Below are 140,959 nucleotides of genomic sequence, written 5' to 3'. Positions count from 1 at the left end.
GAAAGTCTTGTCAGCACTTCACAGTCTTTATCTTAAATAGATCAAAACTTCAAAACACTTCTTCACCCTGTGCTCCTCACCTTCTCTTTGATGCAAAACTGACCCACAGAACAAGGTAAAGATGAGCTCTGAGTCAGGAATACTAAAACACTGATTAAACCAGCACAGCACAGGTTTGGGAGCACTACAGAGGAATTCTGTACCCTGTACCAGGACCCACATCCCAGCCAAGAGCCTTGCTCAGTCCCAGCTCAGAAGGAAAATAAAACCAGGGGGGACTTAACAACTTCAAACCCTGGGAACTACTTAATTCCCCAGATATTAGTTTCTTTCCCCCACCCCACCATTTTTCCCTCCCACCTGCCAGGCCACCTCATTACTGTCACTCTGCATCAGTTCTTGCTACAGTAGTTTTCTTGGACCTTTGCCCCTTCAGTCAGCTTGAAACCTCTTCCCTATTGTACATCAGAGTCAATGGGAAATTAATGCAAGTCTTTGCTGGGGGAGGGCAGGGCAGAGATGCTTTCTGCTGCTGTCAATACTTCTTTCCCTTCACCCTTCCTGCCACGTACACTTCAACATATTAAGGAGCCTTGTCTGCATTTCACTGTGCTCACTGAGGTCTCTGGGACTATTCCTCTTGTGCAGAATTGCATAAGCCTTAGCAGGGTCCTTCTTTACAATACAAAGTTCCCAAAGTACAATCTTAATTTAAGCCTGCTCAGTCACAACAATACACCCAGCTGCAGATGTCCCAGCACAGGCAATGACTGAGCAGGGGAGAACAACTTCCCAACATTCTTCAAATTTTCTCTGTGCTCAAAAAAAAAAAAATTGAAGAAATACTTTCAGAAGGAGAGCAGTAAAATGGCAAAGTTTAGAAGTAACTTATTAATACTGCATGCTGATCTGACGACCAAGTTTCACAGTAACTTTCAAATTACTCAGCAAACCACAAGTTCTACAGCAACAACATCATAAAAATCATAGGCCACGTTGAACACTACTCACATAATTTACAGAATTATTCCAGTGACTCAGGCAAACAGAATGTGTGAGTTCAGGGCTAGAGACTAAATTAAGCTTCAATAATGATTTTTTTTTTTTTCTTTAAAGTCTGATGCTACACTGCCCTTGCAATCAGTTTTTTGAGGAAAGAGCAGATTAGTATTTTCTTGTGAGATCCTCCAGTGGAGGGGGGAACATGAGAGAGATGAAACTGCTATTTGAAGAAGTGATGGAACTGACCGTATACAAAGTACTGTCAAATACACAAAGTAATCTTTTAATCTTTTTCTGCTACGGGCTTCACAGTTCAACAAAGCATTTAATAACGTGCTTTGAGCCCATGCTGATTCAGCAAAGCACTTACCCACATGCTTATGCCAACTTAAGTATATGCTTAAGTGCTTTCACACAATAGGGGCAGAGAAGCTTCAGGCCCTGAGATGAACCATTTTCTGAAACACACCATTTTCCCCTAAAATGACTATTTACAGCTTCTCTTTGCTTTATAGCATGACCCAAAATGTGCTTAAAGGGAACACTAAAACACAGCTGAAAAGTCAAATAACTATTAGGAACAGCAGAGACTCAAGGTAGAGCTTAACAAACTAAATTGTTCTTTTCTCCTTCTCAGCACAACACACATCCTGATGCACACATCCCACCTTGCCCTGTTTCAGTGGCTCTCCTCTAAAAATAAGTCCCAAGTTCCCTCAATGCTTTGGATTTCACAACATTTATGAGACTATCACCAGAGTCAACAGGCTAAAAAAAGAATCCATTAGCATTAACTGGCCTGTCACTGGCAGTGACAAATAAATGAATTTGATGGTTTTAGATCAGTCATTAGCAGACCTACCCCGGGGCTGATAAAGGCTCAGCACTTTGCAGAGAGATGCACTCAATCTGGAGGCAGAGGGGAATGCAGGGGTGTCAGCATGCTGCTCTCCTTCCATTGCCCTGACTTCTCTACCTCAGAACCTTTCCTGGCATATACAAGTGCACAAAAGTCACCTGGTAGATGCCATTAAAACTAATCCAACAATACAGGAGAACACAGGCAATGCAGAACCTCCTTTTAAAAAAAATTCCGTGATAGACAGTGCTCAATTTTAATTTTTAGTATGTCAAATGGAAGGAAAGTACGTTAGAACTATTCTTAACATGAAAGACATCCTTAGGCAATGAAAATGGAAATACAGACATTCTAACAAGTACAAGACAGTCTGTGGGGATTCAGGACAACATGAACAATCTACCTGAGTGACTGGGGAGAAGAAATAAATGTTTACATCTCCAAAAAACAACAGAGTTACAAAAACCCAGCTCAGCTGTTGTTCCTGACAGAAGTCACTGCACTCCACGGAGGGCCTGCACAGCCCCTTCTTCCTCTGGCTGTGACAGCCAAGGACAGATCTCCCTCTGCCTCAGGCACAACAAACCCCAGCCCAAGGACAAGGGGCTCCAACCCCTGATCCTCCACTGCCTGCAGCTGTGTGCATCAGCCAAGACTCTGAAACTTTCCCACTGGGCCATCCTATGCCACAGGGAAGCAAATTCTAGGAGCAGCTTACCCTGGACAAGGGATCCACATCAGGGCTGGCTGAACAAGACACCCCAACAGTGGCCATGGACCACCCAAAATAATCCCCCACACCACCTGGGAAGGGCTGCACACTGCTCTGCACACAGATGACACCATGATTATTATCAAGCTACACATCTATGCCTGATGCCAAGAGCAAGAAACAATTCCTCTCTTACTCCACGCAGATCTGCAAAGGCAGGGGAATCTAAAAAGAATTTTTTAAAAATCATCTGGAAAGGGTCTGACCTTGCTGTTCTTTACGGTCTGGTAGGGAAGGAAGAATCCAGATTTCTGTTACTGTGTGCAGTTCACATTCTTTTGAGAAAATGAATGAAACTCTAAAATATACCTGATACCTAAAATAAGATGGGAAGTAGTAGGACTAACCTGGAGGAGTTTACACTGGAAAAACAAACAGAACTCTTGATTTTCAAGGTCCATCATCTGCTTTGGAATAAAATCTCTCCCTGCTACTCTGGCTGAGGCTTATCAGACAGCCAAGGGATGCAGACACCCCACCCACAGTTAACTTAATTGGAATCAGACATCCAAATCCACTGGTTAGCTTTAAAAAAAAAAAAATCCCAGGTTAGGCTGGGTGTCATTCTGAGAGGGCATGCCCTCCATTTGCTGCTGTGGAACAGGCAGCTCCACATGGCTTTCAGCAGCAGTGTCTCACATGAAAGGAGAGCTGGTGACACTGCCTCTTGCCCAAGAAGAAGGACCAGATGTGCACAACTGCTCAGAGCCCACGTGGCAGCCAGACAGGAAACCCAGCTGGCCACGGGCACAGTGCAGATCTGAGCCTGCCTGGGCACAGGACAGCCCTGCACAGCCTGGGACAGTCACACATCTAACAGAGACAGCACCAGTGTCCTGCATCCCCACCACCACACAAAACACCTCCCTCACCTAACCAAGTCCTGCTGCTTTGTGAGCAATGGCCACTGGTGTTGTGCACTGACCCATGCAGAGCAGACCCCCAGTGAAAGGTCTGACCTGCACTCAGGGTGACCAGCAGGCAGGGCACCAGCCATGCAGTGCCACCCACAGCAGTGGAGCAGCTCCAGCAGCATTTCCTACCCTGCATTTCCATCCCAGTGAGGGCTCCAGGGCACAGCAGGGCTCAGGAGTGCCACACACCCTCCTGCAGGCCTGTAGAGCTGGGAGCAATTCCCAGCCACAGGGAGAAGTGCAGGAGGAACGAGCACCTCAGCCCCTCCCTGGAGGAAGGTGAGCACAGAACACCCCTCCATGGGCAGCCTCACCAGCTGTGAGTTATTTGAAGTTTTGCCTGCCTGTTTCATACATGGCTCTGCACAACAAAGCATCCAAATTCCCATACCAAAGACATTTTCATGGCCTAGGAGCTACTCCATTGACAGAGGCTGCTGTCCTTTCTGCTCTTCAGGTTTGGTTTGTTCTTGAAATAAATCCCTAAAGCAGAGACGTGAGGGAGTAAATTGCTTACATTTGAAAATATCTAATGAACATGCTAAATTGGATAAGGCTTCTCCAAGCTAACAGCAGGTAACAACAGAAATGGCAGGCTATGTATAACAGTAAGTCAAAGTATTGTAGTCTTCAATATTTAAAAGGGGGTACAAAACTACTGGTGCCCCATCACTGCCATGCTTTAAAGGTTTTTTAAGTCAGCAGAATTATAAATGTTACAGGCTGCCTTCCAGCACCCAGAAGCAAGACAAAAAGCAGCCCCGAGGAAGGAGCCATACATCCACCAGAAGGAGTTAAACCCTGCAGCACATTTCCTAAAACAATGGCTTCAAGTGGTGCTGCCCTTCAGGAGGAGAGCAGATTACACATCCCAGTAATCCAGTGCAGGCAATCAGGACTCTCAGGGTCATCCTCAGGAAATCAGAAGAATGCTGGGCTGCTACAACCTGCCCCTGCCTGCTGGAGCCAATTTGCATCACCAGAGAGGTGTCAAACCACGCTCTGAAAAACCCCAAAGAAAGGGTTTTACTGGGCTGGGCAATTTCCCTGCATCAGGAGGACAAGGAAGATTACCCAGAGGAAAAAAAAAAACAAAAACAACAAAACAAAAAAACAAATTCTCCCCTTGCACCTAGAGAGAGACAGAGACATTTCATTAAATGCCATTAATCTCCACAGACCCAAGCATTAGCTAGTTAATTAGACTAAAGTACAGTCACATTTTAACGCTGAGCATTCGCCATTCAACTGGGATAAATGAACAACCAAAGTCCAAAACCTTAATTCAGTATCTAATTAAAAAAACTGAAAACAAAATATTCAGATTATGAAATGCTTGCCAGAATAATACATCATAATTGATGTAAAATCTGCTCTTTATTGCATCTGATTTTCTCCAGTCTCCAAATCAGGCTGTTTTCAATCTTCTGGGTTTTTTTCAAGCGCCCTGTAGAAATCCCAACACTTCAGAAAGGACAACTGTGTAAAAAGCAGCAGCAGACACTGCTGACCTCTCCAGAGAGAGCGAGCTCCTGCTAGGAGTGGAATTTCATGTCCATTCCAGCATTTGCCCCATGCCTGAAAGATGCCTTTTACAAAAACCAAGGAAAAAAACCTCTACATGTAGAAAAGCAAAATCCCATTTGTCAATACGACCCGATTTTGCATTCTTTAACAGAAAAATTTAACTCACTAATATCCTCGATGTAAAGTGTGTCCTGGTTTTTTTTTTAATTGTTAGAAAAAAAATCACCTGGGACAGCTTAACAGCTCTGTTGTAAGCATTACAAACTTCCCCAAATAACACTGTAGAAACAGGTAACTGGCACTGAAGGCAGTTTAAAATGCAAATTAACCTTTAAAAGGTATTGGGAAGGGGGATAGGCACACCAAGCACAAGATCAAAACTCTGGTAATTTTAAATTGTATATTGCAGATGGCATCAATCCAACAACATCATCCAGAAGCCACAAGCCCCACACACTATAAACTCTTTGCTCAGTGCAGAAGCAAGCCAGGCACACTGTTATTCACCAATTAGTTATTAGATATGTCCTAGGAAGAAAAGAACCTCTAAACATTTGCCTACATTAGTCTGGTTCAAAATTCTGTGAGTAACCCGCTGAGGTTTGCTCTCTCTTTTTTTTTATTTTTTTCTTTTTAAGAACTCCCCAGCCCCTCTCCTGAGCTATGTCTGGGGGTTTTAAATGACACAGGGCTTTTCCTAGATGCCTATTTTGTGCAATATTTCACATTTTGGCTCAGCACACACAGTTACATTGTTTGCTTTCAGGAGGAGCTGGATGCAGTAACAGCTCAGGCCGGTGGTCAGGCAGTTTCCCACCACCAACTTTAAACCACTTTTCCTTATTGACTCCCATCTACAACTCTGCAGCCTTTTCCTCCCGTTTTTACCAGAAGACTGAAGTCACCCAAGATGACAAGTGTGTACACAAGTGCCATACATCAGCTAAATTAAGCTTTTCCAATAGACTCACAAAAACACATTAAAAAAAAGTCAATTACAAAAGTTTTCCTTCAGCCTCTGGCTTTCAAAATTCACACGCTGCAAGCTTGGCTTTGAAGCTGATTTGTTTTCATTAGGCACAACCTAAAGAGCAACAACCACTCGTACTGCACAGGCAGAAGTGTCTGTGTCCCTACAGTGTCCCTGTGCCACCACCAGGACACTGCTGGACAGTCTGGCCAGCTGGACACTGTCACCCCACTGTTCCCCTGCAGAACAGCACCCCAGAGCCCATCAGAACCTTGCCACCCAAGGCTCACACACAGCCCTGCACACATCTCTCGAGTCATACAAAAGAAAATTTGCAAACAATGAAGGCAGAGATATATCCCCATCCATCACAACCACAGAACTGAAAGCTCAGCTCAAAACAAGCCCAAGGCCTGCACTTAATCCAAACACTCTTGGTAGACACCAGGCAGAACCCAGAGCACAGGGCAGGCACCGGGTGGGGCTGCAGAACTGACCCACGGACAGGGGCCGGACCCACGGACACGGGGCCAGACACACAGACAGGGGCCGGACCCACGGACACGGGGCCCGACCCACGGACACGGGGCCCGACCCACGGACACGGGGCCCGACCCACGGACACGGGGCCGGACCCACGGACAGGGGCCGGACCCACGGACACGGGGCCCGACCCACGGACACGGGCCCGACCCACGGACACGGGGCCGGACCCACGGACACGGGGCCGGACCCACGGACACGGGGCCCGACCCACGGACACAGAGGAACCTCCTGGGCTCCAGCCACGCCCTGATCCCCCAGAGAACACTCGGCTTTTAAAGCTTCCATTGCCAATTGCCCGGCTGAAACCCGAACTGCCTGGCAACAATGATTCTCTGTGTGCCGGAAATCCTATTATCGACCCTCCTACTTACCTTGGGCTGTGCTCGTCGGGGAAACGCAACTTTAGGGTCAATCTGAGGAAAAAGAAAGGGGAAATCAACAGGGTAGCTTTGGTTGTCGTTTTACATTATTTTGATTTTAAATCACCGAATTATTAATCCCTCATTTCTCAGGCTTGTAATTCAGCACACCGGGTCGTCCAGAGCTACTCTGGAAAGGATAGGTCACAGTCTGGGTTTGTCTGGGGAGTTGGGCAGGGGCAGGGAGATGGGAAGGCAGAAGAAAACATCTCTTGTGCACTTCTCCTCCCTCATCTTCGGGCAGCAATCCCCGTGGGTGCTCAGCATCAGCCCCTGGTGCTGCCTCTACCACCAAACTGCAGGCTGAGGATTGCCCACACGCCCCAGAGGTTCACAGAAAGAGGGGCAGCACTCCTGACCAGAATCTTAACTCGGTGGCTTTGACACCTGCCCCTTCCTGCACTTGGTTTGGGGTTACTTTTTCTCTGCTTTGTTTTGCTAACTGACAAGCAACACTACACAAAAAAGGAAAGTCAAAACTAAAATCCAATTATTCCCATTTCAGTTATTAAAACTAAAACATTCAAAGGACTAGAGTCTCCCTCATAATAATATGCCCAGTTGATTTGATTTACTCTCAAAGAACATATGTGAGCAATGGAAAACTCCAAAGGGGCATTTCTGGGATGGGGTGGGAAGGGAGGGGAATAAGTCACAAAAGAGTTTCATGTGTGTGAAGTACACACACATTGAAATCAAAACTAAACTTCTAAAAAAAGGTTCTAAGGAGTTACTTGAATTACCCATGAATGAAGCATGTCACCAGAGACAAAAAGAAAGGGGGGAAAAATCCCTTGCTTACCCCCTGCCCTGCTCCAAGATGCAGCTTGGCTCCCCTTGTGCTGCATGCATTAGCCATCCCCTCTGCATTCCTAATCTGCACCCTCACTCACAGCTGCCACAGGGGTCATCTCCCAAAAGGGACTCCTCTCTCCCATTCAAAAACACAGCAATGGCAGCCAGGGGGGTTTGGAGGGAGCAGGCAGGCACAGGGCTGGATGTAAACAGAACCACCAGAGCCTGAACAGCCCCCCCAAAATCCCAGCACAACGCCTGGGTGCTGCTGCTTTCACTTCTGCTTCTCTCTGCACCTGCACGCAGACAGCTTCTAATAAAGGGGCTGCAAAAGGAGCTTTTAAAGGACTAGATCCTACCTGAACTGTGCAACCTGCAACTGCTTTCAGGGCTGTCCTTGCCTGCCCAAACAGCTGCTGCCACTGATGCTGGCTGTGCTCAGTATATTTAGTATATTGCTTTTAGAGTTTGGGTTTGGATGTGTTTCCCTTCCCCAAGTAAACCCTGATGAAGAAGAGATGTTTCCATTTGGTATTGTTATTCCTGCGGTGATAAATATTCCTGTCACTGCTAAATAACCACGGGCCTCTCCTAAAAAGCAGTTTTACTCAATTAATTTGTCAGAATGGGAAATACCGCAGACATTTGATGTGCAACTGATAAACTGATTTGCCACCATCAGATATAAATATTGTATCTTTTTTAGGACACACCTGAGAAATGAGCGATTACATGCCACTTTATTGTTCAAAAAGCATAAAAAGTAAAATTATTTATCTAGAAAGCTAACCTTTTCATAGAGATTAACATTATCTACAAATATATTCAGCACTGACTAGGCATTTGTCTACTGGGGAAATACAACAGGTACGGATTTTCCACAGCGATACCCAAAGGTGGGAAAATATGCACATTTCTATGCTTGCTCCAAAACTACAGGTTTTCCCACCAAAGAACACCAGGCCCACCAGAGGGACATGACTGCAAAGTCCTGCTGGTAAAAAGCTGGGAGAGCCATTAACTCCAAAGCAACACATTCATTTTTGAAGGTCAGTTCAAAGAGCATGGAGTCCCTTGCACCACAGCGACAGATTTTCTAAAAGAACTGAATTTTCCTTCCCAAAACCTTTGGGATAAACACCAGCCTTTGAAGACAAACACTAGCAATAAATGTGGCAAATCCATACCTTTTGCATAACCCTGTCAACTATTTAAACAACAACCAAAAAGGAAAAAAAAAAACAAAAAAAAAAAACAAAAGAAGAAACCAAAACAAAAAAACCAAAGTTCTACCAAAATAAAAAAATTAGTTAGTTAGGTACAATTCTACTTACTGTATCTACAAGTCCTCTAGGAAATGACTATAATACTATTTCTGATATGAATGGCCATTACCTAAACAAAGCTTTTAACGTAACTGTAAACAAGAGCGACGTTTCCATGCCAATACCCAACCGATCTGCCTCCTGTGCTGAACGTTGAAACAGAATCAAATGCCTTGTTATACTGCACAACAGTTACTACAATACTCACAAACACACGCCTGGAAGGACCTGCCTGCCTCCGTGCCTCACTTTTAAGCTGTTACTGCTTCTAAGGCCAGTTTTGTATTCAGATTGATTCAATCATTATCGCACAACCAAAACCGAGGCAGATTTGCCCTGGTGAAGCTCTTCACCCCTCCCCCAGAGAAGAGCAAATTAATACATTGCAGGGACTAGACTGTGATACAAGAAAAAAGCTGGGGGAGGACCTAATTATAGTCAGAAATATGACAGGGTGTCCTCCCATGATTTTTTTTTTTAAACTCTCGTTCAAGATACTGTTTGCCTTTGTTCTTCTTATCTAAATTTATCTTTAAAAACACATAGAAAATATAGCTGTACATGAAAAGTCTGGTGAGTTTAATTTCAGGAGAACGGTTGAATCAGTTATCTTACCATATCTGATTAAACCTAAAATCAAATTATTAAGGCATGTGAAAGCATGGGCTTCGTGTTCAGGCAAGCCCAGCACAATCTGTAGGTCGAATTAAAACACTAGATTCCACCTGCTTCTACAAGAGCTTTAGGCTTTTTGTTTCCATATAAATTACATTTTAAAAAAAACATATCCTCACATTTGCTCCCTGCTTCTCCCTTTCTTCATTTAACTACAATCTCGGCCGTGAGCTGTTGCAGCACCGAGACTGCCCCTCACACCAGGCTCAGGTTAAAATGAACCCCCAAGCCCCAGAGCACAGCCTATAAACCCCAGGGACAGGAAGGACCAGGCTCGCTGTGCCCAGCAGAGTGTCTGTGCAGACAGGTCACCAGCAGAGCCTTCCCTTCCCAAAACACAGCCCCCTCCAGAGCCAGCAGCACCACAGCTCTGATGACCTCTAGCAGTGTCCTTCCCCCCTCCCCTGCCAGCTCTGCCGAGGCTGAAAACTACAGCCAAGTGAGGAGGCACAAAACTTCATCTTTGTGCTTGGCCTTGACCACAGGGAGAAAACAGGGCCCGGGGCTGCACTGTCCTGATACCTTTTGTTTTACCCAACACTGAAAACACCGTATTGGGGCAGGGGGAAAACTCAGGTGTGGGATTTTTGTTTAAAAACCCCCGAACAAATGTAATGTTTATTTAAAAAAAAAAAAAAATCACAAACAAAAAACCAGCTGCATCTCACAAGCATTTTTTTTTTTTTGTTATATTATGCACTAGAGACTGAGTGCAGCAAAAAGCTCTGGAGAAACAACAACACATTAGGACTTGTGCTTCTCTACCACATCCACTCTCCAGCTCTGGCAGAGCTTCCCAGAAATGACCGCGTGCATTTCACAGGGCCCTGCCATCACAGGTGAGGGGACCTCTCCAAAAAATGACTTTGGGAAATGACACGAGCAGCAGCTTCCACGGCTCGGCAGTAAGTCACTCCCACCTTGAAACGCGCTTAACAACACATAAATAATCAATCAAAAGAATCACAAAGTTCCCTGCAGAAAGCGTGCCGCAGCCCAACACCAAAAAAAGTTGGATTTTACTTCACAGCTTTTTCAATGTCACCGCTCAATAAAATATAAGGCCGGGGGAGGAGCCAGCGGTCGGTATGGGCGAATTCGGATATCGGGGGAAAAAAAACCAAAACAAAACAAAACACAACAACAACAACAAAAAAAACCCAATCCTAAAAAACCCACGAAAGTTACCGCTTTCGGTAAGTTAAAAGGCAGAGCCTAGAAAAAGCAGCGCAGGCAAGCGGAGGCACGCAAGGTCCCGGCGGAATGACCGGCTGGAGGGGGCTGGCAGGGCCGGGCGGGCAGCCCCCCGCACCTACCGTCTTGGAGTCCAGCTCGTGGTGCGGCTGGGCCAGCACTTTGTCCACACTCGCCGGATCCGCGAACGTAACGAACCCGAAGCCTCTGCGAGAGACAAAGAGCGAGGGGATGGCGGGGGGGGGGGGGGGGTGAGAATTAGAGCCAAAGGGAGAAGTCATAAAAATAAACCGCTGGGTCCCCCCTCCTTCCTCCGCCCTCCCCCGAAGCCTCCGGGTGCAGGGGCAGCCGGCTCCGACCCCCGGCCCCTCTCCGGCTCCGCCGGCCGCTTTGTTTCCTGCTCCGGGCTGGAGGGATGCGGGCGGGCAGAGCCCCACGCGCGGGGTGGGATGCGGGGCTGGGATTTTGGGGTGGGATTGGGGGGGGTGCGGGTCCCCCCGCCCCGACCGCAACTCGCGAAGTTTGTCAGCCCGAGCGGGGTGGGCGGCGGTTTTACCTGGAGCGCTTGGTGGTGGGGTCCCGCATGACCATACACTCCCTAATTTCTCCGAATTTGCTAAAATAGTCTCTAAGGCTGTCTGCGGAGAGAGAGCAGAGAGGGAGAGGAGGGTCAGGGCTGGGGGGGCGCGGGCAGGGCCCGGCGCGGCGGGACGCGGCCCACGCGGGGCGGGACGCGCGTGGGGAGGGGGCGGCGGGCGGGGGTTACCTGGTGAGGTTTGCCAGCTGAGGCCGCCGATGAACATCTTGCTGGAGGGAGAGAGCAGAGCGGAGTTGAGCGCCGGTGCGGGATCGGCCATTTTGACGGGGCAGCTCCCGGCGGGGCGGAGGGGCGCGGAGCGGAGCGGAGCGGGGCGGGCCCGCCTGACCGCCCCTCGCCGCCGCGCTCCGCGCCCCCGCCGCCCCGCCGACTTACCCGGGGTCGTGCTGCGCCTCTGCGGGGCTCCCCGAGGTAGCCTGGCTCCCGTCCGCCTCCATGGCCGCGCCGAGCGAGAGCCCCTTAGAGAACCCCCCCCCGCCCGCCCAACCCGCCCCCCCCGGCCCGGCTCCGGCTCGGTTCGCTCCGCTTGCTTTGCCCCTTTTTCCCTTCCCCCCTCCTCCTCCTCCTCCTCCTCCCTCCGCTACCGGAGGATCTCACTGGAGAGGCGCTGGGGCAGCAGCCAGATCCGTCACACGTGGGATCGGCTTAGCTCAGCGCCGCGCCGGCGCTCCCTCCCCCCGCCGCCATCCTCCCCTCCCTCCATCCCGCCCCTCCCTCACGGGGGCGGCGCCTCCGCCGGCGCGTGGCCCCGCGTGACGTCACCGTGACGTCACCGCGCCCTCCCCGCGCAGCTCCCGCCCCTCCCTCACGCGCGTGTCCGTCCCTCCCGCGTGTCCGCGGCACTCGGGACTGCCCCTCACGTCCGCGACACCCGGGACTGTCCCCTCAGGTCCGCTACAAGGGGGATTGTCACCCCGGGACTGTCCCCTCAGGTCCGCTACAAGGGGGATTGTCACCCCGGACTGTCCCCTCAGGTCCGCTACAACCAGGACTGCCACCCCAGGACTGTCCCCCCACCCTCCACCGGGCACCACGGAAGAATTCCAGGAGTTGGGAAGTGCCTGCTGAGTGTCCAGGAGAGGTAAAAATTAAATTTTAGGGGCTCGGGAAGAACAGGGGCGTTGCTGAGAGGTGTCATCCCGCCAGCACGCTGCCCTGGGCACTGGCCGGACCCTGCCAACTGTGAACTGCAGCTTTCTGGGGCTGCTCGGAGGAAGAGCAGCTCCTGCCGCACAGGGTGTCCCTGTTCCCTGTTGGTCCCATGTCCCCGCGTCCCAAGGCTCCGGCTCCTCTGAACCCTCGGCCCCACAGGCGCTGCCCAGCTCCTGCATTCCCTCACTCCTGCACTTCCCACTCGCTGTTTGACCAGCACCGGGATGGGGCTGCCAGGTGTTGGTGTAATTATCCACAGCAATCCTAAATTAAGGAGCACTGCCCTACATTTTCAGAGACATCCATGGATTTTGAGTTCCTCCACCTGTCCAGCACAAGTGCCTCCCAACCAAAGACCTCCCAGCTCAGCAGCCAAGCCTGCAAGAGCTGTTTTGGGGTCGCCAACTGTTTCCAGCTCAGGGATTATAATATTTTTACTGGGGATGGGAGAAGTATATGGATGCACTTTCCAGCAGGGACTAATGAATAAGGTGGGAATGAGTGGGCGTGCACAGGGCAGGGAGGTCAGGCCCACTGGAGAAGCTCTGATGCTGACCACTGTAAAATGGGATATAATTCCCTTTATTTGGTTTGTTTTGCCATGAAGTGCTGAACTCTGGCTCAGCAGTGGGGCAGGCTCTGCTCCTCCAGAGTGGGCAGGGAAAAGGGGATGACCTGGCCCTGCCCCAGCAGGGTGAGCAGCACCAATGTGCAAAGAAAATGGATGGGGGAGAATTAAAGAATAGTTTTTTCTCCCCCCTTTGAGCCTCCTTTAGATCTTAGCTATTTCTCATAATAATCACTGGGAAATTACTAGTCAGGAGAGCAGTTCCTGGGGTTATATTACCCCTTTAATCTCTCCAGCAGCGGTGCAGAATTTTAAAGGGGTTCCAGAATGAACAAGCACAAGAGAGATTTTGCTGATGGACAGAAGGAACTTCAGTGCAGCTGCTTATGGCTCTGAAAGAAATTTGGATTGCTATATATTAAAAGGAAATCTCCACTGCTATCCCCTCCATCAGCGAACATTACAGGTCAAATGGCTTTGGGAAGACTTTATCAGTACATTCTCTCTCCACCTCCCCCAGAGCTGAGGCTGGGTTCAGGAGGTGACCAGTTTCAATCTGTTCAGTCAGTTTTGCTCTTTCTCAGCACTCTGCTGTCACTGCAGAAGCCAAATCCATGGCACCAGGGATGCTCTGGGGACACGCTCAGCACCTGAAACCCAAGGGTGACAAACCAGGACTCGCTGTCCTGCTCCTTTGGCAGCACCCAACCCCAAAGGTGCTGTTCCAGCCCCAATCCCACATTTTCCTCCAGCCCACTGAGAATTTGCAGACTTGCCCTCTGCTCTCCTCCTCTACAACCTCTAATGTTCATGCTAAAAATCCAAAGTCCCAGTGGAATTTGGGAAGTAGCTAATGAACTGCAAAGCTGACATCTCTAACTGCTGGCCAGGGGTATCGTTCTCCCTAGCTGCACAATTAAAAGTTGGAGCATTTAGCCCAATAACAAGGAAAGTTCGTGCTATTGATTCAAACCAGCCCAGATCCCCCACGCAGGCTCCAAAGGACAGGTGAATTTGGGACAATCACATCTGTCCACATACTCACCTAGCACCTACTCTCATTAGCAGGTTTTAGCCTCACCAATTTCCTTTCAATTTTTATAACCCCTGTTTGATATCAGAGGCTGAGATGCAGAGTTCGTTAAGATCAGTTTTTATAAGGCCAAAGTGACATGGGACCCCAAATCTCCGTGGAGATAGGTGGGCCCTGAGAGCCTGACTTCTGAAACAAAGAGATCTGGGGCTCCTAAACCAGCTGGGCATGGATTGGGAATGCTGTTCCAGGTAAGGAAGGTGGCAGGTCCCAGTCTCCCATCCTGGACATCCCATCTTTGCCATGCAGTGATGCCAAGGGGCTGCATCCACCTCACACTGCCTGCAGAATGAGTTCATCTATCTGGGGCTGTAGAAATCTGCATTTATGTTTTGTATGCTCTATAAATTCAGTGTCATAATAAAAAGGATCTAAATCTTTACTGAATAATTCATTTTCACGCATAGGGAAGGAATAATGACCTATATTACATTCCATCTATCATTTAGCAGGTTGTGGAGATTGATCGGCCGGTGGGTTTTGGAGGTCCCCAGTGAGGAGCAGGGCTCTGCCTGCTGCCCAGCTGTGGCTTCACCTGACAAACATTATTTAGATAGAATTCCAGGGGGTGATATGCTGGGGAGCTGCCAGGAAGTCAAAGATCATTTAAAATGCAGATATGTCATTGCAAACAATTGGTCTGCTTGGTGCATCTCTGCCTCAGGCATCACCCCAACGCCTGCAGCACCCACAGAGCCACACCAGGAGAGGAGCTGTGCCAGCCCTGCCTCAGAGGACAGCACTGGGGTGGAAGAAGTCTTTGGGCTCTGTGGTGTCAGACTGGTCAGGGTTGTCTAGGCACCACCCACATCTCCAAAAATCTGGGCAAACACTTCCTATGTGTCCCTGGGATTCACAGGCTTTTAAGTGCACAGCACTCTGCAGCTTCGGTTGTGATACTTGCAGACAGAATTTCAGCAGAGTGCAGACTTAGTGCACTGGATATTTTTTATTTCATTGTAGGCTGCCCATCCATGAACATCACCTGTGTTTCCCTGTGGGGAGTCCTACACCTCCTCCTGTGCTGCCTCCCCTCTGTTCCCACCTGCTCCATCACCTGAGAGGAAACCACCAAACCTGAGCCCTGAGCACTGCCCAGCCCTGGGGCTCACAGCAGCCCTGGGCCAGGCAGGAAAACAAACCAAAACCACTGAGTGTGCCTGCGCAGGAGGGAGTTACTTAAAAACACAGCAGCCAGTCCCCAAACAGGAATAGGCTATGCCAGAACCAGTAATTTTAGGGAAGCAGTACTGGTTCACACCTGGTGCAAATGGGGCTCTGTATTTTGGGTAGACACTGGAGTTTTTCCCTGTCGAGTTCCAGATCTGCATCAAATTATTTCAGCATTTGCTAATGAAGACATTACACTGACCTTATTAAAAACATCATGATTTTCATCTTAACTGAGAAAACAGCATTTTTTCAACTGTTTCAAAAGAAGAATAAAACCCAAATATTATCAGGCCCATCTTTCATATGATAAGGGAGGAGGGGGAAGCTCTGCAAGGAAAGATTTCAAAGCCTGCTTTGTTTTCATCAGCTTTGAAATCAACAGACAGCCCTGAGAATTTTGTTTTTCAGAACCAGTGTTTAATTCTATTTACTACTTCCAGGCAATTCTATATATACACACAGCAAAAAACCCAAGCAGCTCACTTTAAACAAATCCTCCTGCTTTTTTCAGATGTGTCATTCCTCCTGCGGGTAGGATTGCAGGATACAGATCAATTAAGTTAAAGCCAAAAACAAAGCAGGGAGGAGAGGCAGGGGAGGAGGAGGGTTTGTGCTGTCCCTGGGCAGCTCTCCCTGCTGGATCTGGGGGGGGGTCACTCTCCTGTGGGCACCTTGGCTTCACCTCAAGGAGGGGGAATTTTCCAAAGACTTCCCCAGCCCTGTTGTCTGATACAGCAGCTGGAAATGCAGCCTCCCACTCCTGTGACATATCCAAGCACCCTGAGTTACCCCTGGTGCTGCCTCTCCCCCTGGGGTGGATGGAGCTATGCCAGAAATCCCATTTCCTTCCCTCTCCCAAAACCAGGCTGTCTACCTTATTTCTCTCCCTGATTAATTTTTACCAAAGGCCTTTAAGAGCCTCTGATAAACTGCTCCCAAAGTCCAAACTAATATTATTAACTATGAATCTTCTCCTATAAATAATTCCCAGAAGTAGATCAATGCTACCACTGAGTCAATGGATTCACTGGAATCATTTCTTCCTGTTACTCCTGGATTTTTTTCTGCCTGTCTCCACTAATCAATTATGATGATAAAACTACCCTGGAACACCCCCAAAATAAAGATAAACAGTGTGTATTATCAGAGGCTGGGGCTGTGCATGGCTTTGAAGATGCCTTACCTTCCCTGAGCCACATTTGTTTTCTGCTACAGACAGTTAAGGGGAAAAAAAAAGGAGGCTCAGTAAATGAATGGTCTGGTGTAACACAGCATTAATTCCCTGACCTTCCGCATTGAGTGACTAAGAACCTCAATCTCAATTATTCCTTTCATGACGGAATCTGAAATAGACACAGCAAGCCCTCACATTCTGGCTCAGAAGCAGGAGAGGTGGAATGAGACGAGTCAGCCCGATCACACTGAAACCACATCCATTATCAGTTCCATGTCATTCAAAAAAATCGACTGCGGGAGAAAGCAAGAGCATCCAAGGAGAATTATTGCAAAACGTGTGCTGGCAGGATCTGGATAAATACAGACACTCATTTATATATGCATATGCATTTAAAATTCACAAGTGTGGAGCTGAATCAGGGGTAGGAAAAACAAGTCGCTCCCCAGAGGACACCATCGCTCTAAATTAACAACAGGCAGATCAGAAGGGATGAAAACACCCTGAGAGGCTGATAAGCAAAGCTCCCTCTCTGTGGATGGTGGGGATCCCTCACATTTTAAGGTTTGGGCATTCCTGCACCTCTGGCATGATGGCAAATGGCAAACCCATCATTTCCTGTCTGACTTTAGAGTTAACTACTTCGTTTGCTTCTCTCCAGTTAATCAAATGATTCTTATTGCTGATACAGCAAATTCCATGACCATTAAGTTCACATCAAAACACACATGAGCAAGAAAGTTTTCATGAGGCTTTGGACTACCTCAGCACAGATCTTCAATGGGCACAAAATCCTTACAGCCCCACAACCACATATAGTGGCTAAAGATCATCCCTTCATCCATGAATCTTTGAAGGTATTTTCCTGCAGCTGGGAAACAAGGACAAACCCAGAGCCAGCTGTGGGATGCTGTCTGTGCATCACCAGGGGCTGTGTGCAGGCAGGAGCCTCCCTCCCTGCACACAGCCCGTCACCTTTAATGCACTCCCCTGGCTTTCCATGGCATGCACTGCTTTTCCAGCAGCAGATGTGGATGGAGCTGCCCAGCTTGCCTTTCCTTTCCAGCCAGGGCCTGGCACAGCACGTGGCAAGGCTGCAGCAAGCCCGGGAGACAAGGAGGCACACACAGCCTCTGGCCACATCCGAAATTCCAGCATTGTACGTCAGGAAGAAATGTGCCTGGGAAATGTAGCTGTAACTACATTAAAGCACCATAATGCAATTGTAACCACATCATTACAGAGGTGCAGATCAGATAAGCAGGGAGAGCCGGGCCCTGCCGGGCTCTGCCGAGTTCTGCCGGGTTCTGCCGGGTTCTGCCGTGTTCTGCTGGGTTCTGCCGTGCCCTGCCGGGCTCTGCCGGGCTCTGCCGGGTTCTGCCGTGCCCTGCCGGGTTCTGCCGTGCCCTGCCGGGCTCTGCCAGGTTCTGCCGGGTTCTGCCGGGCTCTGCCGTGCCCTGCCGGGTTCTGCCGGGTTCTGCCGGGCTCTGCCGTGCCCTGCCGGGTTCTGCCGTGCCCTGCCGGGCTCTGCCGTGCCCTGCCGGGCTCTGCCGGGCTCTGCCGTGCCCTGCCGGGCTCTGCCAGGTTCTGCCGGGTTCTGCCGGGCTCTGCCGGGCTCTGCCGTGCCCTGCCGGGCTCTGCCAGGTTCTGCCGTGCCCTGCCGGGCTCTGCCGGGTTCTGCCGTGCCCTGCCGTGCCCTGCCGGGCTCTGCCGTGCCCTGCCGGGCTCTGCCGTGCCCTGCCGGGCTCTGCCGGGTTCTGCCGTGCCCTGCCGTGCCCTGCCGTACTCTGCCGTGCTCTGCCGTGCCCTGCCGGGCTCTGCCGTGCCCTGCCGTGCTCTGCCGTGCCCTGCCGTGCTCTGCCGTGCTCTGCCGTGCCCTGCCGTGCCCTGCCGGGCTCTGCCGTGCCCTGCCGTGCCCTGCCGGGCTCTGCCGGGTTCTGCCGTGCCCTGCCGGGTTCTGCCGTGCCCTGCCGGGCTCTGCCGTGCCCTGCCGGGCTCTGCCGTGCCCTGCCGTGCCCTGCCGGGCTCTGCCGGGTTCTGCCGTGCCCTGCCGGGTTCTGCCGTGCCCTGCCGGGCTCTGCCGGGTTCTGCCGTGCCCTGCTGTGCTCTGCCGTGCTCTGCCGTGCCCTGCCGTGCTCTGCCGGGCTCTGCCGGGTTCTGCCGGGCTCTGCCGTGCCCTGCCGTGCCCTGCTGTGCCCTGCCGTGCTCTGCCGTGCCCTGCCGGGCTCTGCCGGGTTCTGCCGTGCCCTGCCGGGCTCTGCCGTGCCCTGCCGGGTTCTGCCGGGTCCTGCCGTGCCCTGCCGGGCTTTGGGCTGCAGAACACCGCGCTCCCTCCTCAGCTCCCTCGCTCCCCTCCGGGGATGTCTCCCTGCCTTCATCTGCACACCCGCCTCTGCGGGGGCATGCTCACTGCCTGGAGCCCAGTGAAAGCCCTGCCCCCCAAAGGCAGACCCTGCACCCCTCCCCGGGGGGTTTGATCCCCATGGCCCTAACCCCGATCCCACCCTGTCCTTCCCCAGGGCAGTGCTTGCTGAGCAGGGGGAGCTCTGCAGCCCCTGCCCTGACCCTCTCCACTGCCCAGGGATCTCCAGCTCCCCATGGAGGGGTGGGAGTGGGGAGGAGCCCAGAGCATCCTCTGCAATCACCCATCCAACATCAGCCTCACCCAGGGCATCGGGGCCTTTGCCAAAATCACACCCCACCACTACATCTGGCCACGGGCTGGAAACTCTGAGTTACTACCTCCTACCAGGGAAAGTGCTTTTCCCATATTTAAGGCATTCCTCAGCTTTAAGCACCCTCTCCCACTAGATTTAAAGCACTGATGTGCCAACTGTCAAGGCCCTGGATTCCTGGTCTGACTTTTGGGCAGCCATGAGATTAACTCTTCTGTTCCAAATCATTTTAAGCAGAGGTTAATGCTGAACTTGTGCTTCTGCCTTTGCTGAATCAGGGCTTTGCAAACTTCCTGCTTTATTTATTTGGCTTTCTGTGATTGCTGAGCTGGGATGGCAAGGATCCTACCTTGAACCTCCCCTGGGACCTCTTGTGATGAAAAGCAAAGCCTGCAAACACTGTGGAGTCTCTGCTGCATTAGGAGAGGAGTTTCATGAAGATTCATGCCTTTCATATTGTTCTATGAAATTAAAGAGCAGAGGAAAATCACTTTCGAGGAAGTGAAGATGTACCACAGCAATTTAACTGCAAACATAATTAAGCAACTGGCCCTGACATACCCGTCCTTTCTTGGCCAAAATTCAGCTGGAATTTCCAGTGATGTCAAGATCAAGCTATGCAAATAATTAGAACAGGCTTTGTCAGAAGAGTAAGATCCAAAAGAGATTTTGGGTGACAAGGTCTGTGACAATGCTCCCCTCACTTCTCCTGAGCTGGACCCAGATCTTTAGATCCTTCATTTCCCTTCCAGCCTCACCCACCTGCTCACACTGAGAGCTGTATGAAAACCTGTGTGAGGCCCAGGTGACAGCCCAGCAGAAGTGGCTTCCAGGCTCCAGACACTGAAGAAGGAAAGGCTGGGATCCCACATGGAGCACTGAGCTGTGATGGATGCCTGCCTGAAATAAGAACTGGGTACTCAACACTTGTTTGTCAGAACTTGCTTACGAATGGGCACAATTACAAACATGCAATTTCTAAGTGTAAATGCACTCACAGACTGGTTACAGTGAAGCAAAAGCAAACTGCTCTTAAGCTGAGCTCAGAGCACTGGGCTTTGGCAGTGATATTTAGAGCTTTCCCTGGGTGTGGAGTGCTTTTCTAAAATTGCTAGGTTTTTAGTTTTTGTTTAAAGTAAATGTATAGTCTTTGAAGCTCCAAGGAAAGAACTTGAAAAATGTGACCTTTAGAGCCTTGATACTGGGTGACAAATAAAAAGAATCCAAAGGACAATCCCCTTAAAAATGTACATGGCTATCAATTAGCAAGCAGAGAAAGGAAACAAGGATGATGTGTTTTGCTTCCAGGCTAGGACTGGCAGCAGCCTCTTATGTTATCCTTAAAATATTGGTGGGATAACACAGTACCAGCAAATGTCTCCTGCACGCACCATTGCCTGCCCAATTTTGCAGGAGCAGGTGCTGAGCTGGGCAGTGTGGGCTGCCCACAGTCCAGCAGTGCTCCAGGAGGTGACATTTGCCTGCTGGCACTTGGGAGCACTTCAGCTTCACCTCTGCAAATGAAACTCTCTGCATCACTGGGGAAGCACACCAGGAGCCCTGGGGAACCCATCCCTCCTGCTGCTTGGGACCAGGGTGCTCGTTCAAGGCAAGGAAAAACTTGGGGAAACTGAAAAATACTTAGCTGGAGGGGGCAGAGGCTCCTGGACGTGTTCCTCCTGGCTGAAGCCATTTTGGATTGATGCAGCACCAAAGCTCTGTGGCTGTCGTGGGGGATTCCTGTGAGGCACCATCAGAGCAGCACTGCTGGAGTGAGGATGGAGTGGGTAACATTACTCACACTGCTCCTAACTTTTTGCAGTCATTCCCCCTCCCCTCTTTGCTCCCCACCACAGGTGGGACCCTGCTGCTCTGAATCAGCTCAGGGACAGTGTTTTGCTATTCTGTACAATAACAACAACAAAATAAAATTCAAACCAGCACAAACTTAGCCGAGAAAGTAATAAGAAGGCAAACTCAATTACTGTTTCATCTGGCATTATTGTTGCTTTGCTGCTCTTTGTCAGGGACTTCTTCCAGGCAAAATTGGAGAGATTATCTTGTCTAGATGTTATGAAGTAGCTAATCCCTTCCGCCGTGGAGGAGAGCCAAACGCTTGGTGTTGGGCAAGTGCAAGTGTAAATACGGTGACAAAGTGCTGCCACTGCTCCCTGGCCCCAGGGGCTGCCTTTGCCCAGGGCTTTGCTCACTCCACATCTGCACAGGGCACCAGCATTTCCCCAGGATCTCCCAAGAGATTTCCTCTTGCCTGCCCCAAAAAGCTGCCTGGAGCAGGTGGATTTGGCACACCCGCTGCTGTGGGGAACAAGAGAGGAAAGACATTTTCAGAAGAGAGAAAGGTCCCTGTTTAATGTCCCAGTGCTGTGAGCTCACAGCATCCCTCCCAGCCTCACCCCCAGCTCCTCCCAGTGCCACCTCTGGGCTGAGCAGCTGTGGGAGCACGAGGTGAGACCCCCGAGCTGCACCCCAGGGACCCTGCTGTGGGTCCTGCTCCTCGGGCAGAGGATGATCAGGATGCTCCTGCCTTCCTCCAGCCACCCTGCAGCAGGGACCTCAGGAAGCAACAGCAAAGAGAAATTACCCACCTGTCATGTGTTCACTGGATTTTATATGGCACACAGAGAACTCTCCAGGGCCATTACCTCAGTAAAGACAGTCTTGTTTCCAGGTAAGAGGGGCCATTTTCTGGTCACCTCAAGGTAAGCAGGGTGAGGTTGCCTCAAACAGAAATTCTCAGAGGTCCAATCTTTACTCCCACTCTACATTAACCCAGAGCAACACATCCATGGGAACAGCCCTGACACAAGCAGCATCTGTGGGCTCAGTGTGAGATCTCTGTCACAGCCCTGGGAGCACAAAAACCATCAATGCTCCTGGAGCAGCACCTCTGGGGTGAACCCCAGTGTCCTCCCTCTCCCAGAACAACAGACAGACAACACAATAACCACCCACCTGCCCATGGCCCCCCAAAGGCAGCAGCTCAGGCAAAGGGAATTTGCAAAGCTGGGGAATGCTTGGCTGGGAACAGAGCAGCCCCAGCCCGTGTGGGTGTGTCTGTGTACATCCAGCCAGGGGGATATTTAATGATAATTGCTTCTTTTCAGCAGCCAGCAATGTGCCTGGTACAACCTAAAATGATTTTGCTATTTTGGCGTTGGGAAATCTGCAAGTCAAAGGTGAGGGAACGACTGTGCAGAGCAGGCAATATTAGAAATCCCAATCTGGCAGCACAGGCTGGCAGAGCTGGATTGCCAATCATTTTTATACCTCGGTGCTTTAAATAGCAATAATGTGCTGAATGTGAAATTGCCTGTGCTGATGGGGGCTGCTGCACCTTATTAAATCCAAGCGTTGGGACACACGTTACACGCCTGTGATTCTTTAGACGTTGTTGAGGGAAAATACAAACTGGGAGAAGTTTGAGGCAGGGGGGCCCAGGAGGTAAAGGGTGAGGGAGAGGCAGACAGTCAGGTCTGTGGAAGATCACCAGGTAAAAGGCAACAGGGAGAACACTTCAGCTCCTGTGGATATGCCCAGGAAACAGCCAATTATTTCAGAGTTGTTGGAGCGTTAAGTGATGCAGATTATTCCCTCTAACACTTATTCCCCAAGCAATTCCCACTCCTCTGCTCTGGTTTGGCCCATTCCAGATCCACACTTGGCCCAACACCTGAGCCCTGTGTTGGAGCCAGGCTGCTGCTGTGCCTTCCTGTGCACCTCTCCTGCCCTGGCCCTGCCCCAGGGAACAGGAATTGCTGCTGGTGATGCTCCAACAGCTCTGCCTGGGTGAGGATCCAGAGCTGAGTCCCCACCAAACCTGCTGCTTCCCATCTCTGTGGGAGCATTTCTCCTCCCCAGTCAGGGAGTCATTATCCACTCCAACTGCCACATCCCTCCTTCTGGATGACTAGAACCCTTAATCCATGATTTCACAGCCCTACTTAGGTACAAGCACCCACATGCAATGCAGATCTGTATAAAACCCAGCTCTGCATAAACACACCCCTGAGAGAGGAAAAGCTGTGATGCCAACATGGTGTTATTTCCATCCATCTATTAAGTTATTGTGTGATTCCTAATCTCCACCAGCTCCCTACCTGCTCCCCACTCCTCTGTCACACATCCAGGTGCCAAACTTCTGCAAAACCTTTCAAGAATAGGATACTCTTAGCTCAGATGTACATAGACCATGGGTTGAAGGTGACTAAAGAAAAATTAATGTGCCTTTAGTATTTTTAGGATTAATTTTGCTGCAGCCTCATGGAGTGCCCAGGCTGGGGTCCTGCCATGCAGGCAGGTGAGACAGAAGAGGAAGGTGGAAAATTGGGATGCATACTTTTCAGACAGAACAAAGCAGAGATTTAAGGTCCTGTCATATCCCAGAGTTTTATTAGTCATTTTGCAGCAGCTATAGGACTGACTTTTTAATTAATATTTTTTAAGAGAATAGGCATACAAGTAAAGTTCTAGTAATAAAAGGTGCCAGAACAGAATAAAACCTGAAGTATCTCTGTTCATCACTCTTATGGACCTCATGCTCTTTCAACAAGGTCACACAAAAATCAGCAGCCAAGTCTGGATTTCTCCAGCCCCTTCACTGCCCACTGCTCTTCTCTTCAGACACTCCAACTTTGCTCAGTTTGTCACTAGCAACCAGCAGTGACATCACCTTGAGTGGCAACATCATCCATCCCTCCATCCATCCCTCCATCCATCCCTCCATCCATCTCTCCCTCCATCCCTCCCTCCATCCCTCCATCCATCTCTCCCTCCCTCCATCCATCCGCATCAGGAGCTGCAGCACTGACGGGCCTCAGACCCAGACAGCCAAAGGGTACAAGACAATCGAAATAAAAAGCCTGAGAAAATGGACTTTAAAATGTTAAATGATAAGAGCAGAGACTGCAGGCAGGAGGTGGGGGATGCACTCAGAGGGGAGGCAGTGGGGGGCAAAGCGCCGCCTTCCCAGCGGCTGCAGCGAGATATTGATTTGATAAGCAGATGGGCTGAAATTCCAAATGCATTGGAGATGCTGATAGGAAAAAAAGAGGTAGATAGAGAGACAGGGGAACACAAGAGGAACAGCTGCATACACTGAGATGCCATGGAAAATAGAAGGTCATCGGGATCCACGAAATTCTCCAAAGAAATAGGGAAGTGGAGATGGCAGGGAGACAGCAGCTGTTTGTGTGCCAAGACAATGATGGAACCGTAATTACAGGGAGATGGAGCATCCTGCACAGCCCCAGCAACACGGAAACAAAACAAACCCCAACCAGACACGTTTGATTGGCAAGTGGAAAAGGCTACAAAAAAAGTAATAAGCATTTAGCCCTTCCATTACAGAGGAGTCAGGCAAGGGGAGGAACGAGGGCACCTCTTCAGTGCAGAGCCAGAACGCTGCCAGAGAGGTCAAGCTGCTGACAAAAATCCCTGGATTTGTACAGATGTCACACATGGGAGAGCTGGGGGCTCACAGGTGCTTTTCCCCCCCATTTTCAGTAATGGGGGGCCCAGCACACTCGGGGTGCTCAGCAGATGCAGGGACAAGCACTTTCCCCCATCCTGGGCAAACCCACCCTGGGTGTCTTTGTTCAAGGGCAAACAGAGCCTGACACAGGCTGGGGCACCTCTGGGGGCTTGTGCCATCTGAGCAGCCATTGGCAAGTGTCCCAGGGGTCCAGAGGAGAATGAGCATGGTCTGAATGCAGGGTCAGGGCCTGTGTGCTTGGAAGCTGTCCCTGCAAACAAGCCCTGGGATGTGACAGCTCTGCCAGGAGCAGCAGCAGTGCTGGGACACCAAGGGGAGCCAGAGCTCCTCAGCCAGGGGAGCTCTGTGCATCCCCAGCACACACTGTCACCATCTCACCATGAGCATTTGTCACCATCTCAGCAGGAACATTCTTCCCTGATTCACACCTCTCTGGCTGTTGCCTCTGTAACAATCGTGCTGAACTTTGCTTTTCACTTTCTACACTTGCAAGTCCATTTTCAGTGTGAGGACAACAAGTTCACTTCATTTTGGCTGGGGGAACAAAATAAAAATCTTGTTTCTGTGTTCTGAGGCAGCTCTGAGGGAAAGGCATGCCACGATGACAAAACACATCCAACCAAGCAAATTAGGGGTCTGTCTCTGTGAGTGAAAAGTAACACTCTCCCTTTATCATCTCACATCCAGACACGGTGTAAGGACAAACCTGCACAAGCAGAGATACAATCTGGACCTGTGAGCAGAGAGGAACATCCCAGGCATGTCAATCAAGGTCCTATAGACGCAGTGTATGGCTGAGATGATCCATCTCCCTCCAAGGGCTGCGAGCCCCAGCGGCCGCGCTGAGGCAGCGGCGGAGCAGGGCTGGGCTGGGGAACAGTGCCACCTGCTGCTGCGTGCTGGCCACCTCCCCCTGTCCCTGTCACCTGCTGCTGCGTGCTGGCCACCTCCCCCTGTCCCTGCCCCCTGCTGCTGCGTGCTGGCCACCTCCCCCTGTCCCTGCCACCTGCTGCTGCGTGCTGGCCACCTCCCCCTGTCCCTGCTCACCTTCCTCCTGTCCCTGCTCACCTGCTGCTGCGTGCTGGCCACCTCCCCCTGTCCCTGCTCACCTCCCCCTGTCCCTGCCACCTGCTGCTGCGTGCTGCTCACCTGCTGCTGCGTGCTGCTCACCTGCTGCTGCGTGCTGGCCACCTCCCCCTGTCCCTGCTCACCTCCCCCTGTCCCTGCCACCTGCTGCTGCGTGCTGCTCACCTGCTGCTGCGTGCTGGCCACCTCCCCCTGTCCCTGCTCACCTCCCCCTGTCCCTGCCACCTGCTGCTGCGTGCTGCTCACCTGCTGCTGCGTGCTGGCCACCTCCTCCTGTCCCTGCTCACCTTCCTCCTGTCCCTGCCACCTGCTGCTGCGTGCTGGCCACCTCCCCCTGTCCCTGCCACCTGCTGCTGCGTGCTGGCCACCTCCCCCTGTCCCTGCTCACCATCCCCTGCCCCTGCTCACCTGCTGCTGCGTGCTGGCCACCTCCTCCTGTCCCTGCTCACCTCCCCCTGTCCCTGCCCACCTGCTGCTGCGTGCTGCTCACCTGCTGCTGCGTGCTGGCCACCTCCCCCTGTCCCTGCCCACCTTCCTCCTGTCCCTGCTCACCTGCTGCTGCGTGCTGGCCACCTCCTCCTGTCCTGCTCACCTTCCCCTGTCCCTGCTCACCTGCTGCTGCGTGCTGGCCACCTCCCCCTGTCCCTGCCCACCTTCCTCCTGTCCCTGCTCACCTTCCTCCTGTCCCTGCTCACCTGCTGCTGCGTGCTGGCCACCTCCCCCTGTCCCTGCCCACCTTCCTCCTGTCCCTGCTCACCTGCTGCTGCGTGCTGGCCACCTCCTCCTGTCCCTGCTCACCTCCCCCTGTCCCTGCTCACCTGCTGCTGCGTGCTGGCCACCTCCCCCTGTCCCTGCTCACCATCCCCTGCCCCTGCTCACCTCCCCCTGTCCCTGCTCACCTGCTGCTGCGTGCTGGCCACCTCCCCCTGTCCCTGCTCACCTCCTCCTGTCCCTGCTCACCATCCCCTGTCCCTGCTCACCTTCCCCTGTCCCTGCTCACCTCCTCCTGTCCCTGCTCACCTGCTGCTGCGTGCTGCCCACCTTCCCCTGTCCCTGCTCACCTTCCTCCTGTCCCTGCTCACCTGCTGCTGCGTGCTGCTCACCTTCCCCTGTCCCTGCCCCTGCTGGCCATCATCCCCTGCCCCCCTTCCTCCTGTCCCTGCCCACCTTCCTCCTCCTCACTCAACTGGGGGCTGCTGCTCTCCCAAGGAAGGGAGAGGACCAGCAGGGGAGTAGGGGTGTCAAGGGGACAGGGCAGATATAAAAAAATGCAAACCAATTTTTCTCCCTATAACTCTTTCCCAATGGTGTGCAGTGTGTTTCTGTTCCAGGAGTGTCTGGGGACAGGGCTGGGCAGCAGCACCACTGCACATTGCCATCCCTCACCCCATCCTGCACAGGACACACTGGTTTGTGCCACAGGAAATCACCTGTGTCACTATCCCACAGCAGAATTAGCTACAGGCTGAACAAGGCAACCAAACATTTCTTCCTGCTGACAAAAAAACTTTTCCAGTGAGGAACAAGTGTCTCCCTTAGGTCTGGGTTCCCTCCTGAGCATCCCCCTGCACTGGGGCCAGGAAAGCTGGGGGAGAACAGGAGGCAAGAGCAGCTGGGTGTCCCTGCACCAGGCAGAGCTCAGGGATGTGACAAGCAGGAGATGCTCGTGGGGCCACTCATGGCTGAGAACAAGAACAGCACTCCAGGGCCAGACAAGTGCTTCAGGTGCACTTGGAGAGCAAGACAACACACAGCAGAGAAACCCAGAGCCACAGATTGCTGTGAGAGTGCAGCTATCCAGAAATGAGGGCACCTCACTTGAAACAGCATGAAATGTCTCTTCAGCGTTCTTGAATCCAAACTGCAGAGTCAGGGCACAACAAAAGAGAAACATCCCCCAGGCAACATGCAGGGTTTTGAAGATGGGACATGAAGTGCACAAACCAGAGTCCCTCTGATCCCTCTCTCAGGGGAAGGTTAAACCCTTGGTGTAGTCACAGCTACAGCACAACTCCCATTGCCTTCTGCTTTCCACAAGGATTGAGAATGCTGTAAGGAACATCCAACCCTGCTTCCAGACACCAAAACTGGCCTGGGCATGCACAGCAGCTCTACAGCCTTGATTCAGCAAGAGGAAAGCTTCCAGCACGTGCCCACCCCAGCCAAGGCCCTGCAGGGCTCAGGCTCTGCCCTGCTCCAACCCATGGAGCAAAACCCAGCAGCTCCAGCCTGAGGCAGGACAGGAGAGGAGGCTGTGAACTCAGGGGCTGTGTGGACAGGCAGGGCCATTACTCACCTTCCTGGGCACTGGCATGACAGATGAGCCAGAGAGGCTTTTGGGCAGTTCAGAAAACAAACGGGAAGCACTTTTCCCACTCACACGTAATTAAGTTGTGGGACATGAAGGTCAGAAGGACAAATGGCCTCAAATGCCCTTAGAGCAGCTCAGAGGGGAGCTCCTCTGTGAAGCACAGGCTGGGTGAGGCACCAGGCTCAGCAGTGCTGAGGAGCAGAGGTGGGACCCCACGGATCTGTGTGATGCAGTACAGTGGAAGGGATAATACAGCTTGCACCTCATTTTCCTTTTTTTTTTAAGGAAAAAACTTCTGCCAGTGAAGCACCAGGGATGTGCTGAGCCAGGCTCCAGGCTGAACCTGAGGCTGCTCCTCTTGTCAGTGCTCCACACAGGGGCTCCCTTACCCTCCATCTGCTGCCCAAACTCTGCCCTCCTCCCTCCCTGAGGAGCCTTGCAATCCATGTGCCAAAGGGAAATCAGCTCCAGGCTCTGCCAGAGGAGCAGCCCTGGTGCTCCAGAGGATCTGCAGAAGGTGCTGCTCACCCAGGGGTGGGATCCTGATCCTCCACCCCAGCAGGAGGACAAGGGCAGCAGCCATGAGGCCTCCTAGGAAGCACCTCTCACCCATGGGAAGAGCCTGGAGAGGGGATCTGGGCATGCAGGGGCTGCTTGGCAGGGAGTGCTGGAGTCTGCAGCCTGTGGAAGCTCTCCAAGTCAGGAGGCATCTCCAGAGACCTCATTCATTTCACCTCTAATAAAATTACCACTTTCCAAAGGGAAAAGCCCCTTTGAAGGGCTGCAGTCAAAGCACCCGTGGGACAGCTCAGCTCCATGAGCCTGTGCTCAGCCTCAGGCCTGAGCCAAGGATTACAGAGCTGCTCAGGGGCACTGAGGGATTATGAGCAGCACAACCCCCTCCAAACCCAGCACAGCCCCGTGCCTGAGGTCTGACAGGGCACAAAGCACCTCACCACAGCCTCCTCTGGGCCTTTCCAAGCAGTCCATATTCAACCACACCTTTCCCCACCACAGCAAATCCACTCACTTTCACCCCTAATATAAAATAAAGAGCTAAAACAGCCCTCCCATTTATGCTCCTGTATAGGCTGAGAGTTGTGATTTTAAAGAAGAAAGAGCTGCATATCTGTTACCTGCCAACACCTCTTCACTTCAGTTCCTGTCTCCCTGCAATGTTCTATTTTCCTGCAGTTTAAAAACCAGGCAGCTCTCAACACAAACAGGGAACAGGATGTTCTTCCACAGAGCTGACACTGGCAGAGCTCCCCACCCTGATGTGGATTCCTGACTGTGACACCTATCAAAGAGGGAAAACACCAATGTTCAGACTTTGCCATGAACAATAAGGAGTAACACATCCAGCCCAGAGAGTGCAGAGCAAGGAGCCCAGGGCTGCTCCAGTGGAGGCAGGAAAGGAAGGCTCTCAAGTCATCACAGTTTCACTAAGACAGCTTAAAATTCGAGCTTTAATTGAAATGGAAAGAAACATTCCAAAAGGACGTTTTTTTAATAGATCTGAGTTCCCCAATTTAGTTTTCCTTGGCTGTTACTGCAAACATGAACATGAAATCAAAGCGCTGCACGGACAGAACTCTGAGAAAGGGCAGAACCATTGCCTGGCCCAGGGACTGCCCAAGTGTGGGAGGCCCTGTGCCAGCTCACAGGATGTGAAACATCCTCCAATCACCTCAAGCACCTTCTGAGCACTCACCACATCAACAATTTCTGGCAAGTGTCTTCTCTGCCAGCAATAAATCCCAGCTCAATCCATATCTAAAATGATACACATTAGAGGGCATGTCTTTAAGAGCATTAAGTCAGCTTAAATTACTTGAGCAAAATTTTAAATATGCAATAGAAATCTAAAAAGGAGCAACAAAAAAATTGAGAGAGAACACCACTGCAAGAGTAATGCCAAGTTGTTACTTTTTTTTTTTTAAACAGATCTGTACAGCAACATAGCAAAGGATGCAGCAATCACAATTTCAACCAGACAGCAACCTAAGGGGACACTAATCCTCATACAGCAGAGCTGAAACACTCCCAACATTCAGATGCTCCAAATAATTTGGCTACCCTACTGCACTCCATACCAGTTCTACCTATATAGGACATTTTGGTGTGAAAAAGTTTCTGTAAAGTTCCCTTTGTTTCCAGTGTTTTTCTTGTACAAAATATTACAATGATTTTTTTTTTATATATATTTACAGACTTGCACGGCTAGAAAAATATAAACTACAATTGGGCTTGGCAAGCAGTTTTTTTTTTCTTTAAATACATGACATTTCAGAGCAAAAATTGTAGTGGTAACATCCTGCACTCCAAGCCCCTGCAGGGAGAGCAGGTCAAGCCTAAAATCCATGATTGCAGCAGTGAGACACGGGAACACAACTCCTCCACCTCCTGGCAAAGGAAGACACAAGATGGATGCTGTTTGTGCAGGTTACTGGCACAATACAGACAAATCCATAACTGAACATTAAATTCCTTAATAACATTCATTAATTTCATAGGCAGGGCCTGTTAAAAAGAGGAGAACCAATGTAACTTTTGGGAAAAGCAGACACTGAGTTCGTGGGGCACGACACAGCCGGGACCAAAGCGTGGCCACCCCCCACGAATTTCAGATTTTTTTCCATTTAAATTTTGAGCAGAGGCCAGGGAGGATTTCTTTGCTTTAAAGCTACAGTATCTGTCATTATGGCTTCGAACACCCCCTTTCAGGAGATGAGGTATCTGTTCTAGTGAAATGGTAACAGTTGAGCAAAACATGTTTCAATGGACCACAAAACTCCGCAGGCAGGTGAGAACGGGTCTCCTGGGGGAAGTTGCCAAACCGAATTGTAACAGTGCAAAACAAGATTTTGTCTTTTGTTTTCTCTCTGCAGAAAGAGTTGTCAAGGCATCTAGGACATTGCTAGTAGTCGAGCCACTGCCGAGCAAACCCTCTTTCCACCAGAGTCCTGTTTATTGACACCACCTAAAGGGAGGGGAAGAAAACCCAAAGAGTAGATAAGTGAACAAGTCACAGCAACAAACACTGGTTCTGTAAGCTCCTAATCAACAGTAAAAGATGATTAAGGCATTTTCAGCATATAGATCAATATACCTACCTCATCTCCCATCAAGTTCCACAGCTGTATCAGGGGCAGCCCTGAGACACTGTCATAATTTGTGACCTGGAAACACAGAAAAAGATCAGTGTGCAGCAACTCTGGTCCCAACTCACTTACATGGACAGCTACAGCTACTACAGAAGCACTTCAGAAGAAGTGAGCATTTCTGGACTGTGAGTAGGAGCTGCCTGCAAAATTCTCTGGGACATCACCCAGGCCCTGCTGTGCTCTGTAAACCCATCCAGGCTCTGCTCTCCCTGCCTGCATCAGAAACAAGAGGGAACACTCATCCCTTCCCAGCCCCAGGCTGGCAGGCTCTGGCTCTGGGCTGTATGTAACAGTGCAGGGCAGAGGACACAATAACAAGACTCCAGGCAGGGGCTGTACCTGTGCCACCAGGACAGCACCTCTGGTCATCTCACTGACAGCGGCGTCGGCCTCCGGGGAAAAGTGATCCTCATCTGTGGGAAGAGGGGAAAATGAGCTCCTTCACACACTCCACAAGCCAGGAACAACTACTGAGCTAACACCCTGGGAGAAGCCCCATGGCCAGCTGATCCCATCCCTGGAGCTGCTGGTTCTGCAGGGAAGGATGAAGAGCTTCCTACAGCCACCAGCCACAGCTGTGTGAACACAAGCAGCTGAGCAACCAGGAGGCTTTCAGAACAGCAAAGTACATTTCTGCAGCACTTTGGAGCTGCCATTGGTATTTTGATCCTCAATAAACCAAGCTCAGGTCCCTCAGGGCTTTGCTGACCCTTCACAGAGGGTATCCCTGGCACTGGAAACCCAGAGTGACTGTACCTCAGGTGCCCAGCACCTGAGCAGAGCCAAGGACAAAAAAAAAAAGCAAACCAAAGTGTTTCTAGGGAGTGACTGACATTCTCCTAGTGTTTGCAGGCACTTGTTTGGTATTTGAACACAGAACTTGACAAATCAGTCATTTCAGGAGGAAAGTGTCAGGTATTTGTCTGCAGATTAAAAACTAAGTTTGCATTTACAGCAGCTCTATGACAGAAGAATTAGAGCAGTTACAGCTACTGCACCCACACCCTGCCAGTCCTGCCAGGTTGCTGCTTAGGACACTAATTCATTCTCTACTCCAAGCAGAAAAAGCCTGGCCATTTATCATCTTTCCTCTGGATTCTGACAGCTTGTGCCATGCCAGCACATTTAGAAGAATACAATACAATTTTTCCACTCCTTCCTCTTGTCACATCAGAGGCTGCACTGGCAATAGGAGGTAGAAGGTTTAGACAGAATCATGGCTTGGACACATCTGGCATCCTTGGAAACCTGCAGGAGAAGGGCCAACAGTACACCAAGAGCTCCATTACCTGGAAATGGCACCACATTGTCAAGTAAAACTTCTGCTCCTTGGAAAGGTAGTGTTAAAAAATCAGACCTTAAAGAAAAGAGGATCAGAGTAAGAACAGGGCTTTAATCACTCCTACATTCTTCAATGTGACATTGATTAATCAAATTGCTCTTACAGGAATTCAGTTTTAAATTAATGACAGTCAAACAAAAAAAATAAAAATCAGACAATTCTCCCAGCACTCTAAGAGGAGCAATAAATTGTCTGATTAACATGCCAAGCTGGATCAGGCTCTAAGCAAAACCCACCTCCATCAGGGAGGCTGTGCTGCCTGTCTGCCAGCTCTAGGGCACAATCAAATATTTAATGGGCTTGTGTAAGAAACCCCTGATCCAACACAGCTGTCCCAGGCAGTGGGGCTGGAGCATGGAGAATCAGGAGCTCATTCCTGGCTCATCAATCAATTACACTTTGAGGTCTCCTGAAGGCATCCTTTTCCTCAGCTCCACACTGAAGTGGCAGAAGCTGCCATTTCCTCTCCCCTCCCTCCAAAGAAGCCTTGCAGGAGCTTGCTGTGCTCCCAAGAACCCACACTCACTGCTGAGCTGAACCTTTCCACCATTTCCCATTTCAGCTGTGGAAAAACCTTTAAGAATTCAGGCTATACAGAATCCTCTGATTAGGATTTGAGCCAGACATGGCCTCAGGCCTTGGGAGAGGATCCACAGACCTGATTTGCCTGAGTGTGTCAACCTTCACTTTATCATATCCTCCATAGTCCACGTATTTGAGCTCCACCTCGTCGGTCTCCTCGAAGTAGTTGATGATTTGAGCCCGGAGCCATGCCCCATCCAGGCCTGGAGCTGCACAGATAATACCAACTGCAAACACCACAGCACAGAGAAGAAAGGCTCAGGATAAGTGCATTTCCAAACATCAGCACTTCAGGCATGAGCAGTGCTGCTCAGTTACTCATGGAGAACCAACAGCATTTGAGGCTGTTTCCACCTTCCTCCAACACCCCCACAGCCCCAGCACACCAGGCCTGCAGCTGACACAGGACTGGTGGGTTTTACACTCAGCTCTGTCTGCCACAGCTAAGCTGCCCTGCCCAGGCACCCAGTTCCCTTCCAGTACCAGCAAGGTCTGTCTCCACAAAGGAATACACAACCCCTTTCATGTGATGCACCCTTCACACCAGGTGCAGACATGGTGACAGACACAGTGACACTATGAAGGTGTGGGAGCAGCTCCACACTGTCAGCAGAAATACCCCAGATGCCAGGTTGACAGGAAATAAGCTGAAACAGGCTTGATCTCACTTTGAATTTCAACATGCAGCTGTGTGGCTCAGGAGGTAGCCCAGGGATGAGCAGGGTAAGGGAGAGCAGAGCAACATCTGTACTCTGGCAGCAGCTTGAAGATGAGATGGCACGTGAGCCATCACATCCTCTCCACTGGGAGCTTCTCATGCCTGACTCTGGGACAACAGGTTTGCACAGGAGCCCAGAACTTTCTCAACAGAACACAAGAGTATCCATGACTTGCCTTCTACTGGAGTGGGCAGGGTTGGAATCTCAGGCTGAGAGTAGCAGGCGAACATCTGCTGGTCGAGGCTGCGCAGCACGTGGAACGTGGGGTGCGTGTGCTGCTGCAGGAACATGTGCCCTGCGTCCACCTGGTGTGACACCACCACCTCCACAGTGACTCCATCGGGGAGGAACAGCTGCCACGGGGGAAAACACCCGTCAGTGCTGCTGGCAATGCAAGCTCCAGCCCAGCCCAGCCAGAGCCAGGACTCACCCAGGCAGACACCAGCAGGGAGTGAAGCGGCAGCGGCATCGGCGGAGGGAGGGTGTAGATGTTGGTGAGACACAGCTCCTTGAACTTCTTGCCAATCAGGCTCAGGACTTTCTCTACTTGATGGGAGGTCCCTGCAAGACAAAAATCCCATGGTAAGTTTGTAGCATGGACATGCCGAGGATATCTCCAGCCCTGCCACTTGAAGAAATACAACTGCCAGGATCCTCCTGCACTACCTCAACAGTGTAAGTTTTAAGAGGTTGCCAGAGGAGTTTTGAAAAGCACTGGACTCAGAAGCCACTAAATCCATTTAAATTCCTTGCTCATCTAATTAAGTCCCCCAAGATACACGTTAGGCCATGATAGAGACACATTCCACTCACCTTCGATGTGACAGACTTGGGAGTCACGGGAATAAGGTAGTGTTGAGACGTAAATTTTGGCACCAGATGTTTGCCTCAGGTAGCTCATAAACCTCCCCTGTTTGCCAATCAAGCGGCCAACTAATTCCTGCAGGAGGGACAAAAAAGCAACAGTCAGGAAAAGAAATGCAGATCAAACATCCCCACTCTCCCTGGCTTACATCACCCACATTCTCAGCTCCTCTGTCACAGGCAGGATAAACACAAGGCAGTGCTGGACCAGTGCAGAGTTCAGCTGGTCTGGGATCAGTTCAGACCAGTAAGCACAGCTCATTGTGATAATCCCCTGCTCTTAATACCTGTGTACCCTCAAAGCATTGGACTCCCAGACTGGATGGAAGATAATGGGGAATAGCAAGTTCAAGGAGCCCCATTCCCCTGGGTATAGCCCTGGAGTGCTGCTTGTTTACAGCTGTGCACTGGCTCTTCACTCCTGTGAATCCTAACAGGAGCAGAACAAGCCAGCCCTCCTGGACCTGCTGCTGATCTCCCTGGGATGGCACAGAGGCAGCACCAGAGCAGGAGGTGGCTGTGAGGATGGTGAGCAGGCTTACCTTTGGGACCTCAATTTCCCAGACAACAAAGTCTGGCTTGCTGGATCCTCCCTCCAGCTTGGCATTCTGGCGAGCCACTGTCTTCCTCATGGCACTGCCACTGTCCACAAAATCCACACTATTTACATCTGAACCTACAAGATAGGCACAAGCATTCAGACAGCCTCCAAGACTCCCATTTACACTCCCACCCCAAAGGGAAGGGCTGTAGAGTGACCCCAGTGCCAGGTGTGCCCACTATGAGGTGTGGTAGGGGGCTGCCTTTTGCCCAAATTTGCCCTGTATTTCAAGAAACAAGATGCAAGAGCTGAAGTGTATTTTGCTCCCAAGCTATCAGCTGATACCCAGGAGCATTTCTACTTGGGAAAAGGACAAACTCCAACAGCCTCCTCCTGACCAGATCTCAGATACAGCCAGTGTCACACAAGTTTGGTCCTTCCATCCCCCTTGAGAAGCAGAAGCATGAGTATCCTCACTTGTTTGTAAGTACTCAGGCCATTGGTGAGAGACTAAAGAGAAAAATGAACCCAACAGCTGCTTCTCATTTGCCACATCTTAATGGCTAACACAGCAGAGAGGCTGAGAAAGGCCAAGGGTGCAGCTGCTGGCATTGCCTTTGCAGGCAAAGGGAAGCCTGGACATAAAGGCCAGCTGGGTGACCTGTTGACCAACACTGCCACCTTGTCACCTTTACCTGCTGTACTCCCCCTCCCCCACCCTCAGTGCCCCCACAACTCACTCCTGTACTTCTTGTAACACCAGCCCTCACAGCAGGGCAATACCATTCTCCTCCTGGGGTTACTTCACCAGTGCAAACGTTCTGGGTTCAATCCTTTATTGCTGGCAAACTCAACCTCCATGCCTTGACACCAGCAGTGTTCCAACTGCTTTGTAGCAATTACAAGAGACATCCCCTGTCATTAAGGGCTGTTGGCACCACAGGGTCCTACAAAGGATTTTAGCATCCATCCCCAAGGTCACACAGGCTAACGTTTGCTCAGACAGCTTTGCATGTACTGTGCCAGGCACACATCACCCAGCATCTACAAGGGAAAAGCAGCACAGACAGATGGGGGAACTCCATGAATATTGCTCCCTGATGGGATTTATTGGCATCACCTGCCCCTCTGAACAAAAAGGCTTCAGGGTAATTGCTCTGCAACCAGCTGATCTTATCACAATTCATCAGATCTCTGCTCTGGTTCTGAGCAGGACCTCAGAACCTGCCTCACCTTCCTGTCAGCAGCAGCCCATAAACAGGGGTCAGCACCCTGGGGTTCCCAGGGGTCACCAGAAACCTCTGGTTTGAGGTCTCCCACCTGCAAGCTGCTGCCCAGCAGTGCTTGCTGACTGTGCTTTTGGCAGGAGGATTTTCCAGTCCCTTACCTTCCGAGTGATCTCCGTCCGTCCCCGGCGCGCTGCTGCACTCCTGGCTCGGCTCTGGCCCCTCCTCTCTCAGGATCCCATTGCTGTAGGGCACTGTGCTGCCCTCGGGCAGCCCTGGGGCACAGGGGGTCTCTGCTGGCACCAAGCTCTGCTCAGCACACGTGTCTGGGGCTGAGGATGTGCTCAGTGAGTCCGAGTGCTGCTCTGATGTGACAGACAGCACTGTGCTCTGCAGGGGCTCCTCTACACTCGTCTCACCTCCGGGTGTGTGTGTGCCATACCCCGAGTCCTCCATGGCTAAAGGTGACTTTTCCAAAGAGTTCTCCACATGAGTCCTATCAACTCCTGGGGACTCCCTGCACGCCTGGCTCTTCACCCCACAGTCCTCCGTGTTCTCCTGAATAGGGCTGGCCCAGCAGCCGTGTGATGAACAATCTGTCACGCCCTGACCCTGCTCCTCTGCACTGCTCCCTGCAGCCACGCTCTCATCAGCTGCTGAGGCTCCCTCCACCAGCACCTGAGCAGAGGCAGCAACACTCTCCATGCCCAGAGGAGCCTCAGCTCGGCTGGCAGTGGCCTGGCAGAGCCAAGGGGATGCATCGCCTGCAGAACCCGACAGCACTTCCTCAGTTGCTGCCAAAATGACCTTGGAAATTATCTGTATTGCTACTTGCTCAATTTTCTCAACTTCCTTGTCCAAACTCACTCCTTCAATCTTCTCTCTTTCCAACTCATCTCCTCTTGGCTGTGTGTCCTTCTGACACACTGGTACAGTATCAGCGATTGACTCGGACATCTCTTCTTCCCTGGACTGCTTTGGACAGGCAGACTCCCAACTCCCTGGTAACACACTCACTGCAGAATCCTCGTGACCTGATACAACTTCAGCTTCATTGAGAAAGGCTTGTGGGGCACTGGCTTCTTTCTCCAATCCCAAGCAACAGGCTGCCACAGAGCCAGCATCTGACTGCACAATTCCTTGCTTCTCCTTGGGGGGCTTAAAGGAAGACTGACCCGACTGCTCCGTGCTGCTGGTGTCCTCCCTGACTCCCAAAGTCTCCCGTGCCAGGGGTGGCTGCTGGCCTGGGTGTGCCCCCGAGCCCTGCCCCGGCACTCCAGGGCCCCGCCCGGTGCTGTCAGAGGCAGGAGCAGGGCCAGCGCTGCCCTCGGCACATCCTATCGATTCCAGCTTCTCGCTGTCGTCCTGGCGGGGCGCGGGCAGCTCCGGCCTCCCGAGGGCTGGGCGCAGGGGAGAGGGCGGCGCCGGGGGGCTGGGGGCCGGGCTGGGGGCCGGGCTGGGGGCCGGCTTCTGCAGGCACTCCTGCTCTGACAGCACGGGCAGTCTGTGAGCAACACATGCTTCTGCTCTGGGACGTGAACTGCTCTCTGGAACTGCTTCCTGCTTCTCCCTTTCAATGGCTATCGCTTGCTGGCTGCAATAGCCCGAGTGCTTTTTTCTCCAGGAATAGATCCACCAGCAGCCAAGAAGTGCCAGCACTCCAGGAATGGCATAGGGGACGAAATTGCGGAAGCGTAGAGCCATCTTACAGAGCTGCAGCAGCTACACCTGGGAGAAACAGGAATCACATTAAAATAGTCCCAGGGAAGGTGACAGGAAGGCTGAGGTCCCCTAAGTGCCTTGAGGTGGCACTAGCATGGTCAGGCTTGTTTTCCAGCTGCTCCAGAAACTCACATCTCTGCTCTGCCAGCACACCACAGAACAAGATCCTTACCCAGGACTAGGGATATCTGGACGTGTCTCATCATTACACTCAATGATTTCACCCTTCCTCACCTCTGCTTAATTTCTCCTTGGCTCCCCTGCAGGTCAGTCCTGCCCCCAGGACAGCCTCCAGCACAGCAGGTTCCTCCAGCACAGGGCTGGGCTCACAGCATTCCTTGGCACACAGCAGGGCTCCCCAGCTCTCCCCTCGAGAGGCAGCACCCCATTCCTGAGGGATCTCTGACAACACACACTTCTATAAAGCATAAGGAATGCAGCTCCAAAGTTTATCCTACATCCAAATCCACTGCACTGCCACTGCCCTGACTCAAAAGTTGACAGCTTTACCTTTTCCTCTGCAAGGCCTGTGACCTCCTCCCCACCTGGACACCCAGCCATGCTCCTTCACTGCAAGCCTCACCTGGGTCACAAGAGGCAGGGCTGCCATGTCCTTCCTTTTCCTGAAGGAATATCTGCAACTGGAGTGCAGAGCTGAACATCCCAACAGCCCTGCTGCAAAGCACTTACGGTTTATATTTGCACTGCACAGGAATTAAAGCAAAACACCACGTGTCTGAGGGTGCTTACACAGACAGGCTTTAATCCAAACAGCCCTCAAGACTCTTGCCAGCAAGCAACAAAAATACAGATTGTTTTCAGGAGATAGCAATGTCTTAGAAATGGGAGCCACCCACTGGAAAAGAGCATTATCTGGTTCCTCTTCAGAAACATAACATTTCTATGACAAGACAACAACCAAGGCAGTTGGCCTCATGCTCAGTGTGTCTCAACCAAAAATCCCCTTCTGTTATCAGGACTAACACCCCAATCACAGCTCCCAGTGCAACACTCCTTCAGGCCACAATCTCCACAAGGAGCTGATGACATTGTAGCTGAGGGACAAAACCATGCCTCCCTCGGGCTCCAACTCAGTGTCACAGCTACAGATAATTTCATATTCACCCCAGATTTCTCACCTCCTCCAGGCACTCTCTCCATTCCACAGGAGCATCCACACAACTTCACCCACACTAGCTCAGACCCTGCCTTGCTTCCTGCAGGGCCCAGACACTGACACACAAATGAATGCATAGCAAAGGCAGGGACTAGAAAATTGTTTGTTCAATCCCAAACGAAAGGTCAGCTGCAGACACAATTTAAGGTCAGAAATATTCCCAGCACATCACAAATAAGGCATTTATGTTGTTCTACACGGGAGACTTGCATGCTCATCAGACATTTGTATCTGATTAAATAAACCAAGTAACTAAGAAGTAACTAAATCCCAGTTACTCCCAGCTGGCTGCATGCAGTCGGGGAGCAGGCTCACTGCTGAGGGTGAATCCTCTGTTAATGGCAACATCTGGGATCTTGGAATTAAAAAACCAACAAACCTATGCAACATTGTGGCTGTTCTGTGTCTGGAAGCTGGGAAACAGAAAGGGTGAAGCCTGTGCATTCCCAAAACAAAAGGCTCCCCTTCATGCTGCCCAGCACAATGGCACATTGTGAGCTGGGAGTGCTCATCTGCTGCGTGCCCAAGTAGTTGTAATTAATGCACAACTACCCCACAAGCTGTCTCAGGCGTACTACAAACCCAAATTTAAGTAGCTCACATAAGTCCATTCCCAGCAAGCATTCCCAATTAAACAGACAGCCCTATTATTATCTGACTCCCTACTAAGTTGCACCAACTGTCCAAACCATAGTCCCACACAGCTCTGCAGCACAGGGAGACATGCAGGATGACCCAGAGGGAAAAGCCTGTCCTAAAATCTGGCATACAAAACAGTTCTGTGAGTCATTCTGAACATTATCATCATTTAGGACAAAGATCTTCACTCCAATGTGATACCTGGATGAGTGGGGACTGCTGGATTAGCTGAGGGCTCCTTGCAATGCTCATGATTTCATATTTTCAGTGTATTATTTTAGCCAGAGCTGCATCACTACCAGGATCATGTTCACCAGGAATTCCACATCCTCCCATCAGTTAGAGCAGGCTGAAAGGCAGTGGCTCTGCACGAGATGCCAGCAGACATCCTGGAGTGCTGGGTTGGCTGGGGAACAGCTCAACACCAACAAACATCTCACACAGACCTGGCAGGAAGGCTCTGGCTGCTGGATCTTGCCATGCTGGTCACAGCCTGGCTGATGCCTGAGGACAGCAGCTCAAACCTGCCCATCCCAAGGGCTGTGACACTGCTCCTCCTCCACTTATCCCCCAGGAGAGCTCCCAAAATCCACAGCCACAGCCAAGCCATCTCCCTGCTGCTGATCTGACAGCCAGCTCAGGACTGCAGTGGCAAGGCATCACTTCAACACGTTGGGGGAAGCAAGCCTGGGATTTTCCTGCCAGCAGGAGGACAGAAAATGGCAACGTGTCAAATCACATGCCCTCAGGCAATGCCAAGGGGAGGAAGCACAGCCCAGCAGGCCCCACTCTCCTCCAGGCAGGAGGAGCCAGCTGGAAATGCAGCAGCTCCAGAGGCTTTGGACAGCAGAGGAGCAGCCTGCAGGAGCCAGAGCCCCCAGAAAACACCATCTCCAGCCCTCCCAAGGGGCAGGGCCCCAAGAGCCCTGCACCAAAAATAGTGCAGAGCTCATGCACTGTATGCACTCAGCCCAGCTCCAGCCACTGCCACTTCCCTCTGGCACGCTGGGAATCCAGCCCAAATGTCACACCTGGGATCATGGGGCTGGGGACTCCTCCAGCCTGCTAAATAATTCCCACAGCACGCCAGGATGGGATCAAGGCACCAAGGGGGGAGTGGGGTCAGTTCTCCAAGTCATGTCCTGACTTGATTTATGGAAAACGGCTGGTAGAGAGCAAGGGGATGAAGACAAGAAAGAATGCATACATTACCTACCTGAGAAAAAAGCCAAGGGCAGCCAATTTACTCTACTCCTTTACATTAGGGTCCCAGAGCAGTTCTAAGCCACCTTGTTTCCTGGCCAGGACACAGAGCCCTGAGCACTCAGAGCCTTATAAGGTCAGAAATGTTCTCAGCACGAGGTTCCCGGGGATGCCAGATAATTCATTCTCCAGGTCCGAGAGGAGCTCAGCAAGCACTTGCTGGGAATCTCAGCGTGTCCTACACACAAGCAGGTCTGTTCTGAAGGCCAGCTGCTCCCAGTCTCCTCCAGGAGAGAGGCCAGGATGACTCCCAAGTGCCTGAGCCCCCATGCTCTGCAGGGACGCACCCTCAGCCGCTCCTGGCTCCTCTGCTTCCCTCTGCCCTGCACTTGAGAGGTTCCAAACCCTGAAAGCTGTGGAAATCAAGGCTGGAATTAAAGCCTGTCCTAAAGGATCACAGAGCAAATTGGAAATGCAGCTTCCACAGCAAGGCCAGGGTGCCTCCTGACAAACCCTGTAGTTAGTGAAGCAGCACTCGGGAAATAAATACTATCTGGGTGAAAGAGAACTGGACAGGCTGGCATGGTTCAAACTAAATGGGACCACGTGGGCTCTTAAATTTTTCCATGCTAAAAATAACTGGTAGCACATGTTCTGCCTTATAGGAGGCATAGGAACAGGAGTTAACAAAAACCTAAGGAACTGGAGGCCCTACTGTTAAGATTAAAATAAGAAAAATTGCTGCACTGAAACAGACGTGAGGACTTACATAACCCACCCTTGGCATGAGGCACATTTTCATCGAAAGCTGAACTGGCACGTGGCACTGCATTATCTAACTGCAGCTTCTTTGTGCCTCATACAAGATGAGGGCAGAACACCCACAAGGAGGGCCCTCCTGGCAGGTCCTGCTGCAGCACGTGCTCCCAGCTGTTCCAGCTGCAGAGCACAGGGGGTTTCTCCCAGGCAGCAGCCTGAGTTTACAGGAGGGAGCTGTGAAGCCACAGCACCTGCCAGCCCGTGCATCACACACCCTGCACCACCAGAGTGCCACTCCAGATTCCACAGCCTGCCCAGTGCTCTCCCCAGCCAGCCTGAAGAACCCCCCTCAAACCCAGACTGCGTGACCCAGGAGCTGCAAACACCCAGAGACAGGCAGGAGCCAGGCCAGCAAGATCTCAAACTGGGTGGCACTTATTTTAAAAGAAGCCAACAGGGAAGTCTCCCTGTACTTAACTAATTAAAGGCAAGTGCTCTGCAGCAATTTCTGCTTCAAACAGTAGCACTGAAAGACTAGAAGAGCAAGAGATAGCCCTTAAGCAACACCACCTTTGCACAGCCCAGTGAACATGGGCTATGAGCCCAAGAAACAGGCTCCTCTCTGAATGAAAGCCACCAGTGAAGCCACTCCACAGAGTATTTAAGAACCAGCAGTCTCCCATTTGCAAAAGGATAAATTGTGACTTAAATAAAAGGCTAAAAAAGCATGTTGCTGTAGAATTAAACTAGTGCTCTGGAACAAGAAACACCACTAACACCAGGCTGTCTCTTATCTCCAAGATAAAAACTGCTTTCAGTGTAATCAGCATCAGTGCTGCTCCTCCAGGAGCTCAGCCCCCCTCTGCAGCTGGAGCTGCCACACTGATTGTTGGTTCTGTGTGTTTTCTCCCACTCAGCAGCCCAGCCCTGGCCCAGCAGAGCTCCAGCAGCCTTTGGATCAATGCAAGACTCAGAACACTTCCTATTTATTTCCACACTCAGAGCTTTACAATAAAGGCTTGGCCAATGGGTAGGTTTTAGTAGATGTTTTGGAAATTACCAAGAAGCTCACAGGGACACAAACACTGACCCCCAGCAACCCTCAGCACTGCTTTCATGGACTCAGGCAGGGCCTTGAGTGCTCCTGCTCTGCAGTAATGAACAGTTTGTAATTAACATTAACCCTATCAGGTTATCAAGTGCCATAGTGCTCTTGGTATCTCATTACCTCCCTGCTCCAGTTGTTTCATTATTTATAGTTTCCTCACCCAAGTTACTGTCTCCTTGAGAATCCTCTACTGCAGAGGGAGGCAAGAAAGCTTTTCCTCCACTTTTGCTGGAAAGTCTTTCAGATACTTCAGCAAACTCCAAAACCTGTTTATGTACCACTTTACCTGCACCCCCACAGCAATGGCAAAGCAGCTGTTAACACCTTTATAACCTATCAACACATCACAAAAGTCTGAATTTGGGAAAAGCTTTATCATCTTTCATTCTTTCTGCATTTCACTCAGGCTGGAGAACAGAACAAGCTACATTCCAGAATTTCAGAAGAAACACATCCAATACTCAGCTTTTTGTGTTTGCTTCTAGATAAGGAAGCCAATGCAGCCCTTGCTATGGGTAACAGTGTAGTGGGCACTACACATACAGCTTGTAAACTAAAATTTAAAAGCAGCCACCCGAGTCAGATGCCTGGCATCTCTATCTTCCACAAAACAGACTAAACTAACCAAAGGCTTACAATATACTCTGCACAGGAGACAGAAAAACAAGTGTGAATTTTCAAGGAGACAGAGCAGGGAGGTGACAGCAAACACACTGATAGGGCTGCAAGAGCCAGGAGGCCAGAGCAGCAAAGACAAACAGGTCCCCAGGTATGTGGGGAGCAGCAGCAGCTCTGCTCACGGGATGTTTGCTGGGCACAGCCAAGAGACCTTGACAATCAGCTTCCCAAAACAAGAGCTGGACTAGGCAGAAAAGCAAAAAGCACTGGAGTCTGCTTGGAAGCCTCATGGCCAAGGCTCAGCTTGGGGAGAATTTGCAGCAACACTGAGGGAAGGCAGCAAATATCAGTGAGGAGGGTGCCTTGTATTCACCTGTGCTGGGAGAGAACAGCAAAGGCTTCACTGAGAGCCACTCATGGTGAAGGAGCAGGGAGACACTCGTGTGCATGAACAAGGGCTATGAGGGAGGGCACTGCACATCCAGCCTGAGCAGAGTCACATCACACCTGCCCAGAGCACTGGAGCAGCCCTCACACACAGCACAACACAGGCTGCTCCTCTGCCCAGCTCTTCTGAAAGGGCAAAGCCAGGACACAGCTCAGTGACCTTCCTACAGGCACATGGAGGAAACACAAGGAATGAAAGACAGGTATTCCATCTGCAGAGATGGAGCCCACCCTCAACCTGAAATACTCAAGAGAAGGGATGTGCTAATTTTTCCTGCACCCCTGAACACCAAGGAATTTTTCCTTACCCTGCATTTGAACAAGAAGCCAAATAGAAGCCCAAGTTCATAACAAAAGAGGCTCCTCTTAAGGAAAGTACAGGGTCAGAGCCCTGAGATTTATGGGAATATACACTGCAATCTTTGTGCCAGACAAAGTTCCCAATTCTTTGGTTCATCCCCAAGCAAAACTAAGGCCCCTGATAGCAGAGGCACATGAAAATCATGAACTTTTGCCAGGAACTGCTGCTATTTATACCCAGAGTCAAAAACCAGCCACAGCACATGGCAAGATTCTCATCCTCAGTGCCAGGTGGCAGCAGAGGTCAGAGGCAACCCCGACCAGGGCAGGTCTGCAGTAGTGATTTGTTTGCTCAAGAATGATTTTAAATGATCTTTTATGAAATATTCATCTCTGCTAGCAGTAATGTACAGGACCCAAAAACCCAGTCAGCTTCCAGCTGACAAAATGCAGGACCAGAATCCACATAGTGGACAATAAAAAAATGTACAGTGAACCAACTGAAGACAGAACATTTGAAAAAGCAGTTTGGGACATGCAAATATCTCTCCTCCTAGCAATCTCCATGAGAAACAAATGCAACAGCTTCAATTGCCAGGAAATATTAAACACCTGCTGAATAAAACAGCTCTTCCTGAATATCTGAGCACGGCTGCCTAAAGTTAATCATCACTTCACAAAGTCTAACCAGCCATTTGCATTAAGAGCTCCACAGAAACACTGCAGTTAAAAATCAGGATTTTAAAAAGGCTAATCATTAGATCTGAAACATGAAACAATTATAAGTAATTAATGCTGCAATTAATGATTTTATTAGCTCTAGATGTTGCTAGGGGCAACTGGGATACCAGCCCAATCCTATTACAGGCTCCCTGGACGCTGGAAATACCTTAAATCATTTTTTCACATCAGTTAAGTGCACATGAAGGATGAGAGGCACAGATAAGTGGGCTGTGTTGCTTTAAAAACATTATGCTCTTCAGATAACTGCTCCTGCAGAAGTGCACTTGCTCTCCAATCCCCCTGCAGCCAGCCTGCAATGTTTTCAAAGTGAAGAGAGAGTCTCAGCCATCACAAATCAAACTGCTGCTGGCTCTGAGAGCTTTGGCTGCACTCCTGCAGCAAACTCCTGTCACAGTTAACTCCACAGGCAATCTGCACCTCAGGGAACAGGCAAACCCTGGTGGCTCTGAGCTGCACCTCACACCCTGGGCAGAGGGAATTCCTGGTCCCTCATTTCAGGCATTGTGGAGTGTCTAGGTTAAAGTCAAGGCTTTCTAGGCAGTTCATAATTTTCAGTATTAGTATCCCAAAGTATCTCCAGTGTTTTTAAGGAATTCAATTCCTAGGATGGGTTTCTAAACCAAGGGTGAATAAGGACAGCACCCCCAAGTATGAAACAGCTACTAACACACAACAACTGAGTTCCTGCAAGGCCATCCACACAGACCCTGCAGCCCCAGCAGATATTTAGTTTCATGTCTGAGAGCAAACAGCCTGTTGAAGAAGACACTGCTACAATTGTGGTGAGAGACTGAGCTACATAAACCCCATGAGAGCTTTTAAAAGTCCTTCAAGACTCAATGGAACACTTCAGCAGAAGCTGAGGGACTGTCAGGTGAGCAAGACCAGGATGGGAATCAATGCATGAATGGATTCCAGTGATTCTACCCTACTTCAAGCACTGCTCAAGCTCTACAGGTTTATCCCTCCTTCTCACTTATTCGAGAGTTGTCATTTCCTCCAGTGCATTTGCACTGTGCAGCACGTGCAAGCACACCAGGGAACTGAGAATGAGATACACACAACGAGGCTGTGCTGCCCTTTTCCAGAACCACAGGTCCATGGGCATCAATAGAAGCCAGGTCCAGGGGGTGTGTGCACACTCCTTCACCCCTTACACAGCAGCTCCTTCAAGAACGAGGAGGTTCAGTGACCTGAGCAGGGTCCCACGGTGATCCAAGCTCTGCCCAGCTGCTCTGCCAGCTCTGGCCCGAGCAGAGGGGCTGCCCCAGGGCTGTGCTCCCTCCCACACCCGGTGTGCCCTGCCCGGCCGCGGGGCTGTGCTCGGTAGATCATTCACAGCCAACAAAAGGCAGCAGCAAAGTCACCGCAGCGCTGCGCCTTCCCCGGCCAGCAGCACTTCCTCGCACCTGAGACAAAGTCCAGGATAACGCCGGGCAGGTGCGGCACAGCCCTGGCAGCTCTGCAGGGCGAGATTCCTGCCGCCCCACAGCCCCGACTCATCCCAAACGATGGGCTGCAGCCAAATGCAGCTCGTGGAGCCGTTCCCTGCTGTCATGGATAACTCCACAGAGGATGCTCTTGCTGAGACGCCTGTCCATTCTGTGGTCACTGCCTCATGGAATTACAGGACTGCATTCAAGAACTCGGCAGGGAACAGATTAAATTGTCCATTTCTGCAACAGGAGTAACTTAGATCATTCTCGCTTCAACAGGGGGAAGACGAAAAAGAGAGAGAGCAAACAAGGATTCTCCCAGGAAAGCAAGGCTACAATATCACTTCCTCAGCGGCAATATAATTTAATTCCTTTGCTCCTGCCTGTGTTCCGTGCTGGCTTACAAACAAAAGGAGCCACTACGGCACATTAAAAGTTTTGCTAATAACAGTTTTTACGGCCATTACCATAACCCAGGCGAGGCTGGCCAGACCAGACACAGAGCAGACAGCACACGGTGCCTTCATCTTCGCCGCGAGTCTGCACCGCCCGTGCATGGCCGCGGCTCCCTCAGAACACCGAGCAGAACGCGCAGGGCCCGCCCGGCCCTCGCCGCCCCGCACGCCGACACACACGGCTCCGGCACGGCCGGCCGCTGCCCGCGGGGCACCGCGGGCCGAGCGCTGCCCTTGGGCGAGGCGGGAGCGCTCCCGCCACGGCCGCGCGGGGCCGGGGGAGGCACGGCCGGAGCGCGGCGGGCAGCACCCTCAGCGCGCCCCGCGGCAGCGCCACCGCTGACAGCCGCGGGCCCCGCCGCCCCGCCAGCGTGCGGGCCGCGGCCCAGCGCGGTACTTACGGATGTTCCGGAGCGGCGGCGGAGCCCGGAGCGGTGCCGGGCCCGGTCCGGAGCGGTGCCGGTGCCGCCCCACGTGCCCCGGCCGGGCCGCCCGGCTCGGACATGCAGCGACCCCGCCCCGCCCCAACCCGCCCCTCTCGCGAGAGCGCCGCGGCCCGCGAGACCCGCGCGCGTGCGCAGCCCCGCCCCGCGCCCTGAGGGAGCGGAGCCGCCGTGAGGCGGGGATGGTTCCGGGCCAGGGCCCCGGTACCGGGCCCCAGCGGCATCGCTCCCGCGGCCTTTCCGGTACCGGGCCCCAGCGGCATCGCTCCCGCGGCCTTTCCGTAACCGGGCCCCACCGGCATCGCTCCCGCGGCCTTTCCGGTACCGGGCCCGAGCGGGATCGTTCCTGCGGCCGTTCCGGGCCGGGACCGGGCCCGAGTGGTATCGTACCGGGACCGGGCCCGAGCGGGGTCGTTCCCTCAGCAGTCACAGTTCGGTGTGACGGGCCCAGCCCGCCCCGCTCCCGCCGTGTCCCTCATCCCGCGCCTCTCCCGCCGCTGCCCTGAGGGGATTTGTCTCCCACAGCCCCCGAGTCCCCGTAGCCCCGCTCCCTTTTGGTCCCGGGGTTTCTGCCGGGTTGGGCCTTGGGCAGCTCCACAGATGGCTGGGAACGGCTCCTGTCGCTGCTGCTCGAGGTGCTCCAGCCTCCGCCTGCTCCGCCTGTTCTGCCGGGACCATCGGGCACCTGCTGACACAGCCGGACACACGAGCACCTGCATCTCAGCTTTAGACAGTTTTACACAAACGTTTGGCTGCTGGTGACACATTAGTGTGCAAATACTAGCCAGAAGCTACAGCAGTGGATTGGAACTGCAAGGCTGAACTAGAATAAGAAACGCAAATCTGTGTTCAGGCAAAGTTACTGCTCAGCTGCAGCAGCACCAAGTTGGAATTAATAGAGACTTCTCATGTTATTGTGTAAGACTTGTGACATTTCCCCTCAGGGTTTTTGGCATCCTTGCAGACGATGGATGTGTAAATGATTTGTCTGTCCCAAGGCAGCTCTGAGCTTTCGGGGGATACACAGAAGGAAAGCGTGGCTGGTCAGTGCTGGCAGTGTGGGCTGTGTGCCACTTCATTCCAGGACAGCTCTGGCCAAGGCACTTGGAGGAGATTGGGAAATCATCGATGCTCTTCTAAGGGGGTTGGGAATTTCCAGAGGAGGGTGGTGAGAGAGGGAAGGGCCCCGGGCTGTGGCAGCAGCAGCCCAAGCAGCAGCCAGGGCTTGGGAAGAGCCTATGCTGACCTTTGTGGGGCATCACTGGGAATTGTGTTACTGTGACACCCAGAGGGGATTGGCACCCACCCTGGGAGGAGTTGTTTGGGAGTGATGTGCCTCTAAATAATCCAGCAGGGTTGTGTGGAAGCACACAGAGTGGCAGGAGCCAGGTGGGTGCTGCTCCCTCCCATGCAGCCAGGCAGGTCAGGGGGCACAGGATGCTCTGCTGCTCCAGGGAGGCTGCTCTGCGTTTGTCACTGGACCTGTCTTTGTGGGGACAGGTGGCTCTGGGTTTCCCAGTGGAACAACTTCAGCTGCTTTTTCATCTTTTGAGCAGCAAAGTCAGAGGGAAGCAGCAGGCCAGGGGGAGGTGGTTGATGCTTTGGGGCAGGAACAGGGAGCAGCCAAGGCAGTGTGAGTTACACAGTGTGCTGGGGTATCCTGCAGTGGTGGCTGCAGCAGTGCAGGGAAGCACTTCAAGCCTCCTCCCTCCTTGAAAGCCTGAGCTTCCTGTTGGTGTGGCAGTCACCCCCCATCAGCCTCCTCCCTTTTCAGCACCCTGGGCTCATCCTGCAGAGCCACTGCTGCTCCCAGAGCTCACCTGGCTCTGCACAGACCTGCAGGCACAGGGGGAGTTCAGGGCTGTGCTGACCAGGCTGGCTGGAGTCAAACCTGCCCGTTGAAAGCTGACACGTGCCTGCAGCAGGCAGTTGGTGTGTGAGAGTGTAAATGAGTAACTTGGAGAAATCACAGTCAAGAGCAGGACTGGCCTTCCTAAAGCACTGATTTGTGTAAGTATTTTTTCTGTGAAAAGTTCCTGATTTGCCTCTTTTTGTTTAGAGCAGTCAGGAATTAATACTAAATATCCTCTTAAAGGTACAAATTGTGCCTACTACACATGAAGTGGAAAAATCCATTGGTGTTGAGACTTTGCCCTTTTGATGTCCCTAATCTGAGGATCTCCCAAGTTTGTCCGTTGAGAATTCCCAACCGACAGCCACCCTTGGCTGTTAGTGTTGGGCAATCCCAGCGTTTACAGTGCCTGGTGGTCAAACATTCAGGGATTTGTCAAGGTCACAACCACAGCCTGTGTCAGACACACAGGGGACAGAACTGCTGAAACCTCATGTGCATTTGGCCATTTCATTCCCCTGTCCTCACAGCCAGAGGAGGAGGAGGGCTGGAGGAGCAGCTCTTCAGTATTTGCACTGTCTTGCTGCACAGCCAGCTCTCCTGGGCAGACCTTGCTCTCCCAGTACCTAACTGGGAGTGGGAGCAGCAGAACAGATATTTCCAGTTTGTCTGAAGGACAGCATGCCATGAGAAAAAAATTACAATTTAGTAATTCAGGGGATTTTCTTGAGCATATAGTTACTCCTGGCTATTTATAGCACTGTCATTTAAGTATCCCAAAAGATCCCGTCATCAGAGGTTTTTTCATGATTCCTTTGAAGAACAAACCCATGCTTGTTTGAACAAGCCACATCATGGAGTTGTTTTTTTACCCTTTCCACCCACACAAGCCTAGGAGTGATTTTCATTTGAGAGCTTGTTAACCAGAGGAGCAGCCAACTGAGCAGCCCCTGTTGCAAGGCACAGAGGATTCCCACCTGAACATCCTCACTGGCAGTGGGAAAGGCAGTTCAGTGCTCTGAGAGGGACCCAGTGCTGCAGGAGTTGGCTCTGGCAGTTAGTTCTGTGACACAGGTGACACATGTGGCTCATCCATCACTTGGAGCTGTCTGAGGTCAGGTGTGCTGTCCCCTGTCCTCAGAGGAACAGACACATAAAACCCATTTGGTGATGGCACAAGTGACCAAGCAGAACCAGTGAGAGCCCCAAAGGGAACAGGTGTCACCCATCTCACCTGGACACCTTCACCAAAGCTCTGAGCCATCCTGGGCTCAGCCATCAACATCAACTTCCTTTTCCTCCTTGTGCAGTTTTTACCTCCAGAACAGAATTCATTCCCCTAGTTCAGGTAACTTCTGCATTTTTACTTAATTCTTTTCCTTTGTAAAATATTTCAGCAGCATCAGCTGGGCAGGGATTTTGAAGCTCTTTCCTTAGACAGAATTGCCTGCTCCAACAGTACAATTTTCCCCTAAATACAGTTTTTCCAACTGCATACATAACTAAAATAAAACTCTCCTTTCATTCCCTCCCTGTGGCTACAGTGTATTTGTGATCTCAAGTAGCAGGGAGGCTCCACTGTCCAGAAGAGGAACTTTAGGAATGTTTTTGAGAGCAGTGATTGAGCAGGTGCTGCTGAGGAGCTGGCTCCTGCCTGGCTCCCACTCCAGGTCCAGCTCTGAAGTAAGGAACATTTCCTCCAAAGTAAAGAAAATTAAATTTGACACTTCACACACTGCTTTTCCACTCGTGCAGCCCCAGCTGGCACCAGGAACACGACAGGAATCACCTGTGCAGGTGTCTGCAGGTCTGTTTGTTCACCATGCAGCAACAATAAGATGTCTCAGAAGAAGTCAATGCAGTCACACTTTAATGTGTCTTTACATCCTTTTACGACTCACAAAGCCAGCATATAAGTACTTACACATTTTTAATGGGAAAGTAATGTATCCCCCTAAAAGAAAAATAGATGTGATTAATCATTTGTCAGAGAAGTTGCCTGACAGCTGAAACCTCAAGCTTCTAGGCAAAAAAAGCTCAAATAGACAAATTATACCGAATTGTTCTTTAAAGACCAAGCAGCTGTTTTATTACAATATTAAATTTACATTTTAAAAAGAAATATTCTGATTTATTATTCAGTTATGATAATCTTATTGAAGTGACATGAAATTCATGATAATGGGCTTTCTTTTTCTTCAGTCACCACAGGCAATCTCAGATCTGTGCAGGATCCCACACCCAGAGCAGCACCAGTCTGGGAAGACAAACCCCAGACACTGGATTTTAACTGGAATCTTAATTTTCCCCAGAAAAAAAACAGGCTTGGCTCAGGAACTGGGCTGGATCCCTTGGTTCAGCCCCAGAGAACCCACCCCAACTGTCCCAACAGAGAGAGGACAGCAGCGTCCAGCACCTTCACCCGCAGCCCCGGCAATGACCTTCCAACAACCGGCAGCAGGTTCAATTTACATTTTACTTCAAAAAAAAAGGGGGGAGTACATACATGAGGGGAGAATGGGGTGAACAATAATTATCTGAAACCAGGTTTCCACCATTGTGCCCCACAGCTCCCACAGGTGCTGGGAGCAGCACGCTCTCCAGGCTGATGGACCCTGGGAAGCAGTGAGATCACACACAGGGTGAGTGTCTCTGACACAGCTTCTGCTTTAACTGACAGAACGCACCAGCAGGAGGGAGGAGGAGTAGTTAACAGTTACTAACACTAGAATAATCAAATTTGTATGTTATACATATACAGCAACTAACTGCTTTACAAAAAAAGCAAAATAATACAATATATTGTCACATGTATTTACAGTGTAGTAAATATACTTTTCTGTCAAATTTTACACAAAAACTATTTACAGGTGAATATACTGCATAAAAAAAAAGGTGGGACCAACACTCTTGAGTGACTGTCTGTGGTTTGTTGCATAACAATAGGACGTGCTTTGTGACTTTGGAAAAAAATAACCTTAGAATGAAACAGAAAAAGCCCTAAAACCTACAACCCGGGTCAGAGGCAGCCCTGGCACGTGCCAGGGGCTCAGCCCACGAGACTCAGGGAAATGTTCCCTGTCCTGGGAAACCTCATGCACGGTAAAGCAGAAACATCAGCATCATTACAGGTAGGTTATGCACTACTCAAATACTACTGAGTTATCTTTAAGTCAGGGAAAATACAAACACAAACAGAATGTTAATTGTCTTTACAGTACTGAGCTGTGGTCAGTGCGGGGCAGGGAACGGGCTCTGAGCCAGGGGGTCACACGTGCTCCCCGGGAGGGCCTCACATGGTCCACATGTTCCAATCATGTTTTTCTGAATTTTAGGTTTTCATGTCAGAGCACAGGGACTCTGGGGCTGCAGCTCCAGCCCTGCAGCAGAGCCTGGAGCAGCCACTGCCAGCGGCCCACGGGTTGCCCCGAGCACAGCGGCACTGGGGACCCTGGGGTGGGGCTCCCATGTGCAGGTCAGGGCTCACACCCACACTGCCACCAGCAACAACCTGCTGGTCACCAGAGAACAGAGCAGCAGGTGGAGAAAGGATGGAGAAGCCTGGAATGGGAGCAGAGCCCAGGGATGGAATGGGATGGAGAGTGCTCAAACAGAGAAAGAGCAAAGCAAGGAGGATGTGAGAAAGAAAAAGAGGCAAACCCCAGCAGCAGCTGCTGGAGGGAGAGCAATGCAGTGACAGTAAGGCACTCAACAACTAATTACTGATGGGAGTTTAATCATTACACAAAGGCCATGGTTCCCTGGGAGCCAAGCACGAGCCTCCCAAGCACCAGTACTAGGAGACAACGTTCCTATCGGGGCACACACCATCCCAAATTAAACCTTGGCCATCAGCAGTCCTTATACCCCAATCCACCCATTACCTGACACAGGTGTCTGACACCTCTGCTCTGCCAGAGTCCAGGCCCTGTCACTGAACCTCCCACACAGGGAAAACTCCAACAGACTCCCTCCTGCCAGTAAAGAGGAAATTCAGTTTTGTTCACTGACTTTGAGACCAGTTTTTCAGCTGGGACTGAGAGCCTGGAGTAGTTCTCACAGGGAAGGTGACTTTCATCCCTGTCCCCTCTGCTCCCACATCTCTGCTGCAGGGAACACAGCAGTTCTGATGGAGGGACTGCTGACATGGGCAATGCAGAACTGGGAAAGGCTTGCTCTCTGCCCAAACAAAATCAGTTCCCTGGAATTACAGTTCCTGTCTGCAGGAGACCTGCTCATAGGAGAAACAACTGAAAACAGCACAACACCTTTACAAGAGATTCTTGTTTTCCTCCTACATACAGATCCTCAGGTTTCTACAATTCCTTGTCCTCAGCAAAACAGGAAGGGCTGGAACCAACTTGACTGGGCACAACCCAGTGCAAACCCCAGTGACACCAGGGGTGGCTCCTCATAATCTGAGTTGTGGGATGACAATGGTTTCTAACACTGGGGACCCCAAACCCAAGGCTTGAGCCCCTGCTCTGTCCCTGAGCCCAGCTCAGCCCCCACTCTGTGTCAGCAGTGACCACGTTCCTGCCCTGGCACCTGCCCCACCCGAGTGAGGGGATTTGGTTAATTGCACCAGTTCACCTTTCTAGCCTGTTTATTCCATGACTGCTAATCTGAAAGTTTTCCTCTTGTTTTGGCAAACTATTTGCATATGAAGTTTGTGTTCATAGTTTTTCCAGGACTGTAAACAAATTAAAGAAATTGTTATTTTATGAATCAATACAATAAAGGTATTTTTATTTACATAAATGTTACATTGTTACTGTGTGGATACATGGGAATTATGTGCTATAGCAATAAATTGGAACCCATAATTGTACCATTCTCTTATAATTTAGCTGTGGAGTTTGATTTACTGAAAGCCACTAACGATTGCACTGGAGGACTGGCTTTTACCTAATGGATAACTTTTTTTTTCCTTTAAAGCCACAGAAGGATTGTTAATTCCTACCACAGCAGAGGGATCTGAAACTGGGAAGTGGCTCTGTTTCTGAGCAGGAGCTGGTCAGAAAGAGAGCAGCCGGTCAGCAGCTCCTCAGGGACACAGCCCCGGCCCGAGGTGCAGCTCGCCCGTGCCCGCGGGGCCCGGCACCGCCTCCGGCTCCTCCCTGCCAGCACAAAACGCGCCGTCCCGGCCGCCGCCGCCCCAGCGCCTCCCGCAGCCCGACAGCCACAGCAGCCCCAGGTGCGTGAAACCCGCGGGACCCACCCCCGGGAGGCGACACCGCCAGCCCCGGCCCCTGCCATTGCACTCCGTGTCAGTTCATTTAGATTCATGTACCTTGAGCAGACGTGGCTCTCTCTGCCCCTGCTCGGGGGCACAGGGGCAGCTTGTCACACGCTATCCCCCAGAGCCGGCAATGAACCCATCCCGCTCGCCCTCCATTCCCCGCTGGATATCCTGCCAGGAGCTCTCCAAGGTGCGCCTGGTAGGGAAGGGCAGAACTAAAGCAGGTGCTACAATGACAGCCCGAGGGTCAGTTCCCAGGGATTTTCTCCTGTACAACTTCCTCAGAGCAGATAAAGTACAGCAAAAAAACCCAACCAAACAAACAAACAAAAAACTTTGGGAAAAAAGCCAGTTTGTCCAGTCTGGTCCACGTGCAGTCCAAGTGCGTGAAGCTTGGTCTGGGGAATGAGGGACTCCTGCAGCCTCCTTTTCCTCCCCCCTTTATTGCTAATTACCTGAAATTTAACCTAATCCACCACGTCTGTTAAGCTCCTTGTACTGCAGCTATCATGAACTTCTCAGTGTGGTAAAAAAAAGTACACGGCTAAAATCTCATAGGTTTGGATTAAAACCAGGGTTAGAGAAACTTCCCTGGCTCAGGAAGCCACTACTACCTTGAGGCGTGCAAAGAGGGTTCAGGATCAACACTTCCCTTAGCAGGAACACCTGAGGCCAGAGCAGACAGGGCGGGGCTGGGAAATGGCTTTGGATCGGAACAGACGCTGCAGAGCCCCACCCTCCCCCGGGGCTCCGAGCAGGCTGGAGCCCAGCACGGGACGGGGCGTTAACTCGGGCAGTGGGTCGGGACTTGATCATCTGGCAACGCGGCTGGCGGGATGGGAACTGTACAGATCAAGTGCAGCATCACACCCGGTGGGGGGCCCTTGGCGAGGGGCCGCGCGTGTCAGTCAGGTCCAAAAATAAAAAAATAAAATTAAAAAGCGACAATCACACGATCTTTTTGATGCTGTGACGCTTGAAGCTGCCGGCGCTTCGCTGCTTCTGCACTTGGCTGGCGGAGCCGTGGCGCATCCTCCCGCTGTTGGCGTGGCCGGCGGTGGGCGAGAGCTCCACGTTCTCCTTGTCGATCCCTGCGGAGACACGAGCGGCGCTGAGCCGGGGCGGCTCCCCGAGCTCCGCCCAACCGAGCTCGAAACAACCAAACACGGTCGGGGCAGGTCGGGCTGCAGAGCCGCTCGCTGCTGCCCGCCTGCCTGCGGGGCCGGCACAGGGCACAGGGACAGCACAACCGGGACAACCCGGCTGTCCTGCTGAAAACAAACACCTGCTCAAGTGAAGGAAGGAGGAAAACGCAAAACAACCCAGCAAACTGACTCGGAATGAGTAAAGAAAGTTTCCTAACGAGGGTCGTGACTGGAAACAGGCACAGAGGAACTGAGGCCAGGACTCTTCATGAGAACTGTGACTGCTGAATTCAGCCCCACCAGGGGCAGGAAGAGGCTTGTGGCAGTCAGGATGAGGATGGCACCAGACAGGTTTGTACCCACAAACTAAGACCCTTCTGAGAAGCTTTGCATGTCCCCTGCAGGACTCTGCTATGCTTTGCTAGCAGTCTCCCATCAAACCAACCTCAAAACTGAAGTGCTTTAGTGAAGACCCCATGGTGACATGGCACCACCACCCAATGCCTGGTGCCAGAGCCCTGAGCAGTGGCTTTGGGCACTGTCACTGCAGACACAACAGCCCAGAGCTGGGCTCAGTGCACAGGAGCTCCTTTTTTATCTTCATGCTGACACTGCTGTGAGTTACCCCTGCAGCAGCCCCTTGGTGTCACTGTCACACCGTGTGTGTCTGCTGAGTGTCACCAGCACCTCATACCCACGGCACAGGTGCAGCACCAGCAATGAAGAGCAGGACCAGTGGTTTTATGCAAGAGGATATAACTACAACCAGCAGCAAAAATTAGGATGTCTGACAGCAAATACAATGGTTAGAACGAAGTTCTGTTACTCTTAAGTGTTACTGTGTCTCTGTGTCCCTGCAGCCAGAGCTGAGTCCTGCTGAATCTAAAGAGCTCACACCAAACAGTTCATTTTAGCTTCCCACGTGCAGCAGAGTGATTTCCACATTAAGCATCTACTTGTCTGTTACCAGATTTATTCTCAAGGCTGTGGGTGACTTCATCTGCTCTATCACCAAGTATTATTGGCACCCCCCAAAAATGCACCAGCTTAGCACTTGCTGAAGCCATTCCCGGGTCAGAAACTGCTCCTCATGCCACAGCCAGGCCCTAACACAGCTCAAGCAGCATTTCGTGCAAATATGATGAAAGAAGAGAGTACCTGGATGAGGCAGCTGCATGAAAACTGCAGACTTAGAGCAAGGCAGAAAAGCTTCACAGACACAGAATGAAAGAAATAAACGTAAGTGAATAATGTCCATGAGACAGGGAAGGGGAGGGAGAGGAACGGAGATGGTGACAGACAAAACATTTCTAAACAATGATCCTGCCTAGTTGTTTCCAGATGCAAGAAATGAATTCTTCAAAAAAACTCACTTGGCTGAAAATGTTTTCTTTTTCTGGGTGCTGCTGAACACATGGCCTTCACACAGGTGTTTTAAATGTAATTTCCAAGCAAACAGTGCTCAGAGTGCCAGCAGTGTGCTGTTTCAGAGTCACTATTAACCTGAAGGAGTTCCCCAGTTCCCAACTCTGTTTGTGGAGACTCTCAACCAGCCTTTGACAAAAGCCATCTGTCTGCACAGCACTTGGAAGGAATGTCTGACGAGCTGAATTAATTCCTTCCTCTCAGCTTGTAAAGGAAGAGGGAATGGAAAGTGGGGCAGAAGGAAGGAGAACATTTACAGAGCAAAATGCTTCTTTCCCTTGCAGAGAGCCCAATCCTGCACCATCACCTCACCCTTGGAAACAAAGTGCTTGGAGCTGCTGCTGATACTGTGTTCCAAACAGAAAGATGCTGCTCAGAATGTTTCCACATTGACAGCAAGGTCTGTTCCTAAGAAACCCCTGCTCCCAGCTCATTCCAACAGCCCTGCCTTACTCCTGCTGCTCCTCTGCACCCTGAACAAACCATGCCAGTGCCTGTGAGCCAGGGATCCCCTGCAGGGCACGTGTTCCACACAAATGTGCTGCAGTTCTGATGCCCTTAATCCTCTTCCCTTCTCATGGAGTGACCTGGGAGACAATTTTTGTGCTGGATGAAACCCAAGATCTGAACCAACAGGGTAACAGCTCAGGAACAGTCTAATATTCATTTGACTCCACAATGCACCGATGTTTGACACATGAACATATCCAAAGAGCCAATGAGGCTCCTAAAGCAGGAAATTCCCCCATTTCCCCCAGGCAGATGGTACCAGAACAGGCACTGACCTGGGGAGTGCTGGGAAGTGGCAAGTGAGGTCATGGAGTTGGAGAGGTTGAGGTTTGCAGTGATGCTGAGCTGGCTCTGCACCGCTGGAGGATACGGAGACGTGGGGGTCAGGAGAGATTCTTCACTGGCTTCCTCATCAATTCCAGGCAAATATGTGTCAATCAAGGCATCAAGGAACTTCACTATGAGCTCAGCATAGTCTGGGATTTGGGTTTGCTGTGAAAGATGGGGGGAAAAAACATTGTTCTTTCCTTTGTACTTTCCTGTCAGTTTGAGCTTTGCTCCAGAGCTCACTCTCAAGTCCCACTGTTTTGCCTGCAAATTTCCAAGACCATTTGATGTATTGTAAAAACTGATTTGTGGCCCTGTCCAGACCAATCTAAATGTACACACTGCAGACCAGGTGTCAGTGTGATCTCAGTGTGTGGGAGCCCAGGGGCAGGAAAAGGGGCTGCAGAGCCCCTGCCCCAGCCCCCACCTGGGCCACTCCCCCTGGATGCCTGGACACACAGGCACTGTCCATGGGCTCTGCTCCAACACAAGTTTAGCCTTGTGCAGTCAACACCTATCAAATCCACCCCCTACCCTGCCAAGTACATGTAACAAAGTGATCCTGGGAGCAGGAAAAGCTGCACTCACACACCTGGCTGCTTTTGCCTCACTTTGGTACCTGCTGCAGGCTGGTTTAGCCTGGAGGTGCCACGAGCTCTCTGCTCTCTCCTAAGACAATGATGCTCCTCATGAGCATCTTTGCTGCAGCACCAACGTGCCCCAGAAAGGCCAAACAGCCCAGAACCCACAGAGCTCTTACCTTGGAGAAGGGGCCAGCAAACCTCCACAGCCCATTAAATCCAAAACCTGCAACAACAAAGGGAACACCACCATGAAAGCCCAGCTCTCACCTGACAGAGAACAACAGAGTGCTCCCAGTACAGCACTTTGTTTGTAAAAAAGGAAAAATACTTACTCTGTAGATAGGATGTTTGGTATTGGGGTGGAGACTCCTCATGGTAGACAACACTCTGCACAATCCCATGAATTGGATTCAACAAGTTTGGATCCTGGCACAGCGATAAAAGGGTATTGATCTTGGAATCCAATAAATTATGCCTGAAGAAAGGAGAAGTGGTTTAGCTCTTGGTCATTACATAAAATAAACCTGCAGCTCCCAACTGACTATAGCAACCAGCAGCTCATGGGGAATTTTCACCCTCCCAGTGATTTCATAACACAATTCCCAACTCTGTTCCATGAGGATTCTAATGTCAGTTTATGAACACCTGCTCACCTTAACTTCTGACAGCTGGGTTTCCTTTACACATACTCACTCCAGCAAAACTACAGCAGGTGTCTAAAGAAACCCCCAAAAAGCACCTGCACTAGGCTTTAAATCAGCTTTGAAACACCTGGGGCACAAATTAAAATCAACCAGCAGGGACAAACTGTAGCCTGTAACCTCCACACAAGCAAGTGCCTTGTAGATGCTTGTCCTGGAGCAGAGACTCTAAAGAAGAGGCAGGTACAGAGTTACTGTAAGCAGAACTTCAGGTACTCACACAACAGGAAAGACCTTTGGGAAGACAACGCTGGCTTCTGCCAAGTACTCGTAGAGGATGCGCTGGTCAAACTCGTCCGTGGTGTATTTCACCAGCGTGGCCTGGCAGGGAGGCAGCTGTCAGTGCACTGCCAGTCACAGCCCCTGCCCAAAGGGTTAAACTCTGCAGGGTTTAAATTCCTGACTAGCAGAAAGCAGCCTTACAAAACACCAATTTGTGTCTCCCAACAACAGAACCAGTTGGCAACAACTGGTATTTTGCCAATCAATGTATCTCCTAAGTTTTTTACAGAACTGAATCTCCCTGAATCATACCTGGAGTGGGAACTGTAGTGCTACAGCTGAAGAAAGTGCTATCAGACTGCAGCTCTATTACTAGTTAATGACTTTCAAACTGTATTATGCTGGGATTCCAATAATGCTCATTTCTTTTAATCTGTACGATATTAATAACCTTTTATTATACAAAATAGTTTGTCATAAATTCAGCCAGGAAAAACTCCAAAGAACATGTTTGTTTTGCTGGGAGATAAAAGGGCATCAGAAAATAGCAGAAAACACACAGAAGGAAGCTTACAAGAACTGTAAGCAGCAGGGCTTGAATTTTTGGGTCAGTCAGAACTTCTTCATCCAGGAGGACGTTCGACTCAGAAACAGAAACTTTCCGCAGGTGTGGGTGTTGCTGTGGTGATATTCTCTGGGTTTCTGCCAGATAAAACAAGAGCAACTCATCCAGAGCAAAATAAACCCAAAGCAGGACAGAATCAGGTTCTGCACAGCAGGGTCAGTCCTGTGCAAACCTCAGAGCTCACCGGCCTCGTCACACAGGTCAAGCAACGACTGCACCACAGTGCAGCACCACTACATGGATGTGTTATCAGATGGCAACAAAAACCCCAATTTCCTCTTCAGTGAAATACAGGCCCAGGGGTGTGAGTACCAAATTTAGGGTCAGGCAGATACAAGAGAAGAACCCTGGTCTTGCATTGCAATTGGGGGTGGGGGCACAGGAAGCAATGGGGGAGAAGATGAAGAGAGGCATTCCAGGCATCAGCTCACATTCCATCTCCTGCAGGAATTTGCAGCTCGGGCTTATTAACTTACAGAAGGCCAAATGCTCTTCATTTCATTGCACTCCTACATGCAGTCCTTTAGAGCTGCCCCTGACTCTGCACCTGTAAACTGAGCAGCTCCAGTGCAGCTGCCAGAGATACAAAGGCTGCACCCTGCAGAAGCCATTGCTAAGAAAGGTGCTTCTCCCTTACCTTGGAGTAACCCTGGCAAATAAACACTGAATTTAGAAATAGTCCTTTGTATAGAGATACAAAGCGTTTATAATTAGTATTATTCTTAAAATGTTAGTCCTGTGTCTCACCCATTTCATAATCATTTTCGGCTACTCTCCTCATTTTGGGAGGCGTTGTGATTCCAGATTCCATGTCTTGCCTTTTAGGAGCCTTTGTGTCCGATATCAAATGGTCAAAACTTTTCCTTGTACCTAAAAACAATTTATCAGGCAATTAAAAACATTAAACCTAAATCCATATTCTAACTTTTTCCAATTTTCTGGCCAAGCTACTCCCCTCTCTACCACGTGTTGACAGGAATCTGGGGACCTTTCCACTATTGTCAGGGATGGGACAGAAAATAGGATCACACCATGCCGCTCTCCATCACAGCTTCCAGAGTGCTGCACAACACACAGGAGGGAGCATGCAGTTAGTCAGGGGGGCATGCCATGGACTCCTGGCCCCCACACAGAACACACATGCCAGGATGTGGTTACTGAAAAGGAAGCAGGAAAGGGCTGGGATGAAGGAAATGCCCCTTTTCTTCCACCTGTGTAATGCCAAAGGGCTTCCACGAGTTCTGCAAAGCAACTCAGCTTGGTCCTCTGATACACGAGTTTGTTGTAAACATGATGCACTGAGAAGCCATGAGTACAAATCAGATTGTTTACACACATCTACCATGTCCTGGGACCATCTCCTCCAGCCCCAACCAGGGCACTCCATGGAGCAGATAAATATTCACCTCCTGGGTTTGCTGGAAAGGGCTGGGAGCACAGAACTGGCACTAGACATCTTCAGGATCTGGAACAGCTTTTTTCCTCCACTTCAACATGCACATTTTGAGGATCACTCTCTCTCCCCCCCTTCACGACCAAAAGAACTGGGTCCTCTTTAATGTCCAGTGCCCTGAAATTTGCATTTTGCAGAAACTGCACTTATTCCTCTCAATCAGGAATAAGCCCTTAAAGCCAACTACAAGAACGATTTTTCTCCAGTAATGCCTCCCAAGGTATTGTGCAGACAGATGAATAAATGAGTTATGTTAATAACCTAGAAGCTTTTTAGTGTTGGCTTGTGAAGGCTGCCCCATGTCCAAGCTCATGGATTTCCGGGTGCGAGGGCTGATCTGTCCCACTGTTGGGTAACTGGCAGCCAGGTGTCTGTCTGAGCCCTTGGGGGATGACCAGGGCTGGTGCTCCTTTAGTGTCCTGAAAGTGCAGAGAAATTCAAGTAAGAAAATCTTAAAACTGTGCTATTTAGGCAGAGGTTTTTCAAGCAGCCAAACTATCCTTCCTTAAACCCACCTTTCCTACCTGGGTAATCTCCCCAAAACACCTAATAACAAATAGTAATTACTTTGCTTGCAAAGATATCTGAGCTAGTGAAAACAAACAATCTGATGTGAATGTGATGCTGAAGAGATAAGAAATAATGAAAAGAACACAAGGAAATCAGCCTTTGGGGCAAGATGGAATACATCTAGTAATCAGCTACTCCAATCTCAATGCCAGAAAGAGAAATCCTGAGTGAAGTGCTCCCTGCTGAGGACACAGGCTCTCCATGGCACTTCCAGCTCAATTCCTGGCTCATCTCTGGATGCACACAGGCTCTAACAAGGTGCCAAGGTTCCCCAGTGGCACAGACAGCTACATGCCACGTTCTTAAAAAGACAAACAAAATGTTCTTCTAAAATATAAATGACATTAAATCAGGTCTTGTAGAAAGGTTTTAGCAAAAGGTTTAACAGCCTCCAGAGCAGTTAAGCTCTGAAAAAATGGCACAAATTGCACATCCAGATTTCTCTGTGACTCCTGATCCCAGTGCAAGGAGCAAATTGCTCAGGAGCCACCAGAGCTCACTCACTAAAGGCAAGAGGCTTTGCAATGTGGGTAAAAGTGAGACAACCAACCTATAGGTAGTGTCACTGTGATGGATGGGGTAAGTCTCCATGGGAACATTCTCCACTGAGACGTCTGTCAGCAGCAGGGACTTCCTGTGCTTGAGGCTGCAGCGGCTCCGCACCTCCTCGGACACGGTCAGCAGGGCTGCAGGCAGAGAGGGCAGGGTGTCCTTCCAGACAGCACAGGGCACAGCACCCCAGGGTGTCCTTCCAGACAGCACAGGGCACACAGCACCCCAGGGTGTCCTTCCAGACAGCACAGGGCACAGCACCCCAGGGTGTCCTTCCAGACAGCACAGGGCACAGCACCCCAGGGCTTCCAGACAGCACAGGGCACAGCACCCCAGGGTGTCCTTCCAGACAGCACAGGGCACAGCACCCCAGGGTGTCCTTCCAGACAGCACAGGGCACAGCACCCCAGGGTGTCCTTCCAGACAGCACAGGGCACACAGCACCCCAGGGCTTCCAGACAGCACAGGGCACAGCACCCCAGGGTGTCCTTCCAGACAGCACAGGGCACAGCACCCCAGGGTGTCCTTCCAGACAGCACAGGGCACTCAGCACCCCAGGGTGTCCTTCCAGACAGCACAGGGCACACAGCACCCCAGGGCTTCCAGACAGCACAGGGCACAGCACCCCAGGGTGTCCTTCCAGACAGCACAGGGCACAGCACCCCTGGGTGTCCTTCCAGACAGCACAGGGCACAGCACCCCTGGGTGTCCTTCCAGACAGCACAGGGCACTCAGCACCCCAGGGTGTCCTTCCAGACAGCACAGGGCACAGCACCCCAGGGTGTCCTTCCAGACAGCACAGGGCACAGCACCCCAGGGTGTCCTTCCAGACAGCACAGGGCACTCAGCACCCCAGGGTGTCCTTCCAGACAGCACAGGGCACACAGCACCACCCACCTGCACTGCCTGCACACACCCCATCCATCAACCCCACCCACCTGCACTGCCTGCACACACCCCATTAACCCCACCGAGCTGCACTGACACTCAGGGCATGCACGGATTAAAAGCAGATCACATAAAAAGAATTCTCTTTCCCATCCTGTTACAATGACAAGATTTACTAATTTGTCCTCACGTGGTCACAATTTCTGTGTCCAGAAAACCTGAATGCTGTCAGGCACACACTGGAGTGCTGACACCAAGAAACCTCCAGCCTCCCTGAAGCCCCAAAGCTGCAGAGCAGGTGCTGTGCCCAAAAACCTTCCCCCTGTGCCCACCCTGCCCACACTCCTGCCCACCAGTTACAAGTTCTCTGTGCTGGTACAATTTTAACAGCCCCAACCTGAAGGAATTCCCCAGTAATCCCCTCCTTTTCAGCCAGCCCAGACTGGGAAGGAGGTTTGCTTCATTACCTGCCAGGTAAGCCACGCTCTGGGTGTTCACCTCAAACTTGTCACAGTTCCTGTGTTTGTTAACCAGGGCAAGGAGTGTGTGCAAAATCCTCACTGTTCTTGCTACAGTGGTAGGGGAAGGATGCCTGTACCCTAAGAAACAAAAGATTGTATTTAACTTCTGAATCCATATTTATGAAGCACTAATATCTTGAAAGCATTTAGAAATATTTTCCAGCATGTTCTCAGACATTCCATCTCAAGGGTAAGAGAGCACAGTGCTACCAGAAATGGCATATTTAAGACTAATTCTTTCTGTCCCTCCCCTCAAAACTGCATCACTTCAAATGTCTGTGCATACATTACACCTGTTAGCTCACAAACCAGTCTCCTGGAAAACCAGTGAGCCTGAGCACAGGCAAACAGGGAGAGACATTCTTGGAGGAAGGACTGCAGCAAATGAAGCTCTACACCCTGTGACAGCTCAGAACTTTCAGCAGCAGCACTAAAGACCATCACAGGAGATGTAGAAAGGAAATCTGGCAAAGTCCTTTAATCCAAGGGAGGTTAAATTCTGAATCTACTCTGAAACCCAAGTTACTCAAAATCCACCACCCAGTGTGGCCTCTTTATCCCTCGACTTGTTTTTATTCCTGAAGTAAGATGTTATCTCAAACAAAGAGCAGCATGCACTCTTACCTTTCAGAAGATGTCCCACGAGTGCAAAGTTGAAGTTGGAGTTGAAATTCAGCCCAACAAAATGATCCATCTGCTTGCAGTGCCATTCCAGTGGTCTCCTGATTTCCATGAACACTTCTTCTGGGCTCTGAGCCACAAAAACAAAATACAAGAGCACCTCACTGGAAGCTACTCAGGACATCTCAAATTTGTTGAGTTTTTTGTTTAAGTGACAGAACAGCTCTTTTAGAGGCTACAGGAAAATATCAACACTTTCTCACAGGTCACACCTGGACATTTCTGTTCCAGTTTCAGAGTAATGACAGCTTCTCTCCACATCTTTGTCAGTGGTTATCACCCAAGTGAAACAGTTTCTAATGCAAATTCAGGTTTAGTTGCTTAGCAAGTGTTCACAAGGACAAAGGTGGGTTTTTCCCTCTCTATCAGCTCTGACTGCAGCCAGGAGTGAGGGCTGTGGGCTCACCTTGTCATTGAACACACGCAGGCTGTCCAGGGTGTGCAGGTTCTGCTCCAGCAGGGCTGTCCCTGCTGAGTACAGGTTCACCTCATCCAGCTGCAGCACAGCCATGGCCACCCAGAACAGAGCCTTGTGCATAGGGGAGTCCTGCAGGGACAGAAAGAGCCACCACTGCACTTCAGAGGCAGCTCCTGCAGGTGAAGGACAGCCAGGACAGAGGGGAGGGTTTGTCCCTTGTAGCAGGTTCTGCCCTCAGCCACATCCACCCCAAGGGAACAGATGCTCACATGGCCAGAAATGGCTCTGCTGTTCTCCATCTGAACAGGGACTGCACACAGAGCCAGGCTCTTCCTCACCAAAATCAGAACCACACCAGGATGAGCTGACACTCAACACACCCTGGGTCCCTTGAGCAGAGCCATTTCCAGAACAAGTTTTCTTCAGCACCAGGAGCTGCAGGAGGCTCTTTGTTCCTGCTGTGCCCAGACAGGAGCCTGAAGCAGCCCCAGGGGCCACCCCCAGCCCAGCCCTGCAGGGCCCAGCACAGGCAGGGAAGGAGCACTGGAGCCTGGTGGGGGAACAGGCACAGCCTGGGCACAGCCTCTGCCCACCTGCCAGGGAGGCAGAACAGAACATTCCTTTGCACTGCTCACACAATCTGCCACACTTCCCATGTGTGCTCCTTCCATGCATGAGTCACAGTGAAGGGTGAACTTCAGAAACCCCAACACTTCACTTGTATTTCTGAGATTATACCCATAATCAGAATTTACAAAATACATTCTCTTTTATTCAAAAATCCAGTGATTTACCTTGTTAAGAAGAGGCTGCAGCTTGGTGAGGGCTATAACTGTGGCTTCTATTAGAACTTGGCTATTATAATTATCAGGGCCTTTCAAACAGCTCTCAAGTCCCTATTTGAAAAAAGAGAGTAATTAAAAATACAACCACAATTACATTTTGCTTTGTAAAAAGATCAAAGTTCTGCACAATAACTGTTTTTCTCAATTACTTACAAAGCCTGAGCTCATTTTAAACCAACTCTCAAGAACTTTTCCAAATGGAGATTTACACAGCAAAAATAACTGTATGGCTGCACAGCCAGACTGCAGGGGGGTATAAGAGCTGTAGAAAAGCTGTTTTATCATTTATGTATTTATATAATTCAATTCATGTTTGTGTCCATAAAACTCCAATGAAATGCTTAAAAGACACATATTTAGTTTGTTGTTCACTTGCTATGGGACTCAATCTGCTTTAGACTGATGGAACATCATTGTCAATCCAGGCACCTGCTTCAAAGTTTTCTGATATAAATCAGCTCTTTACTATATTTGCTTACAACACATGAGATCATTCACTTCCTTTAGGAAAAAGGAAGATATGCATGTGCATGCTGGTAAATGCCATAACAGAAAATTTCTCATTTATTCAAATACTGACTGCTGGATCCACCTATGTCAGGAGTTTTAAACTCAATACTGAGACCTGTTGATACTCCAGAAGTCACAGCAGGGATGGAACTCATTCAATTTAAATTCAGAAGCCACCAAATCAATTTAAAGTCAGAAGCCTGGCCTATAGAAAGTGTATTTCCAATCAGTTCTATACAAGAATATGCTTGAAAGATGTATCCTAAAATTATGCCAAGATCTATATTTGATGGGAAGATAAAGCTAAAAATAGCTACTTTGTGAGTCACAAAGGGAAAGAGACAGACCCATATACCTTGCTGAGAATTCGGATGATTTGTTTTATTTGTCCATGAGAGACTCGTTTGCTTATGCAGCCAAAGACAACCAGAGCTCTTGGCTGCAGAGAGGGGTTGTACTGGAATGCAAACCTGGGAAGAAACACAGCACAGGGCATTAAACAACAATCTTCAAAATATAAACACAACAAAAAGATGAAACTCAGGGTGCACTGCAGGGGCAGGGAGGGCTCAGGGTTTGCAGTCCATGACTTACTTTTGAGCTAGTTCAGTCCACTGGTCCAGCCACTTGCACGTTGGAATGTCCCTCATACAAGCCTAGAGAGAATGAGATGGTTTGAATAGATGTAAAATGGAGAAAATGTATTTGTACAACTGGGAATGTGCAGACGTTTGGCTCTCAGAAATCAGCTGTTAACTGTCAGCAGAGAGGAGGCACAAGCCCTGCACTGGCTGCCTGTCCAGGGGTCACTGCCCTGTCCCAGTCACCCCATGATCTCCAGCAGGGCCCTGTCCCCATGCTCTCTCCCTGTCCCCATGCTCCATCCCTGTCCCCATGCTCTCTCCCTGTCCCCAGGCTCTCTCCCTGTCCCCATGCTCCCTCCCTGTCCCCAGGCTCCCTCCCTGTCCCCATGCTCTCTCCCTGTCCCCATGCTCCCTCCCTGTCCCCATGCTCTCTCCCTGTCCCCATGCTCTCTCCCTGTCCCCATGCTCTCTCCCTGTCCCCCATGCTCTCTCCCTGTCCCCCATGCTCTCTCCCTGTCCCCATGCTCTCTCCCTGTCCCCATGCTCTCTCCCTGTCCCCATGCTCCCTCCCTGTCCCCATGCTCTCTCCCTGTCCCCATGCTCTCTCCCTGTCCCCAGGCTCCCTCCCTGTCCCCAGGCTCCCTCCCTGTCCCCATGCTCTCTCCCTGTCCCCATGCTCTCTCCCTGTCCCCATGCTCTCTCCCTGTCCCCATGCTCCATCCCTGTCCCCAGGGCCCCTCCCTGTCCCCATGCTCTCTCCCTGTCCCCATGCTCTCTCCCTGTCCCCATGCTCTCTCCCTGTCCCCAGGGCCCCTCCCTGTCCCCATGCTCTCTCCCTGTCCCCATGCTCTCTCCCTGTCCCCAGGGCCCCTCCCTGTCCCCATGCTCTCTCCCTGTCCCCATGCTCCCTCCCTGTCCCCATGCTCTCTCCCTGTCCCCATGCTCTCTCCCTGTCCCCATGCTCTCTCCCTGTCCCCATGCTCTCTCCCTGTCCCCATGCTCTCTCCCTGTCCCCAGGGCCCCTCCCTGTCCCCATGCTCTCTCCCTGTCCCCAGGCTCCCTCCCTGTCCCCAGGGCCCCTCCCTGTCCCCATGCTCTCTCCCTGTCCCCATGCTCTCTCCCTGTCCCCATGCTCCCTCCCTGTCCCCATGCTCTCTCCCTGTCCCCATGCTCTCTCCCTGTCCCCATGCTCCCTCCCCTGTCCCCATGCTCTCTCCCTGTCCCCATGCTCTCTCCCTGTCCCCAGGGCCCCTCCCTGTCCCCATGCTCTCTCCCTGTCCCCATGCTCTCTCCCTGTCCCCATGCTCTCTCCCTGTCCCCAGGCTCCATCCCTGTCCCCAGGCTCCATCCCTGTCCCCAGGCTCCCTCCCTGTCCCCATGCTCTCTCCCTGACCCCATGCTCTCTCCCTGTCCCCATGCTCTCTCCCTGTCCCCATGCTCTCTCCCTGTCCCCATGCTCTCTCCCAGTCCCCATGCTCTCTCCCTGTCCCCATGCTCTCTCCCTGTCCCCATGCTCCATCCCTGTCCCATGCTCTCTCCCTGTCCCCATGCTCCATCCCTGTCCCCATGCTCTCTCCCCTGTCCCCATGCTCTCTCCCTGTCCCCATGCTCTCTCCCTGTCCCCAGGGCCCCTCCCTGTCCCCATGCTCTCTCCCTGTCCCCAGGCTCCATCCCTGTCCCCATGCTCTCTCCCTGTCCCCATGCTCTCTCCCTGTCCCCATGCTCTCTCCCAGTCCCCATGCTCTCTCCCTGTCCCCAGGCTCTCTCCCCTGTCCCCCATGCTCCCTCCCTGTCCCCCATGCTCTCTCCCTGTCCCCATGCTCTCTCCCAGTCCCCAGGCTCTCTCCCCTGTCCCCAGGCTCTCTCCCCTGTCCCCATGCTCCCTCCCTGTCCCCATGCTCCCTCCCTGTCCCCATGCTCCCTCCCCTGTCCCCATGCTCTCTCCCTGTCCCCAGGCTCTCTCCCCTGTCCCCCATGCTCCCTCCCTGTCCCCCATGCTCTCTCCCTGTCCCCATGCTCTCTCCCCTGTCCCCAGGCTCTCTCCCCTGTCCCCAGGCTCTCTCCCCTGTCCCCATGCTCCCTCCCTGTCCCCCATGCTCTCTCCCTGTCCCCATGCTCCCTCCCTGTCCCCCATGCTCTCTCCCTGTCCCCATGCTCTCTCCCTGTCCCCATGCTCTCTCCCTGTCCCCATGCTCTCTCCCTGTCCCCAGGCTCCCTCCCTGTCCCCAGGCTCCCTCCCTGTCCCCATGCTCTCTCCCTGTCCCCATGCTCTCTCCCTGTCCCCATGCTCTCTCCCTGTCCCCATGCTCCATCCCTGTCCCCAGGGCCCCTCCCTGTCCCCATGCTCTCTCCCTGTCCCCATGCTCTCTCCCTGTCCCCATGCTCTCTCCCTGTCCCCAGGGCCCCTCCCTGTCCCCATGCTCTCTCCCTGTCCCCATGCTCTCTCCCTGTCCCCAGGGCCCCTCCCTGTCCCCATGCTCTCTCCCTGTCCCCAGGCTCCCTCCCTGTCCCCAGGGCCCCTCCCTGTCCCCATGCTCTCTCCCTGTCCCCATGCTCTCTCCCTGTCCCCATGCTCCCTCCCTGTCCCCATGCTCTCTCCCTGTCCCCATGCTCTCTCCCTGTCCCCATGCTCTCTCCCTGTCCCCATGCTCTCTCCCTGTCCCCCATGCTCTCTCCCTGTCCCCATGCTCTCTCCCGTCCCCATGCTCTCTCCCTGTCCCCATGCTCCCTCCCTGTCCCCATGCTCTCTCCCTGTCCCCAGGCTCTCTCCCTATCCCCAGGCTCCCTCCCTGTCCCCAGGCTCCCTCCCTGTCCCCATGCTCTCTCCCTGTCCCCATGCTCTCTCCCTGTCCCCATGCTCTCTCCCTGTCCCCATGCTCTCTCCCTGTCCCCATGCTCCATCCCTGTCCCCATGCTCTCTCCCTGTCCCCATGCTCCATCCCTGTCCCCATGCTCTCTCCCCTGTCCCCATGCTCTCTCCCTGTCCCCATGCTCTCTCCCTGTCCCCAGGGCCCCTCCCTGTCCCCATGCTCTCTCCCTGTCCCCATGCTCTCTCCCTGTCCCCATGCTCTCTCCCTGTCCCCATGCTCTCTCCCTGTCCCCATGCTCCCTCCCTGTCCCCATGCTCTCTCCCTGTCCCCAGGCTCTCTCCCTATCCCCAGGCTCCCTCCCTGTCCCCAGGCTCCCTCCCTGTCCCCATGCCTCTCCCTCTCCCTGTCCCCATGCTCTCTCCCTGTCCCCATGCTCTCTCCCTGTCCCCATGCTCTCTCCCTGTCCCCATGCTCCCTCCCTGTCCCCATGCTCTCTCCCTGTCCCCATGCTCCATCCCTGTCCCCATGCTCTCTCCCCTGTCCCCATGCTCTCTCCCTGTCCCCATGCTCTCTCCCTGTCCCCAGGGCCCCTCCCTGTCCCCATGCTCTCTCCCTGTCCCCATGCTCTCTCCCTGTCCCCATGCTCTCTCCCAGTCCCCATGCTCTCTCCCTGTCCCCATGCTCTCTCCCTGTCCCCATGCTCCATCCCTGTCCCCATGCTCTCTCCCTGTCCCCATGCTCCATCCCTGTCCCCATGCTCTCTCCCCTGTCCCCATGCTCTCTCCCTGTCCCCATGCTCTCTCCCTGTCCCCAGGGCCCCTCCCTGTCCCCATGCTCTCTCCCTGTCCCCAGGCTCCATCCCTGTCCCCAGGCTCCATCCCTGTCCCCAGGCTCCCTCCCTGTCCCCATGCTCTCTCCCTGACCCCATGCTCTCTCCCTGTCCCCATGCTCTCCCCCCTGTCCCCATGCTCTCTCCCTGTCCCCATGCTCTCTCCCAGTCCCCATGCTCTCTCCCTGTCCCCATGCTCTCTCCCTGTCCCCATGCTCCATCCCTGTCCCCATGCTCTCTCCCTGTCCCCATGCTCCATCCCTGTCCCCATGCTCTCTCCCCTGTCCCCATGCTCTCTCCCTGTCCCCATGCTCTCTCCCTGTCCCCAGGGCCCCTCCCTGTCCCCATGCTCTCTCCCTGTCCCCAGGCTCCATCCCTGTCCCCATGCTCTCTCCCTGTCCCCATGCTCTCTCCCTGTCCCCATGCTCTCTCCCTGTCCCCATGCTCTCTCCCTGTCCCCATGCTCTCTCCCAGTCCCCAGGCTCTCTCCCCTGTCCCCAGGCTCTCTCCCCTGTCCCCATGCTCCCTCCCTGTCCCCATGCTCCCTCCCTGTCCCCATGCTCCCTCCCCTGTCCCCATGCTCTCTCCCTGTCCCCAGGCTCTCTCCCCTGTCCCCCATGCTCCCTCCCTGTCCCCCATGCTCTCTCCCTGTCCCCATGCTCTCTCCCTGTCCCCAGGCTCTCTCCCCTGTCCCCAGGCTCTCTCCCCTGTCCCCATGCTCCCTCCCTGTCCCCCATGCTCTCTCCCTGTCCCCATGCTCCTTCCCTGTCCCCCATGCTCTCTCCCTGTCCCCATGCTCTCTCCCTGACCCCCATGCTCTCTCCCTGTCCCCAGGCTCTCTCCCCTGTCCCCATGCTCCATCCCTGTCCCCATGCTCCCTCCCTGTCCCCAGGCTCTCTCCCTGTCCCCAGGCTCCCTCCCTGTCCCCATGCTCCATCCCTGTCCCCATGCTCTCTCCCAGTCCCCATGCTCTCTCCCTGTCCCCATGCTCCATCCCTGTCCCCATGCTCTCTCCCTGTCCCCATGCTCCCTCCCTGTCCCCAGGCTCCATCCCTGTCCCCAGGCTCTCTCCCTGTCCCCATGCTCCATCCCTGTCCCCATGCTCTCTCCCTGTCCCCATGCTCCCTCCCTGTCCCCATGCTCTCTCCCAGTCCCCATGCTCTCTCCCTGTCCCCATGCTCCATCCCTGTCCCCATGCTCTCTCCCTGTCCCCATGCTCCCTCCCTGTCCCCAGGCTCCATCCCTGTCCCCAGGCTCCATCCCTGTCCCCATGCTCCATCCCTGTCCCCATGCTCTCTCCCTGTCCCCAGGGCCCCTCCCTGTCCCCAGGCTCTCTCCCCTGTCCCCAGGCTCCCTCCCCTGTCCCCATGCTCCCTCCCTGTCCCCAGGCTCCCTCCCCTGTCCCCATGCTCCCTCCCTGTCCCCATGCTCTCTCCCTGTCCCCATGCTCTCTCCCTGTCCCCAGGCTCCCTCCCTGTCCCCATGCTCCATCCCTGTCCCCATGCTCTCTCCCAGTCCCCAGGCTCTCTCCCTGTCCCCAGGCTCTCTCCCTGTCCCCATGCTCTCTCCCTGTCCCCAGGGCCCCTCCCTGTCCCCATGCTCCCTCCCTGTCCCCAGGCTCCCTCCCTGTCCCCATGCTCCATCCCTGTCCCCCATGCTCTCTCCCTGTCCCCATGCTCTCTCCCTGTCCCCCATGCTCTCTCCCTGTCCCCAGGGCCCCTCCCTGTCCCCATGCTCTCTCCCCTGTCCCCATGCTCTCTCCCTGTCCCCATGCTTCCTCCCTGTCCCCATGCTCTCTCCCTGTCCCCCATGCTCTCTCCCTGTCCCCCATGCTCTCTCCCTGTCCCAGTCACCTCCATGATCTCCAGCAGGGCCTCAGTGACTGTCTCCAGGGAGGTCAGGGCGAAGGTCTCTCTCTCGTAGGAGCCGGGCGAGAAGGAGCGGTCGCGGTAGCTGGAGCGGAACGCGATCACGGCCGCTGATTTCACCTTGCTGATCCCGAACAGCAGGTAAAACTTGGGCAGCGAGAACTCCGTCAAGCTCAGCCTTAAAACTTGCTTGGTCTCCTCTGTGGAATAGAGCTGCACATATTAGATTTACAGCAGGGAAATTCAAATGCACATTTGCCCCCCAGGGACACCAAAGCCAAGGGTCCCTGCGCCCTCCCCAGCACTGCTCCCTCTGCCACTGGCCTGAGCCAGGCACAGCAGCCCTGCTCCTGCCCTGACTGCTGAAACTGCCACAAGGACTGGGTTCTAGAGACTGCTGCAGAGGAACCTGTCTAAAGATGTGGCTCTGTCTGTTCTCCTCACAGTGATTCAGAAAATGGAAACCCAGAGTGTTCCTGCTCTGAAATACCAACAGAACTGGAAGTTCAAACTGCAGCAGACTCTGCATTTGGCTCTGGCACTCACACGAAGAAAGACACTTAAAGCAGAAGAAAATGATGGCCCTGCTCTGGCACTGAATATCTCCACAGTTCTGACCTCTCAGCTGGTTTCAGTGCACTTCAAACCCAGTGTGTGAGCAGGAGGCTCAGCACCCTGTGCACCAGGGCACAGACACACAGACCATGTGTGTGTGCACACCTACTCTCCCTGCTGATATGTACGGACAGAAAATGAGATTTCACACACACATAAAGAAAGACAAGACCACATACATTTTGAATTTTTCTTCTGCACAAAATTTAGCCTGGTTTTACGTTGTGCTTCTGGGCTAAGATGTGCCAAATTGCTAATACCAATTATTTTAGGGCTGCTAAAATACAACACTGGATAAAATACCTGTTTTAACACAGTAACTTCTCAATTCCCTTATGTAATTGGTATTTTTGTTACCATGTTATGCAACCCTACACAAGATGCACATGAGCCAGTTTTAGCACAGATGTATTTGCTCCTTTGCCTTACCAGAAAATCACAGGTACTTTCTTCTCCTTTTCCAAAACTCATTATACAAACACTTTACATTATGCACTTATTCTAAGTAAGATATTTTTTTAATTCCATACTCATTTCTTGTTGATCATATCCTCATTCTGATGTGTATTCATGCTGAACCCAAACCCTCTATTTTCAAACTCTCAGAACAGTTTGCAGAGAAAGACAACTCAAATATTTGTTAAACAAATTAAGGAGCAATCAGCCTCATTGAAAATCCAAAAGAGCTCACCACTGAAGTGAAGCTGTGAACAAGTGCAAAGAGAGTGAATGATGTTGATGACGAGCCCGTGGGTGGAAGCTCTGAGGGAAAGGGGCCCCGTGGCCACCAGCAGAGTCACCACGTGGAAGAGGTAGGGGAGATGAGCAGCCACGTCCAGGGAGTTGTTGAAGGAGAGCATGAGCATGTAGCGAGCCAGGATGGCAATGTCATCCCACATCAGGTGCTGCTCCAGCGTGGGCGTGGGCGACAGACACGTCTTGTCAATGATCTTGCACATCCTCCCAATCACCTGGAAAAACAGCAACCATTTTGTTCTGCTCAAAGGGAGCACAGCTCAGAATTTCAGTAAAAACCACCAACACTTAACACTGAAATTACTCTATTGCTTGGAACCTATTTTATCATGGGTTTTGCCTTGTTGTCTGTCTTGACTTACCAGGAAACATCTCAGTGTCACATCAGTAAATAAGTTGAAATTATTCTACAAAAGGAAATGAAGGCAAAGAGGGAACTCACTTTGCTTGACACCAGCTTGACATTGCCAGAAGCCAGTGCTACAGCTGTGTCTGCCATCACCTCAGCTTTGATGGAGCCCAAGCCCCCCGTGGCACTGGTTTTGATGAAACTGTCCAGCACTACATCCAGGAGATCTGTTATCTGACAGAGAAAAAAATAATTTCTTACCAGTCAGATTAACTTTACTTTGCCACAGTGAACCACCCTTGAAACAGCAATCAAAAACTATCACAAACTGAAGCATCCATTTAAGTAACTCATTACTCTTTTGGCAAAAAAACCCATGCAAATTTTAGAAGCACAGAGCTGAATTCCATTAGGTTTTACTACCAGTGATTCAGAACTAGAAACCATAATTTAGCACTATTTTTATTTTATTTTATTTTCCATTTTAAAGTCTAACTCTTTACAAAATGCTGACCCCAGTAAGAAGAAACGTGATTTGAAGTGCAAGGAAGTGGTGTTAGTGTGGAGCTGCTGCAGAAGCTGTACCTGGCCCAGACTGCCCCAGATCTTGGCCTGGATGGAGGGGTACATCTGCTTCTCGTTGATGGTCATGGTGATGAGCTTGTCCAGGATGGCGGTGACGCGCTGGCGCTTGGCGTCGTCGTTGTGCTTGCAGAAACGCACCAGGTTGGACAGCCAGGGGGTCATGTACTCCAGGCACAGGTGCTTCAGCTCAATGCCTGCAACAACAGCCCTCAGCACACACAGCCAGCACCAGCCTGTCCCATCAATAACCTCCTCAGCCCTTTCAGTTCCAGTGCTAAAAGAATTCCTGCCCGAGCTGAGCCAAGAACACTGGGAGAAGAGAAGCCTCAAAGCAAAAGGAGAGAGCAGCAGAGCCAGTGAGGAAGCTCAGGGGACTAAGCTAGATCTAAAATCTTTTTAGAGATTAGAATATTTTCAAATTCATTTTCAACAAGCACTGGAGTTACTTACTGGATTTGCTAAATCCTGAAATACACTCCTCCAAGAACTCCAAGGTGAGGTGGGGCTCGTTTGCTGCAAGGGTCTTACTGATAGATACAATAAATAGTGTGTTGTTGGCAGGAATGCACAGACCTGAAGTCTCCAGTAACTGGCCCTCAATCTTTAAATTAAAGGTACAGGTTAAGGCACATAGAAGATTATAGGCAGCAGACCTGTAACAAAGCAAACAGTGAGATTTGTAAGAACTTTCTTGTACTTTTGAACATATACATATTATACACCACAGTACTGATATTCCAAAAATCAATTCAATGCTGCTGTAGTAGAAATTACATCTAAATCCCAAACTTTTTCCCTGGACTGGTTACAATTCAGAGAAAAGAAGAATTTTATTGGAGAAAGAGAAGAAATTATTCTTCTACTTGCTCTGAACAATTTCTGATAAAGTTACAGAGTATGTTTGAAGGGCTCTGTACTGGATGTCTCAGAACAGCTCAGAGTTCCAGGAAATTCTAAATCCTTCCAGGTGTACCTGAGCTGCTGGGAAAGAGCCTGTCCAGAGCCCAGGGTGCCCTTGGCCAGCACCCAGCCTGGGGGAGCCAGTTCTGACACAAACCACAAGCTGCTCTAAGGGGCACAGCTCCCATCTTCTGAAACAAGAAGCTCAACACCATGGAAATCCTATGTACCCAACAAACACAGAGAGCAAAGCAGAACTACTACTTATAAAGAGAAATTAAGCTTCCTGCATGCCTTCACTTCCTCTGAGAGTGTGTGCCCTTCTTCACTTATAAAAACTTAGTCTTTATTTATCAGAAATTGCATTTTAGGGAGCTGTAGGTTTTGACCAGGAGAGGATCTCTAGCAGCAGAGCAGCCCTGGAAGCCCCCAGCAGTGAGCAGAGGGGAGAAGGGTTGGGGTCTGTACCCCAGCAGTGAGCAGAGGGGCAGCAGTGGGTAGAGGGGCAGCAGGATCAGGTCTGTACCTCAGCAGAGGGGCAGAGGGGCAGGGTCTGTACCCCAGCAGTGCAGAGGGGCAGAAGGATCAGGTCTGTACCTCAGGCTGGGGTCAGAGGGGCAGGGTCTATACCCCAGCAGTGCAGAGGGGCAGAGGGGCAGCAGGATCAGGTCTGTACCCCAGGCTGGGGTCAGAGGGGCAGGGTCTGTACCCCAGCAGTGCAGAGGGGCAGCAGGATCAGGTCTGTACCCCAGCAGAGGGGCAGAGGGGCAAGGTCTGTACCCCAGCAGTGCAGAGGGGCAGGTCTGTACCCCAGCAGTGCAGAGGGGCAGGGTCTGTACCCCAGCAGGGCAGAGGGGCAGCAGGATCAGGTCTGTACCCCAGCAGAGGGGCAGAGGGGCAAGGTCTGTACCCCAGCAGTGCAGAGGGGCAGGGTCTGTACCCCAGCAGGGCAGAGGGGCAGAGGGGCAGCAGGATCAGGTCTGTACCCCAGCAGAGGGGCAGAGGGGCAAGGTCTGTACCCCAGCAGTGCAGAGGGGCAGGTCTGTACCCCAGCAGTGCAGAGGGGCAGGGTCTGTACCCCAGCAGGGCAGAGGGGCAGCAGGATCAGGTCTGTACCCCAGCAGAGGGTCAGAGGGGCAGGGTCTGTACCCCAGCAGGGCAGAGGGGCAGCAGGATCAGGTCTGTACCCCAGGCTGGGGTCAGAGGGGCAGGGTCTGTACCCCAGCAGGGCAGAGGGGCAGCAGGATCAGGTCTGTACCTCAGGCTGGGGTCAGAGGGGCAGGGTCTGTACCCCAGCAGTGCAGAGGGGCAGCACGATCAGGTCTGTACCCCAGGCTGGGGTCAGAGGGGCAGGGTCTGTACCCCAGCAGTGCAGAGGGGCAGCAGGATCAGGTCTGTACCTCAGGCTGGGGTCAGAGCTGCCCAGGTTGAGCAGGGCAATGTTGAGCAGCGTCCCAGGCACGTCCTTGGGCCGGATCTTGGTGTGCTGGGGGATGGAGTCGGGCTGGGACAGCTCCCAGCGCGTGCGGATGTGGATGATGGACCTGACGATGGCCTCGCACTCCTGGTGCATGAAGGTGAGCGGGGTGCCCTGGTTGGCAATGGTCAGGGTGAACTGGTTCTCATCCACCAGGCAGATCTCCTCGATCTCCGAGGCGTAGTAGATGTCGTTGAGGAACACGGTCTGGCCCAGCACTCGCGTGCGCTCCGCCGACGTCACCTGCACCGCTGTGGAGCCAACCTGGGGACAGCAGAACTGCTGCAGCACTTCTGGGACTCACACCAAGGACAACAGCCTCACACTTCTACTGCCAGCAAAGACAGATGCATGAAATTCTGTACTTCCTAATGGGGCATACCAGAAAGATGAGATTTCTCCTCTAGACAAAGCAGGAGAATTAAGAGATGGTACGATCATATTCCAATCCTCATACAATTATAACAGATCACTAGGGACAGCATTAAAAGCACTTACTTTAATAGAAACTTTGGTGTCTTTATGAGCCAGTTTGAGAGCATTGTGAAACACTTTCAAGTCCTCCTCCAAAGCCAAGGTAGCTGCTGGGAGTTTCTGCTGGTCGTGTTCGATGTGCTCTGCCAGCTTCCCTGGAGAGTCTATGAAAACAAGCCTTTTGCTCCCTTTCAAACCTGTCAAGAGCCTTTCATGGTATTTGGTGTATTCTCTGACCCAAGAGTTACAGTTATAAATAAAAACTGCTGCGACATTTTCATAAGCAAAGCCTGGAAAAACTACAAACCATTTAGAAAGAAAGTCTGTTTTAAAGCGATTACTGGGGCCAGCGTGGGTGAGGTCCACCACGATTTCATATGGCTTTGCATAGTATGGCTTCAGGGTCAGCAGCACGTGGTAGATCAGCAAATCCCCGTTGATCTGACCAGTCTTGAACCTGTAAAGCAGGACAGACACAGCTGGGTCATGTTTGAGCCCCACAGCACAAAGCCCTTGGTGCCCTGTCCTGTCCCTGAGCCAGACTGACCCTCTGCACTGTCCTGTGGCAGCAGGGACACCACACCCAGTGCCCAGCATGAGGGAGCTTCACTCAGCTTCATCCTGAAGTGCCCCACAAGCTCTGAGTGCCCCCACTCTGTAACAGCCTTAGAGATTCAAATTATATCTATGTTTGTATGTGAAAAATGTATTTATCTCAGGAGTCTCAATCCACACCCCAACTTTTCCAGAGGGTCCAGGGGCACTGCAGTTACTCTACCCTGCAGCACTCCAATGCCTGGAGCTGTTTCTAAGAATGGTCAACGCTCTGAGGAGTACAGAGGATTTGTCTACAAAAATAGCTCTTTTCAAAAATTTCCACATAATTGAGAATATTTTTTCTCACTTAAAAGATTCTCTGAATTTTGAGACTAGGCAACGCGTTTGCCTAAACCACATCTCCAGGGTCCACACAGCAGACTGAACTCTAGTAGGAAGAATTAATTAAAAAATTCATTGGCAGCTTGTGAAAATTTAAGGTATTTTTAAATACCTGTCACTGTCCTGAGCTGTCATTAACTCAACTCTTCCAAGGCAAACAAGAGGCTGCTCTAAGCACAGGTGTAGCTTTAAGGGCTCTGGGACACTTCTCTCCACAGCACCTGAGTGCAGGACAGCCCAGAGACAAACACAGAACTTTCATCTGCACAAGAGATTTTCCCCCCATCACTTCCTGTGGTTCTGAGAGCTAAGTTGGGCAAGTTGGTGATTTTCCCCCAGAGTGTCATGGTGTAGCTGTTGTTACCCAAAGGAAGTGTGTCATCACTGTGGTTTTAGTTTCCCCCTTAGAGCCACATGCCACTGCACTCACAGGTTTGCCTAAAAATCACCAGCACTGCCCAAATCTCCCTGCTGTGCACTGATGGTTGTTTGCACCCTAGGAGCCAATACATGGACAAAGAAATTTTATTGTCAAAGGACCAAATATCTGAAACATCCATGCTCTGTTGACCACATCTTGGCAAGGTAAGTAACATTTTCCTTCTATTTTAGGTTGTACTTTAAAGTTTCTTACATTTTGTAGAAAGTTACATGCAAAAGTATTTTTACAGAAGTTTGAGTAATTAAAAATAGCAACAAACTGAATCAGCTGAATCAGGGAAGCTGATAAACTGTATTTTGCATCATGCTAAAGGTTATTCACAGTCAGGCTCCAAGGAATTAACAGTGACAGTCATGACTTGGCTCTGCTGTCCCTGCACTGCAGATCTGGCTGAGCACTGAGACCCTGCACTACCCAGACACAAAGGGCTGAACTAAAAAGAAAACCAGCCCTTTAAAGATCAGCTCCTTTGCTCTGGTGGTTTCAAGAGCAGCCCTTCACACCACGAGCTCTCTGAGTTTTAATAAAATCACATCTGGTGTGGAGGGCACAGGAACTGTGGGCTCAGGGTGCTGGGGCAGGGACTGGGTGCTGCACTGAGCTGTGCTGCCTCTGCCTGCTCTGCTCAAAAGAGCTGGAATGCTCAAAGCCCAAGCTTTGCTGGCCTTGCTTTTCTTTTCCTTTTCAAAACAGGCTACAAGGAATCATCCAGGTGCCTTCCACCAACAAAAATCCTACCTGAGCTGTAGTTTATGACTAAGATGGTTTCTAGTTCAAACTGAGCAAACAGGATTAAGCTCAGCATGGAGAATAATTTTATGTTATGGGTGAGCATTAAAGGCACAGATTTTTTGCTGCTTCCTTGTGTGTCAGGAGAGATCCCTTAGACACCAGGTAGATCCCTGCCCTCCCTTCACCTGGTCACACACCAAGAACATCACTTCTCTCATTTTTCATATTCACACACACACAAACACCCTTTGTTACCTTTACAGACAACAAGCACATCTGTTCAAGAACAAACATAAAATTAGCAGTGCTTCTTTTGGTCACTCTCTGTAGCATTTTAATTTGCAGCAAGCAGAGTGTGGAACACTCAGAGGAAACACTTTCACCAGTTACCAGAGACAGGAGAGAGACACTGGTGGGACACAGCCTGGGTCACTGCTTGGCTGATTTGTCCCTGTTAATTTGTGGTTATTATCTTCCTATCAGACCAACCCCACTCTCACATTCCTACCCTCCAGAAAAATTTAACAGATACAGATTTGAATGCCACACAAATGTGGAACAGAACATATGAATGGTTATTCTCATTTGCATAATTATTGGTGGTGTTTTAAAGAAAATGTCACAACCTGTAGAATGTTCGGGAGAAAAACACAAGAAGTACATTTGTGATAAAGAGATTTTTGTACCAAAAAGCAGAAAAATAAGAGAAAAAATATTTTCATGGGCATTTTAAAGTACTCCAGCCAGCTGTGCAAGGAACTACACACAGTTCACATTTAGTTACTGCTGTTACTTACAGGAACATTTGGGTTCCAGTTCCTCCCTTGCCCATCTGCTCTCTGCAGGGTGCCCCTGCCTGCCCCAGGGGAATTCAGGGAGGTGAGAAGCAGCCAGAGATCTGTAACCTCCACAGATCTTTGTGGGTGGGAAGCTCAGACAGGAGTAACTCCCAGAGCCTGCTCTGACATCAGCAGGAAACTCTTCTCTTTGCTCCATGTTCTTTTCTGATCTTTGTGTATTTTCTGTAAACCTCCAACTGTCAGAAGTTTGAGACAATCTATTCTTTCACTATCTGGGCACTTGAACTCATCCTCCTACATCCCCCCAAAATGAGGCCAAGTGTTTTTCATCAAGCAGCCTGCTATTCCCTAAAGTCCAATCCAAACCTCTAAGATCCAGCACCTGCTAAACCAGCCCCATCATTTGTACTTTTGCAGGGGACTCAGCAGGAAGATGAAGACAAAGAGATGCAGTAACCCACACCTGGCCTTCCCTGTTGTGATCATCCTCTCCCTGTGCCTGCAAACGAGTGCAAACCACACAGGTTTGCACCTCAGAGAAGAAACCTGGAGTCCCACCAGCCAAAACCTCAGTGGGAGCCAGGGCAGGGCAGAAGAAAGCACAGAATCTCCTCTGGACCTCAGTTTCAGCAGCCAAATGACTGCTTTGGAAATGCAAAGCACCCTGCCATCCTCCTCCACAACAGCCCAAAATCCACCATCTTCCCCTGCCAAGATACAAAGCACCCTGCCATCCCTGTCCCCCACAATGACTCAAAATTCAACTTCCCCAGGTGCAGCTGCCACCACAGGAGGATTGGTGAAAAGCAGCAAACCCAAGAGCCCAAGGACCAAAGAAACCTGTGAAGACAATAAGTCTCTCATCCTGATTTGCTTCATTATCATTGCAGTTCTTGTGCTCATCTGCATCTCCCTGCTCCTGTCCACAGTCATAGTAGCCAACAGAATGTCCCTTCTGAGGAGAGCCCAGCAGGGCCAGCGCAGGCCCAGGAGCAATGGGCACCTCCTGGCCACCAGCAGCCTGTGGCCCACGGCAGCAGGGACCTGGCAGAGGATGCCCAAGGACACAGGTGGGACTGAGCTGCCAATGCAGGAGCTGCAATCAGGGAGGGATGCTGTGAGCCAAGGGAAAACTGAAGATGAAACTGCTGAGAAGCTCACCAAAGCAGGAGATAATGAACAAGAAAGCAAGGAACCATCCCAGCCCCACAAACCCATTTTAACCAATTTTGTAGTTGAGATTTAATTCACACTCAGGCAAAAAAAATCATCAAAAACTTGAATTTCAAGTAACAGCAAGAATTTCCCCCCCCCAAGAAAGGTGAATCCAGATTTTAGAGTTTTTCCATTTTGGCAGTGGGAATGCTGCAGCCAGGTGTGGATGCAGAAGGAAGTAAGCCTGTGTTTAATATTTCTGTAAGTAGTGTCAAGACTGGTTTTATTTCTTTGACCAGAAATCAGGGTGACAAAAAGACAGAACCTGCCCATGCTCAAAGACCTCAAAGGGGAACAAGGAACAGTCTGATCAACACTCTGAACACTAAGATGCTGCACAGGCATAACCAAGTTGCTTTTAAAAGAAAACCATACATTAGTCACAACTCTGATTCAACCACTAATCCAGGATCTAGTTCCTCTCAAAATGCCCTTTTGGATTTTCCATCAAAAACTTCTAAAACCAGCTTTGTTACTTCTGAAACACAATGATTTGAACCATATTTATTGTGTTTTGACACTGTCTATGAATAGATGAATTTTGTAGTATTTGCTAGAATATGAGAACTTGTTCAATTTGTTATCTTCAATAAACTTATAGCAGTTTTTAAATTACTTATGTGACTGTTTTTTAAAGTCACAGTATTTTTTTCTAATATGACCATGCATTTTGGAATGTTTTATTGGCTGAGCTCAGTAAAGGTCTCTGGTGACTCGCTGTGATTTCCTGCATCATGGAAACACACTCCACTTTCTCCTGACACCAAAGAGAACATGCCAGCAATTCCTCCAGACCACAACAACTTTTAGTTTCTTTACTCTCAGAGACCTGAGCTTCCCAAAATTCCAGGGAGGAGCCTGTGGCTGCTCTCTGCAGCAGATTTTGCTCTTTTAAGGAAACGTGAGCAGCTTTCCCCAGGCTGCTCCTGGCTGCAGCAGCTCTTGTTGCACTGCGGTCACAAGTGCTGAGGCTGCCAAAGCTCCAAACATCCTGTGCAGCTGTGACCAACAGCTGTGACACATAAGATGGTTGCACAAGTTTGAGAGGACCAGGATGAGTGAACCCCCCCACCCCAGTTGCAGCAGATCACCCATGACCTTGGCTGGCAGGGCAGAGGCAGGACCACAGCCAGGAGAGAGACAGGGCTCAAAAAATGCAACTGCCAGGCTCAGAGGTGGGTTGTGCCATGAGAAAATACAGCTGGAAGGAGTTTGCATGCTTAGCCTAGAACTGAGAATCAGTTGTGGGGGTTGAAGAGAATGGGGAGGAGAAAAGAAATCAGACAGGAATTAGTGTGAGCATGGGATCAGGATGTGTGTCTGCTGCAGGAGCAAAGCAGAGGCACCACAGGAAGGGCTGCAGAGGAATCTGTCAGCAGCTACTGCAGAAAACAATTGCCAAATGCCATGAGGACATGCTTGGTGTGGGTTTCTTTCCGCCAGGCAGAACTGCTCACACAGGGCTGGAGCAGCCGGAGTCACACTCCTGAGTTCCCTGGACAGGACAGACAGGGGAAAGCAGCTGCCCAGAGCACAGGCAGTGATGGCAGCAGGTGCCAGCACTGCCCACACAGGACACACCAAGAGCAGGGGCAGGCTGAGGTGGAATCAGACCGTGCCCTGTGCCTGTGGCTGCAGCTCCCAGCACAGGATGTGCACACAGCCAGCAGCCACCAGCACAGCTTCCCATGGCTCACCCAGCAACCCAGGGGGGCTCCCCACCAACAGCCCTGAGACCACACAAATCCACCACTGAATCACACCAGCAACTCAAACACAGCCCAGGCTTGCACAGCTGTTGATTCCACAGACGAAACTGCAACTACTTCCCACAAGGACAGGAGGATTTCCACAGAGGATTTCCACAGAGGAGCTGCTGTGGCAAGGGCCACTCACACACACGTTTCCAGCAGGGGCAGAGCAGAGTTTGCCCTGAGCAGAGTTACTCACCATCTGAGATAAGGGCTCAGAGCTGCTGGTGCTTCCTGCCTGTCTTGGCAGCTTCCTCCCCGCACGCGGCTGTGTCTGCAAAGAGCCATTTCCCAGCCTGACAGCACAGCCCCCCGAGCTCCACCAGCACAGGCAGCCCCTGCTTGCTCCACAGGACATCAATGAACAGGTAAGGAGCAACTTCAGCTACTGAGTCTATCTTGAGAGGAGGGGAGCAGGATAAAAACTGAACTGAACCATTTAAATCGTTACAAAGCCGAGAGTTCAGATCACGACGTTCTCGAGTCACGAACTTACTGCTCGTGTGTGTTTACACTGCTGCATTTAAAATTTAATTCTGCATATCTGTAAACCCATAAAGACTCATGCATATTAATTTCCCAGAAATAGCTTAACAGGACTAGCACGACAGCAACTAATGAATTAGCTCAAATTGTATGAAAGTGACTTCAGAAGGGAAAGAGCAGCGTAGGGGACGAATTTTATACAATTTATTTCATGTGGAGACATTCAGAGAGCTGAACTCTAACCAGCACAGGAATGAAAAGTCTGTTTCATGCCAACAACTCAACATTTGTACAATCTGCATGCAGGAATTTATTTATAAAACACTTTACCATTAGAATGCTGTGTCATTATAGCAGCAGTAAGTGGAAAACTTTTAAATATTTTGCTACGCTGAGCAAATATGAGAACAGGAAACAAAAATTTGAGACAATTGTAAAGGGACTTTTACTTCTGTCTCAACTTATATCACAGCAAGCCATTTCTTCATTTCCAACAGCCCTGTCTGTCAATGCTAGTGAGTATTTTCCAGGTCCATAACCAGTTTTATGACTGATAAATGCTAGTCTGAAGCCCTGTGAGGACTGCTCTGCCAGTGCCTTTTTCTGATGAGGTGAAAAAAGATAATAAGCCATTACCTCCAAACAAGCCTCTTTATTAATATGATAGATAATGTTGGAAATCTGCTGTTATTTGTAAAGTCAGTGTCAAATCTGCTGCTCACACAGATGGGAACGGGCTTGAAATGTGAAATATTGGGGAGATTGTTATTTTAGCTATGATGGTATTAACACAGACCTGTGTGCTGGCAGTGAAGTGCAGAAATACAGTTTGCAAGTTACCATGTCCTACTTCTCTTCAGCAGGAGAGGACCCTAGTGAGGAGGCTGGAGGAAATGGCCAGCAAGCAGCTGCTGCTGGCTCTGCTTTGTGGGGAAATGTGGAGCTGCCTTTGTGCAGCAGCAGCAGCACCTCTCCAGGCTGCCAGGGCTGAAGCAGCACTGCCACCAGCCCAAGAGCAGACAGAGCCCTTCTGAGCCAACTGCAAGCACCTGGGCCCAGCTCACAGCAGTCTGACCCAGCCCTGGCTCCCACAGAGCCCCAGCCCTTCCCAGGGCAGGAGGAAGCTGGGGATGGCAGCTGGGTAGCAGCAGTGATGCTGGGCAGCATTCTGATGGGGATGGTGCTGGCAGTGATGACAATTGTGCTGTGGAAATGCTGCATGAGGCCAGCCCTGGCTGAGTCCCACTGGGCAGGGCGCTCCCCCTTTGTGGATGGGGACACCCCAGAGCTCCTGGACCCTGAGCAGGGCACCAAGCGCTCCTCAGTCTTGTTCATGCTGCCCTGGAGGCTGAAACACAACCCACAGGAGGAGCTGCCTGTCTCAGAGAGCCCAGCCCAGCACACTACGAGTCCTGAGAACGGGCAGGCAGCCCTGGGCTGCTGCCCAGACCCTGCCCCAGACCCTGCACCCGAGTGCTCTGACCTGCCACCACCCCCAGAGTGGCTCAGGGAGCCCCCTGAGCTGCCCAGCCTGGACCCCCACCAGCACTCAGCACCTCACCTGGAAGCAGAGGAACCACAGCCCCCAGCACCTGAGCTGCTGATCCAGGAGACCCATGAAACACTGCCCCAGCCAGAACACTCTTTGTAGACTGCCAAAATAATTCTCATAATACAGTTTTCTTAAATCAAGTAAATTTCAAAAAAGTGAAAAAAGAAGAAGTTGATGTGGACAAGAACAGTGAGGCCTCAGCGTTTCCTGGACATTTCCTTGGTGTTTCCCAACTTTGGCTTTCACAAGAGAGAACAAGCTGCCTCTGCCTGAAGCAAATATCTGACTGCAACAGACTGTGGCCAGCCATGGTGTGCAGCAGGAGACTGCAGAGGGCAGGCACAGGTACTCCCCTGGAGGGGTCACACACAGCCCAGCCTCACTGCAGGCTCTGCAGGCCAGTGCAGACCATGCCAGGACACCTCAATAAAGCTTTCTGAGTCAAAGATGTGTTGGTCACTTAAAGCCCACCTGAATATTTGCTTAGATACTGAATGCACAAACTCATGCAGTGGTTCATGGATTCCTTTGGGCTCCCAGTGGCCAACATGCTCCTCCCTGGGCCCTGAGGACCAGCACAGCTCATCACCCCACACCAGCTTGGCTGGGCAGTAGCAGGCTGGTATCACAAATAAATTAATTTTTTTTTTTACCAGTATTGAATACTTATTTTTATAGAAAGAAGCTAGCTTTCCATAAGAGCTCTGCAAAATGGCAGAGTTTGCAGTGTGCTTGAGGAGGGAATAGATTTGTGGATGGAGCACAGAACAAAGATTAACACACAATAAACTTCAGAATTTACAAACTATCACTAATAAAGAGTAGTATGTTATCGAAATGAAATTCCAGGCTGCTGTGCACACAGTGACTCTAGGAAAATATGTTTTCAATTTTTTTTACTGTTTACATAAGCTGTATGATTAGGTATGCCAAAAAAAATTGCATTACAATTCTTCAGAGATTTTTGTAAGGCTTGTTCACATGACACCCTGTTAAAATTAACAGCACTATAAATGAAACACAAACACTCTCACTCTCCTATTGCTTTGAGAAAATCAGATTGAGATTTCCTGTAGGAATCTGTAAAATCCTACAAGCTGAGCTGCATTACACCTGACAACACCACGATAGCCTGAACTGAGGAGCAGAAAGCAAAGTATTTTAAAACTGGGAAAATATATTCTGGCAGTGTAGCTTTAAAAACTTAAGCCAGAAAGCCTAAATTCACATTAACCTCTTTTACAGAAGGAGAGGTTAACAAAAGGCAAAAGAGTCCAGGCTAACCTGACTTGCAAATAGAAACATGAAGTAGAAGGGCAGCCCAGAGCCTGTGAGTATGCAGGGGAGCTGTGAGAGGGGCAGCAGCAGGGGCAGGGGCAGGAGCAGGGGCAGGGGCAGCACACAGGCTGTGGGATAGGGCAGGAGCAGGGCAGGGGCAGGAGCATCAGCAACACCCAGGGCTGTGGGGTAGGGCAGAAGCAGGAGAGGAGGAGCAGCAGCAGCAGCAGCCAGCTATGGGGCAGGCACTCCCAGCCCCTGGCAGCCCCTGGCAGGGCTCTCCTGCCCCAGCCCAGCCCCTGGCAGGGCTCTCCTGCCCCTGGCAGCCCCTGGCAGCCCCTGGCAGGGCTCTCCTGCCCCTGGCAGCCCCTGGCAGGGCTCTCCTGCCCCTGGCAGCCCCTGGCAGCCCCTGGCAGGGCTCTCCTGCCCCTGGCAGCCCCTGGCAGGGCTCTCCTGCCCCAGCCCAGCCCCTGGCAGCCCCTGGCAGGGCTCTCCTGCCCCTGGCAGCCCCTGGCAGGGCTCTCCTGCCCCAGCCCAGCCCCTGGCAGCCCCTGGCAGGGCTCTCCTGCCCCTGGCAGCCCCTGGCAGGGCTCTCCTGCCCCAGCCCAGCCCCTGGCAGGGCTCTCCTGCCCCTGGCAGCCCCTGGCAGGGCTCTCCTGCCCCTGGCAGCCCCTGGCAGCCCCGGGTGGCTCTGCAGTGCCCGAGGATCAGGTGGTTGCGGAGCCGGGCGCAGCCGTACGATGCAGCTGAGACAAGCACAGCCCCCGGCAGCCTCTGGAGCTGCTCTCCAGAACAAGGCGACCTCTGAGCTCCAATCCATCACAGAAACGATGTGCTGATACTGCAGGACACACGGTAAGTTTGTGCTTTTTGATTTTACTCACAAAATCCTACTACCAAATCGGAGATGGAAACGGGAATGCAATTAGGAGCTGATGAGAGATGCTTGCAGCAGAAATTTGCTGCAGTGTCAGAGATTTCTTCCTAACGGTAACTCGGGTTCTAAACATGTGTTTCCAGCTTTGAGATTGTAATTAAGACTGCAAGGAGGGGAAAATGCTACGGTGCATGTTAGCATGAACACTGGAATCTGGGTTTCAAGCTAAATTCCTACGATGCATTTTAACCGATTTACTTAAGCAAACAGCATGGATGGGGGGGACTGCTACATTACTGCAGAGATTTGTGAAGATCCAGTTGACAGCCATTTTTTCATCCTCTATAAATGAACACATTATTCCAAACATAATATAGGCTTGAAATCACTAAAAACAAGAAGCAGACATTGTATAACGTTTGGAAGAGACTTGCGTGCTCGGAAGAAAGCCCTCATTTGAGCTGGAGGGGGAAAGGGAGATGAAAAAAACAAGTCTCATTCTGCCAGACAACATGACAGGCTGAAGGGATGCTTTGTGAAGTCTCTCTTGAACAATTCTAAAAAGGACCGTGCCACAAAGGGGGTTATTGATATTTTTACTTAATTTCTCCTGCAAGTGGCCCTTGCCAAGACAACCCTTATGCAGAGATAAAATGTATTACGTTGGATTTAAAGGGTGTCATTTTGGTATATTTATTTCCAGGCAACAATGGAATACCAGATATTGAATGCATCTACCTGTCTGCTGGTCCTTCTGGTTTTCATACCCACTGGTTTGGGTATCTGTCCTTCTAGCTGTAAGTGCTCAGGAAACGACAGGAATGTGGACTGTTCAGGCAGAAACTTAACTGTACTGCCCCAGGGACTTCAAGACAACCTTACATATTTAAATCTGTCCTTTAACCAGTTTGTAGATCTCGATCATCAGCTAACGAGGTTCACCAATCTGAGGACCCTTGATATTTCAAATAATTGGCTCAAGAATGTTCCTGCTCATCTGCCAAAGTCCTTATGGGAATTATATGCCACAAACAACAACATTAAAGTTCTTCAGAAACTCGATACGGCTTACCAGTGGAATCTCAGAGTGCTGGATGTTTCCAGGAATATGGTGGAAAGAGCTGTCCTGATCAACAACACACTGAGCAGTCTCAAGTTTCTCAATCTCAGCAGCAACAAACTTTGGACAGTTCCAACCAATATGCCCTACAACATAGAGACAGTGGATCTATCCAATAACTTCTTGTCCCAGATACTCCCAGGAACACTGGTGAGACTGCAACACCTCACAAGCCTCTACCTGCACAACAACAAGTTCTCGTACATTCCTGACAAAGCTTTTGACCAGCTGTCCCAGCTGCAGGTCATCACTCTGTACAACAACCCCTGGTCCTGCGGCGACAACCAAATGATCCCCTACGTGCTGCGCTGGGCGCAGGGCACGGCTGCCCGGGTTCTGGGGGCTCCCTGCGCCCAGCAGCCCCGGGCCAGCAGCACGCCAGCCCCAGCCCCAGCCCAGCCCACGGGCCCCACGAGCCAAGGCAGCACGGCGGCGGACAGGGAGGCCTCCGAGCCCACCCGAGCGAGCAAAAGGCACAGGCAGCTCAAAGCCAAGGAGGCGCCTCCCCGGGGCCCCCAGGAGGCGGCGGCCACCCGCACCGTGCTGCCGCAGGGCTCCCCCCGGGGCAACGCCAGCCTGGCCCCGGCCTCGGCGCCCCCCAGCACCCCCCTGACTTTAAGCATCAGCAGCGGAATGCCAAGCAAGCCCCCCCGCAGGCCGGGGGGCACGGCGGGCGCCCCGCGGCAGGAGCAGCCCACGGCGCCGTCCCGCGCCGGCCGCTGGCGCCCGGCGCTGCTGTGCCTGCCCCTGCTGCCCTCGGCCCTGGCCCTGGCCATGCACTGAGCGCTGCACTGCCGGCTCCTTCTGCCACAGCAGCTGCACACAGCACCCCCGAGGAAACGAGAATGGCAGCAATTCCCAGCCCTGACTCTGATCTAAAGAAAGCAACGGTTCCTAAAGACCTGCACACTAATGTCTTGGTACTAAGCTGCTACTTATTTTCATATGTCTTAATTGAGTACAACTAATCTGTTATTTTGTTTACAAAAATGTGCTTATTTTGTATTTAAATTTTTCATTTTACTTGCACAGAATAAACACATCAGAATTTTAAGTACTGATTTTATGTATCTTTTTGTCATTGAACAACTGGAAAAAAACAGAAGGCCTGTATCATATCTGCATTGTCTTGCTTGACTTGCCAGTGAGCAATTCCTGTAATATAGCAGCACAGATTCTTTGTAAGTTATGATGACATGCAAAAGAAAGGGAAAAAATAAAGGAACTAAACTGTTTCACTAATCAGAAGTTATTCCTGAGCAAAATCGCTAGCATGTGTATCTATGTTTGCTTCATATGTATTAGAGTATTTTAAATATGAAGAAGAACAATTTTGAATTTAAGAATTTAATATGACAGTGCCATGATATCTGCTAAGAGGGTGTAAACTGAGATGGCAACACGGTCCAACTTCAGCATGGGACACTGGTAGGGGCCAGTATCCTTCTGCTCTGGCTTGACTTAGAGGCTGCAGGCAAGTTATTGCTCTATCCATATTAAAAAAAAAAAAAAAAAAAAAAAAAAAAAAAAAAAGAAGAAAAATAAAAAGATAAAAGTAGAGAAAAATGCCAGATGTTCAATGCCATGACACTGTCAAACACCAACGAGTCATGTACCCAAATTAATGACCTGCAACTCCTTGACTTTATGTCAAGTGACATCCTGAAATGTTAATATGTTCTGCCTAAAATACCACAAATTAGCCAGAACACAGCAAACTACTATCAGTAAAATGAAATATCAGCTGATTTCTAACACAAGTCATGCAGCAAATGAATGAAGCAGTTAGCTGGAGAGCTGTCACTGAAGCAATGCTGTGACTCCCCAGAGAAAGAAGCCAGTCCATGGCACTGAACATGGCCCTGCTTCCATGGATGCTCTTCTCCACATCAGCCTTAGGAATAGCTGCACGCATGGTTCTGACCACTCTAGGAAAACTATTTCAATTATGGCAAAGGTACTTGATATACTACAGATGAAGTTTTGCAAACAGCATGAAATGAAAACTGAAGAACAAGTTAATTGAAAAAGTATTATCCACTTAATATTGCAGATCTTATACGATGTTTTCCATTCATTCCAGGCCATTTAATTTCCAGTTATTGTAGCATGAAGGTGCTGCAAAACCCAGAAAACCTCACAACAGAGACTGGAGTCCTCCACCTGTTTCTCCTAAGGTGTCAATGGGGGCTGTAGATCATTTACAACCACTGGTATCAGAGAAATTACAACTTTCCAATTGTGAACAGTATTTCTACAACCGGAAACGTGTTTTAATTTCTAACAGTAAATGTTACACAAAGAATTTGTACAGTTATTTCATTGGCATTTAAGTAAAAATAAAGTTATGTTTGTATTGAACTGAACTAGTGACTGTGCTTCTTTTCTAATAAGCAGAGTAATATGAACAAAGAGATAACATGGTATTATACAAACCTGTTTAAAGCAGACATTTGGCTCCATTGTCACGTCTTGTGGGGGGAAATTATGGTTATATTAAATTGCATTATTTAGATACTGATGTATGTCTGATGAGATGATTGCAGCATTGGGATATCCCTCCCCTTCCTACTCTTCAGAACTTAGAAACACCAAAGCAGTTCCTGTGTTTGCTGAGTGCAGACTGACTGGAGCACAGCACCAACCTATTTCCCATGCTCAGAACTCAGCAGTTCCCAAATCTGCCTACCCCACACAGAGGGAGCAGCTGGGCTTGCAGGGCAGGACTGGCCACAAAATGAGGTGCTGTGGTTAAGCTGCTTGATTTGAGGAAATTACAGGAAATACTTAATGTGTCTTTGCTGCAGAATCAGTACAGGATGCCAAATTCTACTGCTTTAAAAAAACCTTCATGGAATCAACTTTAAAGGCTCTGAGAGTGTTTCACCCATAATGAGACAATCTGGTGACCACCAACAGGAAAACACTGTTTTCCTGAGGTTATCTGGGGCCAATTGCAAACTCCCACCCTAAAGGACTTGCTAGCCACCCTTCCAACTCCTCAGCAGGTAACGAGAGCTGGGAGTGCTCGTGGGGCTGTGGGTTCTCCAAAGGGGGACGAAGGCACGGCCCCAGGGCTGTGCCCCCTCCCAGGGGCTGCCCAGGCTGCTGCAGCTCCAGCCTCCCTGCTCAGACTGTTTCAGCAGAGCAGACTGAGGCTTGCAGGGATGTTCCTGGAATAGGAATGAGCGATAAGGCAGAGGGAGGAGGAGGAGGAGAGCGGGAGCCCAGCACTTGTTGCTGAGGAACTGCGCAGCCTCTGAGGCAGCCCGGCCCTGGCTCTGCACACCGACACCCACAAACACCCCTCATCTATTCAGACACTCTGCTGCCAAAACAATGCTCAGCACCTCAGGCAATATTCAAAGCAGCCAGAAAAGCTCGGGCACACCTCTGATAGCTGTGTGCCTGCTCTGCAAAGGGTGGAAGAGCTGTGGGGATTGCAGCAATGGCTCAGAGGTTTCATTCCTATTAATTAGCTTGAGATCAGCTTGAAAACCTAATGGCACTAGTTCAGGATCAATACTTATTGATTTATGGATCATTTTTGTAACTGGGTAGGGATTAGAAACAGAAGAGCACTGGCTCCAGAAGCTGGGCTGTTGCCCAGGAAACAAAATGTGAAGACAGATGACAGAAGGAATTAAATTTCACAGCACAAGAAGGACATAAACCAATCCAGATATATCAGTAAAATGACTCAACAATGCCTTAGCAACAAGATCTTCAAACTAAAAAAAAAAAAAAAAAAAAAAGAAAAAAAAAGGGGGGGGAGGGGAAAACAATCCCAGAAAACCCCAGCCTGCTACAAGCCCTGAAACAATCTGACAGCTCCAATGTACACAAATTTTCCACATTTCACACCTTGAAAACACAACACCTGGCTGAGAACCAGAAGACAAACACCCCAAATAAGCTCCACTTAGCCACATCCTATGAGAAGAGATGATGCCAGAGCATCATTCCTGCTGGTTGAAAGGCAGCCCTGCCAGGATTACTGAATTGTGCAGCTGCTGAAGACTAAGGTAATAACTCACCTAGCATGTGGAATCATGTGGAAGTGCAACAATATTTTCATCAATATCCCACACCAGAATAAAATGTTCAGAAATCTGCTCCTTCCCACCCTATCTGAAGGCAGGAACACTTGGCTGACTGGACCATGGCAGTTTTGCCCAGTGAGGCATTTTTGGATAAATTAATTTTTCTGCTTCCAAAGAAGAGGGAGGTGAGTTAGGCCTAGCAAACACGTGGTTCAAACTTTTGTCTTGATTTACTTCCAGAAACCCTCTCTCTGCAGATGAAATAGCCATTTCTTGCTCTGCAAACAAGGAAGCACTGCATGTCAGGCCTGCACAGAATACATAAGGATGCCTCAGATCACTGCCAGCCACAGTCACTTTTTAAGATGGGTTATCAATGGTCTCTACATTTGTATGCCTAATTTCTTGTCTGAACAAGGCAGAATAACAATGCAGGCATTTTGTTTGACTTGACATGAAATAAGACTGTGTCTAATGGAACAAAATGAAGAAGAAAAATGTGGCAAGCAAACAGTTTTTTAAGGAGAATTCAAAGGACTGCCTTTGCTTCTAAGTCTATGTGTGTAAGGGGCTTAAACATCAGGGATCTTGCTAAAAAAAGAATAAATTTTAAAGGGGAGAAAAAAGCATCCAGGCTGCCCTTGAGCCAGCCCCTTCTGTCAGCACACCTGCAGGTTTCATGAACTGCTTTGGAAGACAGAAGATCAGGACAGAAGGTAAGTGATGCTCCTCATCTTGTGTTCTTTCACTCCATCCAAAGAGTCACCACTGATGACATCCTCTCATGCCAACACTGAAAGTGGCCCCCCACTGCCACTGCCACCACAGCCAGCCAGAAGCCCAGGCAGGGCTCTGCTCCCAGAGGCACAAAACACCAGCAACAACCAGGCCATGAACCCCCCAGGGCTGTGCCAGCACCCCAAAGTGCCTGGTGACACCAGGACTGCAGAACTGCCACGGCCCCTGGGCCAAAGCAGCCCCCCCAGTGCTGCCAGCACAGCCCCAGCAGCAGCTCAGAGCTGCCTCTGACCACTGGCATCTCCCTCAACACCTCCAGCAAGGACTCCTGCCACGAGTGCAATGACTTTGGCAGTTTTGGTTTAGCAAACAACTCAAAAGTGCTGTCAGTAAATTTCAATAGCTGTTTTCATACAGACACTTGGCACCTCTGACTGACAGGTTCATTCCAGACTGGGAAGGGAAAGGTTTCTTACCGCCGAGCGATGTAGTAGAAAACAGGATTGCCAACTTTGGATGTCCCAGCTTGGTAGAAAATATTTAATGTTTTCAGTGCTTTGAACTCCTCTTTTTCATGTACCTGATGCCTAAAAAGCAATACATTGACATCAACTTTCACAACTGCCTTTCAAACAAATTTAAAAAACCCCAACCCTCTTTACTTCCATCTCTGAACAAAAGTATTAAGTTCTCAAAATCCTGAGCCTTCCTTAAATCACATGTTATCACCATTTGTGGTTCTCAGTTTAGTTTTTTTAATTAAAATCTACTCAGAAAAGGTTTACATAGATTCCTTCAAACAGAGAGAATCTTGATAGCAGAGACTCTTAAGAACTACTGACACCTCCTCACATGATGAAGTCTAGAAACCCACACTGTGTCCCCCCACCACAATAATCTCTTTACCTTGTCATAAACTCTTCAAATTTGGAACTCGTGAGATTTAGGCTGGACCAATGTGTATCTGCCACAGGTTTGTGCTCTGGAGGCCCCAGGTAGGCAAGAAGTGTTGCCATCTTGTCAAAAGGTCGTCGTCCAACAGCCTTGTGGTCCCTACAAACAACATGTTCTTTGTCAGCAAAGTCCTTTACTCAGCAACTCCCACTACCCTTCCTCAACTGGAACAAGCTGGATTTTCTTTTTTAAAGTAAATATGAGAAATCTTCAATGATAACTGATATTATTCTCAGTAATAACTGAGAGAATATTTCCAAATATTAACAGCTTTTAGCTGAGGGAGGGGAGATTTAGGTTAGATACCAGGAAGAAATCCATCCCTGTGAGGCTGTGGAGGCCTAGACACAGGCTGGCTGGAGAGCTGGAAGTGCTCAAGGGGAGGCTGGATGGGGCTTGGAGCACCCTGGGCTGGTGGAAGGTGTCCCTGCCCATGGAAGGGGAAGGGATGGGATGGGATGCACGGGACGGGACGGGATGCACGGTTCCTTCCAACACAGGCCATTGCAGGAGTGGAGCTGTCCCCTGAGCACAGGGCTGCAGCTCACCTGTTGCTGGACAGGTACTGGCCGATTTTCTCCTGGTTGTTCCAGAGCAGGCGGTGCAGCGCCAGCACGTTGCCGTCGCTGATGAAGGACAGGCTGTGGTTCACCGTGTCGCTGGCCGGGCAGTCGGACGCGATGTCCAGGAAAAACCTGCAGGGGCAGCCAGCAACAGCCCTCAGGAACGGGGCTGGGGGCACAGGGGGGCACAGGGGACACACAGGGGGGCACACAGGGCTCCCTGCACACACCCAGGGCTGCCCCCAGGCTGTACCTTCGCGCTGCGTCGAAATTGCTCTTCACAAAGTCATTGAAAGGCCGCATGTGCTCCTCTTTTGTAAACAGCACGTGGTTGGCAATGCTCTGAAGGATCTGAAGGAAAAAACATGGCAAAGGCACACAAAGGGTTAATGTATTAACTGTTACAGTAATGGACACAAATATTTCTGCCAGTTAAGTTAAACTTTATTTTCACATCTTGTCCTGAGGTTTCACAACAAAAGGCCAGTAAGTCAAGTTATTTAAAATACATTCACTTTCAAAGTCTTTTCTTTGTCATACTCCTAAATACTAAAAACCAGTTCCCTTGTTTATGAACTTTAAACTAGGAAAATAAATAATCTTTCAAACCACCAGTAAGTTACTAAGTATTTCTCCTGGACCTTAAGTAAATAAAAGCAGTAGTGCACCCCTATCTAAAGAAAAATACAAATTCTCAACATTTACCATGAATAATATACACAGGCCACAGAATTTGTATGCCATCATGAAACCTTTTAATTTGTATGAGAAGTTCAAGTGAACAGCTGGAATTCTGCTCTCTTATCCATCCTTTTGGGAAAGTGCTTGTCCCCATCCTTACTGAGAGCTGGGACGGTTAATGGTGCACACACAGGCACTGCCCTTGCAATGAAGGGCACATTTCCCCTGGAGCACAGAGCACACAGGCACTGCCCTTGCAGTGAAGGGCACATTTCCCATGGAGCAGGCAGGGCACACAGGCACTGCCCTTGCAATGAAGGGCACATTTCCCCTGGAGCACAGAGCACACAGGCACTGCCCTTGCAGTGAAGGGCACATTTCCCCTGGAGCACAGAGCACACAGGCAGTGCCCTTGCAATGAAGGGCACATTTCCCCTGGAGCACAGAGCACACAGGCACTGCCCTTGCAATGAAGGGCACATTTCCCATGGAGCAGGCAGGGCACACAGGCACTGCCCTTGCAATGAAGGGCACATTTCCCCTGGAGCACAGAGCACACAGGCACTGCCCTTGCAGTGAAGGGCACATTTCCCCTGGAGCACAGAGCACACAGGCACTGCCCTTGCAATGAAGGGCACATTTCCCCTGGAGCACAGAGCACACAGGCACTGCCCTTGCAGTGAAGGGCACATTTCCCCTGGAGCACAGAGCACACAGGCAGTGCCCTTGCAATGAAGGGCACATTTCCCCTGGAGCACAGAGCACACAGGCAGTGCAGGTCCCTGGGCTCACCTTGGACATGAGCTTGAGGCCACGCTCGATGCGGGGCGGGGGCTTCTTGTCCAGGATTCCGGCCTCGTACGGGGACACGATGGCGGGGTTGATGAAGCGCAGGAACATGGCGCTGCCCACGGCCCCGATGCTGTTCTGGGGGAAGCGCTGGCTCACCACCTGCCACACAACCACACACAGCAGTGGGTCAGCCCGGGCTGGGGCTCACAAAGCCCTGCCCGAGCACCCTCTGCACCCTCTGCAGACCCAGCCCGAGTACCCTGAGCACCCTCTGCAGACCCAGCCCCAGCACCCTCTGCAGACCCAGCCCGAGTACCCTCAGCACCCTCTGCACGCCCAGCCCCAGCACCCTCTGCAGACCCAGCCCCAGCACCCTCTGCACCCTCTGCAGACCCAGCCCCAGCACCCTCTGCAGACCCAGCCCCAGCACCCTCTGCACCCTCTGCAGACCCAGCCCGAGTACCCTCTGCAGACCCAGCCCAAGCACCCTCTGCAGACCCAGCACCCTCTGCACCCTCTGCACGCCCAGCCCGAGTACCCTCTGCAGACCCAGCCCCAGCACCCTCTGCAGACCCAGCACCCTCTGCACCCTCTGCAGACCCAGCCCCAGCACCCTCTGCACCCTCTGCAGACCCAGCACCCTCTGCAGACCCAGCCCCAGCACCCTCTGCAGACCCAGCCCCAGCACCCTCTGCACCCTCTGCAGACCCAGCCCCAGCACCCTCTGCAGACCCAGCACCCTCTGCAGACCCAGCCCCAGCACCCTCTGCAGACCCAGCCCCAGCACCCTCTGCACCCTCTGCACGCCCAGGCACCTCCTGCACAGCACAGAGAACAAGGGGACAGGAGGGGGCTCTGCCTGTGCTGCTCACAGCCCCGGGCAGGGACACAGTCCCAGAGCTCCTGGCCACCTGCCAGAGTCACCCCAGGCCCGGGTGTGCCCTGCCCTCCCAGCACAGCAGCACCTGCCCCTGCTGGATCTCAGTGTGTCACTGCACAGCTGAGCCCCTGTGCTGCCCTGCCTCTCCAGCAATAACACCGTGCTCAAGCTGCAGGAGGCATCCTCAATCTGTGAGGAGCAGCTCTTTGCAGAAATACCCTTCAGAAGCATCCTCTGTCCACAGCAGGACTGAAGGAGCCAGAGCTGAGTGGCCACTGCACTCCTCTGCCTACACACACACTGTGTAAAAACACTGAGCAGATGTAAAATATTGTCCTTTGCCATCCAGGAAAAAATAATTCTGAAGATGTTGTAAGAAAAAAAGAAATCTCTTTTCCTTTAGGAAATCAAGTATGTGTTACTAAGAGGAGAGTTGCTCTTTGGATATCTTTCATTTAACTTTGAAAAGTTAAAGACAAAGCTTCCTGACAAAAAAAAAGTTCTTAGATATGCAACATGTGGTTCTATAAAACATCAGTATCTGTATGGGTATATTGTAATGAGTGACAATGGTTAATCAAAATGAGTCAGATCCTTTACACAGAATAAAATTAGCAAACTTGATATTATCCTGTATAGTTTAAAATAAAAAACAGAAAGTCCATAAAAATCCCAGTTTAGTAAAATACTTCAAAACATAACTAATGCAATCTCAAATCATGCTGCTTAAACCAGACAACACCTCTACAAAACACACCAAGAATCACTTTGGTTCAGTAGCAACTCCAGTCAGTTACCCTGTGATGCAATTGCTGCTGCTTTCTTGCAAAATACTGGTTTGCCCACAGCTTTTGCATTTTAAACATGATTACTATTCTGCTCAGTTACAGCAAAAACAAGAGAGTATTTAATAAGTCTAAATTTGCATTCTGGTTGGTTCATACTTTATATTTTGAGGTCACTGCCAAAGAAAAGAATAAGTCTGATTTCTTAAAGACAATGCTCTAAAGCAACCCACAGATCTAACACAGCAAGTTACTCAAAATGGAAAATCTGCTTTTCTCAGGAAATAATGCAAGTGCTCAAGTTGGGGTCTTCTTACTTAATCACAAAGCAAACAGAAGAAAATGTGTCAGAAACAAGTGCCAGGAGCTTTTTGCCAGTACCACAAGTATTAATTGTTCTTTGCCCAGGATGCAAGCTCAGGTTATCTGCCAGAGTGTTAAAGCAGCTCAACAGACCCAGATTTTTCTCAAAACCATAGAAAACATTTTTCTTCCACAAATTTTTAATCTGAAGATGGTGGCAAGGCTAGAAGAGTCAGAATATTAAATACTAAGCAGTAATGTTAAAAACGCCTCATTTACTCAAATAGGCACACAGAGAATATTTTAAATCTAACTTAATTCCAGTGTTAATTGAAATGAAAGCTATTTTGTGCCAGAATTAGTAGAATGATTTTACAGTGAGGTCAAATAGACAGAAGTGAAGATATTTTGAACAAACAGCAAAAGATTTCTGTTGTGCTTTGAAAGAAATGGCTAATAAAAAGGTCTCCAAACTTACTGATTTTTTGTTTTCCTTTTTTTCTTTAACGGTAGCTTTATTCAGTAGAGAGTGGCAAGTTGCCTACAGAACAGAGATGAGCACAAACAAGTCACAGCACCAACTACATACAGCAACAAAAAACCAATGTTGACTTGTACATAAATTACACAGCAAAATGTAACAAACATAACCAACAGAAAATGAAATATATAAACTAAAGACTGATGATGGAGTTTTTATTCCACGGTTTTATTACATCTTATTTACAAAGCACTAAATACAAAACAAGCAAATGTTGAATTTCAATCATTTCTACTATTTCTGGCTAGATTAGGAGTCAAACCACATCTATGTGCTCATGACACAATCTCGAGTCTTAAGTGGTATATTCAGCTTTCAAATGTATTTTACCATTCCCAAATAATTTTAACAGTACAAATAGTAGTGTTATACCTTTGAAATACATAATGCTTTTAAAATTAAATTTAGAGTTTTAAATCTTCCCAATGTTTCTCTGTGTGACCTTCAATTTGGTTAGACCTGTGAACCAGCAGGGTTATTAGCCCTGAGAGAGGTGACTCTGCCATAAAACACTCTCTGGACAAAGGAAGAAAAAAGCTACAATCTATGATAATTCATTAGAGATTTCCAAATCAAGAGGTCTGACTTGATTGTGCTTATTTGTGCATTGCACTGAGATGCAAAGGGCCCCTCCAAGAAGCCCCCCTTGTGTCCTGCTTGCAGCAGCTCTGGGCACAGCCCAAGGCAGAGCTGCCCCCACACTCCTGGAGCAGGGACTGGGCTGGGCACCCTGGGGAGGCTCCAGCAGCCCCAGGGCTGCTCCCAGCCCTGCTGCAGCACTCAGCCCCCTCCAGAGGGGCACACAGCTTCCACACCACCAGCATGGAGCACAACTCAAGGCAAACCCCCAAAGCAGGCAGGAAAACTCTGCTGAGCAAGCTGAACTGAAAGCTGTGCAGGACCTGCTCATATGGAACCAGTGGCAGCTCTGGCAGCTTTTCCTGTGCAGTTTCCAGGAGTGAGTGCCTCTGGAGCAGCTGTACACACTCTGCTCACTGGGATACTGCAGCCACAGGAAAATTCCCACCTTGCTTTCACAAGAAATCCCTCTGATGTCTGTGGGGATTCCATGGAGGAGCCAGCACAGACCCTCTGCAGGAGCTCCTGTGAGCATCCCTGTTCTCACATCCCACTGCTGAAGGTACAGCACCTGTGAGGAGCCAGCTGAATCTGCCCCAGTAGCCACTTATTGTTTCCAAAGGAAAACACTCACTGGGCTCTGCTCCCACAACACCAACACCAGCCAGCCAAGATGCTAATATCCAGCTAAAGACACGTTTCTGTGAGGCTGCTACAGTGATTAGAATTAGCTACTAATCATTTACAGAACACATCTGGTGAGCATTCTTTGCACACAGTTACTTTAAAACTCTAAGCATGAAAAAACCACCACAAAATCTGGTATCATTTACTCTCACACTAGTGCTTGAGATGGAATACATTCACCTTTTTAAAAGGGAAGTTATCTTATAAAAATCACCTATTTGGTTCTTATGAGAAAAATGGATTATTGCCCCCAAATCAGATCTTGGTTGTACTTTCTTTCAAATAAAGGCCAGACTCTTCAAAACTCTCTGGAATTTTAAGTACAAAATGACTAACACTATTTGTGATGAACAAACACTTGTACAGAAATCTAGTTGTTACTAGAATCAGTTAAAGTAGTAAATATTGAAACTAAATATCAATTAATACCATTTGTATATCTGCCACTAAATCATCTCTTTTGGGAACAAATCACCATTATTACCACACACAGTAAAGGCAAGAATAAAGCCAATTCACTTGGAAGGGCTTCCATAGAACAATCTCTGGGAATATCTGCTGGTCAGCACATTTTAGAAATTTCATTTCATGCAGGAATTAGCAATGGTTTGCATAGAAATAATTGCTACCAAAGTCCCACTGAAATGGCAATAATCTGATACATCCTGGTAACAGCACACAAACCTAGTTCTGGGATGAGGTGTGTGGGAATGCAACCTCCAATAACAGAAGGAACAGCCAAGGCTGTGTGTGATATTCTCAGTAACACTGAAATATTCTTACAGTCAATATCTGTGACACTGTGGCCATGAAGGAGACCAATCTGCCCTCCCCATTTCCTGATGACAAACCCCAGACACATCAAAAAACCCCCGAGTCCCTCTGCCACAACCCAACCCAGCTGCAGGGGGCAGAGAAAGCAATGCCTTCAGAGGCCTTTACAGAGCTGCCAGGCAGGAACAGGGCTCAGCACTGCACACCTGGCTCAGTGCAAGGTTCACAGGAACCCCCAGGCCACAGCAGCCCCAACACACGTCCTCTGTTCCCACTCCCAAGCACTGGGATTGCAGCAGCCACCCTGACCACCCCAGCACCCCTGTGCAAATGTGACTGCACAGGATTTTTGTTACTCATCGTTAGCTCACACAGGCCAGAAAACCCATTTGCTTGGCTTTGCTTTAGACCTGAATGCAGCCTATGGCTGAAAGGGCAGCAATAGCTCTGCCAGAGCACCTCACTGAGACCACAAATCCAACATTCCACCAGGCACAGCATTTCTGTGACTGTCCCCCAGCTGCACTGGAAACTATTCCCACTGAGCCCCCAGGGAGCTCCTTCTCAGATTTTCAGCAGCAGCTGAACCCATCAGAAACACACAAGGAGATGCAGCAGGACACTGTGCTCAGCAGCCAGGGACAGAGCAGGGGAGATGGGGATGGAGGTCAGGGAACCTGGGGACCTTCAGTCACCTCCTGATGCCAACACAAGTCTTAAAACCCCACTTAGCCCTGACCCTCAGACTATGTCATTAAACAAATGTCTCAGAAGAGTCTTTAGAGGTGTGTCTAGCAGCAAGCTGCAAACTGCTGGAATTCCACAAAGCAGCCCCAAAGCTGAGGGGCAGGCAAGCACTGAGGGCATACCTGGTACAAACAATGGCACACACTGCGCAGCTGGGGTGGGAACTCCGAGGAGGAATTAATGATTGCCTGAAAAAACTTGTCTGTCATTTGCAAGAGACTCCTCTGGTTCTCTTCAAGGCTTTCTGTGGGCTCCAGCCTGAAACAGACCCACACATGGATGACCAGCAATCAAACACCACACCAGCTGCACTTACATCCTTGGTAAGAAGCTCATTTCCTCTTTTTCTTATGGAAACCCTTGTGATCTTTTACACAAGAGTTTCCATCACTATTTTAAAGCACATAAGGTACAAATAAAAGGTCATGTGAAACTCAGAAATGAACAGACAGCTGTAGGTGGGATTCTCTCAGACCATTTCATACAAACACATGCATACACAATTCCAACTGGTAATTCCATTATCAGTTTATGATGGTTTCTTTGAAAGGTATTTTTGAGGTAGACATAGATAGTTGATGGTTAAGTATTAATTAGAAGGCCCATCTTTGGGTAAACTACTTAAGAGATGAATACTTATAATTTTTCTAAGAGTTAGAAATAATTTAAAGTGACAGAGTAAGAGGGCTGCAAAGACTATTAACTGCATCTGGAAAAGCAAGAGGTACAACAGCATGAAAGCATGAGAAAAATATCTGCAACAAGGAAAAAGGAATCCTATCACACACAATGAGTGGCAATCAGATAAATACATTTGCTGCTGGCCCTGAATCTCAAACCTTGTTGGATCCACCTCAAAGCTGACGTGCTGCCACTCCGGGGATGTGATCACAGTGCGCAGCAGGGGCTCCAGCAGCTTCTGCAGATATGTAGCACCATAGACCTGTGTGCAGGGGAACAGGACAGGGCCAGGCTGGCACAGCAATGCTGCCAGCTTCTGGGAGCTCTCAACAGCCTCAGAACACCTGATCTGCTCTGGCATAAGCTGAATTCCTGTAAAACTCGGGTTTCCATATAACAGTCTCATTTCTGGAACACAACCAAGATCAATTTCTACAGGTATTATTATTAATTTCCAATTAGAGAAAAATAATCCTGTTAATCAGCAGACATTCTTTCTTTCTTAGACCCCTGACTCCACACTTCACCTCTGTTTGTACACCACTTTTTAAACTGAAATGGGAGCACAAACAAGAGCTCAGAATTTAGCAGGAACAGTCTTCCAGCTGGCACTGGCCCAGAATCACTCATATAATTGAGCCAGTCAGAAAGGCAAAAGCTGAGTGCCAGGGGCATACCTACTTTTTAAAGGCCTGAGCATAAGTTTTCTACAAGATTTAGCTCATGAAATGTTAAAATACACAAAGAAAACTCCCTATACTTGACTAACTCAAACTGAGACCCAAAGACAACTCTGAATAGATTTTATCTAATCCCATTATTCAAATGCTTAAGCCTGCAGACTGGTGGCTTTGTATTTTTGTACTACTGAACTTTTCCTGCAATTGAAGAGATCTGTGGCAGAGAAAAAAGAAGAGACAATGTACCTTAAAACAGAAAGTCATTATTTTACTGGCTAAGCTGTTTCCTCGGAAGAGAGTCTGCATGGAGTCTGCCAGCTCCACCTCCTTGGAGAACATGTTCCAGAGGAGCTGGTACAGCAGGTGCCGGGAATCAAAGAGCGTGACCAGGACACGAGCCAGCTCATCCTGACAGGGAGAGCAAGGGTTAATCTGAGTCACAGGAGCCAAGGCAAGTATGAAACCCCAGTATCATGACAAAATCACCAAGCAGTTGGCAATAAAGCTTTATGTCTGCTATAGGCTCTGGCAGGTAAATATCAAATTACACAAACTCAATCCCTCTGCAAACGTTTCCTATGCTACTGCTTGTCTAAAAATCTGCCTCAGGATATCCAGTCTTAGAAATTCATAATAGTTATCCAGACAGACAAGCAGTTACTCTGCTGTATAACACAGATTAACTCATCTTACTAAAATCTAGAAGAGCAAATACAATTCTGTGTCTGCATGGCACACCACCTGTAATAAATAACCAGCCCAGATGCATTTATTATAATAACTGTATATAAAATCGTTCCTAGACATTAACTAAACTGCAGTTTATCATCAAGATCTGAACTTAGATTCAGTACATTTTTTCAGAATATACTAAGAAAGGCTAGCCATTGTCAGTGGTAGCTCTATTATCTCTGTACCAAACTGTTGTCAAACTGTTTATTTCAAGTCTTATTATTTCAACAAAATAATGTAGAAAATTCAATGCACAAATCAACTTACCCACTGAGAACAAGGCACCACATTGGCCAAAGCCATAGCAATAGGAAGCTCCCCCTGATCACCCATCATTGTAACCAGCTCCACCAGTCTCTCAAACCGATCTGCCAGCACCGTTTCTGCCAAGGTATCAAACTCTGTCCCCTGCTGCAGGATTTTGGTCAGCACTTCCATAAACGTGGCTCTTGTCTGGAGGTCTTTGTGATAGCCCAGGCCTGGTGGAGAGAAGGCAGCAGTGCTAAGGAGGCTGTGAAAGCAGGGGCAGGGTGGGGCAGGGCAGGGCGGTGCAGGGCAGTGCTGGGGTGGGGCAAGGCAGGGCAGGGCAGTGCAGGACAGGGCGGGGCAGGACAGGGCGGGGCAGGACAGTGCAGGGCAGGGCGGGGCGGTGCAGGGTGGGGCAGGGCAGGGCAGGGCGGGGTGGTGCAGGGCAGGGCAGGGCGGGGCGGGGCAGGGCGGGGCGGGGTGGTGCAGGGCAGGGCAGGGCGGGGCAGGGCAGGGCGGGGCAGGGCAGGGCGGGGCAGGGCGGGGTGGTGCAGGGCGGGGCAGGGCAGGGCGGGGCAGGGCAGGGCGGGGTGGTGCAGGGTGGTGCAGGGCAGGGCGGGGCGGTGCAGGGCAGGGTGGGGCGGGGCAGGGCGGGGCGGGGCAGGGCGGGGCGGGGCAGGGCAGGGCGGTGCAGGGCAGGGCGGGGCAGGGCAGGGCGGGGCAGGGCGGGGCAGGGCGGGGCAGGGCAGGGCAGGGCAGGGCGGGGCAGGGTTACCTATGGAGTGCATGAGGCCGCTGTCCACGTTGGCGTTGAGCAGGTTGGACATGGCCAGCACGGTGCAGTGGCGCAGCGACGCCAGCCTGCGCGACATGCCGCGCTTGCGGCCGCCCGCCCCCGCCCCGTCCTCCTCCGCCTCGCTGCAGTCGTTCAGCAGGTTCATGAACAGAGTGAAGTACCTGCACACAGCCCTCGTGTCACACGGGCCCTGCCACGGTGGCCAGGGCACAGCCAGCCCACCCAAACATCACCCACGGCAGCCAGAGAACAGCCAACCCACCCAAACCTCACCCACGGCAGCAATCACACAGCCAGCCCACCCAAACCTCACCCATGGCAGCAATCACACAGCCAGCCCACCCAAACCTCACCCATGGCAGCCAGAGAACAGCCAACCCACCCAAACCTCACCCATGGCGGCCAAGGCACAACCAACCCACCCAAACCTCACCTATGGTGGCCAAGGCACAGCCAACCTACCCAAACCTGATCCCTGCCTGAGAAGCTCCTCACAGCACAGCCCAAAGCTCAGTTGTGCCCCAAGAACCTCCCTCTGTCCCAAACCTGCTGTGCCCATTCTCCCCAACACTGCTGTGCCTCTACCAACAGAGGTCTTCAAAGAGAGTTTAAGTTTTGTGGATAAAAAGAAATACAATACAGTATCAAACTGAGCTAATCCCTGCCATGACTGAATCTCACATCTGCATTAAGCAGAAACAAAGCCACGTTTTCTAATTATTTTCTACATGAAAATATTTCCATAAACCTATGAGGCAGAGATTTGGCAATGGGCTGTAGAAGAGGTAATTCTTGTTGGGATAATAAAAATATTTCTGCTGGAAGAAAAGCACAACTTCCAATAAATGTCATATAGGGTTTCTCTTTAGAGTGATCATATAGAGAAATAGCTAAAAGTCACTATTTACTTGAGAAATAATTGAGATTTTGCTTCCATCAACTCAACACCATCTCCTTCTTCAGGCTGGAGTGGAAGCCCAGCAAGAAGAGACACCACTGCTTCCATACTTGCCTGATCCAAATCTCTGAAAAATAAAATTTAACAAACAAAATAGAAGTCACTTTTGCTTATAGCTCTACCTGCAGATGAATAATAACATTTTTAATAATAAAAAGGTATTCTACTAAAGTTCTGTCCATCATGAAACAGCTCTTGTATTTTGTGGTACAGGTTCTAAATCAGAAAAAGTATTAAAAGGAGCCAAGTCATTTAAGACTAAACATTAAATATAATTCTGCTGCTGCTCACCAAAGCTTCAGTTCCAATTTTTGTCTTTTCCCCAACATTATTATTGTTACAACAAGCCCAACATGCCAGCTCATCCATGGACACCAAATGCCAGCTGGAATGCTGTTACAGGTGAAGAGTGTCCCTTACCTTGTCAAGCATTTCACATCCTCATCTGTTGCTTGATTAGATGTCCCCATCACCCAGTCTGTCAAATATTCCACCATTTTGTTCCTGTAACACATGAATGGATGGTTGTAGCTTTGCAGGCTTTTTTACCAGTCTCTATCACCACAAACTAAACAGTATTTAAATGCAGCATCAGGCTCATCATCATTCTGAAGATGATGACAAGGAAACTATCCTTGTACCAGTGTGACAGGGATTTGTTTCTTTTTAACCACATAACCAAAGAAAACTACACTTGCCCACAAGTATACCTGTAAGTCAGGTAATGCCACCCTTACCTAAATTTCATTTCCTGACAAAACGAAAGGTCATCTCTCCTTTCCATCATTACTTCTACTAACTGACAGAGCTTTGTTTTTATTTGAATGGCATGTACCAGATTTCCAAGCACACGCACATACCTAAAGAAAAAAGCAAAAAGGATTTAATTTTTCATGCTACTTCACTTCCTCCCCCCAAGAAAGCCCCTACATCAGCAGCAAATTTCTTCTGGTCATAGTTTTCTATCAGTGTGAAACTGTGCAGAAATCTGCCTTTTAGCTGGTTTTTAACCACCAACATCAATGTACAGAAAAGTGACCAGGAATGCCTATGGGAATAGGGCCAAGCTATGGAATGGTCAGTTCTTCAAAAAACAGAAGTCACTCTTCAGCAAAGCACTTTATGCTACACAACTTCCACAATTACTGAAGCTGTCAGAACCATCAGGAGGATCAGAAAACCAGCTGCTGCTTTCTCCATGGACACAAGCAGAAAAGATACAAGCTAGAAGGCTCCACCTCACTTCTTGAACATAATGTCTGTGTAGAGGAAGGTCAAGAGGGCTCCTTACCTAACCAGATTCAGCATCATTGTCTCAATGCTTGCTTGGCCAAGGTGTTCTGAGCTCCCTTCTGTGTGATTGTCAAGCAAATTCTTCATTATAGCAATGGTTTGCTCTACAAATTGTGTATTGGTGTCAGTTAGCAAGACCTATAGGATGAAGATTTCTGGTTAATCTTTTACACATAAAACCAAAGAGAGGGTACTTGCCAAATATACTGCAACACTTCAAAAATCTCACAGACAAGCATTTTTCTAGTTACCACCAAGCCAAGAGAATTCCAATACATGTCAAGATTCAATATGTGAACACTGCCAGCCATAAGGATTCCCAAACAAATCTCACAGATTCCAGACTCAAGAGTTCACTATTGAAGAATGTTAAACACAGCCTGGAATCACAGTAATCACTACCACGTGCTGTGATGATCACTCTGCTCACAGGGGGTGTGCACAGAGCACAAACAGGGATCCACAAAGGGCTGACACAAACGTCAGCAACACCACACAAATATGATTCACCATTTTACCTGGCCTTGAGAGTCAAAGAACTTGCTGATGGTGTTCTTCAGTTTGTTGAAGAGCATTGGGTAGAGGGCTGGGCTGAGCTCCAGCCCCACCAGGTCCTTGATGTTGGTCCTGATCTGCAGCCCCACCTTCTCGTGGTTGCAGACCATGAGGGTGAGCAGGCGGTCGATGAATTTGCCGACCGGGGTCTCGGCGCTGCCCTCGGTGGAGACCATGGAGACCATGGAGCCCTTGCGCTCGCTGAGGGGCCCCATGGGGGGGCTGTAGGTGGCCAGGCCGGCGCCGGCGCGGTGCTGCAGGCACACCCCCCCCAGGGCACACAGGAACCCCGTCATGTTGATCCACTCCTGCAGCGACTCCGTGTCCGACAGGTCGATGGAGCCGCCGCCGCTGACGTGCGACATGCGCCGCTTCACGATGGTCTTGTGCAGGCTCTCGGCCACCTGGGGGCAAGGGGTGCCACACTGAGCCTCACAGCCCTTAAACAGATCACCTTAAAGGCTTATTTGGAATTCCTACATGTGGAACCAACGGAAAAATTCATAGTCACCTGCCCATCTTCCATTTTGGTCTTTGGATAGTTAAGGATTAGTTTTGTAGCTTGTTCCCATTTGGCATGTGTATCCTCCCAGGCCTGAAAGAAGGTAAGAAGACATACCGAGATTTAACTTCAAAACTACTGGCAGCAACAAGATTTCTGTGTTTGTTTTTGTAATATGCACACACAGCACATGAAGTGAGAAGTTAGTTCACCTCTGTGTTGCCTGCAGTGGGGTGCTCAATGCGCCTCAGCAGTGCCATCACTCTCTTCTGAAGAGCTGCTCTCCCTGCAAAGGGCACAGAATATTGAACCAAGTCTTTGAAAACACACCCACATTTCATTTGTGATCTCTGAAAGTAATTATTGAATTAAGAGGAACATATCCTCCTAACTAAGTCTTTAGAAAGGTAGCTCCTTGCTACACAATTGTAAAATCCTGCTGAGCTCAGTCACCCAAATTCCTTACACGTTGTAGCAATTCTAAAAATTAAGACATTCCAGGAAAAGCCAGAGCAGCATGAAATCAACCCGTTCAATAAACTCAAACACATGTAACAGCCTTGTGTCCAGCTCCAAAGTTACTTTAACTGACTCCTGACTCTCACCTGTTGACATCATGTTGCTCACAGATGCAAACTCCATGAAAGTGTTGTAGTTTGGCAAAAAGTTGTGCACCGAGACCTCGTCCACTCCACATCGGATGTCGGCCTCCTCGCAGAGGTGGCGGAAGCAGGACATGGCCACCAGCACTGCCTCGATGTCTGGGCTCCACAGGAACATGTACAGGGCCACCTCCAGCTTGGTCTGCGCCTGGCGGCAGATGGGAGTCCCACTGCACCCTGCTGTGCTTTCCTGGGAACACACAAACCTCAGCTGGGGCACTGCTGGGGCAATTCAGCCCTGGCCAAACCAGTCTGAAACTGCTTTTGTTCTAGTAGGAATAAGCCATCCTAAAAAGGATCACAGCTCTTATTATGCTGTCACGATGCTGTTTGCAATACTAATAAAAACATATTCACCAACACTTTAAATGATAAAAATCTGACTTTGTAAAGTATGAAACATCATTGTTAATCAGAACATTAAATACATACATTATTTAGGATACATACGTCTTTTTTTTCTCAGAAGTAAATTATTTTATTTTCAAAAATTACACTAAAAGTATTTTAGTTTCTACTTGCCCACAGGCTTTTTATCAAGTGTTAAAATTAACTATCAACCTGTATTACCTACCATGGAAGAATTCCCCTTCCCCTTCCTCAGGGTAGCCCCTGGTGCACAGCGCATCATTTCGTCATGGTCAAGAGAAATTTGGCTAGTTCCACTTCCAGAGACATCATAAAGGAAAAGGAAGTGGCAAGAACTCCTATCTGATTGCTATAAAGAGAGGGGAGGAAAAGAATATATCAACTGATACTTTAAAAGAGTAAAAGGCAAAGAGGTGAGGAAAGCAAATAGCTCCTGGACATTTACACAGTACTTTTTTTCAGGGCATTACCAAGTTCCTCATGTTAGTGGTACCTTAGACTGATATTTCTCCTTAAGAAATACATTATTTGATACTTCAAGAATATCAGAAAGAAGCAAGTCAGAACTCTGGGACTCAGAAGAACCTGAGATCCAAAAGGACTTTTACTCTGCCCATGAATGTGTATTTTACCTTTTCTCTCCCCTTGGGGATTATTTCTCTGTTTTAGGTAAAGAGGCACAAGGCAGGCTTGTGTAAAATATTCATTTTCTAGGCAAGTACAGCAACCTATGCAGCTAAAGGAAAGAAAAAATAACCCCAAACCTCACTTTGGTTACCAATTTTAACCAAGGTGCCTCACAAAGCAGAGAGGAAATCAGAGAACAGAAGGTGTAGGAGTAGCTATTAAATCTCTTCCAATCAAAAATAATCTGGTAAATAAAGGAAGTGACACAACAGAGAACAGTTGATGTTAATGATCCTAACAGGAAGATGGTAATGTTCACTTACTTTGTTTTTTAGCAGAAATTTATTCCTACAGATGAGAATCTCTCGCAGCCACTTGAGGATTTCTGTACTGCTGAGCATCTGATGACTTGTAAGCTTCTTGCAGATATAAAAAAGCATTTGTGAACTGCAGCAAAATGAAATTCAGCATCAGCCTTCTGATGGAGCAGCAGTACTTCTGAAGGTATTACACTACATTTCACATAGAAATAGGCACTCAGCAGAACACCCTGTGCAAACACTACCCTGGGCTTCCAGCAGTACAACAGAGAGCTGAGAGTGTGCATGGACAGGCCAAGCTCCCCTGGGACCCTTCCCAGCTCTGCCCGGGACAGAGACAGCACAGACAGGGCAGCACGAGTTACCTACACTGCTCTGCAAGGAACACATCTAGGGATGTTCCTCCTTCACATCCTGCCAGGCCTCAACTCGCTGTTAAAACTGCCAAAGGGTCCAAATTAGTGTCAGGTGTGATGGGTTTCCCCCCTCCCAAAGAGACCATGAACTCCCTGCTGTTGCAAAGCTTTCCCAAAATACTCACAGCTATTTCAAATCAGCTATATCTCTCATTTGTATCAGTTAATTAACATACCTGATCTCCCAGAATGTTTCTATAGGAGCATCAGGATTCCACAAGTCAATGCTGTCCAACTGGTGCAGAACCAGCAAGGCCTAAAGCCAGAGAGAGTTTCACTTAAAGACAGAACTTTACAGAGTACCTGAGCAGAGCAACAGGTGCAGTCATATATTCATTACACTGCTTGAAGAACATCAAAAGATATAAAAAGCCTTTTCCATAGGAGAGCAGCAAGAGTTTACTGTTAGTCTATGCCAACAGCATTTCATTTTAGTCTTTACTCCCACTCATGCTGCAGACCCAGAGGTTCTCCCTGGTATTTCTGCCCAAAGCCATGCTGGGCACAGACAGACAGTGTTTGTGAAGGACAGGCTGTGGCAGCAGCAGAGCCCACCCTCAGAGCTGTGCCCCTCACCCACCTCCATGGCCTCCTGGGCGATGTCGGGCATGCTGGACTGGGGCACCAGCTGCACCAGCCCCGTGATCAGCTCAGCCGTGCTGCCCTGCGAGTCAGGGCCCTGCTTCCTGGGGTTCTGCAGGGAAACACAACAGCTGAAACCAGCCCTGCTTCCTGGGCTTCTGCAGGGAAATACAACAGCTGAAACCTGCCCTGCTTCCTGGGCTTCTGCAGGGAAAAACAGCTCAGCTGAAACCTGCCCTGCTTCCTGGGGTTCTGCAGGGAAACACAACAGCTGAAACCTGCCCTGCTTCCTGGGGTTCTGCAGGGAAAAACAGCTCAGCTGAAACCTGCCCTGCTTCCTGGGGTTCTGCAGGGAAACACAACAGGTGAAACCAGCCCTGCTTCCTGGGCTTCTGCAGGGAAATACAACAGCTGAAACCAGCCCTGCTTCCTGGGGTTCTGCAGGGAAACACAACAGCTGAAACCAGCCCTGCTTCCTGGGGTTCTGCAGGGAAAAACAACAGCTGAAACCAGCCCTGCTTCCTGGGCTTCTGCAGGGAAAAACAACAGCTGAAACCTGCCCTGCTTCCTGGGGTTCTGCAGGGAAACACAACAGCTGAAACCTGCCCTGCTTCCTGGGGTTCTGCAGGGAAACACAACAGCTGAAACCTGCCCTGCTTCCTGGGGTTCTGCAGGGAAACACAACAGCTGAAACCTGCCCTGCTTCCTGGGCTTCTGCAGGGAAAAACAGCTCAGCTGAAACCTGCCCTGTTTGACCACACTACTGACAGCCACTGCAGCCTTCCTGCTGCTGAGCTAGGGTGATTTCGGGATCTTTCAGAGAATCTGTCATTTTATTTTTAATCCATAGCACGCCTTGCATACCATGTCTCTGACAGAACTGAAATATTTTTATATTAAACCATCACAGGCCTGAGAAAATGGAAGATCTAAGACAGTACTCATTGAAATGATGACTAATTTCCAACCCCCTTATTTTCATTTTCTTCTATTCCCCTGTCCTTCCCCCACCTTTCCCTTCAGAGTCACAGAACTTCATTCCCTCTCATTGTGTTGCTCTGATTCTGTAAAGTCTCTTACAATTTCTCTTTCCTTTAAAACCACAGTAGCATCATAACCAGAGAAAAATATGAGTAGGGAGTGTCCTAGATGGCCAGGTGCCCATTAACTTTTATTCATTTAGTAACTTCAAAAGTAAATTGCACTACAACACGACAGTACAACAGTAGGATTTACTTACACACAGCAAAAGCTTTGGATCTGCATGGATCAGTTTCACCAAGGACAACAGCAAGAACTTGTAGCTTCTGGTTTCCAAATCAGTAGGCTTTTCTTTAAATTTAAGGCTTGTCATTTTCTCCTTAAATGTAAGGCTCTGATGGAAGGAAAAAAAATCACAGTCCTTGTCAGGACAACAGTCAAACACAACAGTTATAATTAAATATCTAATGAAATATATTGCTTTTATAATCTATAATTCAAGAAAATGTTTAGAAGTATACAAAACTCAAGGATAGACACACATCCTTCAGTTCAAAATCCCCTCTCTCACAGGCAATCACTATCACAGCTTCAAAGTTCCTTAACAATTATTTCAGCAAGCGGCATGCAAACATAAGGAATTTTTTTGCAAAAGAGTAAAAAAAAACCAAAACAACTGTGGTGAAAGAAAAGTGGAATGGAAAAGGAAAGGACCAAAAACAATTACTGGGTATTTCTCTGGTTTGGGACAGAAATAAAAATAAATCTTTCCAACTCATTTTGAGTAAATGAGAGGGAATTTTTTCCCCAGGCAAAGTAATGTCTTTATTTTCTGTTACAGCCCCAGGCCAGATGTTTGCATGTTCACCTCAACAACCTTTGGAAAATGAACCTTTCAGTCCTAAAAGGCACACAGGGAATCACTTAAATCTAAAACCAATCTGCCTCCAGCTGGAAAACCAGTGAACCACTTGTAAGTTTTGAACAAAAGGATAAAGCCTAAGTTGAAATCACCTTCCAGGTTGCTGATGAGCTACAACAAGAAATTAGGACCTCATGTTATTTCAGTAATTAGTTATTGTGCAAATATATGCAATAAAACCTACCACATAAAGCATCTGGTCAAGAAATTGGTAGCAGAGTGGTAGAGGCAGCTAGTTTGCCACAGTTGAGGGATTTTGAGGAGAGGCACGTGGTGGAAGGAGATGTGTTCAGTGAGGACACTGAGTGCCTCCACACACCCCCAAGTGCAGTGCAGTGAGAAAGGCAGGCCAGGCTCTGTGCCATGCACTGGGAACAGACACAAGGACACAAGGACACACGTGCAGGAGCTCAGGCTGGAAGCAGGACCCAGCTCTGAAGCAGAGCAGGGGGCTGGGGAGGGCATGGTGCTGGCACAGAACCAGCAGTGCCTGGCTGGGGCAGGGGCTGCAGTGGCAGTGCCAGGGCCCCTGCAGCCCCTGGCCAGGGGCTCTGAGGTAACTCTGCACAGGGAAGTCCCAAGGAAGGGCTTTGCTGCAGCAGCTGCAGGTGATACTTACAGCAGCAGAGGCCCAGGGCCATGCAAAGCAGGGGCTGGCGGGCGTCTGAGCACGTGGGCAACAGCAGCCAGGCACAGGGACAGGGAGCAGCAGAAGACAAAGCACCACCAGTCAGAGCAGGGGTATTGTCAGGGCAACAGATGAACACACACAGGTGAGAAGCAAGTTAAACATGGAGTAGCTTTCAACCAAAAGCATTGTGCTCATTGCTCTCCTTTGAGAAGCTCAGCAGGAATATTTCAGTGTTTCATTTTAGGCTTTCTAAACCAACCCACCAAGGCCACTTGCCACAGCAGAAGTCCTCACGGAATGCTCAGAGGAGAATGCAGCAAAACAGCTGTGTGTGGATTTACTGCAAGAATTTGGATGAACTACAAATCTGAATTTACTCAAGACTTTCTCCAAGACAGCCAAGAATATCGACTTCATTTCATAATGATTGAAAAATCTTTTACTTTGTTGCTGTCATCAAGACCAGTCAACTTTCTCAACATAAAGCAAGACAAAGGAACATGCCAATCATGGTAAAAGCATCAGAGATTTCAATGATTATCTTCATATACAGAATGCTTTGGTTTTTCATGTTAAGCAAGGATGGACATGTTAGATGGCTATGCACAGAGCCAGAAGCTTAAAATGGACAGCTAGCCACAGAGGACAGTTACAGGACAAATACTTGTATGTCAGTTTAAAAGCAGCAGGAAAATTCAGACATGGACCTAGGAACAGCCAATCCCCCAACACTGCAGAGTCCCTGTGGCTGCCTGCTGCTCTGTGCAGCACCACATCCTTCCCCTCTCTGGTGTCCAGTGCAAAGGGGATTGAGAGAAGGGCAGGGATGGCACAGGGGAGGGCAGGGGTGCCCCAGGCTCATAGCAGGGCTGGCATGGGGGGTGCCCAGTTCAGGGCAGGGCTGGCACTGTGTGCCCCAGTTTCAAGGCAGGGATAGCAGGGGTGCCCAGGCTCAGGGCAGGCTGGCAGTGTGCCCTGGCTTACCGGGGTCATGCGGATGGCAGGGTGCGCCCCGCAGCCCTGCATGGCGCGGTGCAGCGTGTCGCTGAACATGCTGCGCAGCTCCACGGCGTGGCAGTACACGGCGTCGATCCGCGGCCACCAGTCCAGCGCCGACTGCAAGGCAAGGCAGTGCTGAGCCCCAGCCTGGCCCAGGGCACCAACCCTCACTGAGTGCTCTGCACACACTGAGCCTGGCTCAGGGCACCAGCCCTCACTGAGTGCTCTGCACACACTGAGCCTGGCTCAGGGTACCAACCCTCACTGAGTGCCCTGCACACACTGAGCACAGCTCTGCTGCACCCAGGCTGAGTGTACCAACCCTCACTGAGTGCTCTGCACACACTGAGCACAGCTCTGCTGCACCCAGGCTCAGGGTACCAATCCTCACCCCAAGCATGTACACACTGTCACTGGTTCTGACACCAAGCCACAGTTCTGTGGCACCCAGGCTGAGTGTACCAACCCTCACTGAGTGCTGTGCACACTGTTCCCAGCATGCTCATCACCATTCTGCACGCCCATTTGCAAACCCGTAACATTAAATAGGCAGCAAGTGAAGCACCAGTTCTGGCCTAGCTGTTCACTCCATCACTTTTCCTCCTGAACAGGAACCAACCCTGAGATGTTCTGCACTCAAGATTTGGTCTGCTATCCAAATGGCATTTACTAAGCAGATATTGATCTAAGCAGAAGCCTCAGACACTGGGCTGATGAAATACTGCCAGAACTTACATTTGTGATGATTCGGTGGAGTGAATTTACCAGCACATAATGAAATGTTGATGGGGAATTCTGTGCCAAGCAGATCTACAATAAAAATACATAAAAGCCACTTAGGAATATCTTTGTCTTTGCCATCTTTCTTATCACCCTGAAAAACATTCTGGAGCCTTTTTATTAAATTGACAAAGCTGTCAAATCTGAACAAGAGAAGCCTAATCAGCTGTGAAAAGATTTATCAAAACATACAGGGATTTATTACTAAGGGATATTTATACAGTTGAACTCATAAATGAGCTTCAAGCTGCTGTTAGCACAGCTTTTATGACTGACAAGTCATCAATAGAATGACTTACCATAAGCAGTGCTCTTACCTTGAAGTGTTGGTTATTGTGAGGATTTATGCGGAAGCAGGAAACCAAGCAGTCAATCATCAGGTCTACATCTGCATTCTGATTGCCTCTTGAAAAAGGTTTGCTTGGGTTAAACAGCAAATTCTATATAATTCAGAAAAACAAATATAGAAATCAGATGCCATGATTGCTGTTGGCTACTTTTAATACAAATCTTTCCACTGAAAAGCACTAGTAGTCAATTAAGAAGAAATTCAAAGTTCACCTCATTATTTCAAACTTCTTCACTGAAAATAGGAAACAAACATTCTTACCTTAAGATCTACTACCATGGACTGCACTAGCAGGAAAATGACAGAATTATCTTCCCAGTTGATGTAGGTAGATGCTTTGCACAGTTTAACACAAGCAATAGCAGCACTTTCAGTCAGCTGCCTGCTTCCACCATGTCCTGCCAGGGCCTTCCTGAGATTGTCCAGGAACAGTTTCTGCAGAATTCAAACCAGGGACAGTTACAACCAGACACCGTGATGGCACAAACCAACTGGGTGCAGCACTCTGAAGAAATCCTGTCATTGTTAAAGACATTCCCTTTGACTGGCCCAGGGCAATCAGAATGGCACAAGAGGTGGCTGCTCACTCTCAGCCCTGATGCTGCAGCCACACCAAAGCCAGCAGGTGCTGCAGGTGCTGCAGGTGTGCAGCTCAGAGTCCCCTGCAGACCCCAGCACCTCAGCACTGCCCTTTGCTGCAGGGGGAGGCAGAGCAAATCACAGCAGAGATTCACATCTCCAAGGAGATGGAAAAGTTCTGAAATAACATTGTTTGGGACATACTATCTCTATGAATTACTGACAGTAAAAGAACATATGTAAGGTGAGAACTTAAAAAGAGTGCATAAATTTACATATGGAATTGCAATGTGCTCTTTAAGGAAGAAAGACAAAATTAAACATCCTTGAAATACAGAATCAGCAAAACCAAGCACACTCTAAAAACCAGAGCCAGAATTCAGCTACTTCTCTTACCTTGTTCATTTTAGTTTCCTCCACCACATCCTTTGCTATGTCTTGGATTATCTCTGGACACAGGACCAGGAGGATGATCTGCAGTGGCCACACTGCTGCTTTACGTTTTGTGCTCTCAGCAAAGCCATCCACTAAATCAAACAACTTCTCAGCACAATCTGCATAAAACATAAGCCCAAGTTCAATACCAGTTTTAACTATGAAGAGGTAAAGAACAGGTATAAAAGAGCAGAGGGATAGTTCCACCTACACAGAAGGAAAGTTCTGGTTTGCACATTACTGACATGCTACTGGGGATCAAATGGTCTCAACCCAGTTAAAGACATGGTTTACCTGAAAATATAAATTCTCCTCTCTTTTCACTAGAGACAAGTAAAGGTGATGTTCTCTAAGTTTTTACCCTGTATCAAGATGAAAAATATACATTTAAAGAGTCTCCATCTTTTGGGGTTTATTTCTTTGTGTTGTGAAAATGAAACTCTTTTAAGAGGGGAGTCAGGAAAGAAGAGACAGGACCATACTCTTGCCTGCCCTGACAAAGGCTGACAGAAATTTGTTTATTTGCAGGCTGCACGAGGAGCAAAGAGGGCACAAAATGCAAGTGAATGTATTTGGGGATGTCTGAGGAACCAACCTTGAACACTGTCATGTGTTATGCCTTACCAGCCATGTCAGTCTGGGGGGTTTGGTACAGCTTTGTGAATTCATCAGGATAGTTTTCCACCCAGTTCCAAAATGCCTGAAGATAACAGAAAACACTATTACATTCCAGAGCTTCAAGATTTTTACTTAATTACACATTTAAACAAAAAGATTTTATTCTTAATTCTAATCACTCCAAATTTCTTGAAAAACAATTTTGCATAATTTGCAAAAACAATATTTGCATCAAAGGGAGGCAGTAATTTTTATTTTATAGTATATTACTGAACTGCAACTATTCCCAAATTAGAAGAAAATAAGCAATGAAGTATTGAACACTTACCTTCTCCAGACTGTTGATAACAGCTAACTGAGCTACTTTCTTAAGGGCTTTAAACTTGAACACAGTCTCTGTAAGGATAAGACATTCCTGCATTTAGAACAGCAACTTGTTCTAAAACCAACACAAAGCAATTTTCAAATGGATGTTTTAAGAGTATTTAACTATTTTTAAATACTTCAGTAACTACATGATTGTTTGGAATAAAACAAAACAATAAATCCAGATATATCAAGTGCACTGTGTCACTGCTGACTAACCAGATTCAAACAGAAATGTTTCAGAACACAGGCTCAGACCATACCTTGTAAGAGTCGCTTGAGTTTTGAACAATCCACACTGATGTACTGTAAAAGTTCAATATCATGAACATCAGCATTATCTTCTGAACAAACAGTCAGTTCCTGCAATCTAAAAATACACAAAGTAAAGAAACTTGTCCATCAGATCCTCTCAGATATGAACACACCTTTCAACATACATTTCAATAGCAGAGGAATGTTCCATCATCTCAGATAACATTTCCAGATTTAGAAAAAAAAGATCTTGCACGATTAAGACTTAATATTACAGTGTTGTGCCACCTTCATATTGAAAATGGAACTAGCAAACCAGTGGTGAGCATTACAAAGTGCCAGTACCTCTGTGGATTAAGTGTGCCCAAGATTTGCCTAAATCCTGTTTTCCACCCTCCTGTGGCAGGAACCTTGTCATCTTTTCAATTAACATCACAGTCATGGACTCTGACACCTTTAGGCTCCTGCTCCCTCAGCAGGTCCTGTCCCAGGTAAGATCTCAGAGCAGAGCAGGACTGATGGTACTGGATCACTGCAGGCAGCTACAACCACTCTGGGTGCATGTTTCTCTGGCCTGAGCACTCAGGATGAAGTTTAATCACAGCAGTTTAAACACAACAGCATCTTTTCACACTGGTGGCTCAGATGATTTACTCAGCATCTCCCAGACACCAGGCACTGATCACTACAGCATCTGTTCCCACAATCTCAGGACTGCCAGGGCTCCTTCCAAGGCTACAGATGTGTTTCAGACATGGAATGTGGTTTCTAGTACTAGACACAAAAGCAGTTCTTCATGTCTTCAGCGCCAGGGAAACTTAACAGCCCTCACTGGGAATGGGAAGGTCCCCACTGCTGTGCTTTTCATGCCAAAAATCCCCCAGCTGCTGTGCAAGGCCCAGAAATATGCCTGAACAGGAAACCCAGGTCAGGGATCAGCAGTGCTGACTGGCAGCAGGCTGACCCCTGTGGAGACCAGCAACAACTGGTCAAACATTTAACTGTTGCTGTACATCTGGCAGGGAGAGCAGGTTAGGGGAGAAGCACTCTGCTCCAAGGGATGCTCAGGGGGCTCTGGGGCAGGGGAACAAACCCTGTCACAGGCACACAAACACACACAGGTTCAGCAACCAGATACAAAGATTCTCCAAAAGTTTCAACTGAAAAATGCTTCCAATGAAAAGAGCAAAAGAAATTAGTTCCATTTCCATAAGCAACAAAACACAATCAAGCTACAGGGTAAGATCACATCCCCCATGCTAGCTGCCAAGTCTATGCTCTTGAAATAAAAGTTACTAAAGGCTCTATAATAACTTTGAAAATACTTTAAATTTCAAATTCATCATTTTAGACTGGTTTCTAAAATACAAACATTTTCCAAATATATAAATACACGAAGAAAATATAAATCTTTGTTTCAATTGAATTGGCTCACTCATTGCTATGTGATCATGTAAGGCTGCCCAAGCACCACTTCTAATAAATCAAGAATGATGTTGACTGTAACACTGTGTGACAAGAACTAAGCTACTTCAAGCATCTTTCAAAGAACATCAAAGTATTTCAGTAATAAAAAGCTTAGCACACCACTCTAGTGGATTGACAAATGCTGAAGCATCAGAAGGATCTGGAACAGAGCAAAAAGAGCAAAGAATAGATGGGAATTTTGGGCCTGTCTCCTTTCTTACTTAGAAAAGCAGAAAATCCAGTTATTTTTACAGTAAATGTGCTGTGAAACTCAAGTCAGTCAGAAGACAAATGGGTCTTTTCCAACAACTAACAAACAGCCCAGCTGTTTGCCCCCTTCAGGCATAAGAGAGATTTAACATAAAAGCTTCCTAGCAGGAAAACAACCATGGGGCTCCAACAGAGCTGTGGACAATCACCAATTTTCATTCTAAATTTTTAAGTAAATGGATACAACCATTAGCTTCAGCATCCTTTTTTTTTTTTTTTTTCCCCAAGACACCTTGCACCCACAAGAATTTGTTAACTTTTTTTGCTGCGTTATTTTCATTCACTATTTTCACTGGTACTTTTGAAAGCAGATTAAAAAACCAATAAATGCAGTCAGCAGTAACCCAGGACGGGGTTGAAATGGGTTCATTTAATAAACTGAAACCCAAGCAAAGCTGTGAAAGGCTGAGGATATTCCACTGGAAAACTACTCCATTAAAGAGCATGTGCTGTCCCTCCCAGTACAGCAGCACTGCAGTGGTCCCTCCCAGTACAGCAGCACTGCAGTGGTCCCTCCCAGCAGCAGTGCAGTACTGTCTCTCCCAGCAGCACTGCAGCGGTCCCTCCCAGCAGCACTGCAGTGGTCCCTCCCAGCAGCACTGCAGTGGTGTCTCTCCCAGCAGCACTGCAGTACTGTCCCTCCCAGCAGCACTGCAGCGGTCCCTCCCAGCAGCACTGCAGCGGTCCCTCCCAGCAGCACTGCAGCGGTCCCTCTCCCAGCAGCACTGCAGTGGTGTCTCTCCCAGCAGCACTGCAGTACTGTCCCTCCCAGCAGCACTGCAGTGGTCCCTCCCAGCAGCAGCACTGCAGTGCTGTCTCTCCCAGCAGCACTGCAGCGGTCCCTCCCAGCAGCACTGCAGAGGTCCCTCCCAGCAGCAGCAGCACTGCAGTGGTCCCTCCCAGCAGCAGCAGGCTGTACCTGGTGGAGATGCGGCTGAAGACGGCGTTGAAGTTGTTGCAGCTGAGGGAGAAGAGCACCCCCGAGGCGCAGCTGCGCAGCTCGGCCGCGTGCTGGTTGCCCTCGCGGTAGGAGTGCAGGAAGTGGCAGATCTCGGGCAGCAGCTGCTTCACCAGCATGGTCTCGTCCAGCCGCATCGTGTCCTTGGGTTGCTGCAAGCACACACAGGAGCTCAAAGCCCTGAGCTGGGCAGCAGCACCTGGAGCACTGGGCCTGCATCCTGCATCCCTTGGGCTCCTTCCCCACACTGCAGCTGATCCTGCAGCGCTCACTGATCACTCCCCCAGCACAGCACCACAGCAGCACACGCTTTGCTCTGTGTGCAGGACCAGGACAGCCCCGAGCCCCTCAGCTTCCCCGAGGGCTAAAGGGCAAAGCCCACCCTCACTCCCCTCTGGGTAGGGGCTTGGGGGCCATATTTTGACAGTGAGTATTTTATATTAAATAATGAACCAAGAAGAGGCGCTTCTCCCTCGCTCTTGCTGGGAATTGCTCTATACAAGTCAAAAATGGCCTAATTTCCCTGCAAAAGAAAAATCTAATTTTTGCCAGTTTGCACAGTGTGAGACATAAGGAAACTATTTACAAAAGAATTCAAAGTGAAACTTTGCTCTAGTAAGAGCAAGTTTTAACAGAAGGGTCAGCACTAAAGCTTTCTAAAATTCTACCAATGAATTTTCCATAGGGAATTGGGAAGTTTCAGAGACTCCCACTTAGTTGATCTGAGTCCTGTTGCCATGAGAACTTGATGAAACATTGAGCAAGAAATCCATCTGAAGATACCACAGAACACAACACCCTTTGTACGGAGCTTTGGCTCACTCTAATTTAACATATTCTGCCTCAAACTGCTTTCATTTGAAATGACAGAGCAAGAAACATTCAGCACAATTTTAGGCTATTTAAATATGATGATCTATCAGGAAAACCACTGTTTCAAACATTATGCATAGAAGGAGTATTTAAAAATAAGTAAATTCTGAAGCTTAAATCCTGATTTTTTGACTCAAACTGCTTTTATGACTCAATGCACCAAAGACTAAAAGTGCCAAAAAGAGGTGCTTTCCTCAGCTGTAAGCCTGGAAACTGAGTACAGATTAAAAATAAAATCCCGTTTTTGTTAAAAGAATAAACCACTGCAAATGTGGCTCCTGGGAAGTCTGGCTTTGCAGTTCCAGCTCAGCACAGAGCTGCACATCCAGAGGGAGCAGCACACTGCCCCAGCAGCTCTGACTGCAAACATCAGCCTGGGCTCCCACTGGAGATCTGGACATGGTTAACTAATGTAATCTAGGAAACACCTGCAGAAATCATCTCCAGAGCAGTGGCAGCAAAGTTTCTGCTCCATATAAAAGCACATGGAAAATTACTTCAACAAATGAAAGTTTTAAGACATTTAAAGAAAACTCAGCACTGTACCCAGAGAACTTAGCAGCACAAAATGAAACATTTGTACTGAATTCTATCCTACTTTTAACATGAAAAAAGATCATTAATTTTAGACAATAAAAAGCACCCTCCAAATTATTAATGCATAAATTACATCAACTTGCATTTATAGGAAGCTTTAGTATTTTTAAATGGCATTAATCCTACTTTGCTCTAAATTTGATGAGTTTTTAGTACCAGTACCAACAGATACACAAGCATTTGACCTGCATTCTCCAGCCCATTGGATTACAAGTTAGACTTACTTATGCAAGCCTACTCACCCCTGCCAGACATTTTTCCAGTGTATCCAAGATAATCAGCTGAGATAGATATAAATTCTTTTCAGCAGTTTCTCCAAATATTCTCTAGAAGTAGAAAGGATATGGATTCATCTGAGACAGGGATATTTGACTTGTAATGCATGAAAGTGAAGCAGCAAAGTGGCACAGTAAATTATGGCTCCATCACTGCTCTGGTTTGGAGTTCAGACATGGAACCAGCAAAAATCAGATTAATACAGGAATTAAAACCTTATCACTAAAGAAATATCTTTGTGCAGTCTGCAAAGGCAAATGCAGTAAGGAACACACAGCCCCTGCAAAGTAAGGCTGGAGGTGCCCTGCAGCCCTGACCTCCCCCAGGCCCAGCAGCAGCTGAGATTTCCTGAAACCAAGAGTGTTATCACTGTCTCTTCTTTGCTGCAGCTACAGAAATCCTTCCCAATTACTGCTGATTCCCACTGAAGCTGACACGTGACAAACATTCAGACCTGCTCCTCAGGGCAAGTGCTGGAGTTTTAACTGACACTTTTAGCTAGGTCCTTCCTCTCTAAATCTGTGTATCACACACACAAACTTCTTGTAACTGCACAGTTTTCTCATTTATCAGCCAATCATCTTGCACATCAATATGTTCCCTCATGCCTGTAGAGTTTAATTAAAATAAATTCTCTCTCCAAAGGGATTACAGGTAGCTTTAAGCAGCCTAAAATCCCCAGCAGCAGGGCAGCCTATTTTCTCATTTTATCAGTCCTCTGCAGTCCCAGCAGATGCACAACCCTGTAAAACTGACAGCCAAGGGCTCACTCCAAAGAATGTCTCTAAAGAAAAAAAAAAAAATACAAAGTACTGCCAGGGCCTGGCCATTCTGTTACCTGTTTGGGGAGATTCCAAATGATCCCAAATTACGTGGATTTAAAATTCAATTAACTAAACTTTTCTCATTACAAAGGTTCTGATTGAAACTCATCTGGTTGTTACAAAATACATCTATTTTATATACACAGACACACAGTAAAACACACAAGGAGTCTGGAAAATTCAAACAGCCTGAGTTTAAAATCCTCTCCCTGCCCCAAAATCCCAATGCCTTTCTGTGGAACTGATGATGCTGATGGCGAACTTCAGAACAGAAAATAAGTAAGTGTAAAAGGCAAGCAACAATTTGACCAAATTTCAAGTAATTCTCTGCAGATTGTACAATGCAAATAAATAACTATTTGGAAAAAATCACCAAAAAATGCAAAATTGGAAACTTACCATGTTATTAACATTTTTTAAGATATTGGTGAGACCACTGATGACCAGGGAAAACTTGTACTTGGAAATGTTGATAAGACATTCCTTGTTGTGCTCCGTGCTGACTTTGGTGTGGGTATTCTGCTGGCAAGCCTTTATTGGAAGCTACAAGAGAGAACTGTTATAAGCTTTTTCACATTGAAATTTACAGCTTTAAAGATGGGTCAAAAACTCATGGCAGCACAAACTACCTTGAAAAACATTCTACAAGAGACAACAGCAAATGCTGTTTTATTATCTCATCTTCTCCACACTCATCTTCCCATTAATTATCTATAAAACAAAGTGCTGAAGTTCACCTGTTCCTTGTTCTGAACTGAAACTAAACCTCTATTTTGTGATAATTTTTCTACAACCTGATTGTCAAAGCAATGAAAAGGAGCAGAAAAACATAAGACAGAATTCCAAGAAAAGATTCTTTATTTTTAAAATGGGCTTATTGAAGATCAAAAGTCTTTCAAGGCCAATACCTGCAGGAAAAAATGCATGTTGGGAGCTGAGGGAAGAAAAGACCAGCAGCTCCCAGAGCTGGAGGCAGCTTGTTGCTGTGTGTCCCTGCTCTGGGACTGCCCTGCAGCCCCCCAGGGATGGGGGACTCTGGGGCTCCCCCACAAACACCCCCAGGGATGGGGATCTCTGGGGCTCCCCCACAAACACCCCCAGGGATGGGGGACTCTGGGGCTCCCCCACAAACACCCCCAGGGATGGGGGACTCTGGGGCTCCCCCACAAACACCCCCAGGGATGGGGGACTCTGGGGCTCCCCCACAAACACCCCCAGGGATGGGGATCTCTGGGGCTCCCCCACAAACACCCCCAGGGATGAATTCCAGCCTCAAACACACCTGGAGCACCTGTGAGCCCCACCTTACCTGTCCCTGCCCAACACCCAGTTGAAACCAGACTGCAATGCACCTTTTCCCAGAAGGAGAGGATGCAGAGTGCCTGCACAGCCCTGCACTGCTGTGCAACACTGGGCACTTTGTCCCCTGCTGTACCCAAATTCTTCAGGGGTCACAATGCAGGCACTTCCCAGGCACACACCCACTGCCCCTGCTGCTCACAGCTGCCACTGCTGGGACTCCACTCTTCACAAGCAATGTTTCACTCACCATTTATACTTTTTAAAAGCAAATATAGGAACATTTATTCCATTTGCATTTGAAAGTGTGGAATTGGAACTCCCTACCCATAGGAGCTTCAATTGCTACTACAAGCTCCCGTGGGGCCATGCAGCTCCCTGCCCCTCCAGTCTGTGGCTCCCTGGCACTTTAGGCTGCACTCAGTGCTTTACAGCAGCACCAGTCTGCTCATCTTAGCCCTGCAAAAGCAGAATAAACTGCATTTATGACTCAAGCTTTGTTTTCACTGTCAGATGTTATTTTTACAATACATTTTTGGAAGTCATTGGTGGATGATAGATACATTTAATTTTAAATTTCACTATTGCTAGTACTTTTTATTTGAATTTTCAAGTATCTGTGCTGACAGCAGCAGCAAAGCTCCATACCACTGAGTGCTAGAACACTTGAGAAGAGCCTCTCAAAGAAACTGTGTCATAGATCTAGTTCTGTGTGCTCCCATGCCAGAGAAACATCACATTACACACTTCTGGAGCTTCCTGCCACAACAGCCACTACAACAAGGTCACCTAGAAGTAAAACTGCTTTTTATACTACCATTTAAAATAAGAAGCCATACAAAAAGGAAATATTAGCACTGTTATTTTGGGGTTTTTTTATTTCTCAGCTATTTTCTTTGTGCACTCTGACACGCTGGAACATTTTATTTCCCCTTGCATGCAGTGCCAGTGCTGAGTGACTAAAGAGAATCTACTTTACTTCTCCACAATTACCCATTAATCTAAACATTGGGGGGGAAAAAAAGCTGAAACATTACTTCCATTGGCTTTGATATTATTTTACAAAAGAGAAATACTGACAAATGGCTTCCTGTAGAGCTATTTGAATTAGAAACAAAAATTAGAGCACAAAGCTTAAATATAAAACTGGGGTTCAGAGTGCACACATGGCCTGCTGTGAGCTGCCCCAGTGCAGCACTGACAGAGCAGGGCTCAGCTGCACTGGGCACTCCCAGGTGGGCTCACAGCCCCTGAGCCCAGTGCAGCCTGGCTGCTCCTTCTGGCCTAAAGGAGCCACAGAGGACAGGCAGCACTGGCATCTGGGGCCCAATTCTGCCTTGGCTCATGTACTGGGCAAAGACAAAATAGGTACATGATATCTGGAACATTTACAGCTACTGAACTGTAGACCTTTGAGAAGGAGAAAGAAAGAAAGATTTACTGTGTTTGGGGTTTTTTTACTTTAATCCAAAAACATTCAGTTTAAGGAATTCTGCCTTGGTCATAGACACTAATTATTTATAAAAATGGGTGTTTTATCATGCCTGTGAGGTGATTACTACCTGTTTCAGGTATTCTCTAATCTGATGCAAGAAGGTCCAACCTTTTGTTAAATGAACATGGACACTGGTTTGGAGCTACCACCACTGCCAGGCCTGAGTGTCTGTAAGTTGTGCAAAAAAGAAAAGCTACACTGAGCCAAAGTGTAATTAATGAACAGAAAGTTAAATCATCTCTATTTATCCTGTACTTAATAGCCTGGAGAAACACACAACATCTGGGAAAAAGTCCCTAGTGCTGTCCTGAACAGCCCCAAAATCCACCTCAGTTGATCCTTTCAAACAGATTCTAGGAGCTTTTCACGAGACCCAAAGACACACACGTACTGGTGACAGAAATCCCCACAGAACTGGCCCACCTCAGCATCAGCATCGGTTTAAATGAGGAGAAATCCCTCAAAATCAACAGGCACCTCCCTCCCCTCCAGGAACACCCATCTGTTAAAGAGGCACTGTCCTGAAAAGAGCCTCACAGCTCAGCCTTCCCAAGAACACACAACTTCCCAAAGATTTCATACAGGCTGCTCTAAAAAGAAAGCACTGTCAGGAGGTGAGCTGGAGTTGGTGCTGTGAGCAAACATGTATTTATTTAGATCCTGCCAACACAAACACTGTGTCAGGTGAGGAAGGCCCTGGATCACCTGGGCACTGCCACTGCAGCCAGGGGACACCTGTGGCCCAGCTCAGCTGCAAAGCCACTGCCCAAACCCCGAGAGGCACCACAGCAGTGACTGCAGCTTGTGCCACGGGGAAGGTGAGGCAGCACAGCCTGTCCTGCAGGGCAGGGCTGAGCCCTCCCCAGCCCCCTGAGGAAATGTGCCCCACACAGCACTGGGACAGGAGCTGCACCCTCTGCCAGCCTGGGGGCACAGCAACGTTCCTGGGGGGCACAGCCAGCACAACACAGCAAACCCCAGTGCATCCCACTGCCAGCAGTCATTTCCTAACAAGCCACGAGGAAAAACAGAGCTGGCACCTGCAACCACTGCTTCTGCAGCTCTCTGATTCTGCACAGATTTCAAACACTGTGGAGTAAAATCAACAGCACGAGGGAGCATTTGCTGTAATTTAATACCTTTTAATTAAAGGGAGAATAGAGCATTACTACTGACTTCCAGTTTTCATACACTTTCTTAACTGAGAGCCTCACACCTCATGAACTGCAAATGGCAAGTCCAAAATCCACATAACAAAAGTCTTCTTTCTTTAAAGCGTATCAGAATCACAGGATCATTAATGTTGGAAAAGACCTCTGAGATCCAACCTGGGACTGATCCCACCTTGTCACTAGCACAGAGCACTGAGTGCCACCTCCAGTCATCCCTTGGACACTCTCAGGATGGGCACTTTACCACAACAACCACTTACATGGCCACAAGTTTATAAAGGATTCATACTTTTTATTACATCTGGTGGTTTTAAACCAATCTAGATGTAAATGGTTTGGGCAGTCAGACTCCTCCAACTATGCTCACAACTGTTCCAGTGCTGTGCCAGCCTTCCTGTGATTTCACACTGTAACTCACTTAAAGCACTATGAAGATACAACACATAAAACTGGAAGTGAACATTTCCATAGGAAAAAGAGAATTTTATTTTCCAAAGACTATGTCTGAAATCACAGCGATGCCACAAATTTCCAGGCTCTTAGTGCTACTGCAGTCTAATTTTATCCTACTCACCTCAAGTTTTGAAAAATACAATAACTAGTACTACATGCAGGACTGGGAGGAGCTCCAGGGATTTATTCTGTGAGCCAGGCACTGGTTAATTCACAAAACTCTGCTTGCCAGTCACTCCAGGCCCACAGAACTGTACACACAAAAGCAGATTTTGGTTAAAGCAGCATTTATAACAACAAACAAGAGCAGACCAGAGCAGACTGGCTTGCCCTGATTTCCCCTGTTTTCAATACCAATTAGCTTTCTCTCAGCTTGCTGTTTCATCTTACCTAAAATTAATTCAAGCACTCAGCAAATGAATGAAAAGCCTGCCTACATCTGTAAATTTGGAGGAAAGATGGGTACACCTTCCTTCTTTGCAAAGGAAGGAAGAAACCCTGGAAAAGTTTGTCTTCCCCTGTGCAGAAAAACCACAACACAAGAGACCTGGGCTGCCCTTCTCCCCCTGCTCACTGAAACACTCTGACATGCCAAGCAGAGGCTCCTGAGTGAAGCCAGAGCTCCTGCATTAGGCACACACAGGATGCAAACCCTCACAGCTGCATCAACCCACTGAAACAACCTGCACATATTCAGTGTATTTTGAGACCATGACTGTGACTGACAATGATGTACATGATCAACACTGAAACTTCACTATTTCAGCATCTCAAGAATCACAACAGCTTCCTTCCTATCCAGAGAGGACTCTCTCCTACACCTATCCATAATCACACCATAAAAAGTACAGAAAAATAATTCTGTTCTAAGAAGTTTGTAACTCCTAACAGATGCTGGCAAGGCCAATTCCACAACATACACCACAAAGAAGAGGAGAAAGCCAAGGACCTTTTAACACCAGTACATCAAGAAATATTTTCTTGCATTATTAGAAGCATAATCAATCCTGTATTTTCTAAGCTTATGGGAAAAAATGACCCATGACTCAAGGGAGAGAATAGGGTAACTATGCAAATACATCTATAATGTATTGCAAAAATCCGCCTCGTTATAATGTCAAAAGACAAAGTTTGATATTCTCCACTTCAAAATAAACTTGATATAAATGTAAAAAGAAACAGTTTATTTTCCCTGTGCCAGGCCCCGTGCTCCTGCAGGGAGCTGAAGCCCAGCAGCACTGAGGGGCAGATGCAGCACAGGAACAGGGCTCAGCCTGGAGAATCAGCTCCACGTTCCTGGTGGATTCACAGCAAGCAGGGTCTCACAGAGCTGGGCCTCCTGTGCCACAGAGGCTGCACTCAGTGGGGCAAAATGGGCCAGACAACACAGCAACTGATCCCTGAGCCCCAGGGAGGGAAAGCACCTTGTTGGGAGTAGGGATGGAGTGTGAGCACTGAGCTTAGCCCCACTGAGAGTCACCCACCTAATAATCCCAGTAAGCAGTTCCTGCTGGTGGATCAGAGAAATATAAAGTCTAAAGCCAACAAATCCCTGTTCCTTCCATTCAGAAAATCCTTCTCCAAACTACTAGCGCTGACTTTCGCAGAGAGATGCAAATACCCATCACTGCAACAGAAGCCCGTGGCCCCTCGTCAGGCCCCGAGCCGCGCTCGGCACCGCCGCTGCACCGGGGCACGGCCGGCACCGCTGCGGCGCCTCCAGCCCCCTCCCGCTCTGCGCGATGGAAGCCAGACGATGCAGAGCGAGGACGCCAGTCTCACAGCAATGCCCGCGGACAGCAGAGCCGCGCTGGGAGGCGGGGGCCGGGCCCCTCCCGGCGGCACAAGGACGGCCCGGGAGCGGCGGGACCCGCGCGGGCTGCGGGCTGCGGGGCAGCGCCGGCCCCGCCCCGGGCCCGCCCGGCACAAAGGGCGCGGGGCCCGGGCCTCGGCCCCGCACGGGCGGCAGCAGCGGCGCTGCCGCGGCCGCCCCCGCCCGGGCAGCGGGGCCGCTGCCCCCGCCGCGCTCCCCGGCCCTCCCCGCGGCCCGGCCAGGGGCACGCGGCGCCGCCCCCGTTACCTGCTCGTCAAAGCGGTTCACCACGGCCTGCACCCACTCCACGGGCTTGTGCGCCGCCATGTCCCGCCGCCGCCCGCCCGGGGAGCGCCGGCAGCGCGCGGGCGGTGTCGGTGTCGCGGGCCCTCAGCGCGCGGGGCCCGCCATGACACCTCACCGGAAGCGGGAGCGCGCGCCGCCCCCGCCGCCGCGCCCGCCGCGCCAGGGGCACACCGAGCCCCGCAGTGCGCCTGCGCGCCGCCCCCGCCCGCGCGCTCCTGCGCAGCGCCTGCGCCGGGAGGAACCGGGCGGAGCGGGGCGGGGCCGGCGGGGGCGGGGTCTGCGGGAGGAGCCTGGCGGGGCGGGGCCGCTGTGGGCGGGGTTTGACAGGGCGGGGCAGGAACGCCCTTGCCCGCGCTCCGCCGGCCGGACCGGCGCTCCCCGCCCTCCGGAGCACAGCGGCTCCGTCCTCCCGAGCAGTCACCCGCCGCTGCCGCCGCCCCGCTGCCCGGGTGTCCCTCCTGCCCACCCCGCGGGCCCGCAGCCCCTCCCGGACCAGCTCCGCTCTGCGGATCCGAGCGCGGCACCTTCGTCCCCAGCCTGGTCACACCAGCCCCAGCCGACTGTTTACTCAGTGACTCAGAAAAGTAGGATACACACAAATAAACATCCACTTCCACTTTCCTTCTTGGGAATGTTAATTTGTTTTCCTTCTGGGTAGACAGAAGCGCAAAATAATGCTCTTTTATACTAGAGTCACGTTGAAATTCTGGTGATATAAATAAAGACGCAGCTTGAGGTGAGGGCTCTGGAACAGTGGATTCAAATTTGGCAGAAGAACTAGAGAATCAAACGGAATTTCTGTCCCCCACTCAGTCAGGGCCTTGATGTGACTCAGAGACGCTTGCTGTTATCACAGCACATAGGAATTATTACCAGCAACAGCAATATCAAATTTATCCTGAGTTAACTTTTCTTGTAAATAATGAGTAATAAAAATCCTGTAATTTGGATTTACAGGACAAACAGTTCCATTGCATTCTAGCATCAAGTCCAGGAACTTGGGTGACAGCAAATTTTTGAAGAGCAGATGTTTTATAAAAAGACAAAAATTAATTGCAAATATTTAATTAAAAAAAAAAAAAACCCAGTTAGTTGTTTGAAGCATAAGGCTTTGTCACGGGGAGTGCAAAGGCAGAGAACACAAAACACCAACAGCAAATGCACAGAGATGAACACAAAACACCCACGGGTTCAGTGGAGCAGAGCCCTTGCCCAGGATGGTTTCCTAATTCCCAATTAAACCCGAGGGCTGGCTCTGCCTGCTGGAGGCAGAATTGACCCCCCTGGGCCCCTCTTGTCACGTCTCCTCCAACTGTTTATGTATTTGACCCTCGGTGTCCCACAGCAGACAGGCAGGAATAATCTCCACTGAAGGCAATCCAGCCACAATCTTCACAGGGATCTCTGCGTTCTGCCAAAATCTAAACAATAATAATTCATGTGGGGGCAGGAAAGGGCTTCAGCTGACTGATATGGTTGTGAAAAACATGTCCCAAAATGCCAGAAAGAAATCAGGGTGATATGATTAGATCAGAGAGAAGCATCCTGGGAACTCCTGACTGAGGTAGAAAGGGACAGGCTATTTCTTTTTTCAAAATGTACTAAACAAAACAAACAGTGCTTCTTCCTGCTTCTGGCAGTGTTTTTCCCAAAGCAAATCTGTTCCCTAAAAGCAAACACCATTTGCTGTAGTACTCCCAGATTTCAGACACAGGGGTTGAATGATGATGTTGGAAATTCTCATAGTGTTCCCCTAAACTCTTTGAAAAATGTCAGCCAGTACTTAGACTGGAGACCCATCCTCCCACTGCTGTTCCCAAAGCCCCCACAATATCTCTCCTACTGATTTTTGTGCCAGACCCTGCCTGTGACAGGACAGTCTGTAACAGCCAGCTGGGTATTGCTGGAGAATAAACCACTCCAAGTTCCCCAGCTCCTGATAACTTGGAGTGGTGGCACCATTTCTTCAGCAGCTCTTGCCAACCTCCTGCTTGTGGGTTTTTAAGGACACTTTAGCAAGAGCTTTTTTATGCACTTCCTTAAGCTTCTCTGAAAACTAAAATAAGGAATTGCAGCCTAAGGCATCCACAGAGTGTTGTCAGGTTTTGGTGTGAATGCCAATGACTTTTCTTCACTAAAAATTTCCCATTGTGGCTGTCAAAGTAGCACTGGTGGTAGGAGTCCCATGGCACAGGGAAGTCCCTGCCATTCTCTATTCCCTCTCAGCAGAGGTTTAGAGCCTGAACAGCCAAGCCATAAAGTGTGAATTGGAAATTTATCTCTGTGGGAAGAGTCCCCCTCGTGAAATTTCCAGCCACGGATGTTTCCAATCCAGCCAAAAATGCCCCTTGAATCACTTCCTTGGAGGTATTCTGGCACTTCTGCTTTTTGCCTGAGTCAGAGGAAGAGGAGGCAGATGAGAAGGTCGAGGCATACACAGGAAACCTGGCCAGGTCTCCAGGAAAACCCCCGGGAATTCTCAGCTTTGTCCTTGCTGGGAGTGAAGGTGCTGATCCTGTGTCATAGACACAATCAGCAAACAGCCACACCTCCAACAATGTCCCCTTCAAAGGGAGCAGCCCTACACCATTTCCTTCCTTTCTGCTGCATTTTACCCTTTCAGATTCAGTTAATTTGTGAACACCACCTACACTGAGACCTGGGTCTCTCTGGCATTGCACCTGAACAGGCTCTTGGAGGTGACACTTCTCTTGGCTTCTTGCCAGAGAATATGGATTTTTTTTTTTTTATCCCCTCTCACATCTTTGTGTTCTGCTTTCCTCTATGTTTTGTTTTCAACTCAAATTATTTATTTATTAACCTATTTTTCTTCTGAGTCCCTGAAGCCTCCGTTTCACCCTTTGATTTTTTTCTCTACATTCCTCCCATCCCAGTTTCTCATTTTTACCAGCATTTGTCAAACACTCCAGCAATGGCTCAAACATGCTGAGTGATACTTTTAAATTTCTATTTATCTATTTATTTTAGCTTTGGTCCAGAAACATTCCTCTGTAAGGCACAGGCTTGATCCCAATTCCTGATGGACGGGGTGTCCCTGTGGGGGAAGTGTGCCAAATCTGCCATCACGGTCAAAAATATTTCCCTGCTGCTCTTAAGGGACGCCAAGCAAACAAACCTAAGTAAAGGAGGGAGGAAGGGAGGGAGGAAGGGATGCGGCAGGGTTCATTAGGAGGCGATTGAAGCTGCAGCTCAGCCCCTCGGCGCGGGTTCAGCGGAGCCGGGCAGAGCCGAGCGCGCCCCGGAGCCGCCGCGGTGCTTTTGTCCATCAGAGGGCATTAGAGGCCAAGAAACCCCCTGGGCTGGGCTGTCTGCAGAGAACAGCCCCTCTGCCACCCTGCTCTCGTCTCACCCTGCACCTGCGCGTGTATTGCTAAAGGAGAATAAACCTTTTATTGAGAATAAACCACGGGGGTTCCTTCGTGTTCTCCTCCCTGACTGCAGCACCAACAGAGCCAGCAAACGGTCTGACTAGATTAATGGTAATCACAGAATGATGGATTATGCTCCAGAAAAATTCGAGATTCTGTACAAAGCACTCACATTGGAACTTCCGTCCCAGAAAGTCCAGTCATCAAAGGATCATTCAAACTGTAACATGATGTTTCACACAATCAATTCTATAAGCAACTATTTCTGTTCCAGTAGAAATCTCATTTGGATGCAAAACACCAGGAGTTTAATCCCTGGTACTTGATCTGATAAAAGAGATAGTCTATTATCAAGGCCTCATAAGAGCTCAGATATTCTAATTGCACTTAATGGAACAGAATATTTTCTGAAATGGAGGCTGATGCCGTGCAGGGAAAGGGACACAGCCCTGTTAGTGTCTGCCTGTTTGCCTTGGAGCTATAAACAAGCTCTTTGTGAGCCCCAGTTGAAGTTTGTTTGATCACAATCACTCCCAGTGTGTATGTTCATGTTCTAAAGACTTCAGCAGAATGAGATCATTTTGTGTATCTACTTTTCTCTTCCCTGGTGAGTAATGCCATCCCCACACACGACAGTCATTGAAGAGGTTAAGTTACTTAAATATTATAAAGCAGTATTTTAATTGTTCTGGATGACTAATCAGTTCAGCCTAGATTAGAACATTGCCCCAGAGGATAATTCGAGGTTATCACTTCCTCTCCTTGACATTTTGTTTCCTTTCTGATTTTGTTTATCACACCACAGGGTCAGCAGGAGGAGTTTTGAGCTTGTTCCTGCAGTGGTTCCACTGTAAGCAATGAAGAATTCCCCATAAATTCACACTAAACTTATCTGAGTGCTTGTCTCCAGAAATCCTTCCAGTGCCTCGTGAGCAGCTCCCAAAGGTTCCTCAGACCTGGCAAGGATTGCCAGGGATTGCCCATCACTCAGGGGACCTGCAGAATTAAAACCAGTCTCAATTTGCACAATACAGGTCTAGGCCTGACACTCTTCCCCCTGACACTATGTGAAAACCTCTGCAAGTCCATTCAGTTCAGTGGCATCACTGCTGAGTTAGTACTGAGTTAGTGCTGATTTTAGACCATAATCACATAGTCTGGGACCAGGATTTGGGGTCATCAGCACATCCATCACACATGGCCTTTGCTGCAGCACCCTGGGTCTGAGCCCTGCTGGCCCCACAGCACTCCTGACCAAAGGGCTGGGGGCAGAAATGGGAGTTCCTGTCACAGGAGGAGTCTGTGGTTAGCAGAGACCTGCAGGATTCACACATGGGACACCTGGACTTCATTTTGACTTAAACACAGATGCAGTGCACTGGGGAGAAAAGCCACAGCAGCAGCCCAGCCATCAGAGATTGCCTTTCCTTCCTGCTCTGTCTTCTTAAGTACTCAGGTTAGGGGAGAGACTGATGGGTGGGAGGAATTGTCTGATAGAGAGGTAAATCTTTAAGAACTGGGAGAATGTCAAGACCAGAATTGAGTTTTTTGCTTCTTAAACAACCTCTGTGTAAGCCTCGTGCCAGCCTGTATGAATTTATGAATATAAAGGCTCTTTGTTACTGAAGAGTTTTCCCCAACTGCTGCTCAGTTTCCTCCCCATGACTCATGCCATTAGCTGATGCTGCCCTATCTAATTGCAACTGCTGCTTAAGCCCACACAAGCTTTTCTAAAATAAAACCTTAAAAAGGCTTACTTGCAGTAGATATCCAGCAGTGTGGATGGATGGCACATGGCAACATCCTCTGGATAAAACTGCTGCTTTGCTGGGCTTCCAAATATTGCTGAGCAGCACAGGGGCCGTGGTCATGGTGTCTTTGAGCTGCTGTTGAATGGAGCTGGGAACTGGGGATAAAGCTCACCCCAGAGCCATGCCCCTCCTGTCAACACCACAGCTACATTTGCACTTTCCTGGGGAGCTCCCAGTTGGTATCCACACACAGATTCAGTCTTTGTTTTATTATTTCACTTCTTTGGCCACATGGGCAATGACAATGTTGCAGAATCACACTGCTGGCCATTAATAATTCTCCTTGCCCTAAACCTGAACCTGACCCTTTACGGACTCATTCACCTGCTTTGCATTTTTTGACTCCTTTTTCATCATGGGTGTGATTTTGCAGTGCTGCAGGTCCATGGATTTCCCAAATATCATCACGTGACTTAAAAGCAGCAGCAAAACAAAGGCACCACCTCTGCCTTCCTTGCAGTAGTAACAGGCATTAAGAAAGAGCAAGAAAGCATTCCAGAGCTGCAGAGGGCAGGGAAAAACACCAGGCTCTCTCAGAGTATGCAGTATGACAGGAAAAGCCAGCTCCAACAGAAAGAAGGCAAGAGGGCAATGCTTCCAGGCTCAGCAAGGAAGGAAAGGAAAAGGTTACAGCTGTGTACACACGAGCTTCCTCCAGCTAAATCGTGCAATGGAATCCCACTTAAAATATTTCCTTGTATTAGACTGGCAGGATTCAAGTGGTCAATTTATCTTTTACCTCCATATATGGACCTCAAATCAAAAAAAGAAAATTTCACCATTTTTTTGACAGAGTCATGGCTGAACTTCAAACACAGCCCAAAAAAGGGCCTGGATTGAGCCACGTGGGAGCTGGAAGGCTTTGACCCAGGAGTGTGGAAGGGACTCCAGCTGCAGTTTGAGATTAGAAGCCACATTAGATCAAGTGTGAGTAAGTCTGCCTCATCTCCACGTGGCAGCTTTATCACCTTGCCTTGAGTTGTGTAACTCAGCCTTTACTACAGACACGCTGCTTGCACTGCAGAGCCTCCTCAGGGCTCCCACTGCACCCCAGAGCCTTGAGTCAGTGCTGCTTGGGCAGCAAGGAGAAACCCCATCCCTGCAACCTGAAGAGATGGAACAGCAAAATTCAGGAGGGTGAGCACAGCCTCCCCAAAACCGGGGCTCTCCCTGGACACTGAGCCCAGCAGAGCTGCCCTGGCTCCAGCAGGATGCACCTGTGTGTTAGGTCTGGCAGGAATGTGCTCTCTGTGCCACATCTGTAGCTCCCAGCAGCCTTTTCCCAGGGAGCAGAGCATTCCCAGAGCCATTCCCAGTGTTCAGCTGCCCCAACACCCCATGTTCAGCCAGCTGTGCCTTTGTTCTGCAGCTGATCCCTGTAGGTCTGAGCACGTCCAGCTCATCCCACATTTATGACATCTGGCAGAAAGGTGAATTATGCTCCCCCAAACCCTGCTTTGCTTTAGTGGGGAACCTATTAGTCTTATTTGTTACACATTTTGTGTGCAATCCGTGCCTTCAGGAGAGCTATAACAAGAGCATAACCAGAAATCTCATCAGCCTCTTTTGTGAAACAAGGATAAGCAGAGCAGAGCGGGCCCCAGTGGACCTGGGTCCTACCTGTGTACACACTGCCCACACACTGCTTGCACAAGGGACTTACTAGCTACCAGCTGCTGTATTTTCAGAGCTAGTGGCAACACTGAGCTTTTACTTTCCATGCTACAGAGGCTGCTGGGATAATGGAGCCCATAATTACATCCAGCCTCTCGTTAGGGCTCAAATTACAAAACCGGATTTCTGTGCCAGACCTTCAGGAAGTAAGCCATGGAAGGAATCTCACAAATAACCTGCAATTACGTTAATGCAGAGGGCAGGGCCTTCCCTTAAGAGCTCTCAGACTCACTGGAGTGACCCTGGCTGGCTGGCTGGGGCCAGACCTGCAGTGGAGAGAGGTGATGAATGACAGAGGAGGTGAATTACACTGGCACAGCCCTGGTGCCTCTGTACCCAGGGCTGTTCAGGAACAGACATAGAGAAACAAAGCCTTGGTGTGGGGCAGTCCAACAGTGGGGCCTGGGTTGCTGTGGCTTATTCCTGTACCCTGTGTCTCCCCCCAGAGAGCTCTCCCAGGCCCAGGAAGCTGTGAGCAGAGCAGCACTCACACCTGCACAGGAGTGTGGGGAGCAGAGGCTGGGCTCAGGCACACCTGGAGAGGCCAGCACTGGGATGTCCAGCTCTGCTGAAGGCTCCCTCCCCGTGTCTGCCTGGGTGTCCCCATGAAGGGCTCCACACCAGCCTCACCCTGCACACACTGAGCAAGCACGGCCACACTTCCTCAGGGTGCCACACAAGGGAAGGGTCCAGGCTCTCTCCCCACTCTTACACCTATTTACAGCATTTTTACAACCCAAAAATGGGGACTAGGAGAAATCTGCTCCACTTTCAATGAATGTCTAATCCTCTCAGGCTCTGCACCTCCTCTGTAGCCCTCTGCATGTGCTCCCTGTAGCAACAGGGCTGGACACAAGCCACCCAAATATTTTCAAGCTCAGTTCAACACCAGCTCAGGCCCCCCTGGAGCTGTTTGATGTGTGAGCAAACACTCTTTATCTAGAAGCAAGCTGCTCTTTCCCAACTCCCCGCAGCAGGAATGCAGCCTCGGCTGTTTCCAGGCAGAAGCTGCCACACACAGCCCTGCAATTCCCCAGCATGCTGACTTCTCTCCTCATTATCCTCTTGATCTGCTCTGCAGAATCTAGGGAGTCTATCCCATTCGTTTCTCCTGTTAAATGCAACCTGTTTTTCTATAAATTGAATTTATAGATGATTTATTGACATTTACCCTGACACCCTTCACGCCATTGATTCTTCCCTCTGTTTGCACAATCCTGATAGTCCAATGCCAAAACATTTTTAAAACCAAACAAAATAAAACAACCAAAAATATTATTTCCATTGTGAACACGTTCAGCAGTTCATTACTGCTTATACCCCAGGTTAGCAGCAACCACCACAAAGTTCTGCCTTGAGTCAGATATTTTTTTTTTAAATAAAGGTAAATATTTCCTATAAATACAAAAGCATTTGGGTTTGGAACAATTCAGAACATTCTCTGCTGTCTTGTGATCTGTACACTCAGAGCTGGCCAAGACACAGCCCTTTTTCTGCCTTGTTATGTGACTGCTTTGAATTCCTCTGGTCTTACAGCAGCTCCCCAATCCCAGCCTGTTCTGGCCAGTGCTGATGGGACCAGGAGAATTGAGCACTTGGCTCCTCAGTACTTGCAGAGCCTCCTTCTCCCCTATCCTTGTTTAGGGCAGCTCAAAACTCCCAGTGCCACTTCAGCCATCTGGGATAAGACCTCCTGTGCCCTCGGAGGGTAAATTTAGCACAGATATTTCTGAAAGCAGCTCCCTTATGAGGCACCCATGGCTGACTTACAGAGAAGGGATGGTTTGAATCTAAAAGGAATAACCCCAAACTTCTGCCTCCGTTATTTCAGAGCAGCTACTCATCATGGAAGCACTGAATTCCCCACACACACTGAGCCATCTGCTCTAGTCATTATTACCAAAGACGTGCTCTGAAAATTACAAAATCCCAACGAGACCAAAAGAACGCAGAGAAAAAAATTCCCATAGTCTGATATTCCATCTGTGCAGCTTTTCCACTGCACACTCTTCTAGCAGACCTTTACAAATTAACCCCTTAAGTACCAGATGTGCATCAATTTAGAATCACCTAAAATTCTCCACAAGAAGAAGTGGTAAATAAGTCAGAGAGAAACTGATAAAACAGGGGAGAGAAATGACAGCCCAGAATTCCAGGAAGGGAGACAGCCTTATCTGGTGCCTGTGGGAAAATCACACAATTATGCTCCTGGCTGCTCCATGATGACCCTGAGAAAGTGGCCTCGTCCCTGTTCCTCCTCCCAGCTGCTGTTTGCCTTGTCTGTTTAAACTCTCCGGGGCCACAGTGGTGCCAATACTGCTCGAAGGCACCTGGCACACAGCAGCAGGTACCTGACATGAAGCAACAGCTGAAAGAACCAGGGCCAGGCCCAGCAGCACCTCATGGCAGAACAACTGCAGCAAGGGAGGCAGGAGACACCCAGGGGCAAAGATGCTGAGAGTTCTGAGAAGGCATTTACAGACCAAGAGCTGGCAATGCCTCCTGCAAGGTCTCATGCACTTGCAGGGCTGGGCTGTTGCTTTACTTGTATGTTGAGTTTTTTAACCCTTCAGCTTGAGGGCAACTGTCACTTGGACCTCTCTGAGATCACAGAACCCCAGAATGTCCTGAATTGGAAGGAACCCACAAGGATCATTGGCAGCACTTTCTGTCTCAATCCTCTGCTGATCACCATTCACTTCACTACAAGCCCTTCTCCTCCTCAACCTTCTTTGCCATCTCCTCCTTTCTTCCATTCTGCTTTTTCCTTTCACCTTTTCTTCTGCCTCCACAACCTGAGGCTGAACTTTCTCCATCCCCAGGAGGTTCTTAAAACAAATAGGAGCTTGTGAATTATTAACAGTGTAGACTAAAAATAGCATAATTTTTAATGGCAAGCACTACTGCACAGATGACCTGCCTCAGACTTAAGTGTGACTGGCCCTAAATGTTCCTAATTTGCCAGGAGTGCTTTACAGAATGACAGCTGTGAGGAGGAGAACATAACTTGTGGGCCTTAAAAAGAGAAGACAAAGCAAAGGAAATGGGTAGAACTGAATTCACCGCTACAGAATATAGAATATTGAATACAGGAATGTGTAATCAGCAGATCCTGGTGCTCCAGAAGCCCGGGGAAAAGCTGCATAGCTGGGATCCATTAAGGTATTTCCAAGACCGGCAAAAAGGACAAAAGCCCTTTCACTTGTTGAAAGCTTATTGCAAAGAGCAAAGACTTGATGGAGAAAGATGGCACCAAGGTTGTGAGCTTCCCTGCAAGCCGAGCAGCCCTGCACAGGTTTGGCAGCTGCATCCCCAAAGGAAGGGAATAGAACACCCACAGATCAGTCTGAGTCACCCACTGCAGACCCTGGCAGTACGTGACAGCCTGGGGTGTGACACCCTGGATCCCACAGCTACACCTCACCCAGGAAGAACTGAAAAATCACCTGAAAAATCACTCTGCATGCGCCACTTGCAAGGAAAATAAACACAACAAGAATCCCAAGGAAGGAAAGTGTGGCTTCTTTATCTTCTCAAGT

General features: G+C 49.7%; 5 protein-coding genes and 1 long non-coding RNA gene across 27 annotated transcripts in view; 3 read left to right on the top strand and 3 right to left on the bottom strand.

Annotated features, from left to right (window-relative positions):
• MSI2 (musashi RNA binding protein 2) overlaps positions 1 to 12,237 on the bottom strand; it is a 296,757-nt gene extending 284,520 nt beyond the window's left edge. For 16 of the 17 annotated variants that reach the window (XR_013776684.1, XR_013776685.1, XM_079325323.1 and 13 more), the window contains exons 1-5: positions 11,972 to 12,089; positions 11,765 to 11,805; positions 11,555 to 11,636; positions 11,121 to 11,205; positions 6,962 to 7,003 (exon numbers count right to left, since the gene is read on the bottom strand). Coding sequence is in view for 15 of the 17 variants with exons in the window: in XM_079325323.1 (XP_079181449.1) it covers positions 6,962 to 7,003; positions 11,121 to 11,205; positions 11,555 to 11,636; positions 11,765 to 11,805; positions 11,972 to 12,033 (312 nt within the window). In the remaining 2 variants the exon portion in view is untranslated. Of the gene's footprint in view, positions 1 to 6,961; positions 7,004 to 11,120; positions 11,206 to 11,554; positions 11,637 to 11,764; positions 11,806 to 11,971 lie in introns of all 17 variants that reach the window. The other variant, XM_079325316.1, reaches the window with a different exon arrangement.
• Positions 12,238 to 29,789: 17,552 nt separating this feature from the next.
• AKAP1 (A-kinase anchoring protein 1) lies at positions 29,790 to 47,931 on the bottom strand. 3 transcript variants are annotated; one of them, XM_079325300.1, is made up of 11 exons: positions 47,791 to 47,931; positions 36,943 to 38,509; positions 35,557 to 35,690; positions 34,964 to 35,090; positions 34,581 to 34,711; positions 34,326 to 34,503; positions 33,508 to 33,658; positions 32,797 to 32,864; positions 31,847 to 31,920; positions 31,457 to 31,522; positions 29,790 to 31,323 (listed from the first exon to the last, which is right to left on the bottom strand). In XM_079325300.1, exons 2-11 carry the CDS (start codon positions 38,483 to 38,485, stop codon positions 31,261 to 31,263), a joined length of 2,535 nt encoding a protein of 844 aa, XP_079181426.1. In that variant the 5' UTR covers positions 38,486 to 38,509; positions 47,791 to 47,931; the 3' UTR covers positions 29,790 to 31,260. The 3 variants fall into 3 exon arrangements, with proteins under 3 accessions (XP_079181426.1, XP_079181425.1, XP_079181427.1); XM_079325299.1 differs by lacking the exon at positions 47,791 to 47,931 and adding an exon at positions 41,536 to 42,087; XM_079325301.1 differs by lacking the exon at positions 47,791 to 47,931 and adding an exon at positions 39,087 to 39,182.
• Positions 47,932 to 50,963: 3,032 nt separating this feature from the next.
• Positions 50,964 to 54,445, top strand: LOC306811531. The gene is made up of 2 exons (XR_013776688.1): positions 50,964 to 51,032; positions 51,887 to 54,445. It is a non-coding gene; the product is annotated as an uncharacterized lncRNA (long non-coding RNA).
• Positions 54,446 to 55,855: 1,410 nt separating this feature from the next.
• Positions 55,856 to 130,742, bottom strand: NF1 (neurofibromin 1). Of its 4 annotated transcripts, XM_079324654.1 has the most exons (59): positions 130,508 to 130,742; positions 124,408 to 124,551; positions 123,151 to 123,234; positions 121,400 to 121,590; positions 118,752 to 118,858; positions 118,451 to 118,518; positions 118,129 to 118,204; positions 117,466 to 117,623; positions 116,752 to 116,925; positions 116,459 to 116,581; positions 116,097 to 116,171; positions 115,347 to 115,478; positions 113,069 to 113,203; positions 111,827 to 111,940; positions 111,423 to 111,502; positions 110,834 to 110,957; positions 110,089 to 110,232; positions 109,458 to 109,704; positions 109,065 to 109,138; positions 108,862 to 108,945; positions 108,314 to 108,754; positions 107,794 to 107,933; positions 107,240 to 107,362; positions 106,923 to 107,006; positions 106,453 to 106,569; positions 105,524 to 105,705; positions 104,770 to 104,981; positions 104,017 to 104,178; positions 103,249 to 103,352; positions 102,532 to 102,667; positions 99,560 to 99,622; positions 97,114 to 97,272; positions 95,894 to 95,991; positions 95,626 to 95,772; positions 95,030 to 95,176; positions 94,600 to 94,710; positions 78,175 to 78,607; positions 77,600 to 77,940; positions 75,750 to 75,952; positions 75,300 to 75,493; positions 74,808 to 74,948; positions 74,301 to 74,580; positions 72,980 to 73,194; positions 67,498 to 67,559; positions 67,259 to 67,373; positions 66,343 to 66,444; positions 65,537 to 65,677; positions 65,074 to 65,200; positions 64,396 to 64,527; positions 63,039 to 63,174; positions 62,180 to 62,337; positions 61,213 to 61,335; positions 60,415 to 60,542; positions 59,839 to 59,939; positions 59,250 to 59,392; positions 59,094 to 59,140; positions 58,282 to 58,498; positions 57,230 to 57,280; positions 55,856 to 56,017 (listed from the first exon to the last, which is right to left on the bottom strand). In XM_079324654.1, the coding sequence occupies exons 1-59, from the start codon at positions 130,565 to 130,567 to the stop codon at positions 55,875 to 55,877; spliced, it is 8,553 nt and encodes a 2,850-aa protein (XP_079180780.1). In that variant the 5' UTR covers positions 130,568 to 130,742; the 3' UTR covers positions 55,856 to 55,874. The 4 variants fall into 4 exon arrangements, with proteins under 4 accessions (XP_079180780.1, XP_079180782.1, XP_079180781.1 ...); XM_079324656.1 differs by lacking the exon at positions 99,560 to 99,622; XM_079324655.1 differs by lacking the exon at positions 57,230 to 57,280 and having other exon boundaries at positions 130,508 to 130,741.
• On the top strand, positions 79,419 to 82,334 carry EVI2A (ecotropic viral integration site 2A). Its single transcript, XM_079325356.1, has 2 exons — positions 79,419 to 79,674; positions 81,481 to 82,334. The coding sequence occupies exons 1-2, from the start codon at positions 79,571 to 79,573 to the stop codon at positions 82,307 to 82,309; spliced, it is 933 nt and encodes a 310-aa protein (XP_079181482.1). The 5' UTR covers positions 79,419 to 79,570; the 3' UTR covers positions 82,310 to 82,334.
• OMG (oligodendrocyte myelin glycoprotein) lies at positions 88,105 to 91,701 on the top strand. The gene is made up of 2 exons (XM_079325168.1): positions 88,105 to 88,200; positions 89,130 to 91,701. The coding sequence occupies exon 2, from the start codon at positions 89,331 to 89,333 to the stop codon at positions 90,123 to 90,125; it is 795 nt and encodes a 264-aa protein (XP_079181294.1). The 5' UTR covers positions 88,105 to 88,200; positions 89,130 to 89,330; the 3' UTR covers positions 90,126 to 91,701.
• Positions 130,743 to 140,959: the final 10,217 nt, after the last annotated feature.

The sequence above is a fragment of the Erithacus rubecula genome, assembly GCF_903797595.1.
Source record: "Erithacus rubecula genome assembly, chromosome: 22".
NCBI lineage: Eukaryota > Metazoa > Chordata > Aves > Passeriformes > Muscicapidae > Erithacus > Erithacus rubecula.
Note: the sequence above shows the minus strand (reverse complement) of the source record. Positions and strands in the feature narration are given on the sequence as shown.

Bases quoted from the DNA above. Each gene is read 5' to 3' on its own strand.
- AKAP1 (XM_079325300.1), bottom strand. From the start codon at position 38,485: ATGGCTCTACGCTTCCGCAATTTCGTCCCCTATGCCATTCCTGGAGTG. The intron at 35,091-35,556 runs GTAAGCCTGCTC...TCCCTCCTGCAG, and splicing joins GGGAAATTGAGGTCCCAAAG to GAATTAGTTGGCCGCTTGAT. The intron at 34,504-34,580 runs GTGAGTCCTGGC...CCCCCGTGGCAG, and splicing joins CCCTGCTGGTGTCTGCCTGG to CTGTTCCTCCCCGATGGAGT.
- EVI2A (XM_079325356.1), top strand. From the start codon at position 79,571: ATGGTTGTTTGCACCCTAGGAGCCAATACATGGACAAAGAAATTTTAT. The intron at 79,675-81,480 runs GTAAGTAACATT...GTACTTTTGCAG, and splicing joins GTTGACCACATCTTGGCAAG to GGGACTCAGCAGGAAGATGA.
- OMG (XM_079325168.1), top strand. From the start codon at position 89,331: ATGGTGGAAAGAGCTGTCCTGATCAACAACACACTGAGCAGTCTCAAG.
- NF1 (XM_079324654.1), bottom strand. From the start codon at position 130,567: ATGGCGGCGCACAAGCCCGTGGAGTGGGTGCAGGCCGTGGTGAACCGC. The intron at 117,624-118,128 runs GTAAGGCATAAC...TGTTTTATGCAG, and splicing joins CCCCCAGACTGACATGGCTG to ATTGTGCTGAGAAGTTGTTT. The intron at 64,528-65,073 runs GTAAGAGTGCAT...TTTGTTTCTTAG, and splicing joins CGTGGGACATCTTCTGAAAG to GGTACAGGCATCCTTCCCCT.